The 144,179-nt window shown below is 32.0% G+C and overlaps 12 protein-coding genes across 22 annotated transcripts; 5 read left to right on the plus strand and 7 right to left on the minus strand.

Annotated features, from left to right (window-relative positions):
* Positions 1-8,472: 8,472 nt before the first annotated feature.
* Positions 8,473-11,775, minus strand: LOC105769379 (probable xyloglucan glycosyltransferase 12). Its single transcript, XM_012589980.2, has 5 exons — positions 10,679-11,775; positions 10,267-10,575; positions 9,858-10,148; positions 9,640-9,753; positions 8,473-9,541 (listed from the first exon to the last, which is right to left on the minus strand). The coding sequence occupies exons 1-5, from the start codon at positions 11,429-11,431 to the stop codon at positions 8,915-8,917; spliced, it is 2,094 nt and encodes a 697-aa protein (XP_012445434.1). The 5' UTR covers positions 11,432-11,775; the 3' UTR covers positions 8,473-8,914.
* A 13,627-nt stretch (positions 11,776-25,402) lies between these two features.
* LOC105769380 (squalene monooxygenase SE1) lies at positions 25,403-29,791 on the plus strand. The gene is made up of 8 exons (XM_052631177.1): positions 25,403-26,015; positions 27,065-27,176; positions 27,329-27,530; positions 27,696-27,864; positions 27,987-28,205; positions 28,341-28,616; positions 28,800-29,078; positions 29,183-29,791. The coding sequence occupies exons 1-7, from the start codon at positions 25,779-25,781 to the stop codon at positions 28,971-28,973; spliced, it is 1,389 nt and encodes a 462-aa protein (XP_052487137.1). The 5' UTR covers positions 25,403-25,778; the 3' UTR covers positions 28,974-29,078; positions 29,183-29,791.
* Positions 29,792-29,937: 146 nt separating this feature from the next.
* Positions 29,938-33,219, minus strand: LOC105769382 (uncharacterized). Of its 2 annotated transcripts, none has more exons than XM_012589985.2 (7): positions 32,855-33,219; positions 32,585-32,626; positions 31,935-32,054; positions 31,255-31,490; positions 31,094-31,130; positions 30,414-30,496; positions 29,938-30,324 (listed from the first exon to the last, which is right to left on the minus strand). In XM_012589985.2, the coding sequence occupies exons 1-6, from the start codon at positions 32,993-32,995 to the stop codon at positions 30,428-30,430; spliced, it is 645 nt and encodes a 214-aa protein (XP_012445439.1). In that variant the 5' UTR covers positions 32,996-33,219; the 3' UTR covers positions 29,938-30,324; positions 30,414-30,427. The 2 variants fall into 2 exon arrangements, with proteins under 2 accessions (XP_012445439.1, XP_012445438.1); XM_012589984.2 differs by having other exon boundaries at positions 30,439-30,496; positions 32,855-33,203.
* A 317-nt stretch (positions 33,220-33,536) lies between these two features.
* LOC105769381 (probable pectin methylesterase CGR2) lies at positions 33,537-35,873 on the plus strand. The gene is made up of 6 exons (XM_012589982.2): positions 33,537-33,743; positions 33,832-33,871; positions 33,987-34,025; positions 34,349-34,723; positions 35,037-35,092; positions 35,561-35,873. The coding sequence occupies exons 1-6, from the start codon at positions 33,624-33,626 to the stop codon at positions 35,711-35,713; spliced, it is 783 nt and encodes a 260-aa protein (XP_012445436.1). The 5' UTR covers positions 33,537-33,623; the 3' UTR covers positions 35,714-35,873.
* A 12,514-nt stretch (positions 35,874-48,387) lies between these two features.
* Positions 48,388-53,445, plus strand: LOC105767610 (1-aminocyclopropane-1-carboxylate synthase 3). Its single transcript, XM_012587181.2, is given in 6 exon segments — positions 48,388-48,406; positions 51,638-51,789; positions 51,967-52,098; positions 52,229-52,250; positions 52,253-52,388; positions 52,473-53,445. Coding segments are annotated over 6 exon segments (1,434 nt in total).
* A 686-nt stretch (positions 53,446-54,131) lies between these two features.
* LOC105770779 (CSC1-like protein RXW8) lies at positions 54,132-60,745 on the plus strand. 4 transcript variants are annotated; one of them, XR_008195884.1, is made up of 12 exons: positions 54,132-54,415; positions 54,718-55,155; positions 55,323-55,469; positions 55,552-55,615; positions 55,739-55,948; positions 56,609-56,788; positions 57,510-57,808; positions 58,300-58,576; positions 58,783-59,061; positions 59,374-59,607; positions 59,691-59,885; positions 60,419-60,745. XR_008195884.1 is itself a non-coding variant. In XM_012592117.2 (12 exons), the coding sequence occupies exons 2-12, from the start codon at positions 54,875-54,877 to the stop codon at positions 60,442-60,444; spliced, it is 2,202 nt and encodes a 733-aa protein (XP_012447571.1). In that variant the 5' UTR covers positions 54,135-54,415; positions 54,718-54,874; the 3' UTR covers positions 60,445-60,742. The 4 variants fall into 4 exon arrangements, 2 of the variants coding, with proteins under 2 accessions (XP_012447571.1, XP_012447569.1); XR_008195883.1 differs by lacking the exon at positions 60,419-60,745 and adding an exon at positions 59,966-60,333 and having other exon boundaries at positions 54,133-54,415; XM_012592117.2 differs by having other exon boundaries at positions 54,135-54,415; positions 59,681-59,885; positions 60,419-60,742.
* A 4,418-nt stretch (positions 60,746-65,163) lies between these two features.
* On the minus strand, positions 65,164-66,698 carry LOC105765918 (transcription factor MYB36). The gene is made up of 3 exons (XM_012585194.2): positions 66,488-66,698; positions 66,194-66,323; positions 65,164-66,101 (listed from the first exon to the last, which is right to left on the minus strand). The coding sequence occupies exons 1-3, from the start codon at positions 66,621-66,623 to the stop codon at positions 65,297-65,299; spliced, it is 1,071 nt and encodes a 356-aa protein (XP_012440648.1). The 5' UTR covers positions 66,624-66,698; the 3' UTR covers positions 65,164-65,296.
* A 5,808-nt stretch (positions 66,699-72,506) lies between these two features.
* Positions 72,507-78,162, minus strand: LOC105770382 (branched-chain-amino-acid aminotransferase 2, chloroplastic). 5 transcript variants are annotated; one of them, XM_052631300.1, is made up of 12 exons: positions 77,957-78,038; positions 77,259-77,326; positions 75,574-75,867; positions 74,884-74,951; positions 74,405-74,576; positions 73,892-74,068; positions 73,650-73,781; positions 73,472-73,570; positions 73,231-73,347; positions 73,039-73,134; positions 72,853-72,965; positions 72,507-72,778 (listed from the first exon to the last, which is right to left on the minus strand). In XM_052631300.1, exons 3-12 carry the CDS (start codon positions 75,640-75,642, stop codon positions 72,664-72,666), a joined length of 1,158 nt encoding a protein of 385 aa, XP_052487260.1. In that variant the 5' UTR covers positions 75,643-75,867; positions 77,259-77,326; positions 77,957-78,038; the 3' UTR covers positions 72,507-72,663. The 5 variants fall into 5 exon arrangements, with proteins under 5 accessions (XP_052487260.1, XP_052487257.1, XP_052487258.1 ...); XM_052631297.1 differs by having other exon boundaries at positions 74,405-74,600; XM_052631298.1 differs by lacking the exon at positions 77,957-78,038 and having other exon boundaries at positions 74,405-74,600; positions 75,574-75,862; positions 77,259-77,278.
* Positions 78,163-97,161: 18,999 nt separating this feature from the next.
* On the plus strand, positions 97,162-98,581 carry LOC105771070 (homeobox-leucine zipper protein HAT22-like). The gene is made up of 3 exons (XM_052630905.1): positions 97,162-97,811; positions 97,906-97,985; positions 98,078-98,581. Exons 1-3 carry the CDS (start codon positions 97,383-97,385, stop codon positions 98,358-98,360), a joined length of 792 nt encoding a protein of 263 aa, XP_052486865.1. The 5' UTR covers positions 97,162-97,382; the 3' UTR covers positions 98,361-98,581.
* Positions 98,582-104,751: 6,170 nt separating this feature from the next.
* On the minus strand, positions 104,752-110,620 carry LOC105770834 (homeobox protein knotted-1-like 2). Of its 2 annotated transcripts, XM_012592188.2 has the most exons (6): positions 110,352-110,620; positions 109,698-110,113; positions 109,443-109,565; positions 109,150-109,285; positions 105,772-106,025; positions 104,752-105,667 (listed from the first exon to the last, which is right to left on the minus strand). In XM_012592188.2, exons 2-6 carry the CDS (start codon positions 110,088-110,090, stop codon positions 105,464-105,466), a joined length of 1,110 nt encoding a protein of 369 aa, XP_012447642.1. In that variant the 5' UTR covers positions 110,091-110,113; positions 110,352-110,620; the 3' UTR covers positions 104,752-105,463. The 2 variants fall into 2 exon arrangements, with proteins under 2 accessions (XP_012447642.1, XP_012447641.1); XM_012592187.2 differs by lacking the exon at positions 110,352-110,620 and having other exon boundaries at positions 109,698-110,333.
* Positions 110,621-130,641: 20,021 nt separating this feature from the next.
* Positions 130,642-135,120, minus strand: LOC105770176 (endo-1,4-beta-xylanase 1). 2 transcript variants are annotated; one of them, XM_012591256.2, is made up of 8 exons: positions 134,979-135,120; positions 134,738-134,861; positions 134,007-134,423; positions 133,778-133,937; positions 133,061-133,410; positions 132,701-132,878; positions 131,951-132,487; positions 130,642-131,794 (listed from the first exon to the last, which is right to left on the minus strand). In XM_012591256.2, exons 3-8 carry the CDS (start codon positions 134,396-134,398, stop codon positions 130,679-130,681), a joined length of 2,733 nt encoding a protein of 910 aa, XP_012446710.1. In that variant the 5' UTR covers positions 134,399-134,423; positions 134,738-134,861; positions 134,979-135,120; the 3' UTR covers positions 130,642-130,678. The 2 variants fall into 2 exon arrangements, with proteins under 2 accessions (XP_012446710.1, XP_012446709.1); XM_012591255.2 differs by having other exon boundaries at positions 133,061-133,413.
* A 360-nt stretch (positions 135,121-135,480) lies between these two features.
* LOC105770177 (endo-1,4-beta-xylanase 1) lies at positions 135,481-139,809 on the minus strand. Its single transcript, XM_012591257.2, has 5 exons — positions 139,479-139,809; positions 138,759-139,111; positions 138,044-138,221; positions 137,321-137,857; positions 135,481-136,804 (listed from the first exon to the last, which is right to left on the minus strand). Exons 1-5 carry the CDS (start codon positions 139,611-139,613, stop codon positions 135,689-135,691), a joined length of 2,319 nt encoding a protein of 772 aa, XP_012446711.1. The 5' UTR covers positions 139,614-139,809; the 3' UTR covers positions 135,481-135,688.
* Between the last annotated feature and the right edge of the window lie 4,370 nt (positions 139,810-144,179).

The raw sequence follows: 144,179 nt of genomic DNA on the forward strand, positions 1-144,179 counted from the left end.
AGGAACAAGTTAAAAACCTTGGTTAAACCCCCAAACATACTACTAATAAAATATACCTAGACAATTCACACTTTTAATTAGTTGGAGTTTGGGCTCCACTCATGCCATCCATTTGCAAGTGTAATAGAGTCCAACACCCAAGAAAATGAAAACCATTTTTTTAATGGAGAAAGAGCACTTGAATATGATTACATTTGATGATGTTTCTTTTCCTTTTTTTTTTATGACAAAGATTTAAGGGATGCGAAGTGAGAATGGTAAACCCTAGGAAAGATTTAATTCAATAAACACCTAAAGATGCTTCTTACATCATCTTCAATCTTTGACTCGCTTTAATTAATTCTAAGGTGTGTTAGGGTTTAGGGCACCACCTTAAAAGATGGTCAAAACCCAAATTTCTGAACGTTAAAATAGGATTTAACTCAAGTTTATTTTTTTGACCATTATTAATAAGGAAAAGAAATTGAGAAAAAAAAACATTTCTTTATAGTTAGGTTTTATTATTGTGACCGCAAATATCTACGTGAAGATCATTCAAAGATTATTGCAAATAAAGAGTCACATGCAGAGGAAATAAAAAAAGGGGGAAATTTGGAAAAGATTGATTAGATAAATGATTAATCTTACTTAATTGAGAAAAATAAAAAATAATTTGGGGACTTGGGGCTCGATTATCGAATATTCGCACGCATAGGATATTTTAATTAATTTGGGGGGTTAGGAAATAAATTTGCAAGGTCTGCATGTGAGGAAATCTTGGGATTGGGATCACTCTGCACAAGCTTTGCAACTTTGTTATTCTTTTCTTAATTTTCCCCTCTCCGATCCGATCTTAGTTTGCCCACAAAAAAAAACCTAACTTCAACTTACTACTGCTCTCTCAAGGTATTTCATAATCATTACTGTAGCAGGAAAGAAATTTAGTAAAATCAAAGGCAAAATTTCAATGATTTGATTATGTCTAATGGAACAAGGTTCTAGAATTTCGCAAAATAAAAATGATCATGAACACGTTGTGTTTTCCTACTTGTCTAAAAATGGTAAAAATTGTCAGTTTTAGAGAAATAAAATACTCTTTTTCTTTTGATGTTGCCGAATGGATCATCATTTCTACGGAGGTAAATTCTTCCCCGTTAGGAGGCAAGAGGATAGTAAGTTATAAATTATGTTTCGGTAGGACATGTATTTTTATTACTATGAAATTCATAACTGAAATAATTAATCGTGGGGTTATCATTATCCTGTTTGTAGTGACGAATCTTGTATGTGTTATTAATAAAAGAAAAGAAATTTGTCAAAATTTCGGGGTATTAAAGAGTTGTAGAAACACAGAAGAACTCTTGAATGGAATTGAAAAAGAGATCTAACTCCAGTTCCTTCGGAAATGGTAAGATCTTTAGCGCAAGAAGAAAGGGCTGATCCATATCATCTTGACTTGGTTACACATACATTATTATACATATTTTGTTTCGCCTTCATTTAATTTGGCTTGATGATTAATCTTGTTTATGCATAAAATAATACTTAAATCAATTTTAATTGGATTAACATCATTTATAAGAGAGTATTAAATATATGTGGGGAAGAAAAATTCTTGAAATCACATTCTCTTACATAATTTGGTACATTTAATTTCTTTTATTATTATTATTTTTATGTTCATGAAAAGATCAAATCTTAGTTATTATTATTGAAAGAAAGTATGTTCTTCCCTTGCCTACTGGACTAACAAGCATCTATTTTATATATATATATAAAAGAAAAGAATGTAATAGTAAAATAAAATGGAAAAAAGATATCAATATGATTATGGGGTATGAAAGTATAAAAAATTATTAGAGTATAATTTACTTGTGAGTAAAAATAATTACGTAATAAATTTATTAAAAACTGAAATACAAATAAAATATGATTTTCATTGAAATAGTAGAATTGAAGAGCGAGTGTTTTCAAAATTTTACATAAAAATATAAAAGAAAAAACCAAAAAATATATATTTTTTATAATTTCACAATCGAAATAAAACTCAATTGCTAGTGACACAAACTCAATCAAATTTTGAGATATAACATAACAAAAAGCATATGTAAAGTAAACCTTGTTATTGGGTCAAAATAACTGAACCCAAGAGATCTGTTCTTCATAAGCAGGCCCATTATGATATCCACATTTAGCCTATGCGAGTGTGTTCTAATTTTACCTCTTATCATTTACAGTGCTACTTAATTGGATTTAGAAACCGTGTTTGAATAAATTTTTTAATTACCACTTAAAAAGTGAAAGGTTGTTTTTTTTTTTTTTACACTGTCGAACTACAAATTAGGTGAAGGAGGATTATATCAACCCAATTGCAATATTCATTATTAAAGTGTCAATAAGAGATTTTAATGGTGATTCATGAAAATGGAGCATATTTCATGGTTAACTATTTATTTTTATAGAGAGCATCCCAATAAGGAGATTCGTCATTGCTATTGACACTAGATACCTTAGTTACAAAAAGAAAAGAAAGAAAAAAAAAATCACAAGTAGATTCGTCCAAAGGTTGAACTATTCGTCAAAATATAAAGTTTTCTCAAAATATGAAGAGATATAAACAAAAATCCACAATTAAAAAAAAAAAAAGATTGAGCAAAATAATAGATAGACCCATCTTTTATTTGAGTTAAACTTTGGAAAGAAATTTTGACTTGAGCTCAATCTAATTTTATCACAAATGCCATTTGTAGGATGTAAGCAATGTGTATTGCCATTAGACCTGTTCATGGATCATGTAATACCCCGAAAATTTTTACAGTAAGATATTATCTTTGATATAGTAAAGAAATAAAGTGACAAAAAGGAGAATTTTGAGTTATGAAAACATTGGGAATTATATTATGACATATTAATTAAAGAAAGGATTAAATTGCAAAAGTGAGAAAAGTTTTGTTATCCAAGAGTAAATACTCAAAATTTGAGGGGTTAAAGTGTAAATATGAAAAATTTGGAGGACCAATAGTGTAAATATTTTAAGGGTGGAATAATCTAGAAACTAAGGAAAATTGATGAATTGGGACCAAATTGAAAAGATGAAGAATTAAGAGGACTAAATCGTAATTTTACCAAATTAAGTGATGACTCAAGGATGGAATTTTAAAAGATCTAAAGGAAAAATGGTCAATTAGAAGAAAGAGAAATCTATAAAATAATGATGATGTTGGAGATATTTTAGATCAAATAAATAAATAAATATTAGTTTATTGATATTTTAATTTGATTTTTAAATGACATTTTATCATTTTATTATTATTTTATTTAGTATATATATATATATATATATATATATATATATATATATATATATATATATATGTTGAAGAAAAGATGAAGAATCATCTTCCTTCCCACGCATTTCACGTTAAAGAGAAGAGAAGAAAGAAAGTTTTACTTTCTTTACAATTTGGTACTTTCACCAAAAATTTACCATTTTCACTTAAAAATCAAAAGAATTTTTATAACTACCAAGAGAGAAAAATGTTAAGGAGACTATGGGGAGCTAGAATATCAAGTTAGATTCGAGAAATAGAAGCTGGAGGAGAGAGAAAATCAAGTTAAAGATTGAAATCAATAGAGCAAGGTAAGAACATCAAGATTTCAATATATTTTAAGTTTGATATTATTGAAAAGTATGAAATTGATGTTAATGTAGGGTTTTATTATATAAGGTTCTATGTTCTTTATATGTTAGTGAAGGAAACAAGAGGAATTGATAGAAAATATTGTAGAGAAAGGAAAGGAGGGTGTTATAAATTTGATTATCAACATCTTGCACTAAAACAGTTTTGGACAACAGCAGTAGGTTAAATTTGAAAAATCACCATAAATCGTGAAAATTGAATTAGAGGATGGAAAAATATTTCATTAAATATTATTGAGTCTAGTTTCTAATAGAAGAAACGGTGTAAGTAATGGAATTGTAAATCATGAGATATAATGAATTTTGTTAGATAAGGTCAGAATGAATTCGGGTTCCCCTGTTATGACTTGGAAAAATAATTAAAATTGTATAAAAATAATTTTGGGTTATAATTTATATATTTAAAATCCTTAATGAGTCTATTTTCAATAGAAACAAACGGGACATCATCCAAATTCTATACAAATAGATAATTAATTTTTAGTGAAGAGGGGTCGAAACTGTCGAACAGTGAAATAGGGGAAACTTTAAAAAATAAACTGTACATATTGGCTGAACCAAAAATTCTGAAAATTTTATGGTAAGAATATATGTGAGTATAGTTTTAGGGAAAATTAACGGGTCTTAATTTGGAGCTCTGTAGCTCGAGATATAAATAAATTAGTGACTCTGACATAGACAAACAGCTTGAATTTACATACAGGAAAATAATAATAGTATGGATAATGTTGTTTAAATGTGTTATACACATTAAGGATGTGGAATGGAGAGGAGGAGGAGGAAAATTGAGAAATATATGAATGATTTGTGTATAATTGGTCATATGCTTGATTATAATTGATAAATGATGAAATAGAAATGATGCTTATATTTGTGCATTATTGGTCATGGTTTAAGCTCATGTGTGAAAATAAAGTTCCATAGTATATGTTTATGGTATATTCGGTATATGATTTGGCATGAAATAATGTCATGAATGGTTTATAAATTAACACATGTTGGTAAGCGTGATACATGAACAAATGTTGTGCTCATCCATGCTTATAATGCTTATGCTATATGTGTATTTGGCCAACATATTTGGTGTACATGCTTAGGCTTTGGCCAAGTAGTGGTTGGATTATGCCACGTTAAATTTATAAGTTATGCATTGAAATGGTAAGTGCCTAATTGGAAATATGCTTGTGATCATGAAAAGGGTGGTAAGGTTTAAATTATGTAATCTCTAGTGAAATGGTTTATCATGTGGTTAGTTCCAAAAAGAGTTATATTTAAATACACTAGCTTGCGACTATGGTTGAATGATATGTTTATATCTTGTGTGTTGTGCATAGGAAACGAGAGTGGAAAGATAATGAAATAGTAAGTTCATATGGCTGAAATTTAATCATTAAATGTTAATTTCATGAATTATATAATGTATGATGAGATATATTTGTTGATGATTTGAGAATAAAATAACAATGCGAAAACCGAATAAATGATCAAATTGAGCAGAACGTCGGATTTGAGTACTTCTGATCGGTGACAAGTGATGAGTGGGAGCTTTAGCTACACTTATCTTATCAGGGACAAGTGACAAGTGATAAATGTGATCCGTGTAAGACCATGACAGGGCTATGGCTTCGGAAAGTGCTAAGTGATCATACGCAAGACCATAGTTATACTATGGCAAAGTGGAAGTGAAGTACTCAATTTTCCATAACCGTTCCCTAATTTGATTAAGGATGGTAAGTGACAAATGGGCCCAAAAGAATTATAGTAAATGGATAAGTGGTAGTGAATTTATACCAGGATGATGAGTTGAGTTGATGTTGTTATTTAAGCTAAAGTGATATTTTCATTGCAAACTTGAGAATTTCATAAATATGTTAATGAATTGTATAATCAATAAATGTTGAGTTAAATGATAAACACGTATTAGTATTGAACTTAAAGATTTGAATTGTGAACATGAGAAATTTGTGAATTGAATGAAATGGAAATGAAGCATTGAATTATTAAGACTTGTGAATTGCATGAATATGTATCGGGTCTCGTAGGTCCTATTTATTATGAATATAATATTTTGAGGATATATTATGAAGAATTATAAAATCATGTTAATAATTTGAAAGTTTTAATTTAGATGAAGTTTTATAACTCGGTTAAATACGTTTACAAGTGTATGTGTTCTGGTAATGCCTCGTATCATATTCTGGTGTCGAATACGGGTAAGGGGTGTTACAGATCAGGCTATTCGTCCAGGTTTGAAGGTCCGTTCGAAATTTGGGAAGATTTGGGCAAAAATATTAGGCCCGAAAAATGGATATGGACAAAAAAGTTAGGCCTATTTAAAATATGGGCTGGGCTCAGGCTTGAACATTCAAGGCTTAAGTCCGATTCGACTCAACTTATATTATTTTTATATATTATGTAATTTAGAACACATTAAAAAAAATGAACCTATACTAAATATATAATACTGCCCTAATGTAAAATTTAAAATAATATTAAGATGACTATAAAAAGTTTTAATAAATAAAACATGTATAAAATTATTAAATATTAAATAAAAAAATTTAAAAAATAATATGGAGGGGTCTAAAATGGGCTTGGGCTAATATTTTGCAAATATGGATGAGTTTAGGCAAAATTTTAAACTAATATTTCGGGCCAAGCCAGGCTTGGAGCAAAAAATATGTTAAATTCATGCTCTAGCCCGACCCATAAATACCTCTAGTTATTATGTTGAGATAGTTTAAGAGGGAAGAATGGTAATTAGGTGGTAAGAAATAGATTTATTCAATTAAAATTTAGTGAGGTATTTAATTAAGATATATTAATTTTATATATAACATTGGATAACTTTATAAATAAGTTTTGTCCTTTAAAGTATTATTTGTTTTCAACGCTGATGGTCTCTATTATTGTTATTGTTATTTTTCATGGAATTGAGATAAAATTATGAAGTTAATTTATTATTTTTCGGGAGGGGGTTTTTGCAGTGTAATGAGGGAGTATGGGAGCCCAGTGCATATGGGCATTCGCCTAACGGTCATTAGGTTCTTGGGGGCCCAGTCTTTTATTGTGGAAGTCATTCTAATTTCCCATTTATTGGGGTCTTTCACTCCTTAAGACCACAATGAATTGGCATCAAAACAATGTCTGGGATGTTCATATTTTGTGACCAACAGCAACAGATTTAGAAGGTATTGAAATTGATGCTTCAGAGGCATTGGAGCTTGCGCTATAGGACCTTCTTTGAAGCTCATATTAAAAGAGTACGTTGTAGCATTCCGGGAATATTGACTTGGATAATAAAAATTGATCATGGACCTCATATGGAGAATCAGCAAGGACAGAGGACCACAATGTGTAGTTTCTGAATCAGAGTTTTTTTCACTTTTCAACGAATAAAGCATGGTGTTTTTCGTAAGGGTGATGCCTCCACCCTTTCATTTCCACGATGTTATGGCGCACTGCCCATATTTTAATTTTGTTTTGGGTCCATACGCACTCCGTATATTTTTTAGCAGATGATTCGACTGCGTTGGTCCCTAGTCACCCACATCCTTGCCAATGTTTTCCTTCTTTTAAGGGGTCACCATCTTATTCTATGCCATACCTGAGTGGTCGCTCTGTTTACCAACTTGAGATTCCTTTCATGGTTTTTCCCATTTTGTTATTTGTTTTAAGTGCTGAACTGGTTGTATTCTACAATCTACGCAACTATGGCAGTTTGGGATAATCCTAAGCCATCGTGTTGATTATAGAGGCTAAACCTTGAGGAAAATGGTTGCCTTTTGGCGTTAACTTTAGACAATTACAACACTGGATTATCCTTTTATATATACCTTTTTCAAAATGGGAGAAATTACAAAAATAAATCCAAGCTATTCATTTGTGGGGCCCAAAAGCCACATCAACATGCCACCGGGTCAAATTCCCAGATGTTGCAGGTGGACCATGGATTTCAATTTCATGTAATTTTATTTTTCTTTCAAGAAGAACATTGTGAAAGCAAGCAGACGGTTACACGAAACTCATTAATCATCGGAAAACATGTTGGAGTTTTCTTCCTTCAATTACATCATATTCTAAAGTTTGGGGCGTGGGGAAAACAAAAGATGCATGGAATGGGGGGATCCACATCCTAATGGAATAGTGTGGTCCAGCTGCTTTACAATCATAAATTCGGTGAGCCAGCTACATCTTATGAACCCGCAAAATGGAATGGAGACCCCCCATGTGCTTCCCAGCTACCCCAACAACGTCATTTCTGGGTTATCTACTCTTGCTTTTCAACTCGTTTATATTAGTCCTCCCTTGATAAGGAAATTGACATTTTTAAGTATGATTTCCAATTTAAACTCTATAAATGGAGAGAATATTCTTAATAAAAAAACATTTCTTTTAACATGGTAATAAAAATCAATATAACTACAGAGTTCATGGGTACTGTTTTTTTAACCAGAACAAAGAAGTAAGTAAATCAATAGCCTACGTTACTACACTGCCATTTGTAGGTAGCCGAGAAATGAAAAAGACTCTTCCTTTATTTACACCCTCAGGATATTCTTGGTATAATAAAATTAGATGACAAGTACTTGATATGAAAACAAATTAATCTATACAAAAATTATCATTTCTAAAAATTATTTACAAAATACAATATTTTTATAATACCAAAAATGACATAATTTGATGAGATATATGTCATCCAAAAGTAAATTATAAAAGTTGCTTTTGATCGTGAAATGATGGTTGGGGTGGGGTTAATGTAAAGAGTAAAGGAGATAGTTGTCCAAATATGACAATAAGGATATGAAGTTTCCTTGACTTTTCCTGGATTTGGTGAATCAAATGGTGATGGAAGGGATCATCCATTTTACACCCTCAACCGAAACTGTAACTACATCCTGTTTTAAGTTTAAAGTTTGAACAACAATTTTTTTCCTTCTTTTTCTTACAAAAGAATTGACAGAAAAACAAAAGAATCAAAAAAAGAAAAAAGGAAAACCTTACATACACTGAACAGTATCACAAATTTCCAGTGTTGCCTATGTTCAAAATGGAGGCTATTTATGCTGTCATTGTAACACCATTTTAACTTACACTGGGTGTAATTAGGGCCAGAATCTAGAGGGTAGAAGATGATGAAAATCACTCTCAGACCAATTCAAAGTCTCACGTTTGAGTTCCGTGTGTCTCCGCCGGCATCAGCCGTATTTGTATCAGCCCCTAATCTGTCCTTTACAGAACCTGCTCGCCAATCAAGTCTAGACCAACCAGAAGGAAGGATATCCCTTGAAACAGCAAGAAATAGAAATGGATACCCTGTGCAGACAGTAAGCTCCTAGCTGAAGCTGTTAGGAGGAGGAACGCCAGAGAGAGCTCCTTCGTGTATATTCTATTATGCTTCTTTTTACGAGCCTTTTGTTCCTGTTCTTGCTGGAGATCAGCTTTCATTTCCTCAAGATTGGGTTCTGATCCAACCCGATGGTGTTTTGGCTTTTTCTCAACCAATGAAACAAGATCACCCTCCGAAGATCGTCCGGACTTTTTCGTAACGACCCACTCGTATGCACTGCCGAGTTGGAAAAGACCAGATATCATAGCATTGAACTTGGTCACCGACATGGTATTCTCGAAAAGAAGGTAAGGAACAATGAACGGGAAGGATTTTGGTGCCGGAAGGATGTTAAGGAACGACATTGTAGCAGGGATGTAACAGACAACCCATGCAGGAAGCTCAGCCTCTGGAATGAACATGGTCATTGGGAGAATAATGCAGAAAAGAGTGAATGAATAAAACGGTAGAATCAGTTTCCGGAGTAGAAAGAACAGAAAGATCAAATTGAATTTCTTCCATACACTTATCTGCATTAACGACATACAAGAACAAAGATAGGAATCAGAATTCAACAAAATAGAACAATTGCTGGTTAACCAAAACAAGCTTTGGAAAAAGCATTCACCTTAGCACGGATAATATCCGGCAAACAGAGACGAAACAACTGCATAGGACCAGAATGCCATCTATGCTGTTGTTTTCTATAAGCTTCATAGGATTCAGGAACTTCACATTGACACTGGTAAACAACAGATGATAGAAAAACAACAAACATTAACTTCCAAGAAAGTGAATGGCTGCTAAATTCAACTAGCAATATCACAGATTAAACTCGAGCCATACCTCAACATCATTGAGAAAAACGAACTTCCATCCTTTAAGATGAGCTCGGACAGCAATATCCATGTCCTCAACCGTTGTCCTCTCCAACCACCCACCGGACTCCTCCAAAGCCTTAATCCTCCAAACTCCAGCAGTCCCGTTAAACCCAAAGAAGTTAAGGAAAATACCATTCACTTGTTGCTCTACCTCAAAGTGAAATGCCAAATTTATGTTTTGAAGTCTGGTTAGTAAATTCTCATCCTTGTTAACAAACGACCACCTTGCCTGAACCAATCCTACATCCTCATTGTCCTGTAATGCATATAACCAATATTGAATTTCACTTCAACTGATCCTAAACATGCTAAATGGTGCTTGAATTCACTAAATTGAATCAAACTAGAAAGAGAATTAAGTTAATTTTAGTTACCTTAAAGTGGGGTACGGTTCGTTTAAGAAAATCGGGGGTGGGCTGAAAATCAGCATCGAAAATGGCGACAAATTCACAGTCTTTAACATAACTACAACCCATGGCGGACTTAAGGTTCCCAGCTTTGTAGCCATCTCTAATTATACGGTGCCGATATACAATGTTGGCACCTTCTTGTTGCCATTTATGCACCTCCTCTTTAATAAGCAGCTGAGTGGTTGGATCATCAGAATCATCCAAAATTTGAATCAAGATTTTGGATTTTGGCCAGTCCAAATTACAAACAGCACCAATAGACTGTTGGTAAACCTGCAAAACAATAAAACGAAATGCTAAAACTAAACCATGATTACAGAATGGGTTTGTTTTAATGATTAAAAAAGTGACTTTTTTTTTTTGCTTTTTGTTTTACCTCTTTTTCGTTACACATAGGGATCTGAACGAGGACCATTGGGAAGAAACCATTTTCCCCAGATTCAAGATCTGCAACAGCGTCTTGTTTGGGGATTGGCTTGATCTTTTTTAAACGGATCCAAAAGCAACCCAAACAGAGGATTAACCTATCCAAGCTTTGGATAAGGAAGAGAACAATGCAGAAATTTGAGAGGAACTGAAGAGGGGGAGCCAGATACTCCACCCGAATCAATACCCAACGAGTGTATACCCAGTCGAACACGTCTCTAACACCGTAAGGCGAAGTGAAAACGTACTGCAACTGAAGCTTTGGGGCATCAAAATGCCAGCCTTTGAAGTACGCGGCTATCTCGAAACCCAGTAACAACAAAGATAACCACAGGAACACTTTGATGCAGTTATAAAACCTAGTTTTAACGGTTTTGTTTTCGTTGGAGGAAGTACTGTCGGCGTCGGTTCGACCGGAGGCGACCCGAAGACGGATGGCTGAACCGAGACTGAAAAATGCGGAGCCAATGGAAGTCAAGCAGCCAGCAGCACGGTGGGCTTTTAAGAGGAGTACCCAAGTGAGTTGTTTGGCGTTTTTGCCGCGCGCTTTTTCTCGAGAACCGGTCGGGGTGTTGCCGACGAGGAAATCGTCTTCGGATGGACCTTCAAGCTCGAACATTGACCAGTTTGGGTTTTCCATTTTGACAACAACCGGTGTACCTTTATGGCTGCCTTTTGCCCATAAATCAAAAGACGGCGCCATTGTTGGGTTTTTTTTCTTTTTGAAATCCTTAGAACTTGTCTGTTCGGTTTGATCTTGAGGGGTGGAAAATTAAAATCGTACGAGGAAAAAAAGAAGAAGAGCTAAAAGTGAAACAGCATTATCAGAAATTTAAAAAAAAAAAAGAAAAAAAAACAAAGAACAAAAGAATAGGAGTTTTGCTAAAAGCAAAGAACAGCAATCAAACTTAAAGGGGAAAACAAGGTTTTGAAGAAGAGCAGAGAAGTGTGAGGGACAGATATAGAGGAAAGAGCTTGTGAGAGTTGAGACCAGAGGGTGGGAAATGAAGGAAGGTCCAAAATGCTCATCTCATTCAATTAAAGGCTTACAGCTTGCAAAAAGGAGGTGGCTTTAAAAAAAAACCAAAAATTTTATGAGGGTAAAGGGAAAGAGCGATTTGGGAAAAAGATGGTAACAGCTCAACACGTCTTTGATTTTGATTTTCAAAAAAGAAAAGAGAAAAAAAAAACCCCATAAAACACGACAGCACGTTGTCAGTCAATATCAACGATTCAAATCGGACAAAACAGGATTTTAATTTTACCCTAAACCAAATCTTAAAGATTTTAAACGCTAAATTACGGAAAGACGGCAATTAAGGAAAGGGATTAATGCATGATGATTATGTTCATAACTAGGAAAGAAAATCATGGGACGAATTTCAGTGTGCCGTAAAGAAAATGAATAGATTTCCCTCACGTGTAAAAATGCTAATCTTGTTCCAAAAATATCCAAAATATTATACCTTCCACTAAAATGATTACACAGGCCGAGCTCCAGAAAGTTCAAAGTTGTTTCTAATTTTTAAAGATGAGTTTAGATAGACGGTGTATTTTAAAAAAAAAAATTTAGATAGACGGTATATTTATCTGCGATTAGTATAAAAACAACATCCTAACAAGCAAAATGTGCTCCATGGGTGAAAAAGGAAGAACAATGGATAATGCAGTTGGATTTTTGGGACATCAATTCAATTTCCTTTTCCTTTATTAACTTTAATGAGTAGTTTTATAAAATTAATATTTATTTTATTGTATTGACTAAAACTAGCAGTAAAAAGAAATTTGTTTTTCGTAATTGAAAGAGAACAGTTCAAACAGTAATAAAAGTAAGAAAGAAGAAAGTAGCGTGTCAATTAAAATTCATTCCAACCATTTTTTCTTTTTGGTGGATTCATTCAAACCATTTTAAATCCATATTTGCAGTAATCAGTAAAATATATATATATATATATAAATTTGATAAATCCCAAAATCACCTTTCCTTTTTCATTCATAGTGAGATGGTAAGAAAATTATTTTTAAAATGTTTGTTGATTTAAATATTTTAGTTAATTGAATTATATAAAACTTATGTAAAATAAACTTTTTATTGTCAAATTTGGAAAAGATTTTACCATTAAAATTAAAATGCAACAAATTTAATAGGACCGAGGAAGTATGATAATTTATTAATGATAACAAATTAAAGTTGTTAATGTCGTACGGGTGCACGTACTGTTTTCGCCTTAGTATTGGTACCACCAATATCAACTTGTTTTTGTGTACTGTTTTGAATTTATCATTGTTTTTAAATATTTTTTCATATAACATATTTATATTCTAGTTTTTCATTTATTGATAAATTATATATACATTTAAATATTGGATTAGTATTTGGTACTAGTTGGTACAGTAGTACTGCACTTTTTAATTCCACGAGTAATTTTAAAAAAATTAAATATTTATTTTTTAATATTTTACTATACTCTTATAGGATACTTATCAACCCTTAAGTCTATTTGTAGAGTCTAAAAACTCCATTGACAAATTATCAAATATTATTCCTTTTAAACATTTTTCATATATATATATATGAAAAAATTCATTATAACAATTTTACAAAATAATTTAATGACATTTAATTATTAACAGGTAAAAAAGTAAATCATATATATCACATGTATTCTTTCTATATATATTAAGATTCTGAATCATTAATTATACATCTACATATTATAATAGTTTCATCTTTCAAATTTTCTTCTTCATAATTAAAGCATAAAATATATTTATATATAAATATATTATATTTCAAAAATTTATACACACAATCAAAATGCAGAGAGTAAAAAACTAGTATATATATACATAATTTGTCGTTTTATTCTGTAGTTGTTGAGTTATGTTATTTATATTTTAATAATTTGTAATGAATATTTGGATTTGAATCAACTTAGATATTTATTTGTTCATATTTACTCTAAATATGCATATTTTTATTTTGTAATATTCTTTATAAAAATATTAGTCTTAAGAATTTTTTAACTTTTCTACACACTTATCCATGTGATATTAGCTTTTCATTGCTTTTGTTAGTTACATTTGTTGAAGAATATGAACATCACATATATAATAATAATTACATGTTATTATTTACTATCATAAAATATTAGTCTAAATTAAAAGTGATTTAATTTGATTAAGGTTTATTGGGCTTTAGTTTTTAAATAAAGTATGGGTCAAATATGTATAGATACTCTATGTAATGTTTCCAATTTTCAGTAGTGTCGAACAATGATTTGAGATCACTAAATTCGATAAAAAATTAGAAAAATTTATTAATTAATAATTATAAGTTAAGCGTGATTTTAGAAATATTTTTGAATTATTAAATTTTGTGATTTAAAAGAAATTATTAGGTAAATTGGGTCAAAAATGAGGTATCGAGACATCAATATTATAAAATGAGCCGTAAATATTTTTATAAATATTTACGGAGTGTCATTAGGTAGTATTAAAGTTTTGTTAAGAAATTTTAATGTTCCGATGGTTAATTGATTAAAAGGTCGAATTAAAAAGTATTCACGGAATTCGTTCCTATAATCGGACTCGTAAATATTTATTACAAATATTTACAATGTTAGTTGTGTAGTTAATTAAGTTTTAATTAAGTGAATTTGTCTAAATTGTGGTTAATTATGAAAAGGATTAAATTGCAATAGAGATAAAAGCTTAATTGTAGATTAAAGAAAAGTTAAAAGGACCAAATAGGAATTATGCCTTTTCTAAAGTTGAGGCGATTTAACCTTAAAAATCTAAGATATTTTTAATTTAAAATATATATTATATTATATATACGTAATTAATGATTATGTTTTTATATTGTATTATTATTAATATATTATATTATATTATATTATATTACATATATATATATATAACAGAAGAAAGCATAGAAATGAGAAAGAAAGAAACAGAGAAGCAAAACGAAAATTGAGAAAGAAAAAGAGAAAGAAGAAAAAGAAAGAGAGCCACGGTTCAGGAGTTTCAAAACTTCCAAACTCAATTGGTAAGTCAATTTAGTCCCTTTTTCTTATAGTTTTGATATTTTAGAATCCTATAACAAAATACTACTTGATTTAAGTTGAAATTTTGAAAGTTAGTAAATTTTAAATGTTGTTCATGTAGAATTAATTGATGAATCAGGGGTTAAATTGATTGAATTTAAAGTTAGAAGTTAGTAAAAGGTTGAATTGTAAAATAAATTATAGGTTTTGAATTAATAGGGATTAAATTGAGAGAATTTCGAAATTAAGGATTTATGGTGAAAATGAAGAGTTAAAATGAGTTTATAGTAAGAATTAAGAGAGAATATGGAGTTAGATTGGGAAAATAAAATTAGTATTGATAAGAGATTAAATTAGAATTTGGGTAAAGTTTAGGTATAAATAGAAATATTTTAATGAAATTGTGTATTAATGATTTTTAATTGTTTAATTACGTAGCTAATGCCATGCAAGAGTCGTTGTCCGAGAAAGGAAAGGAGAAGGTGGACAAGGATTGACTCGAGAAAAATTTCGGTTAGTATTACCACAATTTGAATTTAATTATTAATTGTTGACATTTAAATTAATATACATGATAAGCAAATTGAGGTAAGTATCATGATTGAATTGAATAAAAATATATATATACGTATTGATATTTAATGTATTGATAGTAATTGTTAAATTTTGAATAATATGTTTGGTAAATAAAAATAAGATGAATGTCGATATTGAATTAAACAATTAAAATATGAATTGAATAAAAGTGAATTAAATTGTGAATATGTGTGAATATGTGAATTGCGTATTGATTGAGAGGTGGTTTGAATTGAATCAAAGTATGATTTTATATGAATATCTGAAATATGTATTGGTATTGAATTGTTTATTGAATAGAAAATGGGAAGTGAATCTGAATTGAATTGTGATTGAATCGAAAGTGAATATGAAATAGAAAAATGTATTGAATCAAATTGTGATTAAATTGGAATTATTTGAATTGGAAGTATGAGAAAGTGATTGAATTGAAATGTGATTCGGAAACCCTATTAACTAGTCGGACTGAGTCGGATATAGTTGGCATGCCATAGGATTGGAAGAGTTCAGGGATACTTCGACCTCGAGTCGATGAGACACTGAGTGTCATACTGTTACTTCGGATAGATTCGATGAGGTACTTGGTACCAATTTTCTTCGGCTCTGCCGATGAGACACTGGGTGTCACTTTATTGCTTCGAACTATCCGATGACGCACTGGGTGCCATTCTGATGTGTTTGGTTGGATCCGTGTATCCGCCAATGTCCGAGTCAAGTTAATATGGGTAAATGAATAATTTTGATAATATAAATTTTATTGAATGATCTTGAATATGAATCGAAATGAGATATTAAATAGAGATATGGAAATGAAATGTATGAACCATGAATTCAAGAAATGGATAATGATATAGTTCATGAAATGGTTTTGGTAGTATGAGATGATGTAAAATATAAGTAAAGAAAAGCGAATTGAAATAGCTATTATTGAGAAATGAGAAGTGAAATTAAAATGATTTAAAATAGTGAAATAATATGTGAATTTAATTGAATACAAGTTATTGAAATTTATTTATGGATTTAATGAATAAGTTGAGTGTTAAAAGATTATAAGTGTAAATTGATTGTAAATGAACGAATCGAATTAAAAGATAGGTATTATTATTGTTGTTGTTGAAACAAGAACATTTAATGTATTAAATGTTTATTGAAAGATTAATGGTATAAATTGAATTAAGAGACAGTGTATGAGTTAATTTGAATACAATTTTATAAAATTAGTTATTATTATTGAAATATATTGGTCTAAATGTTTAATTTGATTATTAAAAGATTTAAAGTATAAATTGAATATAAATAGAAATGATAATGAATGAGTTGATAAATTGATTGAATTTGTATGAATTGGAATGAGTTATTAGAATGAGATGTTGAAAAATCCAATAAAAATTTAGATAGTGAAATAAGATATGAATATAATTAAATATAATATTGAAATATTGTTTATTGTTATTAATGATCAAGTTGATTTAAAGTATGAGACAATTAACGAATAATTGTAGACAGAAATTAAATGTATATAATTTATCGATAAATGTTATTAATTTGAATTATGGTAATACCACTAAGTATTCCTATACTCAGCGTACGTTTGTTTCCGTGCGCAGGTTAGTAGAAAACGAGTATTCGGTCCAGCATCCAGAGCAATCCCGACCTCAGAGAAATTTTAGTGATGTACCTTTCTTTTGATAACGTGGCATGTACCTATGTAATGTATAGGTTAAGTATAAGAGTTTTGTGATTGTGGTTTTAGAATGATCTTTAAATTGATTATAAGTATGAAATGGAACTAATATGAAATGATAATGATTAAAGTATGATATGTCTGTTATTTAATTGTGAACTAGTTATAAGTTATCTGATTTATCCGGTAATGCTCCATAACCCTGTTCCAGTGACGGTTTGGGGTTAGGGGGTGTTACACTCTACTAACTAATTTCTACTTGATGATGAGCTATTAAAATTTAGGGTTAATGTACAAAAGTTATATATTACAGTTTGATCTCCAAATTACACATACATAACTTTTTTAATATACCATCTTTAGAAAAAAAAAAGAGAGAGAGTGAGAGACCTTCTTTGAATTACTTGTGTACTAATTTGAAAGATCAAAATCACAAGATCTAAAGATTTCAAGAAATTGATGGATTCAGTGCGATTCCACATTTAATCTTGTTCTGATTTATTATTGATAATTTAACTTAATAGATCCCGATTTATGATTTATTTAATTTTATATCACATATCATTTTACGGTTATAATAACATTAGTGTTCAGTAATATTCAACCATGATTTTTATTGATGGAAGAAGTTAATTAATTTTAGCTTATATTTCTAATATTCCTTTTATCCTTAAGCCATTTTACCATTACATTAACGGATTAATAATTATATTTATCTCCACATATATAATTATAAATAGTTTTAATTAAATATAAGATAAATTTAGCTTTTAAAGTTTTTACTTTTTTATTAATTTGTCCTTTATTTTTAAAAAGATTAAGAACCAAATTTAACTAAAAAACAAGAATAATATTTTTAACTATTAATAAAGAAAACAATATAAGATATCTAATAATATTTTTTCCACAAATGATATCTAATAATATTGATTATACAATATTTAACGAATTAACAAAATATAAAGTGACAAATACAACATAAATTCAGATTATTTAATTCAAAAATTATCGAGAGAGAAACGAATATGGTTTTTTAAGAGGTAATCTTAAAAATATCCTATTATTGATCGATTTGTATAAACAATGAGATAATAAAATTGGAGAAAAATGAACACAAATATTTTACGTGAAAAGCTATCATTGAGGGATAAAAAATCATAGGCAAAGGAAGCTTTGATTTTTCACTAAGGAACAAACAAAGAGTACAACGATGGAGAGTATCTAACCTGAATACAAAGAGCAAATCCAAATATCCCAAATACAAAAGGATATCTCAAAAACTCTCCCCAAAAACTCTTTAACAAATCTCACACAAGAGATATTTAATGCAAATATGATTCTCTAAATTTAATCTATTTGAACAGGGTTCCAAAAACACTTTAAATAGGCTTGGGACGTGGGTCCAATATGATTGAAATAACCCTATAGGAATCAGAGTTCGATTGGAAGAAAAAGTCTTGTTGAGAGTAAAAAATGCGACTGTATTTGTGTAGAAATCACTGCCTCGTCGTGACGTCATCTACCTACTCATCACGACGTTGCAACCTTGCTTGGTTGCCAAAGACATCGCATTGTCTCGACGTTCGGGAGATCCTCGTCTCAATGTCGCGCGGTTTTCTACTCTCCTTTAATTTCTTGTCAATTCTCATCTTAAATGCTCACAATATATCCGATAAATACGAGGCACATTTTCCTTACCTTAAAATTTTTCAGTTTTCACGGCCAGCCCTTTTCAATTTTCATGGAATATTTCATCATTTCATTTCATATTATTTCAAATATAAATCTACATTACTTTTATAAAAAAAATTATAATTACCAAAGTTGGAACACTTAGAAACATCCACGTGCATAAAAGAAATGAGGACTTTGTACAAATAATTTACTTCACCAGCTTGTAGCTTTTGGTCAATAACAAAAAGAAATAGAATGGGATATGAAAAAAAATATAATCACCTACTTCGTGCTCCAACTATGATAGCCTTTTATTTAATTTTTATCTTTTAATTTTGAATTTATATTTTTTGTCAAATTACTCCCAAAATAAATGGAAAAGTTAATGTTCTTTTAACTTTATTGACACTACACACACGTGAATTGCTATGTGGATGATATACAAATATTTAATTAATTTTTAAATTTAAAATATAGAAAATTTATTTTAAAATTTTTAAAAATATTAAAATCATATAAAAGTTATAAAATGTTAACGTGTCACTTGCATGGTAATCCATGCGTATGCCATATCAATAAAGTTAATAATCGTTAATTTTTTATCCATTTTAGGGTGATTTGATAAAAAAATACAAAATTAAGAACCGAAAGAGATGAAAAATTAAAGGAAGGGCTAAAATAATAAATTTATTTTGAAAAATTGGAGGGTAAAATTGGAAAAAGAAAAAAAGGGAAAGGGAAAGCATTGGTCAACAAAGTTAAACTAAGAAAATTCATGGATGGTGTGGGAGTGGAATAAAATTACCAAACATTGATTCATGCATGACAGCTTAGCGGACACCCCATACCTTTTGCTGAATTTGTTTTCCAATGAAACCGAAAGGGGTTATGGAAGTTTCTTGAGTCTGTATTTGTATGACTAATTCCTTTGAACAACCACATTATTTGAGGTAAAATTTGGAGTTCATCATAAAATGGACCTAACAGAAAAAGAAAATTTCAAAACATGTGGGACCTTAGCATCTGTATTATATATAATGACAAGGTTGGGTGGGAGTAAACAACATTCATCTCAATCATATTTTATCTCCATATACATAGGTTTTTAACTGGCCAATTAGACAGCCCCGACACTCAACTTTTTCATTTTTTTTTTATAATTTATTGTGTTTGTAATGAATAAAATGAATCACATAATAGGAATGGATATAAAGGTAAGAAAAACGAAAAATATGAGTGTATTAAATCCAATAAATTGTCTTTTACTTTTTAAATGTGAACCAATAATTACATGAAAACGTGCAAAGTCCACACCTATTTTTTGTGCTCCCCATGTTTGGTTCTCTTTGGTCTCCCACAGCTCCAATATTTGATTTTAGTATACGTTTTTGGATTGTCTTCACTTCATTTTAATGGCTAGACGGACTAAATCAATTGAATTTTTCCGTTGTCTTAATTAGATACTATAAATAAATAAATACCAAGACGTGGTAAAGAGCCAAACGTCAAAGCTTAAGATATTATAAAAACTAAGGGCAGTAGGTTGACCTCAAAATAATTGGCACCGATGTGTCAATTTGTTACGACATATGGCATAATATTTAAGAAAAAAGAATGATGTCCTCATCCATGAAGTTGACCTATGGAAATATGTTTACATTGAGCTTTTCGTTGGAAAAGTGATGATATAGGCCTTTTCTCATACCCACTATACATTTTTACATCACCTCCACGGAAATACCTTGAGAGCCCAGTTGAGGAAATGACAAGCCCGTAATTCAGTTTTTTATTAAATAGATAATTTATTAACTCCTTAAAAGTCGAGAAGCAACTTTATTAGCTACGAAGCAGCGCATCCAAGTTTGCTCCCCATGAAAGACAAAAGTCATCATATGTGTGCTGCGTAGCAAAGCTGATCTATCTATAGTATAATCCTCGACTAGGTTTTATGTATATATGAATTTTGATAAAATAATGGGGGTGCAATTAGATTTATAAAAACGAATAGGTCCCTAATATCATGGCAAATAATAATTACTTAAAAAGAACAATCTCCGAGTAAAAACTAGAGAATTTCACACATTCTAAACGAGGATTTCAGCCATCTAAATTTTCGTGTGTGTCAGACGAGGGATTGTGAGGAGTGCTTATTTTTCATCAAGATTTTCAAAATTAAAAAAATAATATTATTTGTTTGGATAAAAACAATGTAAAGACTTTCAAAAAAAGAAATTTAATTAATTCAAACCGAAAGAGATATTTTTCAAAATATTACTATGATTTTTATCTAATTTCAGTACATGGTTTTAGGTTTTATGTCATTAAAATATTTATATACTTTTATAAATTTAATGATATCTTGTATGATTTATTTTCTTGAAAAATAATTTGATATCTTTATGTCTATTTTAAGATATATGTTTGAAATTGTAGTTATCTTTAAAGTTTAAATATATATTATTTTATTGAGAGTACAATATTTTTTTTATCATTTTTGATAAAAATAGATTAACATTTTGAAATATACATTTAATATATTAGTATTATAAATTTGGAGTGCAACTGTGCAAGAGGTTTTCTTGATTCGAGCTTGAGAGGGAAGGAGGGAAATGGAAACTCTATCTCGATGTGGGAAGACTCCCTACAGAATTTTTTACACAACTCTTTAGTAACTTTCTACACACTCAAAAATTAGAATTACAACCGCGAAAATTCTCAACAACTATGTACCTACGTTCCACAATCTACATATTAAAAGGCTAGTTACTAATGCTATATGTCCTGGATGTGCCAATGCCATTGAGACATCAGTGCATGATATCGGAGACTGCGGGTTGAGTAATGAGGTCTGGCGAGTGCAAGATGTTGTGTGGCCTACAGATGGAATTGGGGGAGTGACCAATGTCCTTTTTTGAGAAATATGACAGGGAGAAATGTAGAGCTATAATAGTGATGGTATGGGCTTTGGGGTTCTCTAGAAATAAACTAGTCCATGATGGGGTCAATCAATCACAGCAGGAGATTTACCTAGGTTAATTCGTTTCTTGGCAAACTGAAGTCACCGGGAAGGGTGGAAGCCTCCTTGGAGATGCGCAACTCCGTGAAGTGGGTTCCTCCTTAAGTTACCTAAATCCCCAAATCTAATGCGTTTTCCATTTTGGATCCCTCGATACTAATCGTGGATTGCCGACTATCCATAACGGTGGGATGAGCATTCCAGTGATGAAGATACAAGCGATGAAGGCCATAGAAAAGTCATTTCGGCTGTCGTTTTACTTTTGTTACAGAAAGCTTCTTCTTAATTGACAGCACTAATCCCTAGTTCCCAAAATTACCAACTTTGCCCTATAGCAATTGAGTCGGGCCGATATTGCCAAGTCCATTATTGCTTTACAATTGGCATGTTTTATTTTATCACATACCCGCTTTACTATAGATATATTATCTTAAAAACATCTACCATCTCTATAGACATTGGATGCACCTATTTCTATTGTGCCTCAATTTAATTTGTGCTATTTTATCTTTAATTTTATTTTAATATTTTTAAAGTAAGGTAAATATTTAAACATTATTTTTCAAAAAAATATTTAAATATAAAACCTATAATTTTTTATTACGTTATTATATTTTTACCATTTTAATAGTTTACATATACATACTAGGATAAAATGATAATTTTATATAGTGGAGTAGATTGAGACTGGATAAGGAATTACCATGATTGCTCCATACCTACTAGTCAAAAGAAAAAAAATCCAATCGCGATTTGAATTTTGTCATTCCTATTTCCATGCAGCCTCAATTATTTTTATTTTTTAATTAACTTAGTTTTGTTTAATTAAGTTATTTTACTTTTTATTAGTTTATATTTTTAATAAAAGTTAGGAATAAAAAGAAATAGGTATTTTTTAAAAAATAGTTAATTTGGCTTATTTAAATTATAAAGTATATATTTTATTTTATTGATTAAAAATAAAATAAAATAAATTGTAAAGATTTATATTATTATTTAAATTGAAATATATATTATTAACCATAAAAAAGTATACGTTCTTATTAAATAAAACCAAAAATTGTATTTCATTCCTATTAAATGATCCGAATAAGACTATCCCTATCGAATTACATTCCAAACGATTAACAATTTACGTTTAGTTTTTGGTTCCTCGTATCGGACTAGAGGTGTCCATGGGCCGGGTCAGGCCCAAAAAAAAGCAGCCTGCTTCATAGGCCAGGGCCCGACCCAAAACTCATATTTCGGGCCTATATTTTTACCCAAATCCTCCCATATTTCGGGCGGGTCGTCGGGTCGCCCGACCCATGGACACCTCTATATCGGACTGATCCACCTTTTAGGTAACATATTTTTGATCTTTTCTTATTTTCATATGTAAACTTTGGTACTCACACTTATGTTTTATTTATCCTTGGGTAATAAAGCAAGGAAAGAAACATGAAAAAATGTTTCTTTTTCCGAAAGATTGGTTTTTTTTTTTACTTGAAATAAGCATTATAAGGATCTATTTAGAGAAAATGGAAGGATAAAATTTTCGTGTTTCTTTCCTTGCTTCGTCAACCAAGGACAAAAGAAAAAAACATAAAAGCAAGTGAAAATAACAATAAAACAGGAAAAATAAGAAGAAGATAAAAAGTATGTTACCTAAAAAACGAATCGATATGATGCGAGGAACGAAAATAAAAACACAAATAGCTAATTTATTTGGAACATAAGTTAATAGAATTGTCTTTTGGATCGTTTAATAGGAATGAAATATAATTTACTATAATATATATTTCAATTTAATTAATAATATAAATCTTTGCTGTTTATTTATTTTTACTTTTTTTATTAATGAAATATAATATTTAAATATACAATCTGATTAACTAAATATTTAAAAATAAATACCTATTTCTTTTTATTTTATGTTTTATTTTAATTTTATTAAAAGTAAAATAACTTAACTAAATAAAATTAAAATATTTGAATAAAAATAAAAATAATTGAGGTTGGGTGGAAAAGGATGCAAAGTCGGTAATTTTTGAAAACAAAGGATTAATAGTGTGAACTATGAGAATAAATTACCAAAAAGTCAATTTTTTAAAAAATTATGAAAGATAGGTTAATTTTTTGAAAATATACAAAATCGTTAATTTTAATAAAACGCTTCCAACTAGAAATATTTTTTGTCACATCAATACTAAAAAGTGGTAGCACCAAATTTTTTTAAAATTTTTTGGTGCCACCTATTGACGTGGAAATAAAACTTACAAACAGACCTTTATATAGGCTCAAAATATCATTTCGTTTATTTTATTAAGCAATATGAGATATGAGATATGTGTATATATAGACTTATTAATAAGTTTGTAGCTTGTTTCTAGACAACGTGAGATTGCTCACTTTTTTAACTAACAACATAACATTAAAGGTTACAAATCTATATTGTCTAAGAACAAGCTACATTACTTAAGAAAACAAGGGAAACGAGACTTTGAGTCTATATAAAGGCCTTTTTTTATAAAATTTATTTTCACATTGCCATTTTTAGTGCTCTAATTTTGAGTCAATATGTTGAAAACACGTCCAATTAAAAGCGTTTTTCTGAGTTTCCCTTGAGCTAGAAGTGTTTCACCAAAATCGGTCTATTCCTGTAAATTTTTAAAAATTCGGCTTATTTTTGTAATTTAAAAAATTTTTGGTTTTTTTGGTAATTTAGTCAAACTATGAAGTTTTTTTTGTAAAAAAAATTAAAATCGAAAGAGAATTATTTAGACCTTTTTAAAATTTTAAATTAGTAAAAGTAAAATTATAATTTAATCCAAAGAAATATAAAAATATAATTTTTTTATTTTAAAAATTAAAAATTATATTTTTACTATAGTAAAATTTACAATATAATTTCTATCCTTAAAAAAAAATTATGCCTTCCCCGGATCGAGCAATCCAAAATCGAAAAGGCATCAATTTTGGTGATTTAGGTAACTTAATTATAATGGATAGCAAAGCAAAGGCAACTATGTTTCAAGAGAATGAAATAAAGTAGCTTGCTGCCTAGCTAAACAGATTTACCTATTAATGAACGGAGACATGTGGAGGAGGATCGCCTGTGGATAGAATCATGGGATTAGCTCGGGTTTTTGACCCATGTTCTTAAATAGTGCTCAACACAGAGTATGTTGAAGAAAAGGAGCACATGGTTAAAGATCTACATGTAATCGTTGATAGATTATTCTTTCCATTTTTATTTGGTCGGTTTGTCTGCTATATTTGTTTTCCTCTACTTATAGGGATGTGTAGAAAATTTTCATGTTTTCAGAGACTATTTCGAGTGTTTTTGGATGTTTCGTTATTTTGTTTATATTTTCTCTTGGACTTAACCAGGTTTAAGTTCATTAATTAATTACCAAACTGGTGATGTTATCCGAGTACACTCACTCCCTCCCTCTTTTGTTGTTCCGTAACCAAATAAATATCTATTATCATCAACTTTTCACTCACTCCCTATTTTTGTTCCTTATTCTCGGTTTCGAAATAATATATATAAATGTGTGCATGGGCTACCTACGGGAGATGATTTTTGCTACTTATTGAATAAATAATAAATATTTACTTATGAAAAAGCAAAAATGAAAAAAAATCATTATAAACCAGAAAAACAGGGGAAAAAAACAAATAAATCAAGTAGCCAGGCAGGGAGTAATTAATTAGGAATTAAAAAGAAGGAGGCGCAAGTTAGTAAATGAGTAACGTAAGCACAGATGCTGGTGAGTTGTAAACTTTGTCTTCCCACCTGGTTTCTTTCTACTTCTCAGAAGGTTCAAGAAACACATTTAGCATTGCAATTTTGCAAAGCGAAGCGAAAGCATTCAAACTTCTCTGAATCGTCAAACAAACAAACAAGCACAGCAGTTCAAGAAATCAGAACCGTAGACAATAGAGAGAATAAGGAGCGAGATTCGAGTCTCTTTCTCTCTCGATCGACTTCATCGTTGGGTTGGCGGTGCGTGCCTTTATTTCTTTTATTGTTTGGCATTCAGAGGAAAAAAAAAAAAAGGAACGAATGGCGGATTGGTACTTGTGGGCATGGATCTTGTGCTCCACGATGACGCTTGTTGTTCTCCGTGGTTCCGTTTTGAAGAGACGGAAGGGGAACGGAATCTCCGCGACGAGGGGTGAGTCCGTGAGGAGAGTCCTCGCCGGTAACGGAGAATGCAGATCCGCTGACGGCAGCGACGCTGATGTCATTGTTGTTGGAGCTGGCGTTGCTGGCTCCGCCCTCGCTCACACTCTCGGCAAGGTGCTTTTTCGTTTTTTCAGTTTTCCATTTCCCTCCACTTCGCATTTCTCAGTAACAAATTAGGAACTAGTAAAAGTTTTTCATTTCATCATTTTCTTTTTCGTTTTTTTTCCCGAGTAGTTTAAGTGATACTGTTACCTATTCAGTTGGTGCCACACCTGCACCTTCTCTGAGTTTCCCCAACAGCTTTTTCTGCTTTCACTTCTATCTTATTTTCATGCGATTTGTACAATAACTTTAAAATCCTTTTTACTTTCTCGTCTCTATTTTGGAATATGTTACAACTTTTAGATACGCATTATTAACAAAAAACCGATCTTGTGCCTGTCGGCCACGGATTCTGGGAGTGACTTATGAGCTTTGGAATTATAAATCAGTATTTATCATCTCTAAGGCTGTACTTATTGGTTCATATATCTGACTTTTCTTATTTTCCTTTGGAAGAGTAGGCGTACTTAACCGGTTATCATTTAGCAATCATAATTAGTGGACTTCAATAAAATGACATCTGCTGCCATTAGCAATTTCTATGTAACTCTATTTCTACTTAGTCCGTTTCAATTTAGTATAATCTTGGTTTGGAGTTATAACGGAATATTCCTTAGGACAAGTTGCTTTAATAACAAATATTACGTTTCTTCGGTTTTACAAGTTTCTTGTCCCCTCTTCTCCTTACTTATTGTCATCTGTGATCCCATTGCTGCTAATTTAGCCACCAAACACTCGATTCTAATAACAAATTAGGCGTTCAGCTAAACTAATACCTGCGCATATTTATCTATTTGGCCTCCAATTAGCCACCAATCACATATGTATAGCAGCACCCATACTTGCCTTTGTTTATAAATTTTTAATTGATAAAGGTACATTAAGCATCCATATCTTGTTCCGTTCTCAGGGTTTTGACTTGCTTATATAAATTTTAATGGTTTACTTATGAGCGAATTAAGCATAATCTCAGATAATAGCATTTTCGTTTTAATAAAATATTTGTGATTACTATTATGAAAGTTATTTCAACTAAATTGATTACGTGGTGTAAATTACAGGATGGACGTCGAGTGCATGTCATTGAAAGAGACTTGACAGAGCCTGACCGTATTGTTGGGGAATTGCTACAACCTGGCGGCTATCTCAAGCTAATTGAATTAGGACTTGAAGGTACTTGAATATTAAATTGCTTGACTATGTGTAGACGATCATGGTGTTAGAAGTTGTGTTGGATTTTGAATTTGTTGATGTCTAAACATCAACTGTCCTTGGTTACTTTCACTCATAATGGAATAGAGTTCTTTTGTACTTCCTGACTGCAGATTGTGTAGAGGAAATTGAAGCTCAGAAGGTATTTGGTTATGCTCTTTTCAAGGATGGGAAACATACCCGACTTTCTTACCCCTTAGAAAATTTCCACTCAGATGTATCTGGTAGGAGCTTTCACAATGGACGTTTCATACAAAGGATGCGGGAGAAAGCAGCTTCTCTTCCCAAGTTTGACTTTTCCTTCTTTAGATATTAGTCAGTTGTTTATTTGTTATGTTCCTCATATTCATTGCTCAAACTTTTTACTATTTAAAAATTTGATGCTTCGATGTGAATCTTTGAACTGCCTAATATAGTGGTGTTGTAACAAATAGTGATTTAATATCAAGGTACTTGTACCTTTTCCCCCTCTTTCACCAGTGTACGTTTAGAGCAAGGGACGGTTACTTCTTTACTTGAAGAAAAAGGGACAATCAGAGGAGTGCAGTACAAAACTAAAGATGGTCGAGAATTGACAGCCTTTGCACCTCTGACCATTGTTTGTGATGGTTGTTTTTCAAACTTGCGTCGCTCCCTTTGCAACCCAAAGGTGAGTTATCTGATAAAGAAATCAAGTTCCCATATTTTCATCGTTTGGTTCCTTTTTTTTTTATCATTTAGAGTAAACTAGAAATTAGAGAAATTTTATTAGGCCTAATTTTTAATCTGCAGGTAGATGTACCCTCTTGTTTTGTTGGATTGGTCCTCGAAAATTGCCATCTTCCATACTCAAATCATGGGCATGTTATACTAGCAGATCCATCCCCCATTTTGTTCTATCCCATTAGCAGCACTGAGGTTCGCTGTCTGGTTGATATACCTGGTCAGAAGGTTCCTTCTATTGCAAACGGGGAGATGACAAACTATCTGAAGACCATTGTGGCTCATCAGGTGTTTAACTGCTCTTATTGCTGCACATTCGAGCACATGGCATTGTTTATTTTTGTAGAAGTTGTTCTTTGCTCATTACATCTGAATTTATATTTATTAGTCTCTTGGATTGACAATGTGCTGCATATGTGATAGGTTCCCCCAGAAATCTATGATTCATTTGTAGCAGCCGTTGATAAGGGAAATATTAGAACAATGCCAAACAGGAGCATGCCGGCTTCTCCTTATCCCACTCCTGGAGCTCTATTAATGGGAGATGCATTCAACATGCGCCATCCATTAACTGGTGGAGGAATGACTGTGGCTTTATCTGACATTGTTGTCCTCCGTGATCTGCTAAGGCCTCTGCGTGACCTCAATGATGGACCTAACCTTTGCAAATATCTTGAATCATTTTACACCTTGCGCAAGGTAAACTGTATTAATAAGCTGATTTTATTTATTTATGGATATTGATGTGCCAAGATTCCCCTCTCAAATCAGATTGTACCAATGTTGAAGTCAAAAATTAACTGAACTTTTTTTGTGTGTATAGTGTAATACTATAATTTCATATTACTGCAGTGAAGTCATGGTAATGTTATGTTTTTGCAGCCTGTGGCATCCACCATCAATACATTGGCTGGCGCCCTGTACAAGGTGTTCAGTGCTTCACCTGATCAAGCAAGGAAGGAAATGCGCCAAGCTTGCTTCGATTATCTAAGCCTTGGTGGTGTATTCTCAACAGGACCAATCTCCTTGCTCTCTGGTTTGAATCCTCGCCCTTAGAGTTTGGTGATGCATTTCTTTGCGGTGGCAATATATGGTATTGGTCGCTTACTGGTTCCATTCCCTTCACCCAAAAGAATCTGGATTGGAGCTACATTGATCACGGTGCAGATCCTGAACCCCGCCAGTATTATTATTATTTTTAAAATTTGTCTTTTGGCAATGTTTTATAAGATGAGTTATAAAATATGGGTTTAATGATGTTGCAGGGGGCATCAGGAATCATCTTCCCTATTATCAAGTCAGAAGGAGTTAGGCAAATGTTTTTCCCAGCGACTGTTCCCACATATTACAGAGCTCCCCCTCTTAAGTGAGAAACCCATACTTTCTAATATTATTAGTGTTCCCCCTTTTCTAGAGTGTGGGAAAGGTAATTGCTCAACTAACAACCTCTTTCTTTAACCTGTCTATAAGTTTTCACATTTCCCTCTCTCTCTCGAAAAAAAAAAAAAAAAAAAAAAGAAAAAGAAAAAAAAAGATAAAAGTACATAAAGTTTTACAAAATGGTGGGATGTATCTTGGATAAAGAAACTATGCTTTGTTTGTTATTAAGATTCAAGTTAAATGTCATGCAGGAATGTGTCCTTTAGGTATAAATTTTCCCAAAGCTTTAGCATATATTCTCTTGGTGCGTGGTGCGGTGCCAGCAAGTTTTTCGCTAGCTGCTGATCCGTGACATTAATAATGGTCCCATAATAGACATATAGAATAATCCAGTGCAGCGGAATCGGTCGAGATTTGTTCTCTTCCACTTAACAATTATACAACCCGTGCAAACATTTGGCAGTATTTGGATGGCTAATTGCTTCGATTGATCATCGTTTTGCTTGATTTAAACATAGACGAAGACTTCTCTATCAGAAGTATAATTTACTTTCCCACCATATGCGATTTGATGACACATTCGAGAAAAAAGAAAGAAAAAAAAAGGTAAACTTAACTATAATGATATTGATCACAAGGAGGACAAATCAATTAATGAGGATATATGCTATTACTTAAAGAAATTAGAATTAACTTTGAGATTAACTCCGTATCAATATTGTTTTTTCCTTTATCAAATTATTCATCTCTTGCAAGATGCCTACAACTACAGCCTCAGTATGAACTCAGTTTTTTTTTTTTTTTAAAGTTGATCGGCAGTGATGACAGGTGGGTATGAACTCTTCAACAGTGAAGTCGAGGTAGAAGTATAGGGTTTTGAATTTCTACATCCCCTATTATTACACTTCATTTCCCAACTCTTCTAGACAAATAACCAGGTTTTTAATTTATGCCCTCATGTTCTTCCTCTCCTGCTTTATCGCCTCGTAGGAGGTCATTACCTCTTTAAATTTTGCCTCTGCAGCTTCTGAAATATAGCACAAGGTCTCAGGAATGTAACATTAAATAAAAACCCCAAATTAATGCTGTTAAAATTTATAAGCTTTTAATACTGACCCACATCAGACGCATCACATCTCACCTTTATTGTTCTGGTTCTGATCTGGGTGGAACTGTTTTGCCTTCGCCCTGAATGCTGTCTGCAGACAGACAATGTAATCTCAGTTCAGCATCACAGGCATGACATGAAATCCAGTAACAAGCAGAAACGGTAATAATACCAGTTTTTCAATTAAGTTCTTTGACTGATATAGCTCCATCTTAAAAATGAGAACTATAAGCTAACAAACTATACAACAAATATAGTTGATATGACATAGACCAGCAAACTTTGTCAATTAACTAACCCTTACATTTACAGGAAGGGTTTTGCAAGGGCGTCCTATCTACTGGAATATGACATACTTGACCAAATGTGGTTCAGTCACAATGTAATACATTAATGAAGCAAACCACTCATTACAGGAACCATTTTTGAAGATTATGAATTCATTGGGTTATTTGATGGACATTAACATAAATTAGCAATCTGTCTACCTTGAGAAGATTATGAGCTTAATGGTTAAGACAACCGGTATAGTGGGTAAAGTTAAAGCAAGTCAACTAGATGTACCAGAAATGTCATATTATATAAAAAAACATAACTACCATATCAAAATGAAGTATCAAATTTGGGAAATGGAATACATGATATACCTCAGAACAACAGAAAAGCATAATAAATATAATTAATTTACCTTAATCTCATCTTCTGTATATGGTTGGGTTCTGGACCTGTGGAGAAAAGAAGTCCAGAAAGGTCAATTATTATTGCTAAATACCCAGTTGAGCTCTTGGCCATATACTGAAAATGATAGGGTGGAAGAGCATTTATAACCCTGTGTTGCAGCAGCATTACCTGTCAAGACCTAAAACCGAGTAATGATGTGATAATGGATAGCTTGCACTATCTCTTTGAGGTTGCCTGAAATTGGTTCTTTGATCCCTAAATTGTGCTTCAGCCTTCCAATACCAGTCATCTCTCTGGTAGTGCTGATGATAAGCACCAGGACCATTTTCCCTCCAGCTCTCGTAGCTCCTTCTGTACTTATTTCGCTCCCTGTTAAACACACTTTGCATGCGCCTTATCCGCTCCTACAAAGAGAAACAGAAACTAATAGACAATATGATGATATGCCAGTGGTATACCAAAAAAGTCAATCAATATGAGCACAGCTAAATGCTCGGCGCCCCAGATTCTGAAATTGCTAGAAAATATTAAGGACTACAGATGGTTAGTCCTAAAAAGAGTGATCTGCTTGGTGTTAAAAGAAGAAGAATGATTATCATGCGCAATACTTGCTGCCACCCAACTTACATTCTACAAGAATCATGGAGCAACATAGCCACACGAAGCTCAGGTGCATCACCCAGAGATTCAAAGTTTCCTAAGATACAAGTTTTCATCATCATCAAATGCTAAATGTTACAGCTTATCACTGCTTCAAAGTTTGTACGTAACTTCCTATAACAATTTAAAACAACACAAACTAATGTTTTGGAAACCATGTAGGAAGTTCAACATAACCAAGAACTTACCACTCTCTCCATTTCTTCCTCGTACTCTTCTTGCAGTCGACGGTTGTACCTTCTCCATGCTTCCTCCTGAAAGGATGTTCGAAAAGAACCTCCCCTTTGAGATGATTGAGACCTGGCTAACTTTCATGGTGCAATTACACACATGATCAGATTGGTGAATACAAAAAAGAGAAAACAGAAATGCTATATTCAACTGTCTTCATTGTGATATTATGTCAACGCATAAGTATCAGCAGACATAATAGATCCATACGATAATTCAACAACGCAGCAGTGAAACATAATATAGCTAGCTTAAACATATTCCTAAAATCAAAAAATACTAGCACAGGAAAACAGAGGTACTTCTTCCTGATAAATGTCGTCATGATTGTTAACACTTATTGGCATGATATGGCAGAGCTCAGTGTCAAAACAATAGTTTTTATTTCAAATAGACCCATAGAATTGAATCTTCCTCTTAAAATCCAATTTATATTTGCTTTAGGAAAATTCATATCATCCTATAAACAGTATGTTTTCAGCAAAACCACTACCCATGCCACTACCCATGAGTCCAAACTAATAGTTACAAAAGCAATCCTCATAGAAACCAACTAAACACAATCATCTATCATTGAACTGAGAAAGAACTTCTTTACTATATATACCTGAGCCAACATCCAATCAACAGATCTTCTCAGCTGACTAACCTGCCAAATTGCAACTACAATCAAATAGGCAATTCTAATAAATAACTGCTCCGACCAGCATAAACTTCATTAAATCAATTACTTAAAATTCCCAGAAAAAAAAGAAGTAACCTTTCTTCTTAAACAATATTTAAGGCAAAGGAAATAAAAATCAAATTATGAAGGGAAAAAAACAGACTAAAATGTTTAAAAGTCTGAAACATCAAAAGAGGAAATGGAAGAACTTACAGCGAAAGTGGTGGCAGTGGCGCCAATTAAACCAAAGAGGAAAAGTCCCCAAAGTTTGGGGTCTTCCTCCTTCCCTTTATAAGCCCTGTTTGGAGACGACCATTGCTTACTCTTATCACTGTCAGCGTCTTCGCTTCCCATTTCTGTCCAATTCCCCAATTTCCAATAATCCGAATTTCAACAATCCCTTCGCTTCGCTTCAATTTCAATCCCAAACCCTAATCGCATGGTTAGTGTTTCTCCTGTTCTTTTTCCCTATATTTTCTTTTAATTTTTACGCAGAAAATTAAATATATATTTTTCTTCTTTTTCACCGCCATTGGATTTGATACCCTCTCTAGTACCGGAGAAAGGGTTGAGACACTTGATCAATTTCACGGGCATAGTACACGTGTCGCTCATCTAATGGGTTGAGTTGAGCCGAAACCAGGCTGATATTGAGCCCCCGACTATAATGCTTAACTTTCTCGTTAACGAATCAAAACCGTTGGATTGGGATATCACGCGCCAACACTCACGCGCCTTTTAATAAAACCTGAGATCCGACTCTGGCTCTTCGCGCACTAAGCTACGTGTCCTTCAGTCTCTTATCTCTCGGTTAATAATAATATTATTAATTAATCATACTGAAATTATTTATTATATAAATATATATTTTTTTGCAAATTGATCTTCTTTATTTGAATCAGAAGTGTTGAACAAAAAACAAAAACAAAAAAAAAAAAACGAAAAAAAAGAAGAAAAAAATTGTAACCGAAGTCTGTAGGCAATGTCGAGGAGGCCAGTGAATCCCTCTAGACGTTACGGCGATGCCGGCGGCGGAGCTGCTCTCTTTTCGCTGTCTAAATCTCGTTCTCCGCCTTTGCTCTCCATTGTTCTCATTGTCCTGGTATTTTTTTAAGAAAACAAATCTTTTGATTTAATTATGTTTTCTATAAGTTCTTTTTTTAAAAATTATTTTTATTTTTAATTTTCAGGGGGCATTGCTTATTGTTGCGTATTTCCATAGCGGATCAGGTTTGATTTTCTGATTGAGTTCATTAATTGAGCATTGAGTAATCACTTAAAATGTAATTAATGATTTTTATGTTTCTAAGCTGATCAGTGATAAATGATATTTTATTTCTTTCAGGATCTGGAGGCATAAGGAGCCTTGTTTCCAGAGTTGAAGGTAAAAAAAACTTCTCACTGAAAAAAATCACATTGGTGCTTACGTTCGCGTTATACCATACGGGCATTGCTGTTAAGTGAATTGCGTGTATTGATGGTCGGCATCTTGGATTTATGTATATGTAAATGCAGTTGTTGATACTTTGCTAACTTGGAATTTCCTTCTTCAATTAGATTTAATTAGGTTTGGTGAGGATCGGTTTATGCCTGTGGAATCATAATGATATGTTTCATCTGCTGAGGCATCATTTACCTATGCCTTTCAATTTGCTATTAGATAAACGAACTTTAGATTTTTAGATAGGATTTGATCTTTGTGTGCAGGGGACTTTTCCTGCACATTTGAGGTTCTACGGGCGCTTCCTATTCTGAAGAAAGCTTATGGTGGTGGCATTCATAAAGTTTTGCATATTGGTCCTGATTCTTGTTCAGTGGTCTCAAATTTGTTAAAAGAAGAAGAAACTGAAGCTTGGGGGGTGGAACCATACGATATTGAGGATGCTGATGCTAACTGCAAAAGACTAGTGCGTAATGGCATCGTGCGTGTGGCTGACATCAAATTTCCTCTTCCATACAGGCCAAAGTCCTTCCCTCTTGTAATTGTTTCGGATGCATTAGATTACTTGTCTCCAAGATATCTCAACAAGACACTTCCAGATTTTGCAAGAGTATCGGCTGATGGAGTCGTCGTATTTACAGGTAATAGAAGCTTAACTTTTATTTTGATCCCTGAACTTGCAAGTCATAAGTGCTTTCCTATCCCATAATATTCTTTGTTTGCTTGCTGATGGTTTCAGCCATATTTTTTTCTCATACTGTATCTATGTCATCATGACCAGCTTCTTCTCCATGTTCTACTTTTCATATATCAATGTTCTGTACGTGTTATGAAAAAAATATGCACTAAGCTTTTCTAGCAGTGCTTTTGTAGCTAGCGTGCAATTTGTGATTACAAAGAAATAATCTGAGCCTTTTGACATATCAAGAACCTTTATGATTATTACAAATGTAGGTTTTCCAGGCCAGCGGAAAGCTAAAGCTGCAGATGTGTCCAAATATGGAAGGGCGGTAAGTGGCTGTCACTGTCTTTATCTTTATCTTTTTACTGTTGGGTAGGCTTCCAACTGAATGTTGTCAAGTAGAACCAACAGTAAGTTTTCAGACTTAGTAACTTTGAATTCACTTTGATGAAATAGACAATCTAGTCAATAGTTAATACTTTGAAAGTCTGGGAAATTCCAGTGTATGTTAAGGAGAAAGAAACGTTCTGATGGCTTGGTTAAGCAAGTGTAGAGTGACATGATGTGTTCATTGCTTGGGAATGAGTGCTATTGACTGTTTCGGTTACCTTGTGTTTTGTCTTTCTGACCATTTGCTTGATGTTCTCTTTCTGTAATTTTGGAGCTTGAAATAAACAAAAAGTAATACGAAGGTTGAGATGTTATCTAGTAATTTTCTTCCCCTTATCCTTAAGTAATTTTTTACATAGCTTAACTAAATGTGAGACATGCTGAAGTGGTTTCTTGATATCTGAAGGCTAAACTGAGGAGTTCTACTTGGTGGGCGCGGTATTTCATCCAGACCAGCTTAGAAGAAAATGAAGTTGCAGCCAAGAAGTTCAGTCGTGCTGCAGAAAAGAGCTCGTATAATCCCAGTTGCCAAATTTTTCACCTAAGGTCATACCGCTGATTTGTTTACATGGTAATTTCTGTTTCACCCTTTTGCAGTTTCATAGTGCAACTGATAGTTTAAATTTTGGTTTAAAATATTTATTTTGCTTTCATTGGCATACTTTTAATTCCATCAAATATTCCATATATTCTTTAATTCATATTATTTTGAATCAAAACATTCCTTTGCTTGATGTTGGCACAAGAATTTAGATGACGATCTCAAGACGATATTGTCATTTTGTAGTCGACTCTTTTGATTCTAGATATTTATGATAATCGCCTTTCGTACAATCACGATAAACACAATGCAACCAAACGCTTATATGAACCCTTTTGTCCGTCATCATTTGGTTTGGTCCTAATCCTGGATGAAATAAGAGCTTGGTCTCTACAATTAGAAAATAAAATGAGACATTTTCCACTGATTATGATGCTTTGTCTATTACTCGTAACATTACCAGACACAGAATCTGCTCATTGATTTAACTCACCAGTGTAATTAAACATCTTCTTAATGATGATTTGTTGTTTCTTAATCTTCCATGTCTTCACTCAATTTAAGTTATTGCGCTTTCAGAACACTGCAATCTCATGCTACAAGATTCAAGTTCTTGTTCCTACACGTCTCGATTCTTTGGATTTAAAATAATTCGTCATTAAGATTAAGAAATATTTGATATAAGATGGTGCCAAAACCCAAGCATTTGTTTAGTTCAACTGTACCTTCTGCAAAAAATAATTATATTATGAAAACTGAAATTCTATGCTAGAGTACTGGTGCTAATTCAGTTGGTCGATTGTAGCTTTTGGCACTGATGAAAAGCTAATGAATGTGTCATGTACTACGAGTAAGCAAGGTCTTATCAAGCTCCATAATGAGCAAATATAAGTCAATTGAGCCACGAGGTTTTTGGAGTGCCTCCAAATATTTTAGAAGCTTAAAGAATGGCCAGATCTGTGTAAAATCATGTAGAATGTTTTGGAAGTTCTCGAATACTCCACCATTGAATAGCATTTAATGTGTTCGGTGGGAAAGTTCTAAAATTAGATCTTAACCGTTCATTAGGATTAATTGTAATCATTAGATCAATATAAAATACTCCGATAAATAAAATTTAATGAGTTAAGTGGAAACGTTCTAGGATTAAATCTTGACTGTCCATTAGCATTAACTGTAACCATTAGATCGAAAGGGGTTTGCCTATATAAGGAGAGGCTCCTCTCCCTCATTTATATCCAAGCTAGATTTGACAAATACGTTATAGGGGCCAAAGTCTCGGCACATGACAAGTGGTATAAGAACTTACATTTTTAGTATTGTGATGTTGAACAATGGTTAGGGGTGAGCATTCGATCGAATCGAGTAAAAAATTTCGAGTTGACGAATCCTATTTTATCATCTTGACTCGACTTGAAATTTTTTTGAACCGAGTGAAATTATTTGAGTTAAATTAAAAAAATTAAACATGTCAAATTAAAATATTGTTACAATATAATTAATTCCATGCTAAAGTATATAAATTTGAAACCATGTGTATTTGAAACTTTTTCAAAGCAAAAAAAAAAAAACTTGATAAATTTGAATAATTAATTAACTTATTTAGGTCACAAAATTATTGTCGAAACCATTTTTATTTTGAAAAAATGGGGTCGACTTTTAAAAAGAAAATGAGTCGCCACCAATATTTTCCGAGGTGTGATCGGGTCACCTTGAAATTAATCATTTTAATAAAACATTTTGATTTATTAAAATAATGATTTTGATCTATAAAATTCGAGAAAACGGGCTTGGGAGTCAGTTACGCACGAGGAAGGATTAACACCCTCGTAACGCCCAAAAATTGATACCTAATTGATTAATTAATGTCCTAATGTCGAAGAATTAAAAATTTGAAAAGAAATTTAAAAATATGATCCTTTTATTAAAAAAAATAAGGGTGTATTTTACATTAATCGAGAAAAAAGAATTATATCCCGTGAGTTAGGACACAATATTTCTAATCCCAACACGAGAATAAACACCAAAAATTTATTTATTTTTAGAAATTTTAATCGTCTCGGTTTTGGAGAAGAAATCATATCCCGTAAGTTGGAATACTGTCATTTTTTGATTCTCGTGACAATTTTTAAATTTTTTTTTAAAAAGGGGTTGTATATTTGGAATTATCAAAAAAAATTGAGACCCTGTAAGTTAGGATACGATCTTTTCAAATTCAAAAATACGAAGTATTTTTATTTTAAAAAAAATATGCATTTGGGTCGAAATTGATGCGATACTTGAAATGTTACACGAATAAAATATTAAAACGGCGAATAACGAGAATACGAATGTAAAGTAACAATAATCACATAATATACATTACTTTAATATTAAAAACAACAAAATCAACAATAATAATGAATAAAAAAGGTATAAGCAATAGTATAAAAATATAACAAGACAATATCAAAATTAAAAGTAATTAATAAATAAATACACAAAATAACGATGAGGAAATTAATCTAGGAAATATTAAAATGATTATTAAAAAAGGTGAAATTAGGGTTATAAAAATAATATTAATAATAAATAATCTAAATTTTTGAAAAAATAAAAATAGGAGATAAAAATAAAATAAATGCATTTAAAGTGTTTAAGATAATAAATAAAAAATATAATGGAAATAATAATATAAAACTAATTGATTTAAAGAGATAGCTATAATAGCTATAATAATAAGTACATAAATAAATAAGGTAAAATAATAATAGCAATAATAGTTTTCGAATTAATTAATTTAATAACAAAATAGTCATAATGACAAAATAGGATTAAATTGGGCTTTAAAACAAAATTTTGGGGCAAAATTAGAAATAAACGCAAAAGGGAGGACTATACTAAACGCACGGATGAGATGGAGGGACTAAATGGGAAATAATTCCCACCTTCCAAAACGCACAGTTCCATTAGGGACTAAAATCGAAGCTGGGATAAATTATAGGGCAAAATTAAAAAATAAAAAAACTTGATTGTAAGTAATAAAAAAACGGAAGGGCCATATGCGCAAATATTCCACTGAAGCAAAAACAAGAGGATCCTTCCTTGGGTCAGGTCACCGCGCGGGTCAAGGGCCTAAATCGGCGCCGTTTTGCGCCTGGTGTTTTAAATCAAAACGATGCCGTTTTGAAAAGCTTTATAAATTAACTTTTTTTTAATTAAAAATTCATTTTATTCCTTTCTTCAACAAAAAAAACCTTCAAAAACCTCTCAAAGTTTCTCCTCTCTTTCCAGAATCCGGTGGAACTCAAGTGCCGAACCACCGCGTCGGCCGTCGACCGCCGGCGACGGGGCTGCCGCTCGCGGTGGCCGAAAAATAAAAAATGTCCATTTTTTGGGCTTTTCGATTCCCTGACCCAAAAATCCCCGATTTTCATCGGAATCGACACCTCTTTCGCAAAAAAGGTACGATTTTAATCTTTTCCTTCTCATTTTTTTTGTTTAAAAAAATAAATGTAAATAAATAAATAAAAATAAAAAAAACGACACAACTACCTTTGAAAATGGTCTGTATTTGAATTGATTTTTCTCTATTTTCTTTTGATTCATTCGTAACTAAAAATATAAAATCGGGGCTCTTTTTATAGCCCGAAAATACTACTTATTTCTCTTTTTTTTTTCTATTTTTTACACTTTTTTTGCTTTTGGACTCTCCTAGTCCATTTTACAGGTACAGACGTGGCGGCACACGTGGAGGAGGCGGCGCGAAGGGCGGCTACTATTGCGGCAGCTGGAGACCTAGGCTGTTAGGGTTTTTTTTGTTTTTGAAAAAAATTGTTTTGGGCCATACTGGGTTTGGGCTATTTATTGGTTTTGGGTTTTAATTATTTGGGCTGATTGGGTTAGGTTAGTGAGTTTTGGGTTAAAACGATTTGGGCTAAAATTGGACTTTTATCATTATATATTTTATTTGGTTTTAATATTTGTATATGGGCCGGGCAAATTTTGGGTTTGTACAATTATTATCCTAATTTTTTAAAAAAAATTAACTTTCTTTATCATTATATAAATTTTGGAATTTTTGAAAATTATTTTGAATTATTTTGTAATTTTTGTTGAGAGAGACAAATTTTCTCATTTTCAAACTTGACAAGGACTAAAAGGGCATCTACACAAATCTGTTATTTGAATTATTCGATTTATTCAACTTGTGAAATTCAACTCGATTTGAACTTGAAACTTGAATTACTTATTTGAGTTGACTCGAATAATTCAAATAACTCAAATTTTTTTTTATTTTTTCAATCGAATCGAGTTTTACTCACCCTAAAAAAGATAATTGGGCAAAGATAAAGGCGTTGTTGAGAATCGAGGTGTTGTGAAAGGCAAGAAAGTTTCGTCGAAGGACTTTGTGAATATTGTGGAGACCTGGATGGCCAAGGTCAAGTTCGTTGTAAGTAATGTACTTACGAGGGAGGAAGACATTGAGGATTCGAAAAGATCAAGTTCGAGATGATGGTGTCTCGAGATGAGCTAAAAAAGTAACTTATGGAGGAGTTGAATGGGTCTATGAGCGAGGCCTTAGGTGAGCTTGCCTGAAAGAGCAAGGCCCTCAAGGCGTTAGGGGAGGTGATGCTGGTGGGATCAAGAAGCTCAAAAGTGACCTTTCGAACATCAATGCAGCCAAGGGTGGTGGCGTATCGATGTGGTCGAGTTATCGAGATATGCCAAAAGCCAAAGGAGTTTAAAGGCACAAGTGATGCCAAAGATGTGAACAACTTCCTTTGGAGTGTTGAGCAATACTTTCGTGCGACTAGGATTGAGAAAGATACCCTTAAGGTAAGTATCACTTTGATGTACTTAATTGATGTTGCCTTACTTTGGTGGCGTCGTAAGAGGCCAAATCGTTGATACTTGGGAGACCTTTCAGAGGAGGTTTAAGTTGTACCTCTACTCAAGTGTGCCAACGAGGATGCTCAATTAAAGCTTAGGCAACTTTCCCAACGCGGGACAGTGTGCAACTATGTGCGCAAGTTTTCCGAGTTGATGCTTCAAATATCAAATATGGGCAAGACTAATGCCTTATTCAGTTTCCTCGATGGGCTTAAGCTGTGCGAAAAGATAGAGCTTCACCGTAAGGGCGTTCAAGATCTTATGCGAGCCATGGTGGTAGCAGAGTCCCTAGTTGAGTCCCCCAAGAACCATAGCGGAGTCCCTAGTCGAGTCCCCCAAGAACCATATTAAGTAAAAGAGGAAAAAGAGTGGGGGAGCTAATAATGGACATTTAGTTTCCTAGACGAGGCGAAAGACCTAAGGTAACTATGAAGGAGGTGGGCGAGAGAAAGACACCCAATTGCTTTTTATGTAAGGATCCTTATAGGGTGTGAGATTGCCCCACCAAGGTCAAGCTATCTACGATCGTGAGAACCTTGGAGGAATCTGAAGCCGAAGGTAATGGAATTGTCCAAGAGCCACAAGGGGAGCTTGGCAACATTCGAGTGATAAGGGATGAGCACGACGTGGAGCTATGAGTGTTAAGGTTGGCTATCATCCGAAGGTATCTCAAGGCAGACGCCAACCAAGGCACAAAAAACAACATAGGTTTCTGTTGCAAATGCAAAGGAGAAATGGGTGTCACGTAAATCACACTTTCCTATCATCGCGCCTGAATGTCTCAGATCACCTGAAAGTTGCATCTGTAACACCTATTACCTGGTTCAGTCGTTGGACCTGAGTTACAGGATGTTACAACAATTAATAAAATCAAACACATGCATTTATCGCAATAACATTCAAAATATTAATAAATATGATTCAATATTCATGTTTAATATGAATTACAAATAATTCTAGGTTTTAAACGAGCATACAAAAGCTTTTAATTTGACCCAAGTACAAATTAGGACTAAATTACAAACTTTTAAATAATTAGGGAAAATTCATAAAACAAGGTCACACGACCGTGTGGCCAAGTCGTGTGACAGACTAAAGCCGTGCAAAATAGAGTCACATGGTCGTGTCACCATGCCGTGTAACAAACTGAGGTTGTATGGATCTAAATGTAAAATCGTACAATCATTCACACGACCATGTAGCTAGGCCATGCGAGAGACTATAATCGTGTTTAACCAAAAGCATCATGATCATACAGAGCACACGATCGTGTCACTTGCCCGTGTGTGACACATGGTTGTGTGTTAGCGCGTGTATGCCAAAATGTGCTTAACAATCGAGTTATCTAACCAATTCTTTAGTTAAACTATGTATATGCAAACACCAATTCTTAAACTTGTTTCAAATACATAATCAAATCCTAATTTTAACCAATATGCCTCAAGGCACCTCACTAACACATCATAAATCTCACTAACACATCATAAATCAAGTCTAAAATGCATCACCATTCAATCCAAATTAGAAATGACAATATACATGCTTTATATGCAATCAAAATACCAAAATTTCATTCATCCATTTGACCATAATGCCAACAACAACAACTTCCAAGATTGGTACCAAACATTTACACATAATCAAATAATAACACAACCAATTCAGTAATCAAATATTAAACCTTAAACAAACATACCATACATTCAAGGTTATCAACTCAAGCTATAATCAATTTAACAACTTGCCAAAACACACTTATACATATGCTAGTATACATACCATCATCTTTCATTTAAACTCACTACTAATTAACCTACAATATAACAACAAAGTTAAACATCAACCATTCCCTAAAACATTCAAAACTACTTTCAACATTCATTAACCATCAAAGTATTCAAAGCGACAACCTTAGGTACATGCCAATTACTTATTAAAAATAAAATACAAACTTTAAGGAGTCTGGGGCCTCGGTTGGATGCTGAAGTGGGACTCAAAATGTAACTACGAACCTAACCTGCACATAAAGAGTAAATATTCATAGTAAGTAAGCAATGCCATGTATCTCAACATAATAAAATGCTATAGAATAGTCCATTCAACCATATGCATTTATAATAGAAAGGTTTCCCACCATTAGGTTTCAATAATCATGAACATCATCTTGCATTGTACTTCCGTTGAAGTTTTCGAACTCATAAATCCATCTTTGATAACTTCTTAATGTCATCTTGGATTGCCCAACAACAGTGACTGCCACCCCGGGTTGCCTGGCAACGATGACATACCACCCATATGGCCAAAGTCGATACATATTCATTTCTCGATTCTTATATTCATAATACTTCTATTTAAATAATTCCTAATAGCAATATAATTCACTCCATAGTCATGCATTTATTCATTTTGGAACTTATCTCAATTTTCAATTGTAAATCTTCGAAATTGTTTCGCTCATCACCAAGCAGTTAATCATAGCTGTATATAATATCATAAAATCAAGAAAATACGAAAATTAAATAAGTGTTAGACCGTAGAAACACTTACAGAAACTCGGACTACTCGTCGTCGATTTTTGCCTTCCTCGTCCCTTTTGATGCTCTCATATCGTCTTTAGCTATAAACATCAATATCACAATGCAAACCATTATTTTCCAATTAAATTTACAATAGATTTCAAAGTTTTACATATTTTAACACTTTTTGAATTTAGTCCCTAAAACAAAAAATGCCATAACTTTCGAATTTGGGCTTCAATTTCAAAACCTATTTCAAATTTAACCTTAGCTAACTTACTAGCAGCACATAGCATATAATTTTTACCCCACTATTTGCAAAATTTTACACTTTAGTCCTTAATAACAAAACTATCCAAATCTCACTTTATAAGTTAATCCTACTAGCATTTCAGCTTAACATGCAACTAATTAGTACTAAAAACTTCAATAATCCTTCAATGGTAACTCCTCAACATTTTAATAGTTTCATGAAATAGTCCCTTGTGTTAGAGTTGTGTGACCCGAATCCCATCACTTCTTCTATTTGACATTGATTACAATAGGGTTTTTCAATCTTTAAATAGATGTAGTCGAAACTCCTCTTGTATCATTCGTTTTTCAACATCAGTGAATTTCTTCTCCCCTGCCCGTGGTTTTTTTTCCCAAAAGGGTTTTGACGTAAAATCTATATGTTCTTATTTTTTCTTATTTTTGCGATCATTCTCTTGTCATTATCAACATCTATTATAACACCTTCGCTAGCTAAATCAAGCTCCTGGAATCTCAAAAACATAAAAATTATAAGAAACAAATTTAAAATTTAGAAACTTTTAACCCTAACTCTCCTTTTCGTGAGTGAAGAAGATGAACATTCAAAATGTTTTCATTTTCTCTTTATTTTTCTATTGATTAAAGTAATTAACCTTTCTTAATTAAATTAAACATATCTTAAACAAACTTAATTAAGGCTACTCAGTGGATTCCATCATGGAATTCCACTATCCCAAATTACCACTTGGCTTATTTGCTCCATTAGTCATTAACAATTTAAAATATATAGCAATTAATTTTTATCGATCTTATCTATCTAAAATTCAATCTGCCTATTACCTAATTCTATAAATATTTAATAAAAATATTTACGACCTCAATTTATGAAACCACGTTTTTCGACATGTTCGAATCATTACAACATCAAAGTCAACTTTGTAGCTATTATCAATAAGAATGGACTAACATTTTAATTGGTGAGATGTTTGAGGTAGAGAAGTTTGGACATTAATTTGATAATTCCAAAAGGTAAGATTTTACAAAATCCACGGTTTCTAGAAGTGCTTTAAGCTTGCTTTCATGAATAAATTGGTTTGTGCATATGCCATAATGCCCATATAGTGACTATAAGTTAGAAAACTCGTCTGTGAGTTATTTTGGTTAAATAGAGAGGATATTCAATCTATGAAACTAACATTGCTCAATTCTTGTGGCCGTGTAATATTGAGATGAGCCCAAACTGAAACCTCAAATGATTGACAGAGTAAACAAGTCCTCTTCGAAAGCAAATGTCCTGTAAACAACTTTCCAGAAGTAGGGATAAACCCTTGTAAAACCTCCATATTGTGAGAATAATTTTGTTAGGTAGAAAAAAATTCCATAGCTTAGAAAAAATTGTTGGTGTGTAATGGTTATCATGTTTGTTTGTCACACTAGCAAATCATCGAGCCCATATTAGGCCTCATCAGGAGTAAACATGGTATCATAATCTCTTCATCTATTAATTCTAATACACTAGAAATCTGAATCTTGCAGGTGGGAGTGCTAGGAAGCAATTTGGCATGCCAGCTCTCAATAGAATGACTAGCTAGTAACAACTTGCCAGCGAACACTAAATTCCAATAGCTGTCTAGCATTCATTCCATATGCTTTGTGAAGGTTTGGTTTCCAAATCCACGTGCAGTACTTCGTAAGTAGGAGTTTAGCAAGTAATGATTCAAGGTTGGTTAACAAATGTCAACCCTGCTTGGCCAATAAAAGCAACAATCAACTTGGTCATATCCCTAAATCCCAGCCAAATTTGGGTGACCATAAAACATTTCAAGCGGTCCAGTGTTTCAATTAAGAAAATTACATGAGAAATTTGAGTCGTATGAAGTTTCGTTTCAATTAAGAAAACTACATGAGAAACTTAAGTCTTTAATAAAGACAGTAGACAACGAGCTGCACATGAGCTCCTAAACCCACAGCAATTCCAACTAAGGCATCTCATGGCTCATGGCTCATGGCTCATGGCTCATGGTGGCACTGTTCAACAGTGCTTGTTGCTCCATTTTTCAAAGAAAACAAATAAATCATTATTCACGCATTAAACAACAAAATTATTTTTAACTTTTTTTTAAAGATGTTACCTTATTTGCTATATAATTTTTTTAGAGACGTTACCTTTTTCTTTTTGTTTTTCCTTTTTATTATTTGTTAATTCTTCTATTTAAAATTTTAAAGTTGTCACCTTTACATTAATTAAAGTTTAAAGTTTTAATTATTTATTGAAAGGGATAAATCTCAAAATCATATATGAATTTTAATTTAATATGCTATTTGATATATAATTTTTTATTTACATTTGATACATGAACTTTGATTGTGCTTCAAATGTATACATCAAGCTTTAATTTTGATTCAATCATGCATATTTAAAGAAATAAATACATCAATTTATTTTTACATTGGATAAATAGAATTATTTATGTATGAAATATATAAGCGTAAAATAATATTATATCAATAATTGTGTTAATAATTTACAAAATCAACATTTATAAATAAAATTACACATTAGACCAAAGTTCATATATAGTTGTGAGATTTATCTCTAAATAAAATGATAAAAAAGTAAATTTTTTTATATTTTTTAGCATTATTCATACATATATACATCGGTGCACACTACTCCGATTGGTGCAGCTAAAATAAGATGGAATGAGCCAATACAATTTGAATGGACCGAAATTTTCTTTGATACGAAATAAAATCGATTACTCTTATTTATTACTGAAACAATACACATCAACAACATTCCCTAAATTAATCTTTGTTAGTTTCTGCTTGCAATTGCAAATCCCATACATAATCAACAACTTTCCGAGCAAAACAAACTAGAAATCTTTAACTAAGATCTCCAACCAGCGCTCATTGCTGTATTGTTAGCTTTTCAATCTAGATTATATATGCTTTATGTTAATATAGGACCTAAAATTATGTAATGAAAGCATGTGTAAAATGTTCAAAGAGATTGTGCTTAGCCCACAAAACAAGTTCATGTTCCATGTTGGTTTTAATGGCATGATGTTAATTAATTAGGAGACCAATTAATGTTCCAAATATATTAGAATTAAGCGAAAGGCTTGTGCAGGACCAGACTGTGAATCGACTTTTAAACGTTTTGTCCACCAATGCTTCCCATGCCACGCAAGTCACGGGCTTTCTAAGAAAATTGTTCCAAAACATATAGATTATCAACATTTTTAGGTTAAAATATGTCTTATTTGTATTTTTAAGAAGTTAATTTTTTTATTTTTTTAAATTTAAAATTTAAGTCTAATTGTTAATATTGTTAAATTTTTTTATTAAATTCAAGTTAATTACAACCTTCTTTTTTTAAATACAAGGCTACTAAGTGAGTAAATTTTTTTTATTTCAAAATGTCACAACGAGTTTAACCAAAAAGTGTTAATGGTTGGATGCGAATTTTAAAATTAGAAAAAGTAAGTAAAGAAATTAAATTACTAAAAGTATAAATACAAGGATTGAATTCTAAATTTCAAAAAGTGAAGGGACTATAGGCACATTTTAACCACATTTTTAGCACAACATCAATATGATAATTCACGGTGATGATATATTTTCTAATTAAATTAGATTTTACCAGGAAAAAAACCAATTTATTTGTTAATTATTATTTTAAGTGTGATAAGTACAATATAATTAAAGTATATACAAATATATATTTGAATAATCACAAGTATTTCTTGTGGGGCACGGAACAATATTATCAAGTCGCAGGTATCGACAATAAGCCAATCAAGCTATAAATGAGGCCTATAGCTAAGTATTTTGGAGTGAAGGGAGTTGTAGCTAAATATTAGTTAGCGGTGTTGTGGGTGTTCTACATAACCTCAAAGTAGAATTAAATTATTAAAACACAAATAAGCTAATAATTGACACAATCCAACCTAAAGTTGACGAATTAAATTAATTAGACTAAAACCCACACATGATGGAATTGGGAGACCCACATATTTAAACTTGAATATTTAGAACTTAAAACCTCCACCTTTGTCAACTGAGTTAAGACTTCATTAATGATCTTTATCTGACTTTTTTTTTTTGATATTATGCACCACTCTAATTCGTAGATAATTTTTTCTCTCAACATATTTAGCTGAGTACTTTATTTTTTTTATATCTATCAATATTAGATAATTACATTGAGTGAACTTATTAAACTTGAAATTGAGTTAAATAAAATCCCTAACAAGAGACTATACTATATTATTCATCCTCAAAACTCAGACTTAAGATTTTATCATCCATCTCAGTATTTTTTAAACATAAACAAAAAGCAATAGGCAATTTTCAAAATCTATTTTCTGCAAAGATTGCAGAAAATTAATGGTTACGCTCGTGGCATAGCGGAGTTGCGTTTTGACGTTTATTTTATTTTCAAACAGGCTGTTGCATGTGGCCATCTACTTCACAGGACAGTGTAGTACATACCTAATTAATCTAAAATTATCTTTCCATAGATACATACAAATTCATAGAGGAGGAGGGAAAGAGGGTCACACATTCAGTTGAGCCCCCACAAACCAAATCATTGATTCCAAAACAAGATAAGGAAATCACCTATTCGAAGAAAAACTCCCAAATTGCTTAAATAAATAGGAAATATGAAGGTTCGGACAGTCTCATCTATGACTACAAAACCGTGTTATGAGTTCATCTTTCAGGTTAGTTGGTCTTATCAAATAAAATTTCAACAACGGTCGGCAAATATGTCAAAGGCAGGCTCTTATCCACGACCTAAAGCCTCTAAACTCCAAATCAATATATATATATATAAAAAATACAATTTGCATTGCAAATTAAAACCATTGGCTCGTGATCTTCATTTCACCATGAAAATAATAATAAAGAAAGGAAGAAAGAACGCGGCATTTCCTTGAGACGGTGACAAAGAGTCAAGATTTGTGACTCCTTCATGGCGGCAGGCACATGTGCAGCCACGTCATTTTCATTTTCACATCAAATTTGGTACGGATACCTATAATGGTCAGCAAAATATCACGTGTCATTGTTACGAAGATAATTGATTCATTGTCGATTTTACCATAACAAAGTGATAATGATTTACGAATAATTTTTATCAACGATAGTGTAGATCAACATTTAAGATATACCAGCACGACAATGTAGTCAACAATAAATTATGACATATAACATTTTTTTTATTTGTTGATCAAGTGTTTATTATAGGATGATTTTGTGTACGGAAAAATGGAAATAAAGGAACTTATATCATAAGCAAAACATTAATTTTCACTATTAAAAATGCGATAAAAACAGATTTTGCTGTGGGTAAAGTAAATTCATGGCAAGAGAGTTAGGAATGTCGGTACCAATTATCTGTATAATTAAGTGAAGTGTAAAATTGCTGAAGTCATCAAAATTCAATGGTCATCTTTTTTGTATAAAGCTTTAATTTACACCTATTTAATAATTATTAGTTTGTAGGAAACCTCAACCTCGATCATCAATGCCAGATTGATTTTGGTACTCATACCTATAATGCTCAGCAAACTACCTAATGAAGTTTAACCAGATATATAAAGAAGTGTAAAAAAGTAGAATTGGATGTCTACCGATGTATTCGCGGAATTAGGATGTTAATTTTGAGAGGATCAAGTTAAAATTAGACTTGTTTCATAAATTTTTTTTCCTATAACATATATTATGTATGTTTATTTTTTTTATTAAGAATATTTTTAATACTATAAAATATTGGAGAGACCTACTTTTATATTTGGGAGGACCATAGTATATATATAAAAGAAGAAATTGAAAATCTTAGACCTTATGGGGCCATCACCTCCTAGATCACTTAGTGACTCGGAATGGAATTTACTTATATTCATTTACTTAATTAATTATAATTTTGGACAAAGGATGAGTATTTCCAAATGTCAATATTTTTTAGTGAATGGAAGACACAAAGTGAGATTACAGAAAATTATTAAAGAAAGAAGTTGATTTAATTTAAATTGATTTTTTAAAAATTGGATATTAGATGAATTGATTAGGGCAAACCATGCAAAAATCATTAAAGAATTGAGTTAATTGCACTAAATGTCTTCAAATTATAACTCTTATTTTAAATTTATTTTTAAATTTTGAACATTCTAATTACATCTTCAAATTATTGATGTTATATCAATAAGGTCCTTCCATTACTAAACTTGTTAATTCAACTTTTAAATGAGACGACAAATCTTGTGTGACATAATTTAAAATGAAAACTTAAAGAAAAAGAATATTGTAAAATTAATGTTGTAAAAATCTTGGAATTGAGGTTTTAAAAGCTTTTATAGAAACTACCATTCACACTCTTTTTTTTCCAATTTTACTTTAATTTTTAGTTTTAATTTTAAAAGTTATAAGGAAAAATTGTACCTTTTTTTAAAATTTCATTTTAAATTATATCATATAAGATTTTAGGCTAAATTAACTAACAGTTACTCAACTTTGGAGTAGCTAACAAAACAATCGCCTATGTTTCATTTCAGTCACTCAACTTTAGAAAAATAACAAAATAATCCTTTTAACCATTTCCCATTATAGACGTAATGAAAAAGTGACATGACATTTAACGAAGGGTTAGCTGCCATTTAAACAACCCCATAGCAAGAAGAAGAAGAAGAAGAAGAAGAAGAAGAAGAAGAAGAAGAAGAAGAAGAAGAAGAAGAAGAAGAAGAAGAAGAAGAAGAAGAAGAAGAAGAAGAAGAAAAAGAAGAAGAAGAAGAAGAAGAAATGGACATACCCTAGCTACGACCGTTTTGTTCCTCCAAGGTGGAGCCACCACTCAGTTCGCTGCTATCTATTGAATCTCTGCCCCTTTTTTTATTCTCTTCTCTTTTTCTTTTCTTTTTTTTTTCTTAATTCTAGTTGTCATTGTTCATGACTTTCTTTGGCTAATCGTCATCACCAAATGGCTCATCTTTGATTTTTCTCCAATCTCACTTTAGATTTTCCAATAGGCCTTCAAAATCCCAAGATTAAAACCTTAAAGCTTCGAACAAGGCTTCAACAGATCTTCGCCGTCCACCATCTGATCACCACCATATTCCGGCCATAGCTTTTCTTCGACCAACCATGACTTTTGACCACTCGGAACATCAAACTGGTGGCTTGAGTTCTCCAACCCACAAAACCCGAAATGGGTGTGGGTTTCTTCTCCTTTTATTCTCTTCTTTTTTAGTTTTTTTTCTTCTCTCTTTTGATTTAGGCCAATTTGGGATTGTTATTCTTTTTTTTTGGTTTGATTTTGGATGCTTGTTATTTGGTATTTTTGTTTTTGCTGATTTTTGTTGTTTTGTTGTCGATTTTGATTTGAAGCTTCATAACATCGCCACAAGCAGGAGCTCCGACCAAACCGATGCCGATGAACGGGTTGTGATGGGATCTCCCTTGACGTTAGCCCAAGCAACCATTTTGATGCCAGCCTCAACATTTTCACTGTCGATTTTCAATTTTCACTACCATGAAAAAAAAAATCAAGCTTCATGGTAGCTAAGAGCTTTTCCAGGTTCCATCTGCCAAATTTTTTTTCCCATTTTGGGCCCTAGTTTTAGGTAAAATTTGGGTAAATTCCATGTCAATCAACCACGTCAGCTAATTGGGTTTTCAACGTGGCAAGTTAACTGGCTATATCAGTGGTCCCGTTAAGTCAGTAACGGAAAATGTTAATTGATTTGTCACTTTTTGATAACGTTAGTGACTGTTTTGTTATTTTTCTAAAGTTGAGTGACTAAAATGAAACCTAGGTGACTGTTTTGTCAGCTACCCTAAAATTGAGTGACTGTTGGTATCATTTACCCAAGATTTTACCTGTCATTTAATAGTTAAATTAATATTTCAATAATGAAAAGACTTAATTGATATAATATCAATAGTTTAAAGATGTAATTAGAATGTTTTAAAGTGTAAAAATCAATTTAAAATGAGAGTCATAATTTAAGGATGTTTAATGCAATTAACTCTTAAAAAAAATCAAACAAGATTTAATGAAACTACGTACGTGGCAGCCCCTCAACAGTAACAGTACCCTTGAGTCTCATTCGTCGAAAGAAATCAGCACCGTCAATTTCACAAAATATTCATTTGTGTCGTGGCCAAGACCCCCCCCCCCCCCCCCTTATAAATTCCTAAATCCATCCTAGCTTCCTTTAACCTCAAAAGCCTCAAAGCTCAGCTCTCTCTTCACCATTTTTACATTCAAAAGTCGGACACCCATAAAGCAGAGCCAGTGTAAGGATGTTGTCTAGCAAGGCAAGCTGCAATTCTCATGGACAGGATTCTTCCTACTTCCTGGGATGGCAACTTTACGAGAATAATCCATTTCATGAAGTTGAAAACCCAACAGGAATCATTCAGATGGGGCTTGCTGAGAATCAGGTGATTAACCCCATTAATGCATAATGTTTTACTTACACTAACATCTCTTAATAATCCCAAACTATATATACATATATATATATATTTGTTTCGTGAAAACTCATTCCTTATTTATTATTGCAAAAAGAGGACAGTTTTCATATACTAAATTATAGTTTTTATTTTTTTTTCCCTTAGCTTTCTTTCGACCTTGTCGAATCATGGCTTAGAAAAAACCCGGAAGTCATGGAACTGAAGAAGGGTGGAGAATCTGTATTCAGGGAACTAGCTCTCTTCCAAGACTATCACGGATTGCCTACTTTCAAAAATGTAACTATATATCATTTGCCATATAACCAAAATAAAATCCTATGCACATCGGTTCTTGGTGTATAAATATATATATATATATATATATATATAATTCTGAAACATATACATGGTCACTTCACTTGTATAGGAACTGGTGGAGTACATGGCAAAATGAGAGGAAACAAGGTCAAGTTCGATCCCAACAACCTAGTGCTTGCCGCTGGTGCAACTTCAGCTAACGAGACTTTAATCTTTTGCCTCGCCGATCCTGGTGAAGCTATTCTTCTTCCTACACCGTACTACCCTGGGTAACTTTAAATATATATTGTATATATACTCCCTGAATTAAATATTATTGACAAATTGTAATAATATATATACTTTTGTTCCAGGTTCGACAGGGATCTTAAATGGAGGACTGGAGTGGAAATTGTTCCAGTACATTGCTGGAGCTCAAATGGATTCAGAATTACCATGTTTGCACTGGAAGAAGCCTACGAAAGAGCTCAAAAGCTTAACCTCAAAGTTAAAGGGGTTTTGATAACGAATCCTTCGAATCCACTGGGCACAACAATGACCAAAGAGGAGCTCGACCACCTCATTACTTTCGCCATGGCCAAAAACATTCATGTCATAAGCGATGAAGTTTTTTCAGGAACAGTCTTCGACTCACCTGGTTTCATAAGCATTCTAGAAGCCGCAATGGACCGCAACCTCGAAAACACAGACGTATGGAGCCGCATTCATATTGTTTACAGCCTTTCCAAGGATTTAGGTTTACCGGGATTTCGTGTGGGTATGATTTATTCCAACAACAAAACTGTTGTCGGTGCGTCAACTAAAATGTCGAGTTTTGGCCTGGTTTCATCCCAGACTCAGTACCTACTCACCAACGTGTTAGCCAGCAAGAGATTCACCAGCAAATACATGAAGGAGAACCAAAAGCGGCTCAAGAAGAGGAAAGAGATGCTGGTTTCAGGGCTTAAAAAGTCAGGGATCGAATGCCTGAAAAGCAATGCAGGGTTGTTCTGCTGGGTTGACATGAGACATCTCTTGTCTTCTAACACATTGGAAGCAGAAACAAAGCTGTGGAACCAAATGGTTTGCGATGTCGGGTTGAATATCTCTCCTGGTTCATCTTTCCATTGCAGTGAACCAGGGTGGTTCAGGGTCTGCTTTGCCAACATGTCCCGAGGAACCCTTCAAGTTGCAATGCGACGAATCAAGGATTTCGTCGAACGTTCGAACTTTATGGGTAGGATTAAGATGAATTACCAGCAAAATATGTCGAGTTTAAGCAGGAAACTGCTCAGCAACTGGGTTCGCAAATTATCCTCGCCTGATCCTAATGAACATGAGCGTTAGGTTAATATTATTAATTTTATAGACCGAATCAATTCATATTATCTTGATTTATATAAATTATAAATTTAAAAAGAAAAAAGAAGGTTGAAACTTTTGTTCCACGAACAAGTCTAATTTTGACTTTATGCTGGATTTCATAGGCCCCAGTTATAGATACATCACAGAAATCAATATTAATATTTAGAATATTGTTTATTTTTAAATTGCTGTATTTTCATTAAAAAGTATAATGTAATTATAGACCGCAATGATTTATCAGTAAGTTTGATTTAGAGGAAATGTGTGTAAATCTAGTAAATAATAATAGTTTTAAAAAATTAAATTAAATTGAAAACATGTAAAATTAATTGGTATTTTATCATATAAAAATATAAATAAAATGATGGCAAATCCTCCCGCGGTTCCACTATAAACAAAATAGGCCGTTGCAAGGAAGATTCAGAAAAAGATTCACAAAGACAGTTAAGACGGTTGAGGTTCTACTACTTGAGTTAAGAGTATCAGGACAGAGAGGATCTCATCATTTTTGTATTGTCCCCTTAGTTGTCGCCAGGTGGCTATTCGTTGCTATATCGTGGTGAGAAAATTTATTGCATATTTCCCCCTATCTATCCTTAAATCACTCATTTTCACATCTTTTAATAACAAAAAAAAAAAAGCGTGATAAATTCCTTAAAAGATATTTCGATCTTCGTAATTTATTTTCCTTCTTTTTTTCTAAATTAAGGTTCTTTCATTTCTTTCTCTTCAAATTGGTCAATTTTGTTCCTTCAAATTTCTTTTTCCTTTTGTTTCTATTTGAAGTTGAAGCAACGTTTGGCCTTTTATGACTAAAGAAAGCTCAGGCTAAGGCTCAGAATTTCCTGTTTCTGGTTTCCATCTTCTTAAGCGAATCATTTTCGCTTCTGCATTTGGGAACCATTTCGAAGTTCTTCCCCTTCTTCTTTTTTTCCCTCAGATATTTGTGCAGGTACTTTGTTTTAATTCATCTTTTAATTGTTTATCCAAAATGTTTCTTTTTTTTTTTTTGCTCCTGGGATTGTTCGTTTTGTGCATTCAAATTAAGGGGTGAGGTTTTTATGGTGAAATATATCAAGCACATCTTCGATTGGGTCTTACTCCAATAAAATGCAGCTGCTAATTTAGGGGTTCAATTTGTTTCTTAAAGTCGGCTGATGTTTTCTTTTTGGGGGGCTGCATTTAGCTTAAGCATTGCTTTTTTCAGCTGATATCCCGTTGAAGCTTTTGTTTGACATCTAATCAATTTTGCAGCAAGTGATTAGGAGGCAAACTTATTTCCGCATTGTCATTTTCATAACACACATTCCTCCGTTTGAAGCAAATTGAAAGTGATGTGATGTTGTTCCACGGCCATGTACTTGAGTAATTGAATTTCTAAAGCTTGAGGAAAGGATATAGGGGGATTGAGATGGACGTCGCGGATCTTTTAACATCTGCCGGGATCAATATATCTGTATGCGTTGTGGCTTTTTCTTTGTATTCCGTACTGAGGAAACAACCAAGCAATGCATGCGTGTATTTCACCCGGAGATATATTTCGGAAACGATTCGGCATGATGATCCTTTCAGCCTTCATAGATTCGTGCCATCGGCGGGATGGATCATGCAAGCCTGGCGAGCGACCGATGAGGAAATTTTGGAAGCTGGTGGTATTGATGCTGTAGTTTTCATGAGAATAGTTGTTTTGAGGTCATTAACTCTCCCCCATAGAAAATTCTAAATTTTCAAGTCTAAGCTCGCAATCATATCCAAACATTTTTCAAGTGCTTTAGTATTTCAATTATCATTGGTTTGTGTCCAGTTTCACTTTTGCCGGTTCACTAACTGCATTGCTATTTTCCAACCGTTCTTTACAGTATTCGGATATTCATCATTGCTGCTGTTATTTGCGTTTTCCTAGTGCTTCCGGTGAATTATTATGGAAAAGATATGGAGCACAGGAATTTCCGTTTTGAATCAATCGATGTATTCACTATTGGAAATGTAGAAGAAGGTTCAAAATGGTAATGTCACAGTTTCTTTGTTATTGATTGATGAAAATCCCCTCTATATTGATCGTTTTCTTTTTGTTTTAACATCTTTTAGGCTTTGGGCACATTGTCTTGCATTATACATCATAACCTGCGCAGTGTGTGTTCTACTTTACCTAGTAAGAATGTTCAAACCTAAATGCACTAGTTGCTCCTAATCTCAGATATATAGTTTTTTTCCGGTATTGATGTGATCTTAAATTTCTTCTAGCATTCACTTAAAGATTATTGCTTCTATATAGGAGTATAAAAGCATCACTAAAATGAGGCTAGCGTATATTACTGGATCCCATCCCAATCCAAGTCACTTCACAGTTCTTGTCCGTGGCATTCCGTGGTCCCAGGATCATTCATACAGTAAGTCAGTGGAGAGCTTCTTTTCAACTTATTATCCAGATACCTATGTGGACCACCAGATGATATATCGGCCTAGTACAGTTCATAAATTAAAGGTATGCATCTATTTTTAGTGACTTATATTAGTGGCAATAGCTTGTATGAATTCTGTAATTCGAAAAAGCTTTGATTTTGAAATTTCCTTTTAATCTTCTTTGCTGTTTATGCATTTAGTGCTATTTATTCACTACTTTCTTGACATCTATTGAATGATTTTTGGTGTTCATCTGAGGTGAATATATTTGGTATTGGTGCTGATAAACAAAAAATGTTGCCTTCGTTTTCCTTTTCTATCATTGTGCTCTTTAGACCATATAATGGAATTTACAACTTAACACACAACATGAGAGCTTAAAGGGAAGTTAAAGATAATGGGTCCACTGAACCTCTAATAGGTGATCTTGATTCTCTCCACTTTTGTTTTTGAGATATCTTTTTAAATCTTTATATTATTGGCTTCATTTGTTTTTTCTTTTACAATATAAGATAAGACAAGACTTAGTTTGCCATTGCTGGCGCATTGCATTTAAGTTGAATTTTCCAATTTCTCAAATTTTCAATTGGTTGTCCTCATTAGGTGTTTTGAAGTTAAATCAAGTTTCGTGAAATAAACTTGTATTTGAATTTTTCCATGCTCATTCTTCTCTGTTGCACACACAACGTTTGTAATGAGTAACAAGTTCTATGTATATTCTCTAACAGTGCTGTCTTTGCAGAAGGATGCAAAGAAGATGTACAGAATTCTAAGACCTGTCGAGACAGAGTATGTACGGGGTGATAAGCCATGTTATCTCTGTGGAGGAACTGCACATACCTTTAAGTTGCTTCAAAATGGAGAAGACAGCATTAGAAGTCAAACCAGCATTGATGAATTACATCCTACTCAAATTGAAAAGGTTGAAAATCCTGGAATAAGTTCAGTTGAATAATTTTGATTTTACGGACATAGTATGCATGCCTAAATAGCACACAATTATGTTTTCCACTTTTAGTGGTTTGTTGCCAAAAGTTAACTTGTTTCTGATAGTGTTTTCAGTCTTCAAAGTTGCTTTACTTGTGTATCTCCCCTGGGTTACTTTACTATGCTTTAAGAGGCTTCATTTCCATCGTGATTGAGTCTTTCCTCTGATAACAAATAACCCTAGTGGATATGGATCTGCTCTTTGCCACCCTAGGAATTTCTGTCATTTGATTATGAAAGGCATTTTGCATACTTTGTTTTTTTGGATGTTTACATGTTATTAATCTCATTCTGAATTGTTGCTGGGATGGATGTTTCAGCTTAATGTTACATTTGAGCAACTAGATTTCTACTGTTTGCATAAGGGCCCAAATTAAATGTACTGATAATTCTAACTATCAAAAGGATATGGAGTTTTAGTAGTGGCCTTTGCATTATCTGAAGACTTGTTTTTTAAACTGTTGTTGCCTTCACAACTGATGGTCATTTTATTTGACTTCTTAATGGAGTTTCTCTCCGAATGTGGTTTCAGTCTTATCAATCCCAGTTGCCATCATGTGGGTGTTGATGTTTGAAAGCAAATATGTGTCACTAACGTTTAAATCTTGGATGGAAATGGCATTGTTATATCCTATGTTATTTGGCCTTTGGTACAGGAATGTCCCGCTGCTTTTGTTTTCTTCAAGAATCGTTATGCTGCTGTTGTTGCTGCACAAGTTCTTCAATCATCAAATCCCATGTTATGGGTGACACAACTAGCTCCAGAGCCACATGATGTTTATTGGTCAAACCTTGGCATACCATACAAGCAAGTTTGGGTCCGTAAAATAGTAGTTCTTCTAATTGCTTTGGCCTTTGTGTTTGTGTTTCTTTTTCCAGTTACACTTGTGCAAGGCTTGACTCAACCACAAGTGCTAATACATTGGTTTCCACAAATTAAAGAAGTTTTAAAACTGTGAGTAGCATTCTCAAACTCTATTGTGAAATCGGTGTTAGCTTGTTAGTCTCTATTATGTTGCTATTATTACATATTGCAGTCAAGGTTGATGCCTGATGCAATGAACAGGGATATGGAAATTGCAACGAGTTGGACCATATGCATTTATAGAAGAAATAATGCATGGAAAGAACCATAGAGAGACACCCTATTTGTACTGCAATTTCTATCATTCTAAGCTCCTCATTTATGATAATGACATCCCTAAGAATGCTGCTATTGATTCTGATGATTTTGGGAATTATATAGAAATTAGAATGGTTGGAAATATCTAGTACAGCTGACACTAACTGATCAACTTATGGAAGTATGTTATTTGTAGCAGCTCCTTTTCTTTGATTCTTTTCAGTACATCATAATTTGCTGTTTTGGTTATTAGTGGAAATGTGGCAATTATCGTAGAGGACCTGCAATGTTTGTGATCCTATTATGTTTGTTGTTTTGAGCAGGAAGTTTCTAAACCGGCTGGTAACAGGTTACCTACCAAGTGTGATTCTGATATTATTTCTGTATACTGTTCCACCAATCATGATGCTGTTATCCAGAATCGAAGGAAATGTTTCACGTAGTGATAGGAAAAGGAGTGCATGCATTAAAATTTTATACTTCACAATCTGGAATGTTTTCTTCGTTAATGTTCTTTCCGGATCCTTTATCAACCAAATGAGTATTTTCTCACAAATTAAAGAGCTGCCCATGATGCTTGCCAAACAAGTGCCTACCCAGGTAATTTTTCATCACTCCCTAATAGTTGGCTTAATAACAACTAACATCCTGCTGCAAAAGTGTACACTTTAATGCCCTTGCCGTTTCTTTCATCACCACGTTCATGTAGCAAAAAGGTTGCGTTTGGTCCCTTTTATATGTCATGTGGTTGTGAATCTTCAGCTTCTAACTGTAGATGTTGTTCTTGTCCTTTTTATTATCTGCAGGCTACCTTCTTTACAACTTATGTTCTGTCATCAGGCTGGGCTAGCTTGGCCTTTGAACTCCTACAATTGTTTGCTCTTATTTGCAATATCTTGAGAAGATTCATACTAAGAAGTAAGAAAGAGCCAACTAATATTGCTCTAACCTTCCCTCACCATACTGAAATTCCCCGACTTCTTCTGTTTGGGCTCCTCGGCTTTACACTTTCTATCCTTGCACCCATAATACTGCCCTTCTTGCTGGTTTACTTCTTTCTTGCCTTCCTTGTCTATCGAAACCAGGTTCGTTTTTGCCTCATTGATTTATGTCCATCCTTTGTTTTTTGCTTCTTGTTGATCAAATAATAGTCATTTGCAACTGTTTATTTTGTGACCACCAAGTTTCTTAATATAGGAATGTGTTTTCTGCAGTCAGTAGACCTTGTATGTAATTTCAGTGCCTGATGATCATGTTATTCCAGTATTCTGTTTACATATTCGTCATTAGGTCAAGCATAGTTTTGTTGATGACAATTCAATCAAGTGCAAGACAGATTCTGAAGAATTCAACTTTACCTGTTTTATGATTTTTATTTTATTTTATTCTTTTTACAGATTCTCCATGTATATGTAACAAAATATGAGAGCGCAGGACAGTTCTGGCCTATTGTTCACAACGCAACAATCTTCTCTTTAGTGTTGACACAGGTTATTGCGGTGGCAGTCTTAGCCATGAAAAAATCGCCAATGGCTTCTGGTTGCACCATTCCCCTCATAATAATCTCTCTTCTGTTCAATGAGTACTGCAGAAAGAGGTTTTCCCAGGTTTTCAAGAGGAACCCTGCACAGGTAATTAGCGCCAGAACTCTTACACTCTTTCTCTAGAAAACTTCCCCAACCATTTTCTCAATCGGCTGTACAGGTTCTTATAGAGATGGATCGACGAGACGAGCAATGGGGGAAGGAAGAAGGGATATATAATCGGTTGCGATCAGAATACTGCCAGTTAGCCTATATTTCAAGGGACTTGACCATTTCTAAGGATTTTAGTGTTGCCGGACCCAACCGGCAGAGTCGTACTGATCATAATAGTCCCCAAGGTGCAGATGAGAATTCACTGAAGCAAGGTATGTTTGTTGTGAGTTTTTGGTGGTTCCTTCATTCCATCCAGGAAACCCATATTGAATCTGTACTTTCAACTTTTCAGGAACTCACCATATTAAATTACAGAAATAGTGGGCAGTCGTCCATAGCAGTTCAGAAAAGGGGAGGGACCTAAAACTGATTCATTGATTTCATTCATTCTTATTCTTTAGAGAAACATAAATGATTAGAGGCTGTGTTAGATGGCAATGGGAAAATAGCAAGTAGGATATGAAGAGTAGGTGACATTTTTTGGCTCTACTTTCCATTATGATTCTCATAGTTTGTGGAGCACAGATACGATTAGACAACAAGCACAGATACAGTTTGATATGTATACCATACATTGTAGAATTTCAAAGGAAAAAGTAAAGAGTGTTGTTCTATCTTGTTAATGTGGGAAACATAATCAAATCATACTTCCTTGATTACTCTCTTTTCTACAACTTTGGTTGCACTCTTCCTTATATAAGCAAAGGATGTTATATGTAATTTATGTGTATGAAAATTTATGCAGCAACCGAGTTGGAATTGAGGCAGTAGTACCTTAAATTTCGGCTTTGTTGAAGGCAACACGGTACGGTCTGTATGGAACGGAGGACGCCAAAAGCTCCATTGTTTACAGTAATGGTCTTTTCTCTCACCTGAAGTTTCTTCTGTTTGTTTAGCAGAAAGGCTTGGTTGAAGGGATAATTTTTGGATCTCTTGGGCCAAATGGGATGAATCTCAACCCAAAATCATTGGGTCTAATTGGGCTTCTTTTGTAACTAAATTTTAGAAAATGTAAATAAAAGCGAGTTGAGTTTAGGCGGAGTTTTTAATTTTATCTTTCATAATAATTCAGTTCAAAATTTTTTAAAATTAATTTTAGATATTAATTTTTATTTTATTTTGATAAAATATGATCTGCTTTACGACTTTTAGGTATCATTTTGATAAATTGTTTGATAAAAATTAAGATTAGACTTCAATATTACATAAGGTTGAATACTTAAAACTTAGCATTTGATATATACTTTGTGAGTTGGAAACTTTTCTGTTAACTTCAATTAAAAAAGATTCAAATTATTCTTTTAACGCAAACGTTGACTAAAATATTATTTTTTGAAAATATTCTCATGGCAAACTTAAGTAGCACTTTTCATACCGACATGATACTATTTGTTTTATATGTCATGTTAATAAATAATTATAAAAATTCAAAAGAATAAAAATGAAGTCCGCATTGATTGCTAGGTAGAGTGCCATGTTTAAAATTTTAGCCTTTTTAGTTAGAATTTTCATTAAAAATAGAAATTGACTATTTTTAAAAGGTTAAGGGCCAAATTTAATTAAAAAGAATAAGAAATGATATAATTAAATATTAAAAGTTATAATTAAGAAGTAGATTTATGGAATAAGGAAGAGAAAATAATAAATGAAAATTTAGATAATAACAAAATTGGTGAATTGGCTCAATTAGCATTATTGTTAGTTATATTTTCTGGGTTTAAAATGGGTTTGGATAATAATAAAATTGGGGAGTTATTTTCTCATAATTATTCTAAGAATATCTTAATTATACCTTGCTATAATGTGAGACAAGTAGCTACATATTATATATTAGCATACATGAATTTAGAAAAGAAAAAGACAAAAATGTAAGCCCCAGAGAAGTATCATCATCTCCAAATCCTACTTTTTGGGTACATTCAAATCCCACTTTTGACGAAGCTAAACGAATGGCTTCCGACGGATATCATCCTACCAAAAAAACATTAATTTAGACTTACAGTTGATTTTGATGCATGCTATAATATTTGTTGTTTTTACCCTACCCCCAAGACGTAGATCACTATCAGTATATAATATAATACAAGAGTGGGGGTGAAATAAGTCGTCGTTTGGTTGTTGTCATCCAGGAACAAGGGGGACTTAATCAAGGTTTTTGCCTACTTGTTCAATTTTAATTAACTCTCAAATATTGGAATTCTTGGTTGCTTCTCTTGGACCTTTTCTGCTCTGCTTCTTCCTCGCCTGGGATATTCTTTTTTGCTTTACAGTTATTCAAATTAAACTAATTATTTGTTTTTCTTTTCCAGAAATTATTGGCTCATTCTATGGCACTTTCCTTTTGCCTCTCTGGCTGCCCTATCTTATTATTATTATTATTATTATTGCATTAGCTAAAATGCATGTCAGGATCATATATATATTTTGTGAACGTTTCCAACGTTAATTTCTTACCCTTTTTATCTTTTGGGGTTAAGGGCAAGGTTTTGAGTGTGGTACAGTGGACCGATTGTTTTTTATTTTTGTGTTTTGGATTTTTTATTGAATTAAGATATATTTACTGGGAGATTATGATGTTTCACACCTTCATCTTTACATTAGCTATTTTGCCAAAATAATGGAACTTTAATTATTTCTCCAACTAAATTAATCGAAATTTTAAACAATAATACAGTATAGTATAACTTTTAGTTTTTAATAAAATATATATATATTTATATTTTAGGTTTTTCGTTGGTACACTTGAGTACAAGTTTTGATTGAAACACGACTTAAAATGGATCATAATTTTTTTAATTTATCAGTTAAGACATACCTACGTCAATTGAACCAATTTTATTTATTTTTAAATAAAAAAATAAAAAAAATCCAAAACTTTGGAAACTCGAGAGGGGGAAAAGAGCTAAAGGAGCATGTGAAGGAAATATATCACATTGCTAAAATATTGTGATGACAGCATTGATTAAGTAGTAATTAGGGTTTTAAAGTTGGTTTAGGTGAGGACGGGACCAAACCTTTAAAAGAAGAAGAACAGGTAGGGTTTCTGGGAAATTGTCAACCCATTTTAACAGATATTATGACCATGCCTTACCAAACAATAGAAAGGTTTGTCAACAAAATACACATTTAATCATTTTTCCTATTCCCATCCAACTGTAATCAACACAAGGATTTTGACTTTGGACATAATCTCAAGAAGCTGCAATTCTTCTGATTTCCAAGGTGATGCAGTGAAAAGATCGGAATATATCCAAAAATTTTGACACCCTAGTCTTACCCTATATATATTATTAATTGCTAACTTCAATCAATTTCAAGAAAATTAGAAGCATGAGCTGTGACAGAAAAATGAGCTACAAAGGAATATGGGATTTTAAAATTAACCCCCCATTGCCTGCGAGCAAATGCCACCCAGTCATCAGATGGAACTGTTAGCAACCATTCAAATGATTAGAGCTAGTTAGGTGGAAACAACGTCAGCCTCATCAATTATAGACACCAATTAACGTCTAACCGATTAAGGGTGTCTTTAGTAATTAAATTTTTCATGGATCATACACATTCTTTCTTTTTCTTGTTTACAATATATATTTGAATTTGTCAGTTGTTATACTTATATGTGATTTTAAAATCATCTATTTCAAATTTCATATACCAGTGGATCAATAATAAGTTACTATAATTTATATATTTTTTTATTACTATAAGTGACTATATCATTTAAATTAACTTATTTTTATTTTAGAATATAATGTTTAAAATGAGTATTTTAATTTTATGAAACATTTTTTTATAGTAATACCGAAGATTTAAATCTTAAATCAAAATTTTCAAATGCGATAAATATTAAATTTATACATTAATTTTATTTCAATGAACTTTAATTTGGTGCAATTGTACACATGAAACTTGAAATTGTGGTTCATATGTACGGATGGAATTTTAGTTTTGATTCAATTGCAAACATTTAAATAAATGAACACATACATTTATTTTCATATTGGATTAATATAATAGTTTGTGTATGCAGTATATCAATGTAAAATTATGCTAATTTTATAATATTAGTAATATCTGGAAATTAAATCAAATCAAAATTTTATGTATAAAATTATACAAAGTCAAAATTCATATATGACATCACACATTGAATCAAAATTTATATATAATTTTATATTTTTACTTTTTTCAAAAAAATTATTTCATTTTTCAAAAGCTGTGCTAAATTAAGTGGATGGTAGTTTTTTTTTTTTTTAAAAAGTAACTGTAAGAGTAGCTTTAGCTCTCATTTTCCTTAATTTCCACTGTCTCACATATCAAGGCATTCTTCAAATTAATATGTGCGATAAAACCCTAAGTTTGAACAATTGGTCAGTCACCCATTCCCCCCACCTCTATATTTTGAACAGAAAGCTCGAAGTACACCCATAACAGGGGCCTTGTGTTTTCAGCTACGCGAAGTGAAAGATTTTCTTATAGGAATGTTACTTTGTCAGAAAGAGATACACATAGATGGGAAGCTCAAGCTCCGGTTATATACTTATATTATATATAGGATGGCAGAAGCTGGATATATAGTAATCTGAAACTCCAATATCTACATATATCAAACAAGAGGATGCTGCTACCACATTTGTCTAGCTAGCTATACGCATGAGTATAATTGATAGATGTCAGGGATATTGTCAGTTTTCACACGTGCTGATGGGACGGGAATAAACTATTTGGACCCTGAATATCGAGCAGCATTGATGTTTTCAGTCGCCATTGTGATTCAAGTGGATGCATGATAAGTAGCTAATGTACTTTCAACTCGGATGCATACTCGAAAGAAGTAAGCCTTGTCGCAGGTGTTAATTTTCAGTAGTTTTTATATCTGCATGTATCAGTTCCCTGAACAGAAACTTATCATTACTTGGCTGCAGGCACCTTAAATATTTCTACAAACTATATATAGCAAACAAATAAAGCATTACATGCTTGGTTGAATATTGATGAATTACATGTAATAGGAGATTGACGGACAAGCTAGCATAAAATGTTGATGATTAGAAAAGGAACTGTTCTTTAAGAACAATGATGAATAATTAAAGAATGGTAGCATGTGCTTTAGCCTTTGAAGATTTTGTTTATGTTTGCTGGCATGCAAATAGTTCTAGCCAGTAGCCCGCCAATGCATAGATAAGATTCTATCACCAAAAGGCTAGAAGATAGTTAGATAGATAAAACGGATTTTATTTTTAAGGAATCTATAGCATGCTGGCTGCGGCTTGTTTGGACATCCCAAAGGAACATTCGTGACATGTAATAACATGAAGAGGAATATAGAATGTAAGAAAATGCATACCATTTCATCAGTTAATCATCTGAGATACGTTGATCTATATTTGTCCACAGTTGGCAAAAAAAAAAAAACACTAGACATTGAAGCTTAACAATTCCCTAGTTCAACAATCAGCATAGAGAATGAATATTATGGAAAGCGCAGTATAAAACACAAGATAAATTACAGTCACTATTGATTGATTAAGCATGAACAAAGAAAGCAAGCATGTAATTCAACGAGATTATTATTAGGGTTTTTGGTGTATGATTCCAATTTCCAACACCACCATTTCCTATGCTATTGCGCTCCTCCTGGGTACCTCATCTCACTAAAACCATATTCTTGAAGCATTCCTTGTTGCATGACTCCATATTCCGAAGCACAAGGAGGGCCAACCAGAGAGCTAGTGTCACCCCAGCCAATGCTTTCACAAGGATTCACGCCTCTATTATCGACCATGCCTTCCCCATATAAGAACTCCATTCCATCTAATCTCTGTGGGTTGCTGCTATATCCCATTTCCTGGAGCTCTGATGAAAAAGTAGTGCTTTGTCCTTGCAGAATGGGCAGATTCCCTCCATCTATGGCGAACTGAGAGTTCACAAACTGAGAACCGATGTTATTGCTTAAGCTCAAGGCATCCATGGGAGAAGAAGAAGAAGAAGAGGGCACATAGACAGTCTGCTCGTAAAGATCCTGATCAGTAGTGGATAAATCATTAGGAAACTGATGAAGAGTTGTCCCATCATTAACCACATGATCATCCTCAGAAAATCTTCCCCCAAGCTTGATTAGTAATCTTCTCATCGAGGCTTGGCTGTCAATGCGATGTTCTTGACTTGAGTGCGGTATGGGAGCCGCCGCCGCAGCCAGCACAGGCAGCTCTGGCCAGTAAGGGATTTGATTGATGTTATCTGCAGGAACCATGGAATCCCCCACACTAGCTGATGATCTCTTCATATCTTGCTTTAGGCTGTTGCCTCTTCGAGACTGATGCTCTTTGCGTTGCTTGCCCAGAAGCTTCTTCTTAAGCCTTGTGTTCCAATAGTTCTTTATATCGTTATCAGTCCTCCCCGGTAATTGTGCAGCAATAATAGACCACCTATTAACACGACCATGCAAGTTTTGTTTCAAATGAATCGAAAAATTTAGGGTTTGTTGACTTTATGAATGATTTTTAGAACCAAAAGGTACCTGCTCCCAATACTGATATAGAGGCTGCAAATAATTTTATCTTCTTCTTCGGAGAATCCTCCATGCTTAATATTTGGGCGGAGATAGTTTAACCATCTGAGGCGGCAGCTCTTCCCACATCTCTTAAGGCCTAAGATACAGGGAAAAGAAAAACACCCAACCCTTTAGAAATCTCATCAGAGACCACAAAACGCAAAATAATTTACTGATAATCAGTACTAGTTCTGCTTGAAATAAGGAACAATAAAAGCAAGCAGAGCTGACTGATTGATTGATTTTAGGTTTAAAAATTACCAATTTTGTGAGGCAAAGCGATCCAGTTTCCGCCAGTGCCATGCTGCTCGATGTATGCCTTGAGCTTGGTGTCTTCTTCAGGTGACCATGGGCCTTTCTTGACGTTAGCTTTGTCACAACAAGGAGCTCTCCCCATGCTTTTTTTTTTTTTTTCCTCTCTTAGTATTCCTTTTTTAACTTTTCTCTCTCTTTCCACTGAAGCAAGAATTATAGGAGAGAGGAAGGGATTAATAAAGCTGGAAAAGGATAAACATGTTTCTGAGAAGATCCATATATATATATTTATATATGTGTTCCTTTTTTTAAGAAAGAAATAAAAAGGTATGGCATAAAGAAAGACTTTGGTATAAAAAAATTATAGAAAATAAAAATGCCAGAACAGGAGAATAGGGTTTTTTCTACTTGTCTGCCTTAGTCTAGAATGATACCAAGTAATCAAAATTTAATTTTATACATAAAAAAGGCTGCTGTTTCTTTTATTGTCTTCCTTAACCTATTATGTTCTTCAAATTAACATCAAAATCGAATGTAAGTGTCATATGTTAATATTTGTAATATATATATGTGAAACGTCAAATTTCTATTTGCATTTTTGTAAGAGTATATGCATTGGCCGCATTGAGTAGTGGAACGTTACGTTTACCTGCATTACCACATTATTATTAATAAGTGCACATAGAGGTATGACTTATATATATTAATTTGTACTATTTACTGCAGAACCTTAGGATTAATTATTTATTATCATTCTTGTTGCATATTGTATTTGCTATTGTTTAGATTCTGAAATTTTCTTAAAAAGAAATGGTAGCAAGGAAAGAGATAGTGTCATTAATTTATATATGAAATTGCTGCAGCACTTTCCATGGATTTGCTCATCACTATTATAACATCAGTATATTTAATTTGTATAACAATTAGATTTATAATGGTCAATTATATTTATGAAAATTAAAAAGTCATAGAGAGGAATTGTAGGCTGAAATAAAAAGTTGAAATTGTGAAACAAAGGTCAAATCCATTGATTGGAATCAGATGATGGGTGTGCATGTAATTTGAATGACCACATAATCCATATACAAGTACTGCAAGCTGCAGCGAGACAAGTAGCACAAAATCTAGAAAAATGTGGATATATATTGAAACAAATGAAGGAAGTTTCTTCCTTTTCTTAGTAGGTCACCAAATTTATTTAGTGACATGCATGCAGTGTATTTAGCAGCATTCAGAGCTAGGCTGCAAGCCTCCACATATACTTGGTGAAGGCAACACCTGATCAACAAGAGTGGGCTTTTCAATTCATCTGTTATGTGACTGCGTATACCTCCTTATTTCAAAGAGAATTGGTCAATCTTTCCCCCATAACATCTTAAGAAATATTAAATTATAATAAATATATTTATAAAAATTTAATATTCAAATATTAAATAAAGTTTTAGTTAAAATGATAAATATATTAAATATTGTTGTGTTTTGAGTTCGAATCCTATCAAATATTTTTAATTTTACATAATATAAAATGATAAATATCTTTATAACAATGCACTTATTTTATAAATAAAAACCTTTTGTAATGCTCAATTAAATTAAAACATAATTGATGGGTGACATTAACTCGTATATCCCATAGGAGATCATTAAACTTCATTTATCATTACTATTTATTAAACTTCATGATTCCGCCAATTTCTTCCCTTCTTTTGAGCTTAATTAGCTACCATCACATCTTAAGCCATTTACTTGTGAGTTATCAACAACTAAATTTTCACTTAAAAAATACATATATATGAAACAACAACAATAATAATAGGGTGAAGATGGAAGTGGCGGGCTAGAGTCCAAGCGTCAACATCACACCTTGCTTGACCTTGTGAATTGTTGGGTGTCGATATTATATAGTTTAGTTTTTCTTTTTGGGGGGTACATATATAGTTTTGTTAGTGCAAGACAGATATGCTATTAATGTAGTGGTGCAGGCATATTTGAAGGCAGCCAAACCCTTTATCATAGCCAGCCCTAACCATCTTACCTTAACCTTTAATTTCCATGCCAAAAACCCTGCCCTATATACATATTTTATTCAATAAAAGCACAAAGGGAAAATCCTACTTTCTTAAATTCATACACTTTCCACCTTCCAATCCTTTCTCTATCCCTTGAATAGCAAAAGATCTGTATATATTACTTCAATGAAAAATCAAAAAGATGTTAGAAAATTACAAATCTCAATGCGTTTTGACCGTCCTAACCCCCAAATAATAATAATAAATAAAAGAAGGAAAAAGGTAAAGAATAAACTATGTATTACCAAGTAACACATATGGAAGAAGAAAAGAAAAAAGAGGTGTAATTTCAAAAAGAAATGTGCACATGGAGAAGGTCAATTTAGTAGGTCACCATTAACCTTGTTTTTTCTTGCAACATAATTTCCAAGCTTCAATATTGGACCTACACCTTGCAAAAGTCAATCTTCCCTTTGACAATCTTGTTCTTTAGTACAGCTCAAGACAACTTCCTTCTCCAGGTTCTATTCTCTTTTCCCCTTGTTTTGACAGCCATACAAACATGTAAAAGAAAACCCAAACTTATCTTATTAAAATATGATTTTCCCAACAGAGCCAACACAAGCTGTTCTACATTTCTGTTCATTGATTTTCTTTCCTCCCCCTTTTCTCGTCAAAAAATGAGTACGTACCTGTATTTGATACATTAGCCTTTTCTATGAAGGGTATATGGTGACGAAGACATGAAGAAGCAATAAACCTAACTGCTGGACAAACAGCGAAATAGTAATAAAATAGAGTGAAATGAAGGAGCATAGACCAAGCTAAAATTGTGCCTTCTAATCAACGAAAGTGTATATAAAAGTTTAGTCCAAAATTATACATGTAGAATATTACATGTAATAATAATTCATCACTAGTCCATTTTACACAGCTGTAATTCCATCACTATTTCCTCATTCAATCTTCATTTAATGACCAACTAGGGGCATATACATGCATCACATGACTTTTTCATCATAAACTATATATTTGTTCTGAATTTGCAGTGACTAATATACATTAGGATACCCTCCCACATTTTAAGTCCAACACTTTAATCAAGTATTTAACTCTAAAATTATATAATATATACGCCTTTAATGAATTTCTAAATTATTTTTATTAAATTAAATATATTAGTTAGAAAAATGGTTTTGGGTAAACATATAATAAGTACCTAACCTTTTATATGGTATATAACATATACTATTTTGTAACCTTCACTAGTTTTTTTTTTACTAAAGAGGTGTGATGTAATGGTTGCTCATTTCACCTTTTAATCATACATCGGAGTTTGATTCTCACTTATAAAAATAGGTTTTATTTTATGATAAGATAAAGGAGATTAATCACTATTACTGACGGTGAATACCCTGATTTTGACAACGGAAAATAACTTTTTTATATGATTTATCATCTTTGATGTAATTCTAGTAATCTTTATGATAAGCTTTGACTTAAATTTGAAAATTTTGATAACTTTGGTTTTTATTTTTAAAATTCATTTCTCATTTGTTGTAAAAGAAGCCAATGGATTGACCACTCGATGCTCAAGGATGGGTTGTTGCCTATTGGATTGGATTTCATAATTTCCCCATTAAGTGAAACTCTTATGTAAGAACTGTCCCTATGCTTTTATCTGTTTTCAATTAATAAAATAAAAATAACCTTTCATTTCATCTATAACCTTCGAAAATGATAAGCCTATTAAAAAGAGATAACACAACTAAAATAGCACACTATAATTTTTATTTTTCTATTCTGATTTTTAATTATTACGTATGGAAATCATATGAATTTTTATCTAATATGTAATTTTATACGTATTTTTAAAATTTATTGACACAATTGTTGATGTAGCACCATCCTATGTTTATATATCGCATAAAAATAATTATATTTATCAAATATAAAAATAAATTGATGTGTTTATATTTCTTTAAATGTGTATAATTGACTTAAAAATAGAACTGTATGTGTATAATTACACCAAATATAAATTAATATATTAAATTACACATTAAATCAAAATTCATATATAAGTATGAGATTTATCCAATAAGGCAATAACCCAATACTCATTTATAAAATCTAACTCAATTTTCTAAAATCTTATACTTCAAAAAAAGTAGTCAAAATTCATGCAGGTTTAGACAAGGGTAGTGTTTAGAAAGTTACATATAATTATATTTAGGTGTAATTGTTTTGTTTTGCTTATGGAGAATGAAGAAGCTAAATACAATTAGCCATGAAGAATCTTATGTTGAATACCAACACTCTCTTATAGGACTTCCAAAGCAATCGATTTGGGGAAGGGGGGGAACTCATGGATTCTCATGCCAATAGGATCCTATTGGCTTGAGAATCCAAGAGCGTGACATGTTTGGGTAATCATGATAATTAATAGGTTTCATTGAATTGGGTGTAATTGAAGCACCCTAATTACACTTTCTAATTCCTAAATTTGAGTAATTACACGGTAATTGCACCTAAATTCAATTTTAGAAATTAATTTTATACAAATTATAAAATTATATTATAATCATGAACATGTATGAGCATTTGAGATGGTTATAACAAAACACTTCTTATATTTTAAATACTAACAAATTATATTATAAAAATAAATTGTATATTTTATAAAGTTATAAAAATTATATTGTTTAAATCATAATTTTTTAAAGTTATGGCCAAAATTTTTATTATAAAAATAATTTACATGTTATAAAAGTGTTATAATATATTTATTTATAAAAAGTTATAGACAAGAAGTATGAATATAACTTATTTATGTGTTCATGCTATATATTATAAAAAAATAATATACTTATTCATTAAAAATATTATATTATTTTTTATAATAGCTTATTTTAAAAAATAACTTTATGAAGTTATGACAAAAAAATTATATTATTTATAAAAAGTGTTACGAAAGTTTTAGACAATTTATAATATTTTTATAATTATTTTTACTTAATTTAAGCTTTATAAAAATGATATAACCTATCATAAGTCTTTCTCCAAATTAAGTTTACATAAATTTTAAAATTAAAGTTATATGTTAGTTGGATTGTGAACCCAAATATTACTAGATCGATGTTAGTTATGCAAATAAAAAGATTTTCTAGCATTATATCGTAGGGTATGATACTATTTGATGAAGCACCATAAATAGTTCACAAACTCTTTAATATAATATATTCAAGGCTTCAAAATTTGGTTGAGAAGATATTTGTTATTTTAAATACATATTTCCCATATTAACATTACCTTAATATAACATTAAAAGAAAAGGTTGGATCATACTAATATGTTGCATATTTCATAATATCAATTATAGGTGGAATTTAGATGATCCACACTTCAAAGAACTTCAATAATACATGGAAAAAGAAATCTTGATAATGCATATTTAAGTTCGGATGATAATAAAGAGCATATATTCAAAATATTGAAGAGGAATAGCCCAACAAAAATGCAATAGAGCAATTAGATAAAATTCTATATGATATTTGTTTTTCTTGCTATATTTATTAATAATTGTATTATCAACTACTTTTTATCTTGACATAATACAAATGACGGTTTGATTTTAATTTTTGTTACTTGTTTAGAAATTATTTTTATCATACTACTATTTTTAAAAATACAACTTACGTATCGTGTAACTACAATTTGTACTATTAAACATGAAATAGGAAATTACGATATAATTACACTCTATTAACCAACAGGTTGAGGAATTTTAATTTTTATAACTACACTTTTATTCTCTATCCAAACAGACATTTTAAAGGATAGCTAGGTTTAAATAAAAGATTAAATGGCTGGATAATATAATAAGGAAGATCTTGTTTGAGCTCAACTCATAGAAATTGTTACTGTATGTAGCAAGATCAGCCTACTTGAAAAGGCCCAAGCACATCCCTGAGCTTCATTGGGGTTTATCAAGTTATTAAGGTACATATCTCAAATAGATGCTATTATTATATTTTCCATTTTATTCATATGCAAATTACTAGGTACATACTTGAAATCCAAACCAGTTTTCTCAGTGCCAGTTTAAAAAAAGACCAAACTCCTATCCCCCGTTCATATATAATTCAAGAAGTTATATAATCCTTAGAGTGCTTAATGGATCTCCACCGTCCATCCTTTCTTATCCTCAATGCGACCAGTTTGCAGTCCCACCAGAGTTGTGTACAGTTCTTTCCAGACCAAGCTGCTCTCTGTTTTGAATTCAATTCTGCAAATACACACGGTTTAAATAGATTAACAACACCGACTCCCAGCCTTCCTTTTTCTAATCCTATCAGTTACCTTCTGTTCCGCTGTGTAATGCTACCTACAGGAGCAACTCCAACAGCAGTTCCAGTGCAAAAAACTTCATCAGCATCACCCAGGTCATCCACTGGAATTGCCCGTTCTTCAACCTATATAACACATTAGTGATTTAGTTATTGCAATAAAACCTGTCCTTGTCTTATTTGCAGTATTGATAGTCACCTGGTAACCATGATCCCTAGCAATCTCAAGGATGCTTTTTCGAGTTATCCCTTGAAGGATAGTTCCACTTATAGCAGGAGTTGAGATACGATTTCCCTGTAAATGGTCCAACGCGGCTCTTTAGTTATAAGTTTAGCCTGACAAAAGTGATAATTAACCGGTAATTAGCCTGAAATCAAAATCCAACAATACCTTCACAATAAAAATATTACAAGATGAGACCTCCTCCAGATATTTCCTATTCACGGCATCAAGGTATAGGACATCGGAAAATCCTCTGTCTTTTGCTCTGGCTATTGCTTTCAGAACCTGTAACAATGGCATTAAAAAAATTTATTACCTACCCTTCATCTAGTACAACTTAATGAGAATATAGACAATACAAAATAAAAAATTCAATATTGAAACATTGAAATGTTATTATGTTGCGTACTGGAGCATAGTTCGTGATTGTCTTGACTCCTCCTGCTCCTCCAGGAGAAGCCCGAACAAATTCTTCATCAATATATAAGTTCAGAGGTGCAGTACCCTCCTGAATCCAGGATAATCAGAACATAAACAAGCAGCTTTTATGGAAATCCAAAGCTTGGGAAAAAAATTTTGAAATCCACCTTGAAATAGTTACGGACAGGAGAAGCATAAACGAGGAATGTATATTCAGGGGCAGGTGCCAAACCTAAAATAGGACCTGTTCCCACAAGAAGAGGCCTAACATACAATGACCCTTTTCCTGGAGGAGGAATCTGCACGTAATCATGGAATCAATTCATGAATTTGTAAAAAGAAAATGAAAATCTAATAATTTTCGGGGAAAACTGTGTACAGATATGCGATTTTTTTTTAAAAAATTTACCCAACGCTTGTTAGCAAACACAGTTTCTTTCACTGCATCGACAAACTGTTGAATGGAAGGTGAAGGCATGCACATTCTTTCAGCCCCATGCATCATTCGAGTCGCGTTTTGGTCTGGACGGAATAGAAGAATCCGTCCATCTTCTGTCCTGTTTGCTTTCGTGCCTTCATATATGCCCTGGATATAGTTTTTAGAGCCGGATTAATTAGATTATTATGAATCTGACATAACGGGAAAACTTGGCAACCTTAAAAAAACCATCTTTGTCCAAATCTTTACTCTTTTGACTTTAGATTTGGATTTGTCTCCAATCTTACGTGTTCAACATGTGCGAAAGGTCCCAAATTAAAGTAATAATAATATAATGGAAAATGTTTGGTAAATGCACTTGTCTCCAAGTCAGCAACGTCAAAAATATTTCATAAATTTCTTCAGTTTGGTTGTCAACTCCACGTTTTTATTTATTTCTTGCAATGAAATGTCAGGCGAAATAAGGGGACATGGAGTGCTTGCCTGGCCATAATTTAAGACGCCTGCGGAGGGGCTTATTTCGATATTGGCGTAGCGACTAAGTCGTCCTTCTTTAAAATTATCGTCTTTGGAACATCTCATAACGTACATGTAATCAGTAGGTGTCAAACCAAATCCAAGTTTATCCCAATCCACATCCGCGTACTCATCCTCACTATTTTCAAATTGGATTTTATTACTTTTATATAAAAAAAATTAGGAAATGGAATAAAATATTCAGTATAGTCGACAATAAGTTAACAATGACCATAATGTTTGAGTATTTTAATAATTTATTCCCTTATCCAAAACATTCATGAACACGACTTCCCACCTGTTTGGGGTGGTTTTTTTTTTTTTTTAATTTCTCTCTTTGAAAACCAAAGTTAGCATGCACTTTGTAGCTAAAACCAAACACTGCGACCCGAACATTTGACAAGAACTTGTTAAGCTGAAATCATATTTTAGCTCAACTTTGTTACCTGTAAGTAGATGGGTGACGGAGAGAATTAGAAGCTGCCCGAGATGTATAGCCGCTGTAATTTGCAAGCTATATATAGACATGTATAAAAGAAACATATTAGTTGTACTTCTTCAGCCTAAATCCTATGTTTTCATTATTTAAAAAGCTTACTTAGCCTGTAATACAAAACATACATTGGAGCTATCTCATTCTTGTCTTTGAGAAGTTAGTTACATCTCAAGAAAACATAGACCAAGTGACTAACATTATATGTTGGAATCATTAGTGAAAACAAGTGGTATTCAGAAACAGTTAAGCTTCTGATTGCTGCCCTATTTCAATCACCGGAATATATATGCATGGTACAGTTATTACAGGTCTAAATTAGACAACTTATCATCTGGGATTAATAAGCCAATAATTAAAGCTTTAGGCATATCCTGGGATAATTAATACAAGATCAAACAAAGTAAAAAAGAAAAAACAAGAGATGTTGTAAAACGCTGAGTTAAAACCAGTAAACAGAAAAAGATTAGAATAATTGAAATCCTGCAATTAACAAAGCAGAACAATACCAGATAAATACTCTGAAAAGGAAATTTTATAAATGAAAGAAACAACTTTTTTGATCATGCAAGCAAAAGCAGTAAGTAAAAAATGTAGAATATATAAGAACAACAGGCAGTCAAAGGGGATACAAGCAACATACCTTGGATGGAAAAGAAGCAGACCGTAAGGATTGAACCAGGCTGCATATGTAAGAACTCCCTTGAACCATGTTTTTTTGGATGAAGAAGAAGGGAAACCCAGTTGGGTTGTTTTAGGAAACTTCAGAGTAGAAGAGGTGAGGGATAAAGATTTGAATGAGAAAAAAGAACCTAGGGAATTTGATAATCGAGTGGTTCAAGCAAAATGGAGAAACGTTTTTGGGAGTTGGAAAAATAAAGGAAGAAAGCGCCAAATCTAAAGTGACTGGCTCTTACACGGAATTCTCTAAGCTAATCTGACAAATAAAGAAAAAGGGGAAATTTTGATAAGCTACGTCTCGGGTTGGACTCAGGATATTATTTTTTTAAATGTTATATTCATGTTTTTTTTAGAATTTATTTATTGAAGCGCATGTAAATAAATATTAATAATTTAAATATTGATTGTAATTATTATAAATAAATATTGTTAACTCTTATTTTTGGATATTGTGTTTAAAGGGTTAGGTTGTTAGGTGTTTCAAAGTTTTAGCATTTATTTTTAATTAATTATGTTTAAATAAAGTCATTAATATTTATTTATGATTTTTTACTATTTTTTATTTTAATTAAATGATGAGGTGTCATGTTATTATTTATCAACGATGCATGAAACTTATGCAATAACCGTGCATCGAATTGTCTCTCATTAAACATAGAGGTGCTCATGGGCCGGGTCGGGCCCATAAAAAATTTCGGCCCGGGCCCGGCCCGGCCCAAAATATGGGCCTGAAATTTTGCCCAAGCCCGACCCGAGAAAAAATCATAAGCCCGGGCCTGGCCCGGCTTATTTTTTTAATAAATACCAAAAATTTATTTTAAAAATTAAAAAAAAGTATTTTAAAAATATTTTAAAATTAAAAAAATTTAAAAAATAAATATATTTATTATATCGGGCCAGGCCGGGCCGGGCCCGGGCCAAAAAAGTAGTGCCCGAGGCCCGGCCCGTTTTCTAAACAGGCCTAATTTTTTTGCCCAATCCCATATTTCAGGCGGGCCGTCGGGCCGGGCCGGGCCGCTCGGCCCATGAGCACCTCTAATTAAACATCTGATTAATAATATTCTCTCTTTCTCTTACAAAAAAAAATATAAAAGTGATTTATGTGCTAATTTCTAATAAAAAATTACTAAAGACTAAATAAAATTTAAAAGATATGAAATTAAACAAATTTAAATATTTTATTTATTTTCAAATATAGATGAATTTAATTAAAATTTAAAATAACTATACTTAAACAAAGCACATTAGTACTAAGAATGATAATGAATATGATTGCTGCATTTTTGAATTATTTGAATGTGTTTGTTAAATGTAAATTATTTGAGTATTATTATTTAAAATTAAATTTAAATAAAATATTATTATTTGTTGGATATTCAAATTTATAAAAATTGATTTTGAAATTTTCATTTTTTGATATCTAAATTTGCATAAATTTGAATTCAAAATACATTAAAAGTCCTATTTATGTATATAAAATCAAAATTTAAGGTAGTTTTGAATTCGAATTTTAACATGAATTCGGATAATGAATATCTAAGATATTCATATTTACTCCGAATTCGTAATGAATAATAAATTTAGAATTTAAATTTAAAATATGTAAATTTATAAGAAAAAAATAATATTTTAGCTCAACTTTGTTACCTGTAAGTAGATGGGTGACGGAGAGAATTAGAAGCAGCCCGAGATGTATAGCCGCTGTAATTTGCAAGCTATATATAGACATGTATAAAAGAAACATATTAGTTGTACTTCTTCAGCCTAAATCCTATGTTTTCATTATTTAAAAAGCTTACTTAGCTTGGACAAAAACCTGTAATACAAAACATACATTGGAGCTATCTCATTCTTGTCTTTGAGAAGTTACATCTCATGAAAACATAGACCAAGTGACTAACATTATATGTTGGAATCATTAGTGAAAACAAGTGGTATTCAGAAACAGTTAAGCTTCTGATTGCTGCCCTATTTCAATCACCGGAATATATATGCATGGTACAGTTATTACAGGTCTAAATTAGACAACTTATCATCTGGGATTAATAAGCCAATAATTAAAGCTTTAGGCATATCCTGGGATAATTAATACAAGATCAAACAAAGTAAAAAAGAAAAAACAAGAGATGTTGTAAAACGCTGAGTTAAAACCAGTAAACAGAAAAAGATTGGAATAATTGAAATCTAGCAATGAACAAAGCAGAACAATACCAGATAAATACTCTGAAAAGGAAATTTTATAAATGAAAGAAACAACTTTTTTGATCATGCAAGCAAAAGCAGTAAGTAAAAACTGTAGAATATATAAGAACAACAGGCAGTCAAAGGGGATATAAGTAACATACCTTGGATGGAAAAGAACTAGCAGACCGTAAGGATTGAACCAGGCTGCGTATGTAAGAACTCCCTTGAACCATGTTTTTTTGGATGAAGAAGAAGGGAAACCCAGTTGGGTTGTTTTAGGAAACTTCAGAGTAGAAGAGGTGAGGGATAAAGATTTGAATGAGAAAAAAGAAGCTAGGGAATTTGATAATCGAGTGGTTCAAGCAAAATGGAGAGAGACGTTTTTGGGAGTTGGAAAAATAAAGGAAGAAAGTGCCAAATCTGAAGTGACCGCGGAATTCTTACGCTAATCTGACAAATAAAGAAAAAGGGGAAATTTTGCTAAGCTACGTCTCGGGTTTTTTACAAAATTATTATAAAAAAATAAAAAATAACTAAATTATTATAATTTTTTTTATTTACCAAAATATTATATTTTTTTTATTTAGAAAAATATACTAAAAAAACAAAAAACAGAAAAAAAAACCTGACACAGCCTGATCAGGCCAATCACATTGGCGGTACCAAAGGTGCCAATGTGATTGGCGGCACCAATGGTGCCAAAGGACTAAAATGTTAGTTAAAGGTAGTTTTAAGGACCTGAATGCAAATTTACTATTTTAAATTTTGAAAGTTAATTGGTGCTCTGAGCGCACTAAAATTGAAATATGGCTAATTGCCTTCTAAGTCCTCCTTATTTATTATTTTGTTTTTATTCCCCTTCAACTCACTTTTTTTATTTAATAACTCTATTTTAATTTATTAAATTTAATAGTTTATGTTTATAGATAAAATAGTTTATGTTTCCATTATTTTTTCCTTTTGATTTAATATTAGTTAAGGAATATATTAAATTTATAAAATTAAAATAGTTTAATTTAATAACTCTATTTTAATGTAATAAACATTTCTCATTTAATAACTCTATTTTAATTTAAAAAATTAAATTAAACTATTTTAATTTTATAAATTTAATATACTCCTTAACTAATATTAAATCAAAAGGAAAAATAACGGAAACATAAACTATTTTATCTATTTATAAATTTAATATATTCTTAATAGACTTATAACATAAACATGCTAGACTATTTTAATTAAAATAGTCTCTTAAGATATTATGAAGCAACAAATTTTATATTTCAGTAAATTTAATATTTTAAATGAAAATAGAGTTATTAAATGAGAATAGTTTATTAAAAAATTAATTAGAATTCTATGTATCTTAATTATCACTTAACTAATATTAGATTTAATTAAAAAATTAATAGAAATACCGGGCATGCCTTGTTGAAAAACCAAAAGTAATAATAAAACTGATCACCCATAAATGTAACCCAAATAGAAAAAATAAATTATAATTATATTATATACTCTTAATAACTCTATTTAGTAAATTTTTAAATAAACTATTCTCATCAAATTATCAAAATAATACATAAAATGCGAATTAGTTTATACTTTTTAAATAGCTTTATTTTAGGTAAAATATATTTACTTTAATAATAAAATAAAGGGCTTTTATGAGTAAAAATCATAGATTAAGAGCTTATTTAACTACAAAAATAAGTTGAGGGCTTGTTTATTAAATAAAAAAGTGAGTTGAAGGGGAATAAAAAGAAAATAATAAATAAGGAGGGCTTAGAAGGCAATTAGCCACATTTCAATTTTAGTGCGCCCCACACACACAGCAGCATCAATTCACTTTCAAAATTTAAAATGGTAAATTTGCATGTCAGGTCCTTGAAACTACCCTTAACTAACATTTTAATCCTTTGGCACCATTGGTGCCGTCAATGTGATTGACCTGATCAGGCTGTGTCAGGTTTTTTTTTCTGTTTTTTGTTTTTTTTTGGTATATTTTGGTAAATAAAAAAAGTTATAATATTTTGGTTATTTTTTTTATAATAATTTTGTAAAAAACCCTACGTCTCGGGTTGGACTCGGGATATTATTTTTTAAACGTTATATTCATGTTTTTTTAGAATTTATTTATTGAAGCGCTTGTAAATAAATATTAATAATTTAAATATTGATTGTAATTATTATAAATAAATATTGTTAACTCTTATTTTTGGATATTGTGTTTAAAGGGTTAGGTTGTTAGGTATTTCAAAGTTTTAGCATTTATTTTTAATTAATTATGTTTAAATAAAGTCATTAATATTTATTTATGACTTTTTACTATTTTATTTTAATTAAATGATGAGGTGTCAAGTTATTATTTATCAATGATGCATGAAACTTATGCAATAACCGTGCATCGAATTGTTTCTCATTAAACATCGATTAATAATCTTCTCTCTTTCTCTTATAAAAAATATAAAAATGATTTATGTGCTAATTTCTAATAAAAATTACTAAAGACTAAATAATTTTTAAAATATATGAACTTAAACAAATTTAAATATTTTATTTATTTTCAAATATAGATGAATTTAATTAAAATTTAAAATAACTATACTTAAACAAAGCAGATTAGTACTAAAATGATAATGAATATGATTGCTGCATTTTTGAATTATTTGAATGTGTTTGTTAAATGTAAATTATTTGAGTATTATCATTTAAAATTAAAATTAAAATTAAATAAAATATTATTATTTGTTGGATATTCAAATTTATAAAAATTTGATTTTGAAATTTTCATTTTTTTGGATATCTAAATTTGCATAAATTTGAATTCAAAATACATTAAAAGTCCTATTTATGTATATAAAATCAAAATTTTAAGGTAGTTTCGAATTCAATTTTCATTCATTACCCAAATAAGTAACATGAATTCGGATAATGAATATAGAATTTAAATTTAAAATATGTAAATTTATAAGAAAAACTAATTGAATATTGATAGATATCTAAAACTGCAATCCAAGTTGATATCTCTAAAATATCATTCAACAATAAATATTTTCTAATAATAAGAAATAAAAATTAAGATTACTTGAGATTGTTATATCATAATCGATTCCATTATCAAAACCGAGAAAAAAATTGATATATAAAATCATACATCGCTAATACATGAAATAATAACTTGAAGTGGAAAAGACTTCAACTAGTTTGGTCCTACCTAAAGGTGATCATGGGTTGGGCTACCCGGCCCGGCCCGCCTAAAAAATGGGTGGGTTCGGGTAAAAATATGGGCCCGAAATATGGGTTTGGATAAAAAAACGAAGCCCATTTAGAAAACAGGTCCGGCCCCGAGTAAAACTTTTTTGGCCTGGGCCCGACCCGAATTATATATTAAATATATATTTTTTTTATTTTTAATCAAATATATATATTATACATATATTTAATATGGGCCGGGACGGGCTCGAGCTTAACAATTTTTTTTCGGGCCAGACTGAGCCCGAGCTTAAGATTTTGTCCAAACCCGACCCGGCCAGGCCCATAATCACCTCTAGTCCTACCCAATATCCCTTGCAAAATAAAAATGAAGGACAACACTCCATTAGAACAAGAAGCTAAATTAGAAAGACAAGAAACATAGTTGGAGTCGGCACTCAATCGAACAAGGACAAAAAGAAAATCTATTTGTTATAATAAATAATAATAATTAAACTCCTACTACAAATCACCCAACCAAACAACCCTTTAATTTTATAAACAGCAAATTCATCTCTAATAAAATACAGTCTCAAACCAAACATGGAACAATGTTTACCTCCCACAACTTTACTCTTTTCTATTTATTAGTTTCTCCATAAAATCTTTAATTAAATACTTCCCCTAGTTATGGTTCAATCAAGATCTCAACATCTACTAAAACCAATCATGTGACAATCTTTTTACTAGAAAACCACAAACCTAAACACAGCCAATCAACACTTGACTGGTTATAAGCTAAATAACCATCCATAGTCGCATTTCAACTTTTTCCTTTCTTTCTTTATCCCTGCTTTTGTTGGTTTCTATTAAGAAAGTGTTTCAATCTTTTAGCCTTGTCCTTTATTTGATATCATCATTTATTTTTGAATTTACGACTTGTTCCGATATCTTGTTTAAACAACTCATCGTTTGGACAACTCAAGTCAAGTTAAATGTTGGTTTTTTACTTGGTCTTTCATGATTGTTTTTTCCATAAACAAATGAGTCTCAAAACATGTCTCGAGGCTTTAATAGGATTGTCTCGAGACACTAAGCATATGGATTAAAATATAAGGTAAATTTTGTTCTTATAGTCTCAAGACATGTTCATGCTGGCACCTTAAACATTCCTAAACTTTACATCAAATTAAGACCATTAATTAAACACATATAAACACATCCAATCATCATCAAATTATAACTATCAATGCAACATCATTTAACCAACTAATTCAAATAAACAAACTTATAGAACTAGCATTCTTATCTACTAATTAAAGATTAAATTAAATTTAACTTATAAGACCTTATAGGCCAATATACCAAATATACTAAAATGACCATTTACGCAATATGCCCAAAACAATCTAGGTACATGTCATTTCACACATATATACATGCAAAAGAGGAAATAAGACGTGTTTTGAGCTAAGTTGTTGAGTTGGATGCTTGACCATTATAATCTATGTCTACTCACATTTGATACCTGCATATGGAAACAAACATAATCGTACACAGAGTACTCAATACTCAGTGGTGCTAATATAACTCAAATTCAAACATATTGCATTAAGTATATATAACAAGTATCAATTCCTTTGATAAATACTACTTTAACTCATCGTAACATTTTATAACTTTCTTATTCATTTCACATTTTAATATCAATTTCAATGTTTATTCATTCCCACTCCTATTATTCGACGATAAACATTAGGACGGATACTCAGATTTATTTTATTCGATCATCTTCGGTTGTCCAGCAATGAGGACTTTTAGAATTTGTATATTCTACCATCCCGGGTTGCTTGTGTAACACTCCTAACCTGTCTCCATCGTCGGATTAAGGTTATGGAGTATTACAAGGCAAAACAAGACATTTCACTTCATTTCAGAACAATTAAACAAATAATTTATAAACATATATATAAAAAAATAATTTATGGTATAAATACACTTAAAGGCCTTAAATCGAGCTCATAGGGCCCTAAAAATAGTTTGGGAACAATCTGGAACTAATTTGAATCAAAATAGAAAAATATGCAAAAAATAGAAAATTTTTGAAACAGGGGTCACACAGCCATGTGGAATAGCCCAGGCCGTGTGGCTTCCCCACATGCCTGTGTGGGCAGGCCGTGTAACTAACTGTAACCATGTGTGAAATCCTTCACCTAAAAATTAATAAGACACATGGCCGTGTGGAATAGCCCAGGCTGTATGCACTTTAAAAAGCTTCTAAAACAAGGCAAACTTTCATCCAACACTTAGGTTCCAAGCCAAATCAAAATAGACCATTTCCATACTTTAAAAACACATTTAAACAAGCCTAAAACATGGAAAAACAATCAACCTAAGTGTCTAACCAATGTGCCCTCATTGACACCACAATTCAATTATCAACCTCAATTCACTTGACACATCAACTAATTTGCATTCAAATTCATAAGTTCATATATAAAACTCATGCCAAACTTATCATTTCTTCTTAGTCATTCACATTCATTCATACTATGATTCAAACACTTAAATAAGGTTTATATCACATGACCAAAACAACTTTATATGAACATATTCACACCAAGATTAAAAGCACATACACAAGTAAGCTTATACTAAGCTTAAAACATAACATTTGTAACAAGTATCTAAACTTATACAAAAACACCTATAACATGCTATATAACTCAAAATAAACATGTCAAAATCTACCAAAATGTATTTGGATAGTGTGATCTTCAAGTTGATCAGATTGCCCGACTCCACAAAACGTCATCTATAAGGAACAAAAAAGAACATGAGTAAGCTTCACTAGAGCTTAGTAAGTTCAACGGTTAAAACAATAAAGCTTATCGAATTAAATATAACAATTTTAATAACAAGATTAAAAGTCAGAGTCTCCTGTCAACCACAATCCACAACAGGTGTGTTTATACATAAACAAGTACGAGATCATTCACTATCAAGCCACAATGTTATCAGGAGATTCGTGAATAATCATTCAACAATTCAATAACAAGACATTTAACACAAGAAATATTGTCCGATGAACGATATACGAATATGAGTACACAGTTATCCATCCGAAACACGCCAAATGTTCAAACGAGTCAATCCAACCGATAACAAGCCTCGACACCAGCACCAAGGGTCTAGCCCGTAGGTTAACATCCCTCCTATTGTAACACCCCTATACTCGACCTAATCATCGAGTCAAGGCATCAGGATGTCACATTCGTTGCCGAAGCGACTACTGAAAATTTCAGATCAATTTATCTTATTATTTAATTAATGTAGATCATTAACTAATTTTAGTAATAATTGAATTTACGATAGAACTAATTATGAGTTGAAGGAGCTCATTAAAACATCCACAATTCAAAGGCCAAATTGTAAAGTTCATAAAGATTTTTGAACTATCGTTGCAACGTTGGGGGTTTCCACGTCGTGACATGACGAACTTGCCATCGTGACGTCGTCTCCATTTCCTACAAGTTCCAGGCTTTATTTTTATTTATTTTATATCATTACCTGAACCGTATTCAGATGTCATAACCACCGCTTCATTTTACATATTATCCACTTACATCTATTTCTAATCTCAAGTCCTCATAAAAACATGATATTCAATTAAATATAACAAAGTTTATAAAATTAACACAAATATTAAAACTTTACAAATAAGACCATTGGAGGACTTGCACTTGCAAAATTAGTTTACCCACTTTATGTATATTTCATATTTATTTCTAAATTGTGCCAATCAATTTAATTCTTCATAAAGTTTTAACAAATAATTCACATCAATTAACAATTATTCACTTATTATGTTATCAATTCGTTTAAACATACTCATATGTATCAATCATTCCATCACCTACAACCATTTCAAAACATTTCAAATTCATCTACTATATAGATATTCATATATTTTGTCCTCCTCCTCTATATTCCACATCCTTTATGTGTATGTTTGTTAGAATCTTTAACTTTTAGTATATAACATGCTTATATGTAACATTATATATAATTCCACTATTTACTTATGTGTTCATATCAAAGTCATCCACTTGAGTCATAGTCACCAAATATTTATATCTTGAGATATAGAATTCAAAATTAAGATTCGCTTGATGATTTTGAAACTAGACTCAAATATATTTTTGCCATAAAAATTTCAGAATTTATGACTTATCCAATAAGTACAATAAATTCTTCAAATTTGTCCCTGTTCTGCTATTTGACAGCTTTGACCTTTCTTTACTAAAAATTAATTATCTCTTAGTAAGGGGTTTGGATGATGTTTCCGTTTGTTTCTCTTGAAAATAGGCTCATCAAGAATTTAAAAATATAAATTTAAATCCATAATTATTTTTTTACAATTTTTGATGATTTTCCAAAAGCAGAACAGGGGAACCCCAAAATCAATCTGACATTGCCTCACAAGAATTCATATATCTCATAATATGAAATTCTTTTGCTTACATCGTTTCTTCTATTTAAACTAGACTCAATAAGCTTTAATTTCATACTTTAATTAACCTCTAATTCAAATTCTATAATTTTTTGGTGAATTTTCAAAGTTAGACTACTACAGCTGTCCAAAATTGTTTTAGTGCAAAATTTTGATAACCAAGTTTATAACACCCTCATTTCCTTTCTCTACAGTATTTCCCATCACTTCCTCTTCTTTCCCTTCACTAACATATCAAGAACATAAAACCTTATATAAGAAAACTTTACTTTAATATCATTTTCATGCTTTTTCAATAATATCAAACTTAAAAATATATTGAAATCTTGATGTTCTTACCTTGTCCTATTGATTTCAATCTTTAACTTGATTTTCGCTTTCCTCCAACTTCCATTTTCTTGAATCCAAGGTGATTTTCTTGTTCTCCATAGTCTCCTTATCACTTTTCTCTCTTGGTGATTATGAAAATTTCTTGAAATTCTTGGTGAAAATGGTGGATTTTTTGTGGAAGGACAAATTGTAAAGACAACAAAGTTTTCTTCTTCTCTCCTCCTCACTCACGTTGGAGGATCCTCTCTTCTTCTTCTTTTTTCATCTTCCTCTCCTTTTATACTAACTATTTATAATAAAATATTAGTAAAATATCTCATTAAAATATTAATAAAGTAATATTTATCTAATTAAATAATTATAAAATATCATCAAAATATCTCCGGCATCATCATTGCCTTTTAGAGTTCTCTCTTTCTAATTGACCATTTTGCCCTTTATGCTCTTTTAAAATTTCATCCTTCAATCATCACTTAATTTGGTAAAATTACGATTTAGTCCCTCATAATTCTTCACCTATTCAATTTGCTCCCTGCATGCCAATTCCATATCATAGTAAATTGGATTATTTTCACTTTTGGTCCTTCAACTTCCTTATTTTTACACTTTGAGCCCCTAAATTTTGAATATTTACATTTGAGCCAAAAACTTTTCACATATTTATGATTTAGTCCTTACTTTAAATCAATATACTAAAACCTACTTCTTAATTATTATTATTATTTTTAGTATATATCATTTTCTCATTTTATCTAGAAATTAATTGTACATCATGTCATACTTCTTGATTTAACTCTCTTTTGATGTCTTGCAACTTTTATTTTCTTTGATCTTATACCTTATTTCACTAAAATGTTATATCATATTATTTACGACCAAGGGAATTTTGAGGATGTTACACCTATAATACGCCTCGGCACCAAGTGCTAAGCCTGAAGGCTTTACATCCGCCCTTGGTAACACGCCAGAAACACTGTAAATATAACACTATAGTTCGCAACAAATGCTAGACTTCGATATATTTAGTGAACAGGAAATAAACAGAAATTATCATCTTATCTCAAACCAATCCCGAACAGTATGCCAGTCGTATTCTATCCTGCGTTCACCTGGCTCAAGAGTTGTTTTTGTAAAACACTGATCCAAGCAATTTATTACCTCAATTCATATTAAATTAACAATAAAACATTTATTTCAACATTTAACATTCAGTACCTCATTCAATTTATATTACAATTCATATCAAAATAAATCGAACGAACTTACCAGGACTAAACTGCATTAATGGCAGAGATTCACGGGCTATTTCCCTTTTTCTCGGTTATCTACTTGGTCTTGATATATGATATAATTTATTTTAATTATTAGCCTCAATTTCATATACTATTCAATTTATTACATATAACTTCCTATTTACAATTTTGCACATTAAACCCCAACCATTTACATTTTATTCAATTTGGTCTTTAAGACGAAAACAAGCTTATTTCACATAATTAAACTTAAAACCCAAAGAACCCAATTTAAAACAGTCTAAAACATCTCCTTAATTTCTGAATTTTTCAAGAAAAACCATGTCTATCTAAATTTATTTTCAATTTAATCCCTAGACATGAAATTTACTAAAAATCTCTTTACAATTTATTCTCATCCAACAATAAAGCTTTCAATAAAACCACATAATATCAAAAATACTCAAACATCAATGATAATTTTTTAAACGTTTAACGGTTATACAAATTAGTTCTTAAACTAATTAGATATCAATACAACAATTACAAAAACATAAAATTCATGAAAAACGAACCAAGAAAACAGTTACATGCAAGCAGGAACTCAAACCAAAACTTCCCCAATTCTTCCCATGGAGGTTCGGCCAACATAAAGAAGAAATGAAAAAGATGACACCATTTTACACTTTCTATTGTTTTAATTTTTAACTTAATTACAAAAATGTCATTATCACATTTTTTTAATCCATTTCCATTTACCTGCCATCCACTAACATCATATAAGGTTTAATTACCTTGTAAGACCCTCACTTCATGTTTAAATATCCATTTAACACATAATCTATTAATGACTTACTGTTGTAACTTTTACAATTTAATCTTTTTTACTTAATTAACTATCTAAACATTTAAATACCTTAATCAAAATTTAATACGACACTAATGACCTCGTAAATATTAAATAATCAATATTTATAGACTGACACATCAGAATTTGTGGTCTCAAAACTACTGTTTCGACACCACTGAAAAACGGATTGTTACACCTTGGCAACGATGACTTTTACTATTTGTCTGTACTGTTTATTCTATCATCCCATATTGCCCAACAACGGTAGCTAGTAAATCATTATATCGATGACACTATGACATGCCAACTATACCTAAACTACGTCTAACATTGTTTAACAATGCATTAACATCATAATCACCTTTGTAACACATATCATCATAATATAACGTCTCAACAATTTATATACATAGCAAACACAATTACGAATCGTTATCTCATATTGCAAATATCACCAATCGGATCCATTATCGAAAGTTTATATGGTTTTCGCTTTGTCTCGAAACGGTCCTACGTCGTCTTTAGCTATGAAAGTAAACCTAAATACAAAAATTCATTAATCACACGATTCAAACATAATTTGCTGTAATTTAAACATGAATGCATTTATTACAGTTTAGTCATTTGAATTCCTAATGTCTAAAATGCTCGTACCTCGTGATCTACCTGATCGAATTTAAAATTAACTTCATAACTATAGTGCAGGGACCTCATGATACTATTAGCTATCATTTAACCTCAAAGTTTCTACCCTTTACAAATAAGTCCTTAAACAATACACAATTTATAAAATAATTCAAGATTAAATTGCTACCTTCTGCTATGTTTTTATCATGTAATTATATAAATTAATTCATCTCAGTCATGCATGAGCTTAAGCTTTAACATGCATCCAAATTTTCTTTAAGCATTCAATAAGGATAATTTAATTAACTCTCTTGAATCCTCAAATCCTATACATGGGGTTTATTTACCATGATTCATTACATGGCAAGTGGGAGAGACGACAACTTGAGAAGAAAAGAAACAAAGTTTGCTTCCTCCTTACTTGGCTAATCGGTGGAGAAATGAAAGAGATGAAGATATGTTTTAATCTTCTCTCTCCCACTATTGTATAATAATGTTAGTTGACTTAATTAACAAAATAAAAATCAATGGCTAAGATGCGATCATAAATCTGTTAGTAGAATTCAAGGGAGGAGATCAGCTATCTCCACTAATTCATTTTCTTAATGGTAAAATTACATATTAAACCATGGATCAATTGCATGTTAAGGACTTGTTCTAAGCTTCAACCCCAATTTTTTTATTTTACTATTTATTTATTGCAGTACTCCTTCTGCCATAAAGCCGCTGTATTCCTGAAAATAGTATTTATTGGCTTCAACATTGTTCGCACTAGGATGGTTTAGATTGTACCTAAACAAGAGAAACAGAAGTGCACCAGGGAAGCATTAGAATAAGCAAGGAAAATTTATAATTATTGTATAATAATGACTTAGGAGGTGGAAAATCAAAATTTACAACAAAGTCTACGTGGGTTTTCCATTACCTATTTTAACGAGAACGATAAAAATGAACATAGGTCTTTATTTTGCAACGTATTTCTTTTGGTTGCTTAAAATGAAATTTTATTAAAATTGGACAATCAATTATGTAGTTTACTAAAAAATATATGTACTATTTCCATAATTTAGCATCCAGTTCGCGTTGACCCCTTCCTCCTCTTTTCATTCATGAAAATGACGAGTCGTCAACAAGAATAATAATCGTAATCATGATTGAAATTTATCAGTCGATTACATTATTGGGCTGAATTGGTGATAATCGTAGGCACCGGGCTCAACCCACATTTAATTATTAAGTTTACTTCAGAAAAAAGAAAAAGTTGGCATACTGGTCAAGCAAGATTTTTGAGTTCAATTCAATTCAGTATTTATTGACCAAGCAAATAGCTCGAGCTTAGTAACATGTTTTTATATTTTTAAGTTGTATTTTTATCCTTGATATTATTAATCCTGAACTTAATTATTGAGTTGAGTTCAAGCTCAAAATTTGAGTATAAAAATGGGTAAATGAGCTTTAAATAAGCTCAAGCTCGAGTAGCTCAATTATAGCTTGAGTCGAACTTGAGTTTAAAAATAGATATTCGATCAAACTCCAAATTTCGAGTTGAGCATGAGTTCAAGCTCAAGCTGGACAATATTCGAATTCGACTTAGCTCGATTACACCCCTAATCCCGCTGGTGAAATCCATCTTTAGAATTCATATAACCAATTGTGATTAGACCGGATTCAATTGAACTAAAACTTTTTTGGTAAACAGACCTCTCCAATTTCTCTCAATTTTAAAATTGAGCAAGTTGATCCCTCTAAAAAAACTTGAAACAATTTAATCCTTGTCAATTTTGAAAGTGAGCAACTAAAGACAATTAATCATGGCGTTAATGTCTTCTGTCAATTTTACATAATTTTGATTGTTATAATAATAAATTTAGCTTTCGATGTTTATATATTTTGTTATTTTGGTCTTAATTCTAAAAGTTTCAACAAATTCAGCCTCAACATTTACACAAATATTCCGAGATAAAATTATTAAATTAGGACCAAATCGAAAAAATGTTTAAATTTTAATGGCTAAATTTATTGTTATATCAATCAAAATCATGTACAATTAGTGGAAAACATTAATGTCATAATTAAATATTTTAGTTGTTCACTTTTAAAATTGACAATGATTAATTTCTCTAACTTATTTGAGAAAGACTAATTTACTCGATTTTAAAATTGAGAGAGACCGAAGAATTTTTGTTATTCATAATTATTTACATAAGCCAAAGAAAAAACAAGCCTGGAACAATTGTAAACCACACCGATATGACAGCAATAATCAGAATAGATTCATGTCAAGGCTGTTGATAAACTTGGGCTTGCTCTTTTTCTTCACTAGCATATAATGGGCTTCGTTTTCAGGCCTTCAAAGCTTTTCTCACTTTGCGAGCACTGACAAACCGCTCCCTTTTTCAGAGCTCGTGTCAATCAAATTATGTCTCGTACTTCCTTCACCAAAATTTAATGCATAAAACACAGGAAGAAGCAAAGGCAGAATATTTCCTTCTTGCGCCGGACAACCCCATATGGAACACAATGTTCTTTCTCCAATCTATTGGGGCCACCATCCAATAATTTTACTCCCTTTGAACCTGATTGCTTCCTTGCCTTCATCTTTTTTACTATGCCTTTTGGAGTCGATAACATGTTTGAATACTCCTCTAGTCCTCTTCCGATAGTTCAAATATAGCTCCAAAAAGTACCCTAAAGCTCCTTTCTTGTGTAATAATAACCCAAATACTCCATGACAAGGTCCCAATGGTGTGCCCTTCAGGAGCAGAGGCTGTGATGAGGTGATTATCACCTCCCATTTGAAACACAAGCATGTTATTGGCCAAACTTGAAAATCAAATGCCACAAATATAGAAAAGGAAAAAGAGTAAACAAGAGATCCAAGGCAAGGGAAGTGGGGTAGGCCAACCATTTGCTTTTAGGAAAGTCGGTGCCTTGATCATGCTCTCATCTAATGGAAGTCCATAAGGATTATATATATGCTTATGTTGCACTGAGTAGGCTTCTCTTTGTCCTGTTGTCCCATAAATACCTCTCATCGAACTCTTATGACATCATAGGCCACGTTACCCCTCAAAAAATATATACCAACATGCTTAAGTTTCTTGCGATCATCTCAACACCAGAAACCATAAGTTTTTTTATTGTCACTAATGGGTGGGCAAATGTTTAACATAAAAAGAATCTGCTCCACTGGTGTCGTGCTTTCAATGATCAGTGTTGAGGACTTTTTTTAATATAAATGAAAAAGCTTAGATGCCAATAATAAGGGTAAATTACATCTATCATCATTTTAAGATAGGATTTATTGATCACTTCAAAAAGAAAATTTTTAATTTAATCACTTTAAATAAAATAATTATACGAGTTAGTCATTACTATTAAAATTTATGTTTTCTTTTAACTAATTGTTGACTTGACACATTAAGTGATTAATACATGATATTTTTTGTTGACTTTTAACTAAAGTTTAAGGGCTCCTTATAATTAGACCAAATTTTTTTCCCTAAACATTATACAACTTTATAGAGAGGTCCTTGTAGATAATCCTAATAATAATAATGCTTAAACTGCAGTGTAGGTAGTGATAACGTAGATTGCAATCAATAAAGGGCAAGTTGTAGTGGAAAAGCAGACAAAATTGATGAGTTCCTTGATATGGACGGTTGGTATGGTATGGGAATGAATGATGAAAGAAAAAGAGAAAAGAAAAGAGGGGAGTAGAAATTAGAAAAGCCAAGCAAAGAGCACAACGCCTGGTTATCACTGGTGGGCTAAGCCTGATAGCGCGGAACACATTTTTGAAACCTTATCTCCAACACCACCACCCCCTTGGCCCCTTCTATCATTTGCCTACCTAATAGCTATAGCTTAGCTACTCCTTTTTGGTTCCCACAAATCATGATATCCTTTTAGAATCGAATGCTCCATCCCCATCTTTGCCAAATCACTTCTTGCCGCCAGTCCTACTTGTCATTCCTCTCCTCTCGCCACCTGGATTCCCCATTTCAAAACTATCCTATTTGTATTTTTCTGTCATGTGTGAACCAAGAACGAGGATCCTTTGTTTTTAAGCTACGTTTTCCCATTTGTCTTTCAGATTAAAATATTTGATGGAAAATATGGGTTAATTACATCAAATATTCTCAAATTATATATTATTTAATTTTTATCATATTAATTGTGTTTTTGGTAATTTAATTATTGGCTCAAGTTTTAATGCTAATTCACATATAACATGGAGTATATTTAAAATATATAAATAAAATTATAACTACTTATAAATTATTTACATGAACAACTTGGATCTAACGAATTAAAAAGATAGTTATCCTAAATTTTATTGGCACTGTCTTTTTTAATATATCAAATTAAATTATTCATATGATTCAATATCTAAATAGACAACTAAGCCAATAAAATGATCTAATTGATATGATAAACAATATTTTAAGAACTCAACTAAAAATAATTTTAAATATAAAACTAATTTAAAATATGAATTAAAAACATTAGATGCAATTAACCCCAAAAGTAATTATCCGCGCACTTGTGAATCTAATTTCAATCCTGGTACCAAGTTTAATTTTAAAATTTAATAAAATTTCATACCATATTCTTCCACTGTTTCAAAGTCAATAGTTCATCCATTTCTATTCACATTCAGTAAAGGTCAGATTGAGATTCGATTCTATAAACTTTTTTATGCTCAAGCTTTTTTTTATTATATAAATGTAAATTTATTAATTCATTCCATGAATGGAACCATACAATTCAGGGAAAATAATAATAAGCACTCATCGTAGATGGTGAAGGACAAGCTCCATCAACACAACAAAGATTTTAGTCTTAACATCAACAGAACATCATGACACATTGATAATTGGCTTTGTCACAACTCAAGTACCACATATCTGGAGTGATTCCAAGCACTTAATACAATAAGAAAATCAACCCCGGGTGGTCCAAAGCCGCGAGCAAAAAATTGAAAAAAGAATCGAGTATTCACCAAACTAGAGAAGACGACAACAAAACCATCCCTAAAATCATTTGTAAAACTAATGTTACATGCATAAGTAAGACTAAAAAATGTGCTACAAGAGAAAAAAACTTTTAACTGAAAACTTATTAAATAATGGAAAAACAAAAAAAAATATAAAACTTAACACAACATGGTCCAAATCGAATTGTGAAATCATTTATTATTTTAAAATACTCTCAAAACAGTACTCGAGCCTATTTTTAGATTGATTCGGTCTGTCCAAAAATTCGATTTTACTATTCAAATACTTTTATAATTAATTTTAAATTTAATTTTTTATTATTTAAATAAAATTAAGGCGAAGACTAAATCAGATTGGATATATGGAACGTAGATGTCTAAGGGCTAGTTTGGATGGGCGGTGTGTTTACCTCCGGTGAGGTTAAAAGCAGCGGTGGCGGTGAGATTGGATACTGTAGCGGTGAGATTAGAAACAATGGTGGAGTGTGTGTTTGGATTCAAACGCAGCTGCAGCGGTGAGGTGCGAATAAAAAATGACTATTAAAGACATCATATTAGAATTGATATATAATAGAAGTTTTTTAAATTATTTTACTTTTTTTAAAATTATTAAAATATGTGAATTTTGTGGTAATTCAAATAACTTAATAATTATTTTTATAACTTTTTGAAATTGAGTGACCAAAACGTAAATTTAATAATAGTTTAGTGGCCTTGAATGTATTTACCCTAAAAACTCATTTTGCAAGATATGGAATATAGTGAACCAATTCCAACTCCTACTATTTCTTCTTCTCCATCCCTTTCTCCCAATTCTTCGATCTCTTCGAACTCACCACCTTCTCCACCGTTGTCGCCGCCGTTGGTGGTTATTAGCCCATGTGCCGCTTGCAAAATTTTGAGGAGAAGGTGTGCTGATAAATGTGTGTTGGCACCTTATTTTCCTCCAACTGAACCAGCCAAGTTAGCCATTGCTCATCGTGTCTTTGGTGCTAGCAACATCATCAAGTTCTTGCAGGTGGTTTTATGGTCCTTCCTACAACTAAATAATATTCCTTGTCATGTTTTATCCCTATTGGAAATTATAATAATGTTAATTTTGTCTACTACAGTGCCAACAGCTCAGTTTAGCTCTCTACTGCTGCTAATTTCTCCAGCTAAAAATCAGCTAACCAGCGTGGTGGAAAAGAAATCTCACTGTACTAATAGTCTAAACCAAATAACACAACAGTGAGTTTGGCACCATATTTTCCATGTAAACGCACCTCACTGCCTTTAAACCTAAGTGAGTAAGATAGAAACTTGGTTACGAAGGCTTGGATAAACGCCTGTTATCTTAATGCTTGCTAAAATGCTTTTTCATGACCTAATTAGCATATACACCAATGAGGTCCATGTCTCCACAACTATTTCTATAACTTTCCCCTTATTCACTTTATAAAATATATTCGACGGTTAGATGTCTCATCAATCAAAAACTTTCTCCCGACCCCACAAAGTAATGGATGCATTCCACATATGGATTCGTCGGTGGACTAACCCTACCATTCTTATGCTTATATCCTTTTTCCCATCACCCATATATAAGATTTTGTATTTGTTTGTCATATATACCACAAATATGATTTAAATTCAGTGAAAATAATTATTTATATAATAAATATATTTAAATGATTATATTTCTTCCGTTCAAATATTTTCATATAATAGTTTTTCTTTTTTTCTAAAAAATTATATTAAAAACTCTAATGTGTATTTATTATTTTATAAAATATTAAATATTTAGTAATTTTCTGAATGTTGAGATTCGATTAATAAATGGCACCAACTCATTCATAAATATATATTTACTTTGAATTTTATGTACCTCCTTTTTTTTTTGGTTTAAAAAAGAGTAGTAGAGGCTACTACATAGCAATTAGTCTAGTAGTAGATAAATTATTAAAATCTTCATGCAGTGCATTCAGAGCAAAATCAGGGGGTTGAGACCAACAATGAATGCAAATGCCCATTCTTTCTGCAGCCTTTGCTAAAAAAATTACATTCTTGATGCACATGTTTTAAGTTGATATCCCAATCACGGCTCAACAAATCTCGAATCCATGTATCTCTATTATTTGTTTTTATGTTTAAATATATTAATTAAAAACATTGTAATTCAAAAGGGGAGGATTTGAAGTTGGGCAAAATTCAAATTAATGGGTTTGGGGAAAACCCTATAATATATAGCTTAGTGCCTATCCACCCTTTTTTTTTTTGTGCCTAAACCACTTGGTGAGAAGATTCAAGACCGAATGGCATCAAAAAATCATATTAATCCTTGCATCTCCTCTGTATCTAAAAGGATATTAATGTTAATATAATCATGTGTAGTCTTGAAAATAAAACTAAATGAATTAGTTGGAAACTCAAGAATGGGTGCTAGTAGTGGATCATCTTTCACATTTGGTATCTACAATATTAATGTTGAATGATATGATGAAGAGAGGCCCTGGACTTTGCCTTTTATACCTGGTGCAGAATGGCTTTCCCCCGATTGATGACATTTGTGGGATAAATCCAATTAAAAATGTCAATAGTACTCCATTAATTGTGCATTGAAATCTTAAAATTTTTAGGTAAGTTAAGATTGTTTTACTAAAGTTGTGCTTGCGTAAGCATTCATAAAATGTTATTTATTATCTGTTTTGGAAATAAAAAATTGTTTTTTCTCTTTCAGAATCGATTTTGAATTCCTTCATTTCTCGAAAATTTATTGATTCCATTTTGACTAACCAAAAATTGAACAAGTCTCACGTTTTTTAAACAACTCTTTTCTTTTTAATATCAAAATCCTCTTTGCTGAAGCAAAATCAACCATTTGACAAAGGATAGGAAATTGTTAAATTGGTAGGGAAAAGAAATGAGCAAAACCCACAACATTAAATTTCCCCTTTATAACATTCTATTCGTTTTTCCCCATCGGCAAAGCTTTGTTGGAGTCCGACCACTTTACAAGAAAATCATAAACTTGTCTATTGGTTCATTTCTTATACATAAATCCCAACTTGCCTGCTTATGTCGTCCGGAAGGTTATAGGGATTTAGGGCAAGTTTTACAAGAGTGTATTTATCTTGTTAAAGAAGAAAAGCATAAAATAGTGGGGGACATTTGGGTGGTCTGCGACTAGGTATACACTCAACCCATGATGAAATGTTGTCTGCTCTCATTTATCTCTCACTAATATCAACATCATTGTTTGTAATTGACAATAATTGTTTAGCTATCTCACCCCTTTAATTAATCACCGCCCCTTTGCTGTTAACTTGTATAATCTATTTTTAAAAAATCCTAACTTTTATTTTTATTATAATCAAGGATTATTATGTTTTAATTTATACAAAAATCAGTTAGAAAGGTAATAAAAATAAATCTAAAGTGTGCAAAGGTGTGGGTTTGAAGTGAAAAAAGCAGAAGAAAAGTTGAAAAGAAGAAGAGGAATTTCATTCTCCTTTTATGTGCTGTTGTGTACATCCCCACTTTCCATGTGATTCCACGTATACAATCCATTGTATTGCACTTTATACACTGTATTCATGGCTCTGAATGGTCAACCTATGAAAACAAAACCGAGATGGGGGGTATTTTTCATCACTTCGCAACCGGATTCGTTAGTCCTTTCATTATTTCCTTTTTCCTTTTTCCTTTTCATTAATAATTTGTCCCCATTAACACTCCACCACACCCTCTATTTCTCTCTAAAAAACCCCCTTTTTTTTGGCCTCCTTAACATCAAGATTCTCTGCTAGTTATCAATATTGAGCTACGTTTTAATCTTCTTTTTCTTTTCTTTTTTTAAGAAAAAGCAATGGGACTCGACGATATCTGCAACACTGGCCTTTGCCTTGGTCTAGGCATAGGCTGCCTTGTTAAGCAAGAAAACATTTCCCAATCGGATCATCACCAACAAAAGAAGAAGAAACCGTTCCTCAAACACGATCAGCTTTTTCCATCTCTTTCCTTAGGCCCATCTCATGACGTGCATGGCCATGGCGAGTCCATTGATTTGCACCAACGTCAAGCCTCTTCCCTCAGTCTCAGTGCAGTGTCTTCGTTTTCCAACTCCAGCGTTAAGAGGGAGAGGGATTTCGGTGGTGAAGAGGTGGAGTTGGAGAGGGTTTGTTCGAGGGTCAGTGATGAAGATGAAGAGGGCAGCCCCAGAAAGAAACTTAGGCTCACCAAAGAACAATCCGCCGTTTTAGAAGACAGCTTCAAAGAACACAGCACTCTAAACCCAGTAAACCACCGCTTACTCTTTATAAAACTTATATATTTGCATATATGACTTGTGTTGTCTTATTTGATACCAATATCCTTTCTTATGTTAACAGAAACAAAAGCAAGGTTTAGCCGAACAGCTGAATCTAAGGCCACGCCAAGTGGAAGTATGGTTCCAGAATAGAAGAGCCAGGTTTCTTTACTTACCATATATAATTAATTAATATACATTAGATCTTATCATAATTTTTTTTTGGTAAAACTTTTTTGCATAATTGTATATAGGACAAAGCTGAAACAGACTGAAGTGGATTGTGAGTTATTGAAGAAATGCTGTGAAACACTAAAAGAAGAGAACAAGAGGCTTCACAAGGAACTGCAAGAGCTTAAATCATTGAAACTAACAGCATCGTATTATATGCATCTGCCGGCAGCCACCCTCACCTTGTGCCCTTCTTGTGAAAGGGTCGACAATGGGGGTGAAGCCCCTTCGACGTCGAGCCCTTTTACGATGGGGAAGAAATCTCACTTCTTCAGTTCCTACACTCACCCATCTGCAGCCTGCTAGACAACTTGTTGAGACCATAATGATCTGTACGAAGTAATTAAAACCTTACTAGACTTTGTATCTATATATTTCTTTTATAACTTGAATATTTTGTACATACTAAGCAAAAACTGAGAAAGTTTTTGACTAGTTACGATCTTAAGTGACTATGATTCATTGAAGTTAGGGTATATATTGTACTACGCATATATAGAGAAATGGAAAATTTATTTCCTTTTAAATGTAGTGGCGGTGGGACGTTCGTATTAGTTGATATTTTCTTAAATCTTTAAACACAAGCTATATAATGATCTTCTCAGTTTTGCTCCCTCATTGGGGGTATAAGCGTTACAATTTTCTATAGCTTTTTGGAGGAAGAAACTCAGTTGCCTTTGGTTGCTTAATGACCAAGAAAGAGAAACATAGAAGAAATGCAAGGACGAGCAATTTGCTCATAAACCCTTCTTTTGATTGGTTTAGATAAAGGGAATTGGATCTGGAATCTTTTCTTCTTCTTTTTTTCTCATTTTGTTTGTAATAAATGTGATTACAATTGGATTACCTCGGTCACAAAAGAAAAAGAAAAAGGAGCTTTGTTCGTAGATTAGCTTACAAAGTAATTAATTTGAACAAGACTTTAATACAGATTAGGCTAATCATTCGCATGTACATACATACATACATACATACATTCCACATGTGGATGATCAAGAAGTTGAGAAAAAAAATGGAAGAGTTTAGAAGATAAGATGATGATGTTTGTAAAAGTTATGAAAAATTAAATGATGTAGAAATAGGAGAAAGGAGAGAGAAAGAAAGCAACCTTTAAACTAAAATAATTAATATACGCATGAGGATGATTAGTGAAGCGATACTTATCATGTGTTTCACAATTGATTACAAATTAAATTTGACTTTGGCTTCTTTGCTTGCCTTGGAATGGTTGGTGACAAATTTTCATTATTCCCTTTTTCAATTTAAGCCTATCTCCATTCTTGAACTTAGAGCAACATGATGGGGATTTTAATATTCAAATCGGTATGAACTCCAAAATAATTTCATAAGACGAGAGTTATATTTATGGGAGCTTTCAAAATAATTTGTAGATATGGAGCTCAAGTGGGCTAAATTGGCTGACGAACCCAGTTTTATAGGGCCTTAATATTTGGTTCAAGATCATATCAACAAAATATTTACTTTCGTTATATCGTTGTGGATGAGAGATTTTTTACGACTTCAATTAGGATTCTAAAGGTTTAGTTTAGTCAGGTAACTATTATTTTATATTTAAATTATTTGAGATGTATTGGAAATAAAATTACTTAATTATAACTTCTTGTGTTGAATTCTAATTGGTGCATTAAGTAGTTTAATTTACTTAGAATTAGGTAAAAGCTTGGTCTATAATTTTCAAGATTGGCCCGCCCTATATTTCGCATCTTCAATTCTTCTTAATAATTTTGTTTGCTAGAGAGCCTTGATTAGTGGGGTAATAAGATGATTTTTCTATTTTTAAAATTTAATTCTCATACTTCCTATTTAATCTTTTCGACTGAAATTTTGAGTAGTTATTCCAATTCAAAAGATCCTGAAGCAAGAATGTAGAGTCGAAGGTTTTGGGACCTTATAAAAATGAGGATCTGTAACATCCTCAAAACCCACTTGGTCGTAAATAATATAAGATAAAATTTTAGTGAAATAAGGTGTAAGATCAAAGAAAATGAAAGTTACAAGATATCAAAGAGAGTTAAACCAAGAAGCATGACATGATGTATAATTGATTTCTCGATAAAATGAGAAAATGATATAAAGATGATAAAAGAGAATATTGAGGAGTATTAAAATAATAATAATAATTAAAAAGTAGGTTTTAGTATATTGATTTAAAGTAAGGATAAATTGTAAATATGTGAATTTTTTAGATCAAGTGTAAATATTCAAAATTTAGGGATCAAAGTGTAAAAATAAGAATGTTGAAGGACCAAAAGTGAAAATAATCGATTTACTATGACATGGAATTGGCATGCGGGACCAAATTGAATAGGTGAAGAATTATGAGAGAGTAAATCACAATTTTAACAAACTTAATGATGATTCAAGGATGAAATTTTAAAATATCATAAAATAGCAAAATGGTCAATTAAAAGAGAAAACTCTAAAAGGCAATGATGATGTTGGACATGTTTTGATGATATTTTATAATTATTTAATTAGATAAATATTACTTTATTAATGTTTTAATGAGATATTTTACTAATACTTTATTATAAATAGCTAGTATAAAAGGAGTGGAAGATGAAAAAAAAAAGAAAAAAAAAAGAGAGGATCCTCCTGTCTTTCCAACTTCAGTGAGGGGGAGAGAAGAAGAAAACTTTGTTGTCTTTACAATTTGGTCATTCCACTAAAAATCCGTCATTTTCACCAAGAATTTCAAGAAATTTTCATAATCACCAAGAGAGGAGTGATAAGGAGACTATGGAGAACAAGAAAATGGAAGTTGGAGGAGAGAGAAAATCAAGTTAAAGATTGAAATCAATAGGACAACGTAAGAACATTAAGATCTCAATATATTTTTAAGTTTGATATTATTGAAAAAAGTATTAAAATGATGTTAAAGTAGAGTTTTCTTATATAAGATTTTATGTTCTTGACATGTTAGTGAAGGGAAATAAGAGGAAGTGAAGGGAAATATTGTAGAGAAAGGAAATGAGGGTATTATAAACTTGGTTATCAACATTTTGCACTAAAACAGTTTTAGACAACAGCAGTAGTTTGACTTTGAAAATTCACCAAAAATTTTAGAAATTGAATTAGAGGTTAATTAAAGTATTAAATTAAAGCCTATTGAGTTTAGTTTTACATAGAAGAAATAGAATAAGCAAAAAAAATTCACATCATGAGATATATGAATTTTTGTGAGACAATGTCAGATTGATTTCGTGTTCCCTTGTTCTGACTTTGGAAAATCATCAAAAATTGTAAAAAAAATGAGCCTATTTTCAAGAGAAACAAATGGAAACATCATTCAAACCCCTTACTAAGAGATAATTAATTTTTAGTAAAGAAAGGTAGCAGCAGAACAAGGACAAATTTGAAGAATTTATTGTACTTATTGGATAAGTCATAAATTCTGAAATTTTTATGGTAAAAAGATATTTGAGTCTAGTTTCAAAAACATCAAGCGGATCTTAATTTCGAATTCTGTAGCTCAAGATATAAATAATTTGGTGACTATGACTCAAGTGGACAACTTTGATATGAACACATAAGTAAATAGTGTAATTATATATAATGTTACATATAAGCATGTTATATACTAAAAGTTAAAGATTCTAACAAATATACACATAAAGGATATGGAATGGAGAGGAGGAGGAAAAAATATATGAATATATATATATATATATATATATATATATATATATATATATATATATATATATAGTAGATGAATTTGGAATGTTTTGAAATAGTTGTAGGTGATGGAATGATTGATACATATGAGTATGTTTAAGCGAATTGATAACATAATAAGTGAATAATTGTTAAAATTTTATGAAGAATTAAATTGATTGGCTCAATTTAGAAATAAATATGAAATATACATAAAGTAGGTAGACTAATTTTGCAAGTGCAAGTCCTCCAATGGTCTTATTTGTAAAATTTTAATATTTGTGTTAATTTTATAAACTTTGTTATATTTAATTGAATATCATGTTTTTATGAGGACTTGAGATTAGAAATAGATGTAAGTGGGTGATATGTAAAATGAAGTGGTGGTTATGACATCTGAATACGGTTTAGGTAATGATATAAAATAAATAAATAAAAATAAAGCATGGAACTTGTAGGAAATGGAGACGACGTCACGATGACAAGTTCATCATGTCACGCCGTGGAAACGCCAACGTTGTAACGACAATTCAAAAATCTTTATGAACTTTACAATTTGGCCTTTGATCAATTATGGATGTTTTAATGAGCTCCTTTAACTCATAATTAGTTCTATCGTAGATTCAATTATTATTAAAATTAGTCAATGATCTACATTAATTAAATAATATGACATCCTGATGCCTTGACTCGACAATCGGCTCAGGTGTAGGTGCTACAGGATCCCTTCTTTTTACCACAATCCTGAGGAATACTTTGATTTACCACGATTGAATTAGCTGATTATGCGTTGATATGGTGGAATCACTACGAGTTCAAATAAAGAATGCTAAATTAATACATGGGACAAGATGAAAGGAGTTATGAGGAAGTGCTTTGTTCCTTCCTACTATTATCAAGCGCTTTATTAAAGGCTTCTATGCCTTGTTCAAGATAACAAGTTCGTGAAAGATTATTACAAGGAGGTAGATATGATTATGATCCGTGCAACCATGAAAGAGGATGAAACTATGATCATGGCTCGATTTTATTGCTGGTTGAATCCAAATAATGCAAACCTAACACATTTCTATGAGTATGAAAATATGAATGACGTTGTAAAAGGCTATGATGATGGTGAAGTGATTAGAGATTTTGAATCTGAAGAGACATACATATAAAGAAAGAGGAAACAATATTGCAACTAAAAGGAATGAGATACCCATTGCTTCAAATATCAAGGAAAAGGATATTAAGTTGGAACTATCTTTTTTATTTTGAGTATGATAATGGATTTTTATCCTTATTTTTTATTTAATTTTTATAGTTGTTGTTTAACCTTTTAATTCTATTTTCCTCTTGTTTGTGTCAACTTAGTTCCATTTCTCTAAAGTATTACTCAACTCCTTTTACATACTATTTGTTTACATGTAAAAAATTTTACGGAAAATATTTTCTGTATTTTTTTGTGTTTGTTTCACAGAAAACAGCTTGGTCAACGAAAAATAACTTACAGGTCAGTAAAATAAACCATTTTTCCTTAAGATAACTTACCCTTTTGAAAAGCGTAAGTCATTTTCCGGAAAAAAGCTCCTCTATGGATAATTTTATTTTTATATAAAAATTAACTTAAATCAAGCTTAATATTATTATATTGATAATAAATTTTATTTTTATTTTTAAAAATATTTAAAATTATTAAAATATTATATTTTTCAATATTATTAAACATACATATTTAATAATTTATATTTAGTCATATAATAAATTAAGAATATAATAAATATAATTTATTATTTTAATAAATTATTTAATATTTCAATTTTATTTTAATAATAAATTTTGAAAATAATAAATTTAAATAATATTATTCACATATTATTGAAAATATTCAATATTAATATTTTAATAATAAATATTTATTACAATTATAAACATATTAATAATAAATATTTTGTAGTATAAAGGTTAAAATATGTCATAAGTCTATCTACACTTCACAGATTTACAATTTAATCTTTGTACTTTTATTTTCAAGAATTTAGTCGCTTTACTTTTCAAATTTAAAATCAAGTCCAATTGTTGACATCGTTCAATTTTTTGATGTCACATTTTAAATAAAAATACTCACTTGGTAGTCATGTAATTAAAAATGACGTTGTAATGAACTGAATTTAACATAATATTTTTAATATATGCAAAAAAATGTAAAATATAAAATTATAGATAAAAATAAATTCAAAATTCAATTAAACAATGAAAAATAAGAAAATCTCAAATGTATGTTTGTTTTATTGAAAAACAACTTTTATGAAATATTTTTAAGAAATCTACCAAACAACGAAAATATTTTACAGATTCATCCAAACACGAAAATATTAGCTTTTCTAGAAAAGTAAATTATTTTCCAAAAATTATTTTCGAAAATCATTTCAATTGAAACAAACGGAGCCTAAATTCAAATTCTTCTCCTTCTCAAATTTTTCCGATAACTATTGAAATTATACATGAATTTTGTCTAATATATAATGTTAATTTTATAATTTTCACAAACATAACATCATTTTAGGTTTATATATTACATACACAAATAATTATATTAATCCAATAAAAATAAATTGATCTAATTATTTCTTATCAAAATTCATGTATCAAATTACATAAAATCAAAACATATATATAGTTTTGATATTTATCCCAATCTTCTCTCTTCCTTTCAATTTCAATTGCATTATATTATTCACGTTTCTGCGTATTACCAAATTTTTCTTTTTTTTCTTATTATTATTCGAATTTTGGATCTTGAATCCCATCTTTATTTGGTCTCTTTTATTTCAATTATACTTATATGTTAGCACCAAAACAAAAGAAGGATACTGATTAGCTGATTGAGTCTTAGCTCGATTGACATTGACATTGTTGCCAATGTAAGATGACGTGAGTTCAAGTGTACAGAAATACATTACCCTCCTATTTAAGGGTTAGGGAGAGACTATGAGTAGTTTTAAGTATATAATCATTAAAAATAAATCACCGGATGTACTTGTTCAACTCAATCACATTTATACATACAGTTAGAACAGAAGTCCAAAATTACCCAAATTGGACAACCACTAACTAATATGGAAGATATTTATTTGATCTGTTATAAAATACAAGCGACAAGGAACATAAAAGCTTAACACAGCTGATTAATATGGCATCCTGTCAATGTTTGGAACACCTTTCCTTGTCCGCAAGTTGCAGATATCAAAGGAAGATCACAAAGTATTACAACTACTTACATTAACTAACCCAAACTTTCCCAGCATAATTTCTCACTATATACACTTAAAAACATGTAGTGCTGCCCCCCACAAAAAAACGTTTCAACTTTAACATTACAATCTCTCGGGCAGCACTAGCTCCTTTAATTACTCTTCACATTCAGACAGCAATGAAGTAACAAGGCGCAACACCGTGCCTTTGAACATGAGAAACACAGGCAGGCATCCTGGACCCGACAACAGGGATCCACATCCTCGACAATCATCCTAAGGAATAGGCAGGCAGGAAACTATAAGGGTGCTTTTTTCAAAGATGCTAGATTATGTTGTAGGAGAAAGCTGAATCCTAAGGGATGAACCAAAAAAGAAAAAAAACAATGGAAGACTAACATATTCTATGGCTGAAATGTAATGGAAACAAACACTTAGTATATATATATATTCCTGCTGAGGCAGGTAATTTATAATGCGCTGTTGCATATTATATCATGGGCCCAAACGGTAAGGACCATCACCCATGTAGTGACCATCCATATATAGAGCTGCATTTTGTGGGTGCAGACCATCCATCACCATGAATTGCATGTCTTCCGAAGGTTTCCAATGACGCTTCCTTTGATTTATGAACCAATTATTGATTTGTTTCTGGTCCAAACCAGTTGATTCAGCCAATGCCACCTTCTCCGATTCCTATGGGATTATCACCAGGTTTCATTAGAAATCCAAAATAAAAACTAAAGTGGGAATTCTAATAGCTTGCCAATGAATAGTTTAGCTAAAGAAAGGATACATACCGACGGGTACGGCCATTTGTAGTGTAACTCCCACCAACTTAGCAATTTTTGTCTAGCTTCTTTCGGTAGTTTCCCTTTCTTCTTTTTCTTGGAGAGTTCTTGCTTGAGACTACTTAAATAACCACTATATTTTCTCAATAGGTGGTTCTTCAGTTCTCGGTCTTCAACACGCGGATCAAATTCAGGAAGTTCAGTCTCTCCGCCGCTATTTTCTTGATCCTCCTCGGATGAAGCAACACCCTCACACTTCTCATCTGCTCAAATTTAAGTGGAAAAAGTACATCAACTTGAACATATGCACTTGACTCGAAAAACGTAGACACAGTGCAAGAAAATTTTCACAACATTATACTCTGTCCAATGACAACCATATTCACAACCATCATAATCAAATTCACGGTAGCAATGCAATATTTACTCGGTATAGGTATGATGCAAGCAAATTAAATCAAAAGGAGACTATAGTATAAAGTAAATATAACTGCCCATATCAAGTCGACCTCATCGTTTCGTATTTGAGCAAGGTAGGTCAAACTATTATCAAAAGTAAATTCCATCAGTTAATAGTTTCATGGCTTCTTTTACTACATTTCTCCGGATCTTTTGAATGAGGTGACTTGCCAATTCAGACAGATGTCCAAGAAAAGATGACTACTAGAGAGATAGGACATGTAAATCTATGGTTCCTAAATTAGACACAAAGGCCAGGTGCCACAAATGGACAAGTCACAGAGACTTTAGGGGAGTAAAGTTAAAGGTAAAGGAGAATGAATGGTGCATTGCCTATTCAATTTAGTGAAAGTTGACCAATTAGGATTAATAGCTCACCAGCTAGACTTGTAGTGAAGTGAAACTGTAACCAACATGGTCACAACAGTAAAATTACAATGATATGTATATCTGATATTTGACAAAGAGAACAAAGAGAGGAAGTTGTGAGCAGTGAAGGAGAAACAGCTAGATAACGTCTGCATTAACCAACTCGCAACTTTCTTCCAACATGCTTACGATTAACATTTTAAGTGTGTACAGATGCTCCCATTAGCATAAGCAAAGTAAACCAACAAAAATCCCATATATTTAGCCCTTTAGAAGGGAATGACTGGAGTAAAAAGCTCGGGCTCATCATATCCGCATCACGAGGTGTCAACAGTCCTGGAACCGCTCGGGTATTCATTCCATATCTTTACTCCCTTACAATTGGATTAACATCCTATTCTAGTTACGGTGAGTGGAATAAACAACCACCATTTCCCATCTCTAAACTTAGAAACAACGGCAAACCTATGACTGATTTACAATTTACCAAAAATGACTAAGATGAATATCCTGCTAAATACGCGAATCCTCATTCATGTGGGAACCTAAACACCAGAATTCCAGTGCATGAAGGGGAAACCATTAAAATGATTAAAACAGTGGGATGCTGATGCTTAAAACAATATGCTTGTGCATTAATAATCAGCATGAATGGTTTATATATGATCAAATGAGACTTACAAAGATGTACCAACATCCTTGTCCCTCTCATGAATCACTTGATATATATTTCGTTCAAAATCCTACATATCAGCTTTAACACTATTATCAGCATCCAGACTTTAATTCCAATAGCCAAGGGTATCGAAGGCTCAAAGCTATCATGCAACGGTTACGAAATGTCTATGGTGCATTCAAGGTTTAATCTTCGCAGGTTTCTCGAGTTGGAACAAGAAAGAGTCCAAAACCATTTACCAGACAAAATCCAGCTCTTACAAGCATAATCTCACAACATCACCTTGAAAACTTAACTTGCCAAAAGTATTCCAATTATGAAATTCAGCCGACATTCATTCCATATCCTCAGTGATCAACAATTAAAAATCAATCCATGGAAGATTGCCAATAATTCCATAGACCTTAATGTATATATAAACAAAGGTTGACACAAGTTTTACCATAAACGGAGGTTCATTCTACGCCATTCCGAGAAGGATTTTGATCTCTCACCAAAATCAGTTGCGTCGAAGCATTTTTCTAATCCATTTATGAGGTTAAATTAGAGTGAAACATGCTAGAACCTACAAGGCCTAGAGTATACTTCCCAGGAAATCAGAACCCTCCCTGCGTTCCCCCCAAAGAAATGCTAAAATGAAAGTTTAATGCTTGTAATGATGATCATTTTAATTAAATATTTTGCTAACGATTTGCCTCACTCTTTAGGAGAAGCTAATATTTACTTATTATAATAACATCATTATATTATAAGCAAAATTGATAACTTTATTCATTTTAATTAACGCTAGACGAAAATATCTATATAAGTACAAAAAAGCATCCTCCAATTAATATATATTCCTTCATCTATTGTTTTGACAGATCAAAAAAATTAGAAAATTAGGGGCTAAACTGTGATGATAAAACCCCAAAACAAATACCAATAAAGGAATATATATTATTTTCATAAAGCCGTACAGAATGGGGTAGCACTGATTTGAACAGCATCCTATGCTCTCCAATTTTTCTAACCTTTATAATTTTTTTTCACCAAAAAGAAAAAAAAGAAAAAAAAACCTACAAAACTATTTGTTTTAAACGAAGAACAGCTGGGGAAAGGGAAGACACTAATTATATCATTCATCTCTCGAGGTATGAATTTATGTACAAAAACCCACTTGGAACAGAATCAGGTTTAGCAGAACCAAATAGAATAAGAGTATCTAGATTTTGGGAAGGAAAAATAAAGAAAGAATAAAACCCTAAAATAAGAATGGCTCTGTCAGAGATCATTGAAAAGGTAAACCCATTACAAAAAAGCCAACGTGTGAATTTTATTGCATACAGCCGGCAATAGCATAAAACCAAGTGCGTTTTATCTTTGTTCTTTACAAATATAGATAAATCTGTTAAGCATTGGAACTTTGCAATCAATTTATTACTATATAGATTCGTGATTAGCTAGGGTTTCGTCCATTAGCTCCAAAAAGAAAAAAAACCTCAGTGTAGCTGTTTTCTTTTTCCACTATTGGGTCTTCTCCTCCGTTTTTATTGATCTATTTTTTGTTGGTTTTTTTTCCTTGTTCATTATTGGAAGGCGTGATTTGGGTCACAGCTATCAATGGCGAAATGGATGAATACGAAAGATGTAGACTCAGGTCTACAATTTCCAAAGGAAGCCTAGCCAATTAGATTATCGGTTCTTTTTGGTGATATTACGAATCCAAAGGCGCCAGCAGTTACCGTCTCTTCCGTTTCTTTTTCCAGGCTACGGCATTAGGCAAAGGTAAGCAAAGCGCTAAATCATCATCATTATCATCATCACCACCATCTTCATCAAGTGTTTAAGCATGTACTAAAAGCGAGCGTGTAATACAAAGAGGAAACAAAAAAAAGAGGTACCAGAGTTGAAGATCCGCACAGGAGCGTTGGTGAGCATGTTGAGTTGAGCTTCGATCCTCCGCATGAAATCCAAAGCTTCTTGTATTGGCCTCGTTAGTTCCTCCCGATATTTCACCAACATGTCGTAGTAAGCTTCCTGGTTTTATGGATCCACAATTTTTCAGTCAGAACAAAAAACAAAAGAAGAAGAAAAGAAAAAAAAAAAAGGTGCTGAGCCGAACAAGGAGCTGTCATTAAATCCCGAAAAAGGAGATCATAAGCCAAAGAGAAGAAGGTTTCGCTAAACAAATCACCATAAATTGATCAAGCTCTGGGTCTTTTGAGGTGTCTCTCGATGTCACTGAAGATCGCTGCCTTGCTTCAAACTCTTGTCGAACAGCAGCTAGTCGGGCCACTACATCAGGTGGAGCTCCCACCTGTATGGCAACAGTATAAAAAATGATTAGTCGTGAGAAAGGGTCAACGAGTTAATCGAACTTCTCTCGAGTTTTAAAGCAAGTTTCGTCTTCGACTTCACAGAATATACTGCTTTTGTAGGCAAGACTTACCTTTTGGCAATCCATGTAAGCTTCCAAGAGGTTAGAGCACTGAGGATGAGCAATGATCTTGGCTTTGATAGCTTCCGCTTCGCTGAAGCTTTCATTCCTATCTTGTTGGTGATGCACTGCTGCTTGATGCTCTCTCAATAAAGGGTAGTGAAACTTTTGGCCATGCTGTGAAGTGCTAGCTTCGGTCTTCACGATCGGATGCACCTCCGATTGGTAACACTCGCTCGACTGAAACTGAAAAGAAATCAATGGCATCTCGACCTGCTGATTACTCACGTTGGAGCCGCTACTCCCTCTCCCATACGGAGAAGAATTCGATGCAAGAACTGGAGTTGCGTACAAGAAATTTCCCCTGGGTGTACTATTCTCGTTTAGCTGATTATATTCTTCCATTATATTTTTGACAACAAATTCAGCTGAGCCAAACAAAGCAGAAGGATAAAACTTTATTCAAGCTACAAATCAAAAGACTCAAAGAAACCCTAAAGAAAAGCAGTGTAAAGGAATAGAAACCCTAAAAGAAGATAGCTAGACCCCCACTGATAATTCACTGCAAAAAGTTTTCCATTTCCATATCAAATCGAGTAGACTTGGAAAAACTTTGGATCAATGAGGAAAACAAATATATTGAAATTCTTTGCAGTTTTATGTCACCTTGAAATGAAATTGCACCAACGCCTGGCGCATAGCAAAGAAAAGATAGGGGAAAAAAGGCAGCCCAGAACGGAACAAAAAAAAATAAAGAAGAAAGAATAAAGAGTTATTTTGAGTTGATCTAACGAAGGGTGAAGGGTGAGAAAAAAGGGGAAGTTAAGCGTAAGCCGGAACCGGCAAGCGACTGCGTGGCATTGGGTGGTTGACAAGACGTTCTTTGTTGAAAGAAAAAGAAATATTTGAAAAATAATAAAGGCAAGGCACGACCACGAGATAAGGCAAGTAGATTTTTATTTTTAAATTTTCCTTGCACTTCCTTCTCTAGGACGTACCAATGTATTCATTCACTCAATATTTTAGTAGTTGCTTTTTCAAATGTTTCACACTTTGACAATAGAGGGGGAAACTGTTCACTCAATTTCTAAAAGCTTTTCATATACCATACTTTAAAGGAAAATGTTACATCAACCAGATTAGAGGGGTTTTCCTTTTTAACCTTTGTGATCATTCAAAACAGGGTTTATCAGCCTACGGAAAAGATTTGCCTGTAGACTACTAGATACATCATCCCTATTTCAATTATCTCATTTCGCCACTAAATTCTTCCTAACCTAATCATTTATCACAATCAAATTTAAATTCCTTCAATTATTTTAAGATGAATGCCACTCCTAAACTTACAATACAAACACCTTTTGAAGATATATTCTTTTATGACTCACTTCAACGTCTTCGGCTTATGATTTTTTAAATTATTTAGATTTTAACCTTTACATCTTTAATCATTTTCTTATAATTTCTTTTTAAATAGTCGAATTTAGCCATTAACTTTTCAAAAAGAGTTCAATGATTGGTTGTTTCTTAAATAGAAATATTGATTAAAACGCTATATTTTTAAACATGACCACTCGTATGGCAACCCACGCGTACTTTATATTTCTTTACTTTTATGATTTTTTATAATTTTCTTTTGAATTTTGAATTTTTAATAATTTTAACTTATTTCTTGATGTGACATATATGATAAATAGTGTCATGTTAATATGAAATACGCATAGACTATCATATGGGTTGTCACACTAACATCATTAAAAAAACTAATGTTTTAGTCAACTTCCCTATTTTAAAAAAAAGCGATTTGACTTTTTGAAATGTTAATAGCCAAATTTAGTTTAAAAAAATAATTAAGTGCCGTATTGACAAAAAATTTAAACATTAGCGGCTAAATTTATCATTATACCAACTATTTATATTAAGCGTTGGATTGACAGACGATGGTTTATATGGAGGAGCACTTGGGTGAAGGTTAGGAAGGAGATTTTTTTGTGGGAGAGTTCAGGATTGAGGAAGAAAAAGTGTGTACATGAGACAGTATGAGTTGTTTGTATGTATCATTTTATAAGTGGAGACAGCCTTAGCTACATGTTTTAAGGCTATTGACATGGAAGTTTGATTTGATCTTCCTAACAGCGACGATGCTATATACTAGGATAAGACGTTGCCAATCAATGACTCTAAACTCTTACATGGACCTCACATTGTCTTAGCAAAAACGCATAGTCTCTAAAGTTTGCAAGCTAATTCAAGATCCACTAGTTAATAGGTCAGTTCATTGGAATGTTAGTTCTATTAGAAAACAAATGTCAAGCAGGGCGAAGCCATAACAATCTTTTAGGGGGACCGAATGAAATTTTAATTCTTTATACTCTATATCTTTATAATTTTTAAAAGATTAAATCGAAATTTTATAATTTTAGGGGGGCAAAAGTACAATTTTATCTTTATTAATTTAAAATTATAAAAAAATTAGAGGGTCTAAATAACAATTTTTCATTTTAAGGGAGGCTGCCAACCCCTAAATTCGTCTCTGATGTCAAGATCTCTTTGGATAAACAATATAATTAGAACAATCTATGATAGTAATTAATAAAATTTAATCATTTCTACGGTTGAAGATTTAAGAATTTTGCAATAAAAATAATACATGTTAAATAGATAGATTCCGTCTAAGTCAATTTGATGAAGTTTATCAACATTTGTTGCTTAAACTTCAATCATTTGGGCATGGAATTATTCTTTTCTTGACTTGATATCAACACTAGGCATTAAAATTATTATTTTATTTTTTTTTAAATCTAGGTTAAACTGTAAATGAGATAACATATATAGTAAATTTAGAAAAATCAAATTTGGTTCAACTTGTTAAGTTGAGATTAAGGGCCAGTTCTTCATTGCTTAAAAAAAGCACTTCTGACTCGAAAAGCATTTTTGAAAGAAAAGTCATGAAGAACAAATTTTTTTTAATTGAAATTTTAGCTTTTCGAATCTTTTCAAAAGCACTTCTGAAAATGAGCTGAAAAGGAGAAGCTACAAATTTTAGCTTTTCCTCTTCCAAAAGCACTTTTGGTGCTTAACTACTTTGTCACCCCTTCAATAACATAATATTTTTCTTTTTTTTTTCTTGGTGCTTAATTACAATTGTGTTAAAATCATTAATTAAAAATAAAAAAATATTTTTTAAAATACTAATTACAAATATTTAATGGTTATATTTAAATATTTAAAATATAGTTTATATATTCTAATTAAATTTGATAAATAATTAATATTTATTGCTTAAAAATATTTACAATTTATATTTCATATATTAAAATATTAACAACAAGTTATAATAATTTTATTATTATTACTAATATATAATAATATTAACTAATTTAAATATTATTTAAATGCATATTTGTTACTTGATAATAACATGTCTAAAATGGACATTTTATTTCTCAAAAGCACTTTTTGACAGCAATGCTAAACATTCAAATTTTAAACCAAACTTTTCAAAAGTACTTTTGAAAAGCAATAAAAATTGGCCCTAAAATGAATTATATTTGTGTATTTATAAAATCTCTAACTCCAACATAAACTCAATTATGAATAACAAAGTTTTCACAAATTTACTTAAACAATTTAAATTTTCACGAGAGTTTGAGGTTGACGTGGCGGGAGAATATTTTAATATCTTTTACGTGTACCGAGATTAATTATTGTAGTTTTGAATTGAAATTAGTAGTAGAATATATATTCGAATGTAATCGCAGCGGTTGTGAAAGAGTGAATTATAATGAAAAGAAAATAACCTTTAAAGATATTAGAATAATATTTATATGTAATGAAACTTTTAATAATTTACCAAATAATTAATTATGCACATGTACATTAGAATAATAGGTACATTATTTTATATATTTAAATATCTATTATATGAAATAAAAATATTCAAATTTTTTATCAAAATAATTAAAAACTAAACTAATAAATAATTCAAAATCTTTTAATTTAAAAATAATATATATATATATATATGTTGAGAATTGATAATAAGATATAAATATTGAATTGATAAAATTATTTAATTTTTTTAAATAAAAACGTATAAGGTGAAATATGGTGTAAGACAAATAAAAGAAAATGAACATGATGTGTGGTGTGGTTGGTGCTCATCTATTCCCTTAATCATGAGGTCGAAGGTTTAATTTTTATCGATAAAAACAGAACACATTTTATGACCAATCGTCTATTTCATTGAAAAACAATTACGGCATCCAACCTTACATTTCTAGTTATCCGTTCATCCTTTGGAAAGGATAATGATATTTAGTTGTATAAAAATCTATTTTTTCCTTATTTCATTTTGTTATTTAAATTTTGTATAATTATTTAATGAATGCATAGATTTGTTTTTATATGATAAACTAATAAAAACATTTATTATATAATTAACTAAAAGTAAAGGAAAAAACGTTTGAAACAATACTATATTTTTTATACCTTTTATTTATTAAAAACATTTGAGATATAAATAATTTATTAATTTTAAAATGTCAAATACTTTCAAGACTTTATTTTATATATACACCCATTTTGATACCATGTCTTTAAAAGTCATTTTTTTACATTCATCTCATTGTTACAATTGAATTTGAATCCAAATATATATATTTCACCGTTGATTTTAATTTTACTGCTACAATATTTAATCTCATCGTAGATAATTTTAACAATGATTCAAAGGAAACCTAAAGCGTGCAATCTAAACAAACCACTGAGATACCTCCGGAAAATAAAAGTTCATAAAATGTGCCATTAAGAGTTATATCAAATCCAAATGGACCCTACACCAGTCCATAGGTCGGGTTAGGTTTGAGCCAAGCCTTGATAAATTTCAAAACCATTTGATAAGCCCAGCCTGAAAATGGGCCTAAATTTTTACCCAAGTTTGGCCCAGATAAATATGCTAAAATCCGAGCCTGGTCGCATTAAATTTTTATATTGTTTTTTATATATATATATTTTAAAATATAGTACATTAAAAACATTAAAATAAATATTTCCAAACAAATTGAAAATAAATTTGAAAAAATCTTTATACTTAAATAACATTAAGATAAGTGCAACTTAACAAGCAAATAAGAATTATACACTATTCAAACAATAACAATAAAATAGTCGCATCATAATGGTGAAATCACAACAAAACAATGAGAATACAATAAAAAATAACAGCAAAACAGTGAAAAAATAACTTTTTTTTTCTTTTTGCAAATTCAGGCCGAGCTCAGGCCAAAAAATGTTTACCTGAGGCCCGACCCGTTTTTTGTACAGGCCTTATTTTTTGCCCAAACTCATTTTTTGTGTTTATATTTTTAGCTAAATCCTCTTATTTTTTGGGTGGACCTTTAAGCGGTGCCTAGCCCGGCCAGTGTAAAATTAATTCCTAACATTTTTGCCTCTAATCCTCTATACCTTAACTAAATAAAAAGGTGATCACCATTAGTCTCTTTGTCATTTCAAGAAAACTTTATTCTTTTTAAAAAGTTACTCGATAATTTAAAAAATAATAATTATTGATAGTAAAAGAAGTATAAATTATTTTGTTAAAGAGGTGTTGATTGTTGGAGAAGTTAATAGTTACAAGCTCAGGTTGAAATATTTAGGAAGTAGTTTTATTTTATTTAAAATATATAGTCTATATAATCCTATTACTATAAAACAGTATTTCGTTATTTAAATTGTATTTTTCCAATTAAGTTGAGATTAATTTGTAAGACATTTTATATGAAATTTATAAAACATACATCCTCAAGCATTTGGTTGGTATATAAAATTATTATTGATGGAATATAATTGATTAAATTTTAATAAATTAAAATTAAGGGCTTAAATATCAAATTTGTCTAAAACCGCACAAGTGATGGATTAAATATAAAAAAAGAAGTGAAGCGTTGAATTAATTAAGTCCATCCATAATTGCGTATTAGGGCATAAAATGCAAGACTTGAATAAAAAGGTTTGAGACTTGCATACAAGACAATTTAAGGATGGAGGGAATGTAACAACCTAAGCCTTGCTACCAATGGAATTTCCAGTTTTGCTGTAATTATACAAAAGAAGGAAGAGTGGAAGGGGAAATTAAATGTGTAGGGCACTTCCCCTGGGAGAGTTTTATTGGATTAATAAGACAAAGCAACAAGTAATATCATATATTATGAACAAAATATTCCTTATATATATTATTGTTCTACCAAATCTATCATGCTTCCTCACTACCAAATGTGGAAACCTGCAAATGCCATTGGTTTACTTCATTCTATATGTTTTTGATTTGTTTATGGTAATTTGAGTTTTTTAGTTTACGATTTTAATATTATTTGGTACAGTTTTAAAATATATACAAAATAATTAATAATATACTTTTTGAAAATAATTCTGTTATAAATATCTATTTTAAATATAAAACATTTATTTTCACATCCATCTTCTTGACTTTTCTTATTCAAACTACCCATATTAGTATGAATTTTTTTCATCCCCTTGTTAAAAAAATAAAATTCAGACATGAATTTAATAAGACGTGACACATACCAAAAAAGAAAGCAACATGTATATCTTTCACTTCCAATAATTCACCAAATTCAAAATTTAAGTTTTGGTAGTAAACAGCAATACATTCATATGGGACTGGCTTTTTTCCCCCAAAATTTGACTGGGACATTAAAACCCATTAAATTTGGAATTAAATCAGATGGAAGTTAAAACTAAAATTGTGATTTAATCTAACAAGGCCATATCCACCTCTAAAGCAATTTTCCCAACCACCAAAGTATCCATGGTGATTAATGTGTGATTTCATGGGGTTGTTTTTGTGCAGTGGTAAAAGGTAGTTTAAGAATAGCAGAACAGAATAGTTATTTTCAACGGTTAACAGTGCAAAAAAGCCCCCCCAGCTTCAGTCTAACCAACATATCAACTGTTTTTTTATGACCATTTGGCAGTAAAGCAGGTGTGGGAGGCAAAATTAAAACAACACCCCCAACTGAAACTGGAAGAGCTTTGTTTAAAGTTGCTTGCTTCTCTGCTATCATCTTCTTTTCACCAAATCACTATACCATAATTAATATTTTCATTTCGAATGTCTCACGGATCTGAAAGAGTTGGAGAGACACGGAGGCCCACAGGCCATAAAATAGCCTCTTCCACCCCCGATAGTCGCGCGCTATATAAATAAATAATTAAGGGAGGGGCCAAAATGATAAAGAGAGAAGCTATCAATTTGGTTTCTAGTGTTGCTATGTTTGCCCCATTTTTTTTATTTTATTTAAAACTTTCTGAAGAGGATTGGACATGTCTAAAACTCAACAGCAACCTTGCAGGGAAAGGGAAACAAATACTCCCCATATTCATTTGTCCTTCACTGAATTCAGTCACAGTGCTGTTTTCTTTGCTTCTTCTCCATGCACTGTTCTCTATAGTATGTGCAATCACTTGCCTGCCATTGCCCTGCAAAATCACTACTACTTTAATTACCATCACTTTCTTAACATCAAACCCAGTTCCTTTTTTTGGTTTCTAATCTACATAAAAGAGAGGTGAAGGGAGGGGTTTGGAGATGATGATGTACAGTTGAGTTGTCTATTATTGGTGCTTGCCTTTTCCCAGTCAAATCATCATCTTCAATCATCATTCGACTGAGCTGTTCCTGTCATGTCATCTTGAAGCAACTTTGGGTGAGATAAAAGAATAGTGCTTCTAAACACTTAGCATATTATAATATTTAATCTTTGTAATTTGCTATGTATGTTAATCTAATAGTCAAAAAGATTACATAATATGATTTCGATTGAACAAACAAGTGAAGTGACACATGAACCTCCATTATTTCTCAGATTTTAAACCTTGGAATTAGATTATAATAATATACTCATAACATTCCTGATTCCTTTGTTTGCCTCCGGAAATCAAGCAACAAACCAATTTGTTCCTTCACACTCTTTTCTTAGATTAACTCTTGATTTCGTTGAATCAGTCAATCTAGAATTATATAATTCGTATAATTATTTTTTAAATACGATGTTTAAAATTGATATCAGGAAATTAAATGGAAAATCATCCCAAAACGATCAAATGTGGTCTTTTACCATTTGGTAAAGCGTTTTCAAAGGTTGGATCCAGCAATTTTCTACATTCACTCAACTTTCGCCAATTTTATTTTATATATTTTGTCTCAACAACTTTGATTTTAATGTTTATTTTTGTACTTCAACGACTTTTATGTTTAATTTGGTATGTGTGCTTTGTTTTATCTCAATTAAGTACATATATTTTTATTAGAGCATAAGTGTCAAACATCATTTGATCTTGATATCAAATTAAACATTGAAGTCAAGATCATACATCAAATTAAGACAAGAAGAACTCAAGCACCCAATTAAATATTGAAATCAAATTTAAGTATTGATAAAAATATAATTTAGTATTAGTTATGATGATAATGTTTTTAAAAATAACCATTATTAAAAAAAGCGAATATATTTATTAAAGTATTGAAGGAAACATAACTAGTAAAAATCAAAAGCACGAAAAAGTGATATATATAGCTTATTGTCATTAATTAAGCTTAATAGACGTAATTAATGTTTGGTTTTTTATTGCAGAGTGATGGTGGTTAGCGCTTAGGAGTTTTAAAATCATTTATGATGTAATTAAAATCGGAGCTAAATTCATTTTCCGGATGTGCATTTTTCAACAACATCAATTTATATTCATCATTCATCTTTTAAGTATTTAAAATGAAATATAGAAAATTTAATTGAATACGTATAGTTTATATTTTAATTCGAAAAATATGTTTAAAAATGAAAAGGTGGAAATATAAATTTTTAGATACAATTACAACATTTTACCTTAAGCCATCAATCAAAAAAATAATTAGGGCCTTTTAGGTAAAAAAAGAAAATGTGATTCCCATTGCAAATTGCAATGGCCAAGTTTTAAGTTTTGTTATGTGGAATGATATGGAGCACCCATATACTTTGATTTGACAGCAAAATAGGATCATTAGGTTGTCTTTGCTCCTCCTTTTCATTCATTCCAGCTAATAGTGGCAACAAATTAAAAGCTAACTTAACTATCTTACTTTCTCTTTTTTTTGCTTTATTAGGTAAATATATATATTATTCCATCTTTATGTCTACTAATTACACCAATTATGATTCCTTCTCAAGGAAATTTGAGTTTGTAAAACAACTTTTTATGCTTTTTATGAAAAGAAAAGTTACATGGGTTCTATATTTTATTAAAATAAGGGTTGTACTTGTACCCATAACATAAAAGGGTAAACTACTAAATTATTAGTTAATTTATATTTTAGTTATTCAATTTCAAAAAGTTATAAAATGGTCACTGAACTATTCTAAAGTTTTCATTTAAGTCACTGAGCTGTTAAAATTGTTTTGTATAGCCTTCTCCGTTCACATTGCGTACACTAGTTAAAAGCTCTTATTCCCTTTCTCTTCTATTGTTCAATTTATTTGCTTTTCATGAAACAATTTTGAACATTACAAATCTGTAAATCAAAATCCAAATAGCTTTCTTCTTCAATCTTTAACACTAACTGTCAGATCAACTTGGATCTAAGGTATATTCTTCTACTTGTTTATCAGTACTAATTCATTGTACCGATCGTCGAATCCTCACTTGGGGATCGTTAGTTGGACTTTTAAAAACTCAATGACTTAAATAAAATAAAATAAATTTCAAATAGTTCAATGACTTAAATAAAAAACTTTTGAATAGTTCAATATCCATTTTGTAACTTTTAAAGTTGAGTAATCAAAATGTAAACTAATAGCTTACTAATTGTGAGTGTTGTTTACCCTAAAATAAAATAAAGCAATGGAAATTAAAAGCAAATATAATTACTAACTAGTTTTCTTACCCGTGCAATACATGGGTTGATTGTATGTATCAATAAAATATACTGTAACTTTTTTAAAACTTTACCTGTAAATTTTAAATGTGCAAAATTATCACTATATTTTTGGTGAAATTGAAAATTGCCACTATAATTTACTTTAATTGATATTTATCATCATGTTTATAAATTAAAGACAAATTTACCACTATGCTTTAACTCTATATTAAAGCTTGTCACTTTACATTAATTTGATTGAATTTTTCTACTCAAATTTAATTTAAAATAACTTGAAATGAATTCAATAAAATTCCTTTTTTTCATCTTAACATTTCACATTAATAAGTAAAACAATATAATGTCAAATTAAAAAAGGTTATTTTATAAAATATATATATTAATTTTCAAGTATTAGTTTCATTAATTTAAAACTTTATTAAAATTTGATATTTTATAAATTAACTTATTATTAAGTATTGAAATAAAATGTTTTAAAGAAGTTTTATTATCGAAATTTGTTTTCAAATCTTCAAAATTAATATCGAACGATAGAATTTAATTAAAAAATTTAAAGTTTAGTGGTAAAATTTAATAACATAAAATTTGAGTGTCAAATTTACTTATAATTAAAAAAAGAAACAAGGAAAATATCAATAAAAATAAAGTACAGTGATGAATTTCAATATTTTATGTAACATCCTATTTTCAGTAAAATTAGAATAGTGGTTTGGGACCACAATTCCAAGTTGGAAAGAACATTTATTTTAATATTATTACATGGTCTGCATTATGATAGAAATAACATATGAAAATTTCGTCAAGGAAATTTTACCGGTTTCATGTTTAATTAGGAGGAAATGACCAAATTGCATAAAATATTAAAGTTGAGTTCTAGTAGCTAGAGGATTAAATAACTATAAAATTTAAAACTTGTGGTCTTTATAAGGAAAATAGATCATTAATAAAAGTTAGTAGATATTTAAGATGATTCATCCATGGAAAATTAATTAAAAGATGATAGGTTAATTAAATGAATAAATTTATTTTATTTTCATCATCTTCCCAAACTTCTATGGAAACCCTAACTAAGAGAAAGAACTTCAAGCAATCTTAATTGGGTAAGTAATCATGTCCCGTTTTTAGTAATTTTTATATTTTCAGATCGTAATAACCTAATCTATCTATTTTGGGGATTAATTTGCAAAGTTATCAAAGTATTAAAATTTTTCCATGGATGAGTATGCTAAAATTTTGAAATTTATGGTAGAAAATGAAAGGTTGTTGATAGATAAACAATTTTTGTATATGAAAGGTATTAAATTAGAAAAAGTGTTAAGTTTTTTTACCAAATTTGATAAAAGAATTTTAGATACCAAATTAAAAAGGTTAGATATCAAATTTTAAAAATTAAAGGCTAAATATGAAATTGTGAAAATAAATTTAAGTGCTGAATGTTATATTATTATTTTTTAAAAATATTATGGACCGCAATTTCATTGTAAAAACTTACGATATATGTTAGATTAAGGTCTATTTCCCCTTCACGGAGAAGTTAGTCAATTTGTATTCAACTTTCCCATTAATTTTCCAATTAAAACAAATTTAATAAATAATATAATAATTTATATACAATTTAGATAAAAATCATGAATTCAAGTTGATGTATTTATCAAAAATAAATTAAATTTTATGTTTTTAAGTATAAGAATAATTTTTAACAAATTGAAGTAAAAACTAAAAGATACAAAATGAAATTCATAATTAGTACATCTTTTAATTAAGCCTTCGTTCTTTGACTTGCATATATATACATTGAGACCCTAGTCATTTTTATAATATATTAGAAATTCTATCATACCTACATATTTACAAATTAGATAAATATAACATAAAAATAAAGGAAAATATATGATTTAAAATTAACAATAATTAATAGTGTATTTACAATATGTACAAAATTAAAATGAAAAAAATTAGTTTAAATTATAGGTAAAAAGAAATTTAAATTGGTAATTATATCGATTAATAATACTAAATGCATTCTAATTTTTATTATAGTATTGTCATTTTTCTATAACACGTTAAAATGTCATAATGTTGGTGAAAGGAAAATTCAATATAATAATTCATTTAAAAATTAAATATTGAGTTCACCAATTCAATCAACAACATTATCTGTACTAAATTTTGTCACACCCACAATAAGGGTGAAAGAAAATACTTTTTTTAAAAATTTATTCAAAATACTATTTAACACATGTTTGATCATTGGATTTGAAATTTTAATTATTTTATTTAAAGATAATATAAAATATAAAAGTAAAAATGTTACCATAATAATATTAATTCTAATATAAAGTGGTTAAATATAAAATTAGATGTAGGTATATACTCCATGAAAATATATATAAATCCTCCATGCACAAAACATGATAGAGACATGTATGGTAGTAAATAAATACACTTAATACCAATTTGAGAAATAAGGTTAACAACAATGCAAAGAAAAAGTGTGTGAGAGAATCTTCTTTCTTTTCTTTAATTGCACTTTGAAAAAGAAATTTGAAGGAGGAGTATAAATATATTATATTATAATTTATTGTGACGTCGATAGCCATTACTACTCAAATCTTCATTTTCTATTTTGTTTACTATAACGCCTTTTGAGTTCAATAAAATAACATTTTTTAATTAATAATTTAACATTGCTTTTCAAAATTGTATTTTAAAATAATATTCATAAGTCTTGCAACTTAGGGTATTTTTGAAAATAGCGTTTCCCTAATTTTTGTGTGAGCTTTTTGGTTATGCCATTGTGCAAGATTTGGTCTTGCGAAGTCAATGTTATTGGCTAAGATTGATGCGTTTAGGTTCTTCTATGAAGATAAATTTTCAGCAAATGTCAATCCAGAATAGGGAGGAGGCATATTTAATTGTTGAGGTTGAGGAGGCTATTATGGATGATATTGATTACGACCTCTGTGTATTGGGTAAGTTTTTTGGTGAGCGGGCGATCAATTTAAACGCTATTTAAAGAACACCGTTGTCGTTGTGAAAGCCTTTTCAAAGTCCTACAATAAGGGCGATAGGTGATTCGGGTTTGTACCTTATTCAGTTTTATCAGGCTTTTGGTCATTTAATAATTGTACTCTGCTTTTGGTCCTTTAATAACTCAAAAAGTGTTGATTTATTCTTTGCCGACTTTCGGGCTAAAGTGCATGATTTGTCGCCATGTTTTGCTTTTGAGAACTTGGACAAAAGTTTGGGCAATATTATGGGGATGTTAGAATATGATGCTATGGGAGGTTGGAATGTATTGCATGATTTCATGAGGATTTGGGTTAGATTGGATACCAGGGAACCTTTAATGCGGGGGAAGAAGTTGCATCATCTTAAGGGTAGTTATTTTAGGGTAACTTTTAGCCATGAAAGGATTTCGTAGGTTTGCTATGGAGGCTAGAATGTATCGCATAATTGTCAGTTTTGCACATAAGGACTAAAGTGCAAGAATTTCGAAATTAGTGATGATTTTCTATAAATATAATTATTATAGGACTGTAGAAGGATGAATTTGATATTGGTTTCGAAAACGAATCTTAAATGTGAATGATATGTTTGTTTCGATTTTAGGGACTAAATTAAATCAAGTACAAAACTTTAGGAAAATTATGAAAAGTAATAATAGGATATCATATGCATTAGATAAACTGTTATAAGATATTTATAACTAATAGTTTGAAACGAATTACCGATTAGAGATGTGATTTATATATGTGATTGGAAGAATGTAAATCATGAATTTGATAGATTTTTTCATAGATTGGTTTTTAATGGAATTGTATGGTACAATTCGAAATGTTAAAGTATTGTATTTGTTAAACTCACTGCATTGTTGGGATTGTGTTGACGGGAAAGTCATGTAGTTAATTAAATTGGCATACTAACTGTGATTTCCAGTAAGCATTATAGTTTCTTAACCTATGAACTTGCTAAGTAAATATAATGCTTACTCGATTTCATTTTTTGTTTCTATTTCTGTAGTTGAGACTTTTGCAAAACCCGTGATCAAATCAACTCAAAGCACACACTACCCAGCTTCTGATTCGGTAGTATTTTAAACGTTTTGAACACGGTTATGTGGCATATAAATAGAGCTTGTGTAACACCCCTAACCCATATCCATCTCCGGAATAGGGTTACAGAGTATTACCAGAGTTTACAGATCAAATACAGTTAATTAATATTATTTACTATTCATATCCGAAATCAATTATATTGTCCCTTAAATGGGCCCTCAAGGCCCAAAATATGCATTTAAAACAAGTCGAGACTAAACCAGGAACTCAAAGAAATTTTTACAAAATTTCAAAATTTTTCCTAGGTGTAGGGGAACCTTGTATCCAATCGAATTTCATTTATTCAAATCGTATTTAATATTTATTGGGCATTGTCGGATATATGATTAATTTCATATACATAGCAATTACACAATTCACATATACAATATTTAATTCAAACATATAAATGTACATAATTAAGTTACACAAACTTACCTCAATAATTGTTCGTATATGCAAAGTCTACTAATCTGACACTTTTTCTTTTCCACGATCTGACTTCGTATTTGATCTATCCGGATCTATACGAATGAATTTAACTCAATTTAATAAAATTCAAATTCAATTCAATTCAATTCACATCTTAGGAAAAATTATCATTTTGCCCCTATACTTTTGATTAATTATGATTTCATCCCTAAGCTCAAAAAATGAAATTCATGCAATTTAATCCTTGTTCCAAGCCTAACCGATTTTTACATATAACATTTACAGCCCATGTATTTCACAAAATTTAGAATTTTTCCATGAATTTTACATCTTTTCAATATAGTCCCTAAATCACAATTTCATCAAAATTTCCTTTACAAAAGTTGTTTATCTATCAAAACCTTTCATTTTCTACCATAAATTTCATAATTCATCTATATTCATCCATGGAAAAACTCTAGTACTTTGATAACTTTACAAATTAATTCCGAGATAGCTAGATTAAGCTATTACGATATCGAAATATAAAATTACTAAAAGCGGGACAAGAATACATACCCAATTAAGCAAATTAAACTTGCTTGAGATATTTTCTCTCAGCTAGGGTTTCCATGTATTTTTTTAAGAAAGATGATGAAAATGATGATATTTTTCTTATTTTATTAATTATCATCTTTTCATCTTTTTATTTCAATTTAGTCATTTTCTTTATTTAATTTTCCATGTATGAATCATCATACTTATCTACTAACTCCATTTAATGGTCTAATTGCCATATAAGGACCTCAAGTTTTGAATTTCATAACTATTTGCTACCTATAGCTACTAGAACTCAACTTTTATATTTTATGCAATTTGGTCCTTTCCCCCTAATTAAACATGTAATCGGTAAAATTTTCTTAATGAAATTTTCATACGTCATTACTATTATAATGCAGACCATGCAATAGTGTTAAAATAAATTTTTTAATTTTTTTGATTCAGATTTGTGGTCCCGAAAATACTATTTCGATTAAATTGAAAACAGGCTGTTACAGCTTGTTTTGTACATATGTTTGCTTTCTATACTTATGGAGATGTATCAAGAATGTTAATGGTTTTTGGTTGCTTGAAAATAATAATTTCGAATAGTGTATGATAGTAATTTGGCAAGTTATACTTGAAGCATAAAAATGGCCAATTTGGATGAGTAAAAGCTGCCTTAAAATGTTTGATATGGTATATTATTTAGTTATGGAAATGTGATGGTAGCTAAGTACAGTTGCTTATGGAATTGGTAATGGAATATATTGTTTTGGTACATGGGTGGATAACATTGAATTGGGCTATAATTGAAACGTATGAGTGCTAAATGTTAGAGATGAAATGGTTGGAATTAGATGTTGATTTGGAGTGCACTTCTTGTTTGAATTCTTGATAGTTTTGTGCATATGTAAAAAAACACTTTGGGTACATATTTTAGTATGTTTTGGTGCAGGTTTAAAGGTGCAAGTATGCACCAACATGTTAAAAGTTTATGTTGGTATGTAACAGATCAAAAATAAAATATTTTTGTTCCATACGGTCGTGTGACCACTAAAATGTAGGAAGCTTTGGAACCACATGGTTCCGGATTTCCATATGAGCCAGCCACATACCCGTGCGAGTATTGTAGATTTAGTCACCTATAATTCACATAACCTCAGTTTGTTACATGCTCCAGCCACATGATTATGTGACTTTTGATGAAGTTTTAGTGTTTGATCCACACGACTTTAGAGTGTTACACAGCTTGCACACACGACCGTGTGACTCCTATTTTATATGAGTGTCTTTGTCTTTTGAATATGTTGCAGTTTGATCCCTGTTTGTTCTCGGGTTAATTTTAGAGCTTTCATAAGCTCGATTTAAACTTGATTTTGTTTGTGATGTATGATATATGTGATAATTGCATGTTATTTGAAATATTTGAATTTTATGTTGCATGTAATTATTTCGTCGATTGTTATAACATCCTATAGCTTGGTTTTGACGATCGGACCAGGTGAGGGGTGTTACAAAATTGAATAAAATGTAAAATATGAGAGAAATAAAAAATGAACTTATTTAATATAATGCATCTCATGACAATATTTTTTAATGTTTAGTATGGATTTGATATATAAAATATGTGTATAAATCAAGAATTGGATCAAGTCGGAGTTAATAGGGAAAAAACTAAAATTATGGATTAGCCATGAAGAATTTACACGTTTTGTGTTTCGAAAAGGTATGTTCAATAGGAACTTACTACCTTGCCTTGTGTTATATGTATGTTTGTGTTTGTTTCATTATTATTATGCTTGAATATATAATTTGATATGTTAATGAATATTGACATAGAGATTTATGTTTACTATGTTATAATACATTGTACAGGGTATGATATGTAATTGAAAATGATTACATGATATGATATGTAATTGGAAATGATTATAAGGTTGAATTTGCAAATATGAATAGTTGATACCCATATGAACGTAGTAAAATGTTATGATATGATTGACATGCAAATAAGGTATTATGCGCGCTTGTACGAAATATGTGATTGTACGAAGATTATTACAGGCTATATTGAGATCCAGCATCTGTTGCGGATCATCGAGTATTATATGTATTTACGGAAACTTTGGTGTGGTGAAAGGATGTATTTGAAATGTTTATATATTTGATGCATATAGGCTTTGCACTTCGGTGCCCTAGTGTAGTGTAGTTCACCTGTGTATCTGAGTCCATTTTACTAGTGTTTCATTGGGTGAAATACTGAAATTGGATATTGGATTAAAGAAGAAGAAGAAGAAGAAGAAATGAACTAATTTGATATGGTATTATGATTTGTGATTTATATTGAAATAACATGATTTTGTATCTTGATGTATGCAAGTGAGATGGTATAGTATGATTTGGTATGAATTGATGATATTCATGATATGTTATAATGTCTAACCTATTTGGATGTCAATGTTGTCATGTGCCTAGTTATGACATTATGTGCTAAGGTTAGTCAAATGTATGTCAAAATTATGGTAGCTAGTATGCTTAAACTTTGTGTTTTCCATTTGAAATCACTAAGCATTTATATGTTTATTTTAGTTTTTTCTCCTACTTGTAGATATTTAATTTGTGGAACTCTCTAAGTAGAATCTTTGCGGGCGTCACACTATAATCGAACGGTAGAAATATGTTATTTTGGTTCCAAAGAATGTGGCATGTATATAAGGTAATTATGCTATGGAATGGTCAACTTGATGTCCTTATTATTTAACTTCGGACTTCTTGCAACAGTTGGAAAAAAATCTTTCGATTGAATAAGAAAATATTTTGACTCAGGAACAGTTGTGGCTTCAGAAATCTAGATTAGATTGGATTGTACATGGTGAATGGAATACCAAGTTCTTTCATTTGACTACGCTGATACGAAGAAATAGAAATAAAGTTGTTGGGTTGATTATTGAGGATCAATGGGTTATGGATGGGGATCAGATTCACGTTTATGTGGTTGCCTTTTACCGACAACTTCTTATGGACAGGGAGGTGCAACCTTTGTTGGGTGACTATGGAAGATTTCGACCAAGTTTGTCATAATCGGAGAAGGAAAATCTATTGAGTATAGTTTCTTTACCGTAGGTTCGAAATGCACTATTTTCAATGAAGGCTTTGAAAGCCCCGGGGTTGGATGGTATTCAACTTTTGTTCTTTCAGAAATACTGGGACATGGTAAGCAAAACATTGTTGTCTGTTGTACAGGAAGCGTTTACTACGAGTTGTTCGGTTGTGAAAGTAATGTTAGTCTTGATTCCCAAGACAACTACGACGGATAGGATTTCCTTGTTCCGGCCTATTAGTTTGTTTAACTCGTCGTATAAAGTTTTGTCGAAGACGATTGTAGGCAGATTGAGACCGATTCTTCAATGGATCTGTCAGAGTGTCTCTTACCTCTGTTGCATTCAGATAACTCAGGACATGGTGCTTAACTTGGATCTTTATTTTTATGTACCAAAAACAAATATAAAAGTATGAAAAAATAAAAACGCAGTAAAATAATAATCATTTAATAAAAATGATATATTCATTTTTTTTCCAATTGAACTAGAAGCTATATATATTTAACATATTTTAATTTTAATTTATAAATTGACAGATAGTACAATAAATAATAAAAAAATATAGATATAATTGAACCCACACTACAAGTTGCAGACTTGCAGTTGTGTAATGTAATAGAGATGAAAGACAAGACGAAGCACTCCCACTTCCGCTGCTACTACTGCTGCTAAGCATATCGATGGTGGATCTCTAACTCACCTTGTCATCACTTAAACTTCAAAGCCCCATAAAGAAACTCAGAGTTTTTTTTTATTTTATTTTATGGTTGCGGTGGCAATGGCAGGGCCTGTGTGTTGGGTCCCGTTTCAGAGAGAGCCTCGCGAAAACAGCGCGGGAGCTGTTTCCCGATGCACTAGACATCTCATAAATTCCTGTCTCTGCCACTCTTTGCTACAATTGTTTTTATTTATTATATACTTGGTGGGGTGGGTCGGCTCCCAATCACATAAAATGTTACGTCCTTTTTGATCATTCACAGACCCCCCCCCCCCTTTCCCATTTCATCTCTCTCTCACATTCTCCTTTGGAGGAAGAAAGGTTTTTAGGGAAGCGACTGAAGCTAACGTGCACTGTGTGTGGAATTGGAAACGACCCAACACCCTTCCACTATACGCCCATGTGGGCAATGGGGTCCATTGGAACCATGTATTTTGACAGAGACAATGTGAGAGAGATAGAGAGATACTGTTTTCGGGTCCAATCAAACACACCAAATTTGAACCCCTCATCATCATCAACCTACTTTTATACTTTGTGCATACAGTATACATTCTATATCTCTGCATCTTACTTGTGTTTTGGATTAAGGAAAAACTTAGAATATCGTATATATATGTTAACACTGTTGGTATAGTCCCCCCTCCCCCCCTTTTTTTTTCTACTTACCTATTTTTCTTGGTCTATGGTTTAGTGGTAGAAGTAGATGGTGAGAGAGTCCATCAAATAGATTACTTACACTTCAATTGTTTGATTAAGATAGCAATATGTTGCAGCTTCCTATCCCACAAAACATCAAGTCATTTTACATGGTACCTGTTTAGTTTTGGAAAGAACATCATTATAAAAAAAATCATAAATAGTTACAGCTATCTATGTGTAAAATAAAAAACAAAAACTGATGTTGATTCTTACACATTACATGCAGGAGATGATATTGGGATTTTGACATCAGATTTGAATGAGACTACCAATTGGGATATTTAACTGAAATGATGGTAGAATCCAATACAAAATCAAAAAATGGGGTCCCCATTTTGAGTCCATGAACTTCCATTTCTCCCACCTAACTTTCATTCTTTTTCTTTTCTAGTTCTCTCAACTTCAGCTTTCAATTGGAGAGCTTGTCTAATCCCTTCTTGGCTGCTATTTTTTTCTACATTCAGTCATTTTCTCCTTTTCCTTTTAGTCCACTAAAAACCCAAGTCTTTTTGTTTTTGTCTGAACCTTTGGGCCTTGTCTAGTTTGACACTCTTCCTGGACCTCAACTTTATTTTCACAGTGAAAGGAGTGGGCTGAGTCACCACCCTTTCACCCACCTAATAAACTATGGGAGACAAAACAGACCATAATTCATGAAACTTTCTTGAAGGGGATATACATGTACTTAGCAGATTGGAAAATGGGAGACAAATCATCAAGATTTTGTTCTTCTGTGAGAAGGACCACAAGCAATTTGTTTCACTAATACATAATCAAAGCTTTTTCTTATGATTTCCCATGTTTTCTCCCAACTCTATAACAATATATAACAGTTGTCCCCCACTTCATTGTGAAACCGGGATTCAAAACATCGGACTCAGCTTTTAAATTTTAATTCATGCTATTCATTTTAATTTTGAGGGCTTTTTCGGTAATTTCGGGAGTTAATTGTTTATAAAATTATAATCTACAATTTGTTTAATCAGTAATGGTTTTTTTTATGTTATATATTAATTTATTATCATTATTATTAGAGATTATTTATTGTGTTTTATTTGTCATCTATAATATATCTTACCTAATTTATTAAATTGATTTGATTTTTCTACCATGGTTGCTTTTCGTACTATAAATGGGAAATTAGGGTTTATAATTTAAGTTAATATATACTTCAAGCTTTTGTGCTCTTTGTATATTTAAAATTTAATCTTTTATTTTATTTTAAAATTTAGTCATTTTACTTTTCAAAATTCAAGTCTAATTGTTGAAATTATTCTCTTAAATTTACTGATGTGGCATTTTAAAATAAAATAAAATAAAACCAATGAATCTCAAGTTAACAAAATAATTTTAATAGTGTTAACAATTGAATTTACATTTTAACTCATAATTTACGTGCTTTTCATATGATATTTGCTTTAGTTATCTTCTCATATTAACTTTGTATCACATCTTGATTCATCCCATATTTTATTCATAATAATTCGATTTTACAGATCTATGGACACCACCAATGGGGAGTCGCCCTTGTCAACAACAAATGTTCTCGAAACTTTGTTCAATTCAGTTTCAACTTCCACAACATATGTCCCATGAAAGCCTCTGAATTCGAATTGTCCTTGAATATCGATACGTCCGTGTGAATGAGACAACCATTCATGTTTAAGAGCGAGAAATCTCTTCCCAGCTTCATTGATTTCACCTTCTGCATCAACCAGATGGGCATTGTCCCGGCTCATGAACAATTCCCAAAATCCCCACAGCATTACACCCTCCACAGCAGGATGTGCAAAAGCTTCTCTAATCATAACTTCCAAATCCTCCCCTCGAATGTGTTCATTGAGGGAAGACACATCAAGCTCTGTAAACCAGATAGGAAGACCAAGAACGCCTAACTTATCCAGAGCACTACACACTATTGGTCCTACTGGATTATCTATATGTCCTTGAATCCCAATCCCTCCAACAGGTGCACCTTGCAGCTGCAAATCAATAATTTGTTCAATATACTTTTCAGGATATGATCTGGTGTCCCTTCCATCTTCAACATGATAATCATTCACAAATAGGGTGGCAGATGGATCAAGCTGATTTGCAGTCTTAAACATGTATGTTCGGATATCTTTGCCCAACCGGTCTTTATAAAATGACCCATGCAACATCTCGTTGTTCACGTCATAGTGCCTGAACTTTCCCTTGTAACGTGTGAGAAGGCCTGTTAGACGATTTTGAACAGCTTTCATCAAGTCAATTTTGTTCAATGCTTGAATCCATTGCTGGACACTGGACTGAACTTCCCAGAAAATACAATGACCTCGGGTTTCTATTTTGTTGTTTTGACATAAAGCCAACATATCATCAGCATCTTTGTAGTTGAAATTTCCTCTTTGTGGTTCCGTCCAATACCATTTCAATTCATTTTCGAACACCGCCCAGTTGAAGTTTTTCACAAAGAAATCAACAAAATCTTCGTTCTCTATATTTGTTCTATTGATGCAAGACCCTATAGGGAAACTATTTTGTGTTTGCATGACTGTAACAGAGGTTCCAAACAAACTGCTTGATTCAGATCCTGAGAATTGAAGGATAACATCACGCTTTCGAGTCTGTACATAAGCCAAATGAAACCCCTTACAAGTTAAAAGTGAGCTAGGACTACAAATACACAAGAGGCTTGGTAAAAAAGGTCCCAACGTTGGAAGTTATAATGTCAGCGTACTTTTGATAAAGAAAATACTACTGAAATTGCAACTGGATATTACCTTGTCAGTTTGCCTTGCCAAATGCTTAAACCGGGCCACACGGTCAACAGGGAAAATCTGAAGTCCAGCAACCATGAAATCAACACCTGCAGCTGGACCCTGGACATAAACCATAACCTTGGATGGTTGCTTCTCAATTCTAAAGGAACCACCGATTTCATGCCATCTACCATCTTTAATCTCAGCTTGTCCACCATTTACCCACTGGTTGTCCACACCAAGTGCAACATTCACATTTTGAGGACCACTTGCTCCAGAACCAATTCGAACCCAAGCAGATACTTGGTATGTCAAGAAAAGTTTCAGCTTATCAGTGATCATCTGAGCTGGGCCCATCCAAGTTTGCGTGCGATTTTTCACCAGGATATAGCGGCCGCTTAAAGGTTCATGGACACCAAGGGAATCTCTAGCCATTGGAGGAAGTATCTTTGGTGAGCCTGATGCAGCATTCAAATTGCAGTTACCAAGAGGAAACCATCCATTGGTTCCATCACTTAGTTGGCTATTTGTAATTATATTAACTCCATAATCAGGATTCTACAAGAAAATAAGAACACATCAGGAAACCATCACTTGGGTTATTTTTAACTGCATCAACTTCAATCTGTAGATCCTACTGTCAAAAAGTGCATGCTTATATCAATTAGGGGTTTTTTGTGGGAAAGCATGCAGCAAATGTAAGCATCCGATATCTTCTCTAAAGTATAAGAAAAACAACAACAGATTCCAAAGCAAAATCATTCAACTCACCTCAATAATCGGTGGTGGTAAAGGAGGGATTTTCTCGGCATGCTTTACGCTTAAGGCATTGACAAGGATGTCCGTGCCTGGAGGTGGGCCTTCTAAATAGATGATTACTCTTGAAGGGGAACCATTTAGAAGGAACTTTCCCTGCAATTGCACCCAATCCTTATCGGTCGCCTGCACTCTATTATATTAAAAGAAAGGATCAAGACCCCAACACCAAAGGAACATATGGGATCTTCATAAACCAAATAAATCTAGGGCAGAACGTGTAAATGCCCGGAGATTTTGAGTGAAAAAAACACTAGAACTATGCACAATAAAACAAATAAAAGAACTTACAATAAAACAAATAAAAGAACTTACTTGCCAATTCCGATGTACTGTTCGCCACGATCTGGTGTGTGGATCCATAATGTAGCTTGTACAGTAGCAGTTGTGACATTGTTACCAAATATCCGTACAACAGCTGTTACATTATATGCTAGCTTTCGCTGCACTCTTCCAGTGATCTCCTGCTGGATTCCATTCCAGTTCTGAGTGCGCTCTGATGCAGATGCAAAAACTTTCCCAGTTTCTGGTACAATCTTCCCATCTGCCATAGAATCATGCAAAACAACCTGGCAGCCTCTTCCAGACCAGTTACTGAGACCATCTTCAAATTGAGGGTTTATGATGACCTCGTCTCCAACAGCACTGCATCCTATGCTTGTACTCTTCTGAAACAAAGAGGATGGCAAAGGGATCAAAAAATCACTGTAAGACTACGAAACAGGCTTCTTTCCTTTTGCTTTTTCCCTTGGCCAGAAGGGAGTGGAGTTAACAAATGAAAATTTAAATAACTCAGTACTTTTTTTTGGGGGGGCGGTGATTGAGGCTTCCTTATATTAAACCCTTAGTTACCAAATTTAACAGTTTAGCACTTTACTGACAGTTCACGCAGGCAGTCGGCTACTCAGAGACCATTTCAGCATTATGAAAATGAACATTTTACAATACTCAGTTATGGAAAAGAAAAAGGATAAACTTCTCTAAGTCAGAGATGGAAAAGAAAAAGGATAAACTTCTCTAAGGCAATGTTACCTCTGACTTGCTTGAACTAGGACACCTAATAACCACTGAATCAATAAGCAGCTCAACACCCGGAGGAGGCCCTTCCAAATAAAATATAACCTGATTAGGCACTGTTGGTAATGAGAATGTACCTTCCACCATTTCCCATTTTCCCTTTGACACAGATGTTCTGCAATGACAAACGCTTGTTAAGTTTATATACAAAGAAATGTAATGCAATAAAAATAAACACCATTACTTTCCAATGAACATATAGCTCGCTCCTGAACCATGGTTTAATAGCTTCAAGGTTGCCATGACATCTGTAGACCCTGAAAGGGGCCCCGATACTCCAACACAAGCAGAAACTGAGTATGTAGAACCTGGTGAAATTTTTCTTGTGATATCTTGCTCCAGACCCTGCCAGTGTTCTGTGCGATTTTTGATAACTGCATAATTACCACCTGACTTTGGTGACAATCCAACCTGGTTACCAGAATTGGCTGATACTATAAAGCCATTGCAGCAATTGGGATGCCAAGAGTACAGTCCCTTGTAGAAGTCATGGTTTACTATGATATTATCAGTTGGATTCCCACTTGTACAGTTCCCCATCAAAAACCACCAATTACACGTCCCACTATCACACATACAAAAACAGTTCCCACGAACCACCCTGCAACATGAAAGTGGAGGGCAGCGAAAACGTGGGGTAAGCAGTTCCAACAAAAGAAGCAGCCACGAAATTTCCTATCGGTTTAAGCTTAAAAACAGCAATCGTCAAGAAAGATGAAAGTTACTCAAGCATGACAACGAAATTTAAGTTTACTAATACAGAGAAATAGCCAAAATTAAGGAGAATAAAACGAAACTAGCTACCCATCAAGCAAAAAGGAAAAAACCCAATGCGGCAAAATGGAAACGAAATCGCAATAAAGAAAAAACTTTATGAGGTTTAAGGAAATAAAGCAAAAGAAATAACTACAGTACCTGAGGAGGATGCTTTATGCTATCGACTCGTGAAGCAGCAAATGGAGAGCCTCATCATTTATAAGGCGCCTGCCAACCTTCACTCGGAGTGCTTTGAAAGTTGAGTCTAAGAAAAGCGCGGGACCTAATTAACCCAACCAACCATTCAAATCTCTTTAAGCTCAAAAAACCCAAAAAAGAAAAAAAAAAGCTTTTACAGTCTGACCCACTTCGGTTTAATCAAAACAAGACGACCTCTTACCTTCCAATCACAATAAAACCTTTCTGTCCTGTTTTCTTCTTATTTTCTTTGTTTAAGAAATGATTGGGATTGAGTAGGCCATTGCTTTTTCTTGCAGATTAGGATAACCCTCCCAATATGCATTTCAATGCTTGAATTGGAATAGAAGGTTTTAAGAGTGGGGAATCTGTTCATTGATTTTAATGTTTTATTCTTAGAGCTTGTTCTACGAATCTTTGATTTCAAGGCAGTCTTTGATGCTTACAAAGTTAGGTAGGATAGGGTTTTAACTTGCTTTTATAGCTTTAAGAATCTTAAATTTCCTTCATTATTCATAGGATTTTAGTTTTCGAAATTATTACATAACTGAATGAACTTTGGAATGGCGTGTTCCTGGGAACAAAGTATCATCTTATGATATACCTGTTTGACCGTTATTGCCGTTTAAACCAAGTTAGGATCATAACTGAAACAACCTACCCGCCATGCTAAATGATGGCAGCCTCTGTGAACAACTCTGAGGTTTCAAACCAGACAGCAGGATTTAGCTGTTTACTTAAAAAATTTCCAAACAATTCCAACACATACAGAGGTATTACAGGGTCAAGATTCCCATGTCACTTTTGAACAATGATCCGATACTTTAAGACCATGAATTGGCTAATGAATGTTTGGTTGCTGGGATTCTGACTCCTGAGTCCTGACCGATAAGGGGGACGAACGGGTTGAAACTATAGGTCAATGTTAATTGCCAAAGGCGACTCTCCCTTGTCAACAACAAATGTTCTGTTGATTTTCATGGTAGGGGAATTAATTTCTATGTTGTATGTTCCATAAAAGCCTCGGAATCTAAATTCACCTTGCACATCAATATAACCACGAGCACGAGACAACCATTCTTTCTTAAGAGCAAGATACCTCTTACCAGCAGCATTGATCTTGCCTTCTGCATTCACCAGATGTGCGTTTTCCCTGGACATGTACAGCTCCCAAAATCCCCATAGAATTATGCCTTCCACTGCAGGATGAGCAAATGCTTCACGCAGCATTACTTCCAAGTCATCAGCTCTAATGAACTCATTGGCAGATGACACATCGAGTTCCGTAAACCAGATTGGAAGACCAAGAGTACCCACCTTATCCAAGGCAGAACTAACAATCGGTCCCACTGGACTGTCAATGTGTCCTTGAAGTCCAATGCCCCCTACGGGAGCACCTTGCCGTTGCAAATCAAGAATTTGGCGTATGTATTCCTCTGGTGACGATCTAACATCAGATCCATCCTCGATGTGATAATCATTAACAAAAAGAGTGGCGGAGGGGTCCAGTTGGTGAGATGTTCTGAACATTGTTGCTTGGATATCTTTACCTAACCGATCTTTATAGAAAGATCCATGCAACATTTCATTATCTACATCATAGTGCCTGAATTTTCCTTTGTAACGAGTAACAAGGTCTGTTAGACGGTTTTGAACGGCTGTAGTTAAATCACTCTTATTAAGCCCTTGGACCCATGGTTGTATAGCATATTCCACCTCCCAGAAGATGCAGTGACCTCGAACTTCCAAGTTGTTGTTCTTACAGAAGTCCAAGAGCTCATCAGCATCCTTATAGTTGAAGTTACCTTGTTGTGGTTCCGTCCAGGACCACTTTAATTCATTTCCAAACACAACCCAGTTAAAATTTTTTTCCAAGAACCGAACCAAGTCTTCATTATCGATGCTGCTTCTTGTTATGCATGAGCCAAAAGGGAAAGAGTTTTGTATTTGCTCAACTTTCACAAAGGCGCCACTGACATTGTCGGCCTTTGAGCTTGAGAACTTTAGTATGAGGTCCCGCTTACGTATCTGCAATGCAAAAAAAAAAAAAAAAGAGATTTTGATATTAGAACCTTGAACAGTTGGTAACGACAAGCAAAACAGTATTTGCAGAATTAGTTTTTTTATTGTAGCTTGTCATTAGATACGGCATGCAAAATAATTAACAATGTAACATTTGCAAGTAACTAGTCTGAAAATAAATTACATTACAACACATCTTTGATCCCACTATCAATTTCTAAACCATTGATGAAGAAGAGTAAACAGTAAAAAAGAACTGAAGCATAAGCATAAAGAAAACTTCTTTTACATAGTGTCCGCCATACTGGCCAGATTCATTAAGGATGGTGAGCTAAGAAAATTTTATTGACATCTCACAACCAGTTGAGACTCCAAAAATTTGTTGTCTCAAAAAAGAAAAAAAAATCAAATTTATTCAGCTTAGCAGAAAACAATTGAAACTTATGGAATATTCTAAAACTCTAGAGTTTAGAAACTTTTACCCACTTTTGATAATAATCATGAAGGTGAGCTTGGAATTACCTTATCAGTTTGTTTTTTCAGAAGTTTAAACCTCGCCCTTCGATCAACAGGGAAAATGTAGAGTCCAGCAACCATTAAGTCAACACCAGCAGCAGGACCTTGTATGTAAACCATAACATTAGATGGTTGTTTGTCAATTCTAAACGAACCCCCAACCTCATGCCAACTTTCATTGTTAAACTCAACCTGGCCTCCATTGACCCAATTCCCATCGATACTAAGTGCAACATTGACAATCTGGGGACTAGTAGATCCAGGACCAATTTTAACCCAAGCAGACACTTGATATGTCAAGTACAGTTTCAGTTTGCCACTGATCATCTGTGCAGGACCCATCCAAGTGTCAGCACGATTCGTTACAAGTATGTATCGTCCACTTAGACGCTCCTGCATTCCGAGGGAGTTCCTTGCCATTGAAGGGAGTTCAATTGGTGAACCAAACTCCATGTTTAAAGAGCAATTTCCAAGAGGAAACCATCCATTAATGCCATCATCAAGATTGCTGTTCTCAATTATATTCACTCCAAAAGCTTCATTCTACGAAAAACCAGACAGAAGAACCTTACTAGAATTAAACCCAGATTTCACGCTTAAAAACGGTGTAAATCAAATTACAAATATCACCATATTTTCTATAAATCTCGTGTGTGTCAGCAGTCTCATTTATTTATACATGTAAGATTATCAAAAGATTTCAGAGGCCCCAGTCGCTTGTTTACCAACCTTCATGAATGGTCGAAGTGGAGGAGGAGCCTTCTCAGCATGCTTGACCACCAATCTATTAATAAGAATATCAGTTCCAGGAGGAGGACCTTCTAGAAATATAATTACTTTTAAAGGGGAACCATTAAGGAGGAATTTCCCCTGCAACTGCACCCAGCCTTTGTCAGTTGCCTGTGAACTTTGGAACAAAGTCATTTTGCATTAGAAATTTGAGGAACAGTAAAGATAACTCTCACCATACAAGTAAAGCCTGTAATACCACATAATAAAATTCCATATACCTCAAAGGATGAAGTTAAATAGAAAAACATATGATGTTAAAGTGCCCGACCTTTCCTTAACTAGTCATCTCATAAAGATTCAAACTCTGCACATTTTACTTAATGATGTAGTAAAATATTTTAAATGAACTTAGGCTGTTGATATTTTTCATTTTGGAAGTAAATTACCCAGACTTGCTGAGCATGTTAACCTTTCACTACCGTGAAGGTATGCAATACAAAAGCCTACTAAGTAATGAAAGGTAACAATAGCTACAAGGTTTTCTCCAAAATCAATCAAGGGTCTAATTTTCAAGCATAGTAAATAATAGCAGCCATAAATGGTTATAATAGCCGATTAAATAACGCTGTACATTTTGTCCACAGAAGATGCATGAGACACTGCAAGTACATACTAAAGTGCACTATAGACAAGAGGGGAAAAAAATACTTACATAGCTATTTTAATGTACTGCTCATTAATATCCTGGCTTTGAACCCATAATGTGGCCTGTATATTAGCATCAGCAACATTGCCACCATATATCCGAACTATCGCGGTAACTTCATAAGCAAGCTTTGGCCGCACTCGACCTGTGATCTCCTGCTCAATTCCATTCCAGCTCCGCGTACGATTTGTAGCAGAAGCAAAGAACTTCCCATATAGTGGAAGGATTTTTCCATCTTCCATTGATTCGTGAAGAAGAATATTGCAGCCCTTGCCAGACCAATTACTAAGCTCATTCTCAAACGTAGGATTTAGTATGATGTTATTGCTTCCATTGGCAATATGTCCTTTTCTTGTACTCTTTGTGCATGCAGAGGAAACTATCTATCAGAAGAAATCAATATCCCACAAACATATGCAAGAAGTATGCCATAAATTCCTCACTTCTTCAGTTTAAATAGCATTATATACAGTATCTGAAGAATTTACTGTATGGACTATGGAGTAATCGACATGGTTTCGTACTTCAACGAAGGAAATGCTTAAGGATTTTATGACTTTGTGGGGTTGCTCAAAACAGACCTAACGATTTTCTTACGTAGCCATTAGTAAAGTTTCAAATATATATTTAAAAACTTGCAGCCATTCGTAAGAATTACTTGCACAATGATCCCTACATTATCAGTCGAGTAATGAACATTAAGATAAAAGAAAATGTGGGTAATACCTGGTCGAAGACGTGAAATGATGGGTTTGTCTCCAATGCCGGTAAATTTGGCAGAAAAACAGATTCTACAGGGAAAACCCAATATAAAACAAAAAGGAAAAGATGGGAAACAAGGGAGAAAAAGAAGATCTCCATGAAAGGTTGTGAAATGGAGTTGAGTGTGGAAAGGTTCCATTTGGCATGAAAGAAAAAGAGAGAGGAGAAACATCTAGAGTTGAATTAGTTATTAAAGAATGTTGAAGCTGAGTCAGGAACGAAGCAATGAGTTATGGAAGATAAAGTTTAATAAACATTGGTGGAGTTTTTAAAATCAAAGAAAGAAATGATCCAAAACATGAAGTTGAATGGCAAAGCATTTGATTTCAGCTTTACAACTCTGTTTCCACTGTTACAAGAGCGCGCAGCTCGTAGTGACCGGCAAGTGACGACTTGTCGTTTTCCTTGGCCGTTAGGAAAGGGAATATAAGCCAATAAGGCCTATCCATCAATTGATGAGCCCATAAGGCTTTGCAATTACAATGGATCGATGAATTTAATATTTATAATTTGAATTTGGATTAATCCCATCAAACGTCCCCAAACTATTACATAAATTTTAAATAGATCCCAAACTTCAAAACATTGTAATGAAGTCCTTAGAGTATCAATTAATTCCTTTTGTAAGTCTACCTGTCAATGTAGGCAGGAATGTAATTCGGATTTGACACTGAGCATATTTAAAATGTATGTATACCTATCACATAAATATGTTAAATTTAACGTGTTAAAAAATATAATGTCAATAAAATTAACTGTTTTTTCTTCAGAATTTTCTATCTAAGTTATCCATGCAGTAGATAAATATATATTTGCAAATTGATTCACATATATTTAAATACATCTGCATTACATTTGAGCTAACACTTAACGAGTAAGTTAAAATACATGATTAATATGTCACTAAATTTTAGATACATAATTTTGAAGTTTAGAAATAATTTAAAATATGAGTAATAGCTATAATATATATAGGAATGATTTTGGGAAAAAACTTTTAAACTAACCAAATTAATTTTTATTATTTACCATATTACTAAATTGTTTTAAATAAAATCATAATAATTATTTTTTATTTTATCATAAAATTAAACAAAATAGCAATAATTTTTGAAATAAAATCAGGGATTTTATATTAAAACGAACCCTGACCAGTTCGTTTGTACAAAAGATAATTAATACTATTTAATTAATCCAAATATTACAGTTCTTAAAGGACTCTTTTTCACATTTAATTAATAATATTTAATTAGTAAATTGAGTTTTATTAGTGATAAATTATGTATGTATTATTTTAAATCAATTACAATTATATATATGGAATAAAGCTGAATTTAGCACAGACCATCCCCATCCTAACACTTACCGATAGTACCAAAAATATCAGGGAAAATAGTAAGAGTATTTCAAAAGTACCTAAAAGAATAGGGAAAAAGCGAAGTATTATTGTTAATATTAATAAGTTAGAAGCAAAATATTGAGTTATAATCAAATGAAATTTTAGAGTGAAAATATTGAGTCATAATCAAATGAAGATGAAAAATCTATTTAAACGACAATGAAGTAAATTTATAATATTCATATTTTTAAATTAAACTGTACTTAATTTTTTAATATTTTAATCTTTATGCTATAAAAAATTCAAGATCTTAAATAAATTGACGAATAAGAAATTACATTAATCGAAGATGTGGATAAAGATGACAATAAGAGAAAAATGGAGATAAAAATGATGATAAAGAGAATAGGTTGATAATATTTACACGTTAGGGAATTGAATTGTATAAACAACTAGATGGAACAGAATAGTATAAAGTCGAGAAGGAAAAGAAAAACAGGAAGAAAGAATCTCATATTTTGGTAATTCTTTGAAGAGTCGCTAAGCCATGTCATTGATGATGATGTCTTGGAATTTGGAATTAGAAATTACAAGGCATGGAATTGACCCAAACAAACTTCACATGTTAGGTAAAACATTAATCCATCTACTCTTACTTAATCATTTCTATAATATATAGCTTTTTCCAATTTTTTTTCTGAGAAATTAGTTCTTTTTCCAATTAGTACAGCTACCGACCTTTTTACATGGTTTGAGAAAAGAAAAAAAAAGAAGGGGTATGATAAAGTCCCGTAAACAAAACAAAACAAAGCACCTCATATTAGAGGTGCTCATGGGTCAGGCCGGGCCGGGCCCATAAAAAAATTTCGGCCTGGGTTCTAGGCCCGGCTCGGCCCGATATATGGGCCTAATATTTTGCCCAGGCCTGGCCCGGGAAAAAATCATAAGCTCGGGCCCGGCCTGACCCGGCCCGACCCATTTTTATTTTAAAAATTTTAAAAAATTAAAAAAAGTATTTTAAAAATATTTTAAAATTAAAAATTAAAAAAGTATTTTAAAATATTTTAAAATTAAAAAATTTAAAAAAGTATTTTAAAATTTTAAAAATTAAAAAGTATGTAAAAATATTTTAAAATTAAAAAATAAATATATTTATTATATCGGGCGGGCCAGGCAGAAAAGTGGTGCCGAGGCCTGCCCGCTTTCTAAACGGGCCTCGTTTTTTGCCCAAGCCCATATTTCGAGCCTATATTTTACCCAAACCCTCCCATATTTCGGGCGGGCATGGTGGGCAGGGCCGCCCACCCATGAGCACCTCTACCTCATATTCGTATATGTATATTTTATGCCATTGAGAAAGACATTTAATTATTATTCTTATATATATACATGAAAAACTAAAACCTGCAATTTAATTTTTTTAAGTGTTATTCGGATATTTGATATTTTAAGATCCGTTTGTTTATATGTAAAAATTTTACAGAAAATATTTCTCTTTCTAATTTTTTGTTTGTTTCACAAAAAATAACTTACTAAACGAAAAATAAGTCATTTTTTATGTAAAATGAGTCATTTTCTGAAAAAATAACTCTTCTATGGGTAATTTTAATTTTATATAAAAATTAACATAAATCAAGCTTAATGTTAATATATTAATAATAAATATTGTTAGGAATCGACCCGATTAAGCAACGAACAAGTACAAATAGCAGAAGAAATTGAGAAATTGAACACACAAATTTAACGTGAAAAAACTCCTCCAAAGAGGATAAAAAACCACGAGCAAAGATAATTTTACTATAATGGCAAAAGAATGAAGAGTACAAAAGATGGAGATAAAAATTAAACCCCGAAAACAGAACCCTCAAAACGTAAAAACAAAATTTTCTAAATGTGTTATGAGTTCTAATCTAATGGGTGTATATTTCTCGTGTGGTCGGTCGTGTAGCTCACACGGCCAGGAAACACGCTCGTGTCTTAGGCCGTGTGGGCATTTGATATGAGGCACACGGTCGTGTCACAACCCGTGTCTTTACCTATGTAACTCTCTGACTTGGGTCACACGGCCAACCACACGCCCGTATGCTAGGCCGTGTGTAAAAACCTGAGTATTTTGTTTTGAAATTCAAGGTGCAGAGGACACACGGCCAGACTACACGCCCATGTGTTAGGCCGTGTGTCGCACATGTGCCAGGTCGTGTTTCACACACGGCTAAGACACATGCCCGTGTCTCTGCCCGTGTGGACAAAAATAGGCCACTTTTCTCACCCATTTTGACATTAACCTGCACTCAACATTTACATACACCAATATATCCCAACCAAGCAATCAATACAAGCTAAAAAATGTTCTCAACATGACATAACATCACAAATATTTCATTTACTTAGACCTACCTATTTAACTCATTTCATTGATTTATCAAATTCTACTACTAATTATATATATACAAACATTTAATATTCACAACCATAATTCAAACTATTTCATCGCCAAACCAACCCTATACATGCCATATAAACCAAAATTTATGTTGCAAAAACTACCGAAATAAACTAGGTATGTGTTGATCCGATCTTCCGACTACACGTTAATCTGGGTTGGATTGTAAAATTGGTAGTAGTTCAGAGACTACTCGTCTAATTTCCCTTTTTCTCGTTGATTTACGAGCTCTTGATATGATGCAAAAATATGAAAAACCAGCTTAGAGGACCTTCAATGGCGTTTTTGGACTGAAAATTAGAAGAAGAATAGCCTAGAAAAGTTTAGAATTCAATTTATTTAAGTTAATTTCATAAAATTTACAATTTTGCCCTTTAATCGCATGATTTTTGTTTTCTTTTCTGCTTATATCGCATCATGCCTTTATTTTAGGCATAATTTGTAACACCCCTAACCCACATCCGCCGTCGAAATAGGATTTCAGAGCATTACCGAAGCTTATCGATCAAACAGACATAAATTTAAATATTGATATCATATAATATTCAGATCAAAAACTAATTAAATTCGTACATAATGTCCCTTATTTGAGCCATCGAGGCCCAAAATACTTGTTAGAAACAAATCGGGACTAATTCGGAGACTCAAAGGATTTTTCGTAAAATATTAAAATTTTTCAAAGCTGCAGGGTTCACACGCCCGTGTGGTCAGGCCATGTGTCTCACACAGTCCAGTCACACGCCCATGTGTTTGGCCGTGTGGACTCAAAATGTACCTTTAACAACAAGTTTATCATTCCCTGCAAGCTTGAACAATAAGCAACTCAAAAATCATTCGTTTAACCAATTCAAAACACAATCAAACACATCCGAAATATGTCAAA

This window comes from Gossypium raimondii, chromosome 5, assembly GCF_025698545.1.
Source record: "Gossypium raimondii isolate GPD5lz chromosome 5, ASM2569854v1, whole genome shotgun sequence".
NCBI lineage: Eukaryota > Viridiplantae > Streptophyta > Magnoliopsida > Malvales > Malvaceae > Gossypium > Gossypium raimondii.

Coding starts and splice junctions, on each gene's coding strand:
- LOC105770177 (XM_012591257.2), bottom strand. CDS start 139,613: ATGGAGATCTTCTTTTTCTCCCTTGTTTCCCATCTTTTCCTTTTTGTT. Junction 139,112..139,478: donor CATTTCACGTCTTCGACCAG/GTATTACCCACA, acceptor GCATGCACAAAG/AGTACAAGAAAAGGACATAT. Junction 136,805..137,320: donor TGAAAAAACAAACTGATAAG/GTAATTCCAAGC, acceptor TTTGCATTGCAG/ATACGTAAGCGGGACCTCAT.
- LOC105770779 (XM_012592115.2), top strand. CDS start 54,875: ATGGACGTCGCGGATCTTTTAACATCTGCCGGGATCAATATATCTGTA. Junction 55,949..56,608: donor GTACAGTTCATAAATTAAAG/GTATGCATCTAT, acceptor CTGTCTTTGCAG/AAGGATGCAAAGAAGATGTA. Junction 59,608..59,680: donor TCAAGAGGAACCCTGCACAG/GTAATTAGCGCC, acceptor TCGGCTGTACAG/GTTCTTATAGAGATGGATCG.
- LOC105765918 (XM_012585194.2), bottom strand. CDS start 66,623: ATGGGGAGAGCTCCTTGTTGTGACAAAGCTAACGTCAAGAAAGGCCCA. Junction 66,324..66,487: donor CGCTTTGCCTCACAAAATTG/GTAATTTTTAAA, acceptor CCTGTATCTTAG/GCCTTAAGAGATGTGGGAAG. Junction 66,102..66,193: donor TATATCAGTATTGGGAGCAG/GTACCTTTTGGT, acceptor TCGTGTTAATAG/GTGGTCTATTATTGCTGCAC.
- LOC105770834 (XM_012592188.2), bottom strand. CDS start 110,090: ATGGAAGAATATAATCAGCTAAACGAGAATAGTACACCCAGGGGAAAT. Junction 109,286..109,442: donor CAGAGCTTGATCAATTTATG/GTGATTTGTTTA, acceptor CCATAAAACCAG/GAAGCTTACTACGACATGTT. Junction 106,026..109,149: donor TGTGCGGATCTTCAACTCTG/GTACCTCTTTTT, acceptor AAATTTGAGCAG/ATGAGAAGTGTGAGGGTGTT.
- LOC105769379 (XM_012589980.2), bottom strand. CDS start 11,431: ATGGCGCCGTCTTTTGATTTATGGGCAAAAGGCAGCCATAAAGGTACA. Junction 10,576..10,678: donor CTATGTGTAACGAAAAAGAG/GTAAAACAAAAA, acceptor ATTGTTTTGCAG/GTTTACCAACAGTCTATTGG. Junction 9,754..9,857: donor TTTTTCTCAATGATGTTGAG/GTATGGCTCGAG, acceptor GTTGTTTACCAG/TGTCAATGTGAAGTTCCTGA.
- LOC105769380 (XM_052631177.1), top strand. CDS start 25,779: ATGGCGGATTGGTACTTGTGGGCATGGATCTTGTGCTCCACGATGACG. Junction 27,177..27,328: donor AATTGAATTAGGACTTGAAG/GTACTTGAATAT, acceptor TCCTGACTGCAG/ATTGTGTAGAGGAAATTGAA. Junction 27,531..27,695: donor TTTTCCTTCTTTAGATATTA/GTCAGTTGTTTA, acceptor CTCTTTCACCAG/TGTACGTTTAGAGCAAGGGA.
- LOC105770382 (XM_052631297.1), bottom strand. CDS start 75,642: ATGGTTCAAGGGAGTTCTTACATATGCAGCCTGGTTCAATCCTTACGG. Junction 73,348..73,471: donor CAATCACGAACTATGCTCCA/GTACGCAACATA, acceptor CCATTGTTACAG/GTTCTGAAAGCAATAGCCAG. Junction 72,966..73,038: donor CTAGGGATCATGGTTACCAG/GTGACTATCAAT, acceptor TGTGTTATATAG/GTTGAAGAACGGGCAATTCC.
- LOC105770176 (XM_012591255.2), bottom strand. CDS start 134,398: ATGTGTGATAGTGGGACGTGTAATTGGTGGTTTTTGATGGGGAACTGT. Junction 132,879..133,060: donor CAGTACATCGGAATTGGCAA/GTAAGTTCTTTT, acceptor TTAATATAATAG/AGTGCAGGCGACCGATAAGG. Junction 132,488..132,700: donor TACCACCACCGATTATTGAG/GTGAGTTGAATG, acceptor ATTTTCTTGTAG/AATCCTGATTATGGAGTTAA.
- LOC105769381 (XM_012589982.2), top strand. CDS start 33,624: ATGTCGAGGAGGCCAGTGAATCCCTCTAGACGTTACGGCGATGCCGGC. Junction 34,026..34,348: donor CCTTGTTTCCAGAGTTGAAG/GTAAAAAAAACT, acceptor CTTTGTGTGCAG/GGGACTTTTCCTGCACATTT. Junction 35,093..35,560: donor TGTCCAAATATGGAAGGGCG/GTAAGTGGCTGT, acceptor TGATATCTGAAG/GCTAAACTGAGGAGTTCTAC.
- LOC105771070 (XM_052630905.1), top strand. CDS start 97,383: ATGGGACTCGACGATATCTGCAACACTGGCCTTTGCCTTGGTCTAGGC. Junction 97,812..97,905: donor AACACAGCACTCTAAACCCA/GTAAACCACCGC, acceptor TTATGTTAACAG/AAACAAAAGCAAGGTTTAGC. Junction 97,986..98,077: donor TTCCAGAATAGAAGAGCCAG/GTTTCTTTACTT, acceptor AATTGTATATAG/GACAAAGCTGAAACAGACTG.
- LOC105769382 (XM_012589984.2), bottom strand. CDS start 32,995: ATGGGAAGCGAAGACGCTGACAGTGATAAGAGTAAGCAATGGTCGTCT. Junction 31,131..31,254: donor TCGGTTTTAGGTCTTGACAG/GTAATGCTGCTG, acceptor TTTTCTCCACAG/GTCCAGAACCCAACCATATA. Junction 30,325..30,438: donor TCAGAACCAGAACAATAAAG/GTGAGATGTGAT, acceptor GCTATATTTCAG/AAGCTGCAGAGGCAAAATTT.